The sequence below is a fragment of the Humulus lupulus genome, chromosome 8 (assembly GCF_963169125.1).
Source record: "Humulus lupulus chromosome 8, drHumLupu1.1, whole genome shotgun sequence".
In the NCBI taxonomy this organism is placed as follows: Eukaryota; Viridiplantae; Streptophyta; class Magnoliopsida; order Rosales; family Cannabaceae; genus Humulus; species Humulus lupulus.
The window spans coordinates 13,822,055-13,966,233 of record NC_084800.1 but is presented as its reverse complement, the minus strand read 5'-3'; the positions used below and the strand labels follow the sequence as shown (position 1 = coordinate 13,966,233).

Genomic DNA, 144,179 nt, shown 5'->3' with positions numbered 1-144,179 from the left:
GTCGCGTAGACCCGAGATGCAGACCCACGGGTCAAATCTGGGTGACAGGGACGATAAAAACGACATGTCGTTTTGCCTCTGTCAGGCAAAAACGACATGTCGTTCGTATGGAAACGACACGTCGTTCGTCGTCTGAGGGGGTCGATTTTTTATAAAAAAACGACAAGTTGTTTTTAAAAACGACACGTCGTTTTTGACGTGTGAGTGTCGATTTTGATAGTGACAAACGACAAGTCGTTTTGGTAAACTACATGTCGTTTTTGGTGAACTACATGTCGTTTTTGGTAAACTACATGTCGTTTTTTGAAACTTTTTTTTAAAAAAAAAATTTGTGGGGCGCGTGGGGGCGCGTGAGGGGTCTTTTTTGGCCAAATTTTTACCATTTCACTCCTATTCTTATACCTTATTTTATATATGTTTATCCACGAGATTAATCCATGAATTCTATTCATAATTATATTTGTATTTAATCTTTTGTGGCATAAATCTTATTATATATTGTCAACAATTATTGTTTATTTTCTTGCCTGTCGTAAGAATAAGCATGTGAATTGTTTAGTAGAGAGGAACATTTAAATAATTATTTATTTAAATTTTGTGTTTTTTCCTCCAAATTACATTAAGATCTATATAAGTAATTAATTATCCTATCGATAATAATTGCTTGGTAAGGATGCTTAATATGGTGAAGAAAATTAATTAAACATTATGAATCACAATTTATCTATCCTTTCGATAGTAAATTAATGTATTTGATTATAATGTTTAATAGATTGTTCTTACCTGTGTATGAGTTCTATTTTGTGTGTTTGTCTAAGAACTCTACTAATGATCATTTGTTATTCTGCGATCATATATTGATGAGAAAAGAGCACAAATGACATGGTTTACCATAACATGTATTTAATAGTTATTGCTCTTGTTTCTCATTCAGCTGTAAGCATTCCTAGATCTCCTGCCGTCTTGACGCTGAATGCAACCAACCACAAGCAGTGGATTGAAAATATCACGATGAACTTGACCTTCATGAAAGTGGACTTGGCCTTGAGAATTGATGCACCATCTAAGCCTGCTGATGATGCTACTGAGAAGGATAAGAAATCTTACGAGGACTGGGAACACTCCAATCGTTGTTGCTTGATGCTTATGAGATATCACATGGATGAATCCATTCGTGATAGTATTCCCAAGTCTGAAAATGCAAAGGATTTTCTTGCTGCCATTAAGGAAAAGTATAAGAAATTCTCAAAGAATGAGAAGAATGAACACTTGAACATGCTGCATCACACTGTTTACGATGGTTCAGGTGACATCAGGGCTCACATTGACAAGCTCATGGGCCACTATCATAAACTTAAGGCCATGGATATGGACCTTGGTGAGGATTACATGGTGTGGTTAGTGATGGAGAACATTCCATCCCAGTTTGATTCAATCAGATCAAGCTACAATGCTCAGAAGGAGCAATGGATTGTTGGGGAGATGTCTGCTATTCTTGCCAAGGAAGAGGAGGACATGAGAAAAGGTCGGGCAAGAAGTATCTCCATGGTGACGAACCCAAACAATCCTCACAAGAGAAAGTTCACTTCCAACAACTCTAGTGACCAAAAGCATCCTAAGAAGAAAGCCAACCATCCTAAAGGAAATGGACAAGCTAGCTCATCTTCAACTGGTCATAAGAATGAGTTTTTCAAAGGGAAGTGCAACTTTTGTCAATGCTTTGGGCATAAGAAAGCTGATTGTCGAAAGCTCAAAGCTCACTTAGAGAAGAAAGGTAATTGTCTTGTGATGGTTTGTTTAGAGTCCAATATTATTGATGTGCCCTTAAACACTTGGTGGTTAGATACTGGAGCTACAATTCATGTTACAAATTCCTTGCAGGCAGTGACAAACCGAAGAAGACCGAGTAGGTTGGAGGAGCATGTATACATGGGAGACGATACTAAAGTCAGAGTTGAATTTTTTGGGACTATTAGACTGCAGCTAAATACTGGGCATTTTTTGGAGTTGCATGATGTTGCTTATTTACCCTCTATTAGGAGGAATTTGATTTCTGTATCTACTTTGGATAGACTAGGTTATAGTCTTCATTTTGGATCTGGAAAACTAACTTTGTATTGTGACTCTATGTTGGTTGGAAATGGAACTTTATGTGGAAACTTATATAAGCTTGATTTACATGATGTTGTTCCTGTTACTTCTACTTCTTCTTGTTCTTCTTCTCTTAATGTTATTGTTGGGTCAAAACGTGCAAGATCAGATTTGAAATCTTCTATGCTTTGGCATAAACGTTTAGGCCATATTTCTAGAGATAGAATGGAGAGATTGGTGAAGGATGGTGTACTTCAGGATCTTGATTTCTCTGATTTCACTGCATGTGTTGATTGTATAAAAGGAAAGTTGACTGCCAAGGTTAGAAAAAGCAATTCAGACAGGTGCACAGATGTATTGGACACTATTCATACTGCTATTTGTGGGCATTTTGTTCCACCTGCTATGGGTGGTTATAGATACTTTATCACCTTCATTGATGATTTTTCCCGGTATGGTCATGTTGAGCTCATTCGTGAAAAATCTGAATCTTTGGATGCTTTTAAGATTTTCAAGACGAATGTTGAGCTTCAAAAGGGAAAGAATATTAAAATTGTAAACTCTGATAGAGGTGGAGAGTATTATGGACGTTATGATGAAACTGGAATACTTGCAGGAATGTGGTATTGATGCAAGATATACAATGCCAGGGACGCCCCAACACAATGGAATCGCTGAAAGGAGAAATCACACACTTCTTGACATGGTGCGTTGTATGTTGATTCATTCTAGCTTGCCAGAATTTTTATGGGGTGAGGCATTAAGAACTGCTGCTTATATCTTGAATCAAGTACCTAGTAAGTCTTTCCCAAAGACACCATATGAGCTGTGGTCGGGTAAGAAACCAAGTTTGCGTCATTTTCATGTTTGGGGATGTAAAGCTGAAGTAAGGCCCTATAACCCACAATCTAAGAAACTTGATCCGAAAACTATTAGTGGCTACTTTGTAGGTTACACTATTGGATCGAGGGGTTCCAGGTTCTATTGTCCTTCTCACACCACCAGAGTGATAGAATCAGATAGAGATGTCTATTTTGAAGAAGAATTTGGTTCATGTCAAGGGTCAAGAGAAATTGTATTCAGGGAAGAACGTGTTTATGTCCCTGTACCTGTTGCTTCCGCTTCCGCTCCTGTTGATGACCCTGTGATTGAACAGATTCCGGTAGAAACTCATGATGAACCTCAAAATCAAGACCAAGATGAAAATCTTGATATTGGGGATGATGAAGCTATGGTGAGAAGATCACAGAGAACCCGCAGGTCTGCTATTCCTAATGACTACCTTGTCTATTTACAGGAACATGAGTTTGATGTCGGAGACACTTTTGAGCCAGTTACCTATCAAGAAGCTATTAATAGTCTTCAATCTGTGTTGTGGATAGATGCAATGAAAGATGAGTTAAATTCTATGTCACAAAATGAGGTTTGGGAGTTGGTTGAATTACCCAAAGGTTGCAGACCCATTGGATGCAAATGGGTGTATAAGATCAAACGTGACTCGAATGGGCAAGTGGAAAGGTATAAGGCTAGGCTTGTGGCTAAAGGCTATAGCCAGAGAGAAGGTATTGATTTCAAAGAAACATTTTCACCTGTTTCCACCAAAGATTCGTTGCGAATCATTATGGCTATAGTTGCTCATTTTGATCTAGAACTCAATCAAATGGATGTGAGGACTGCCTTCTTGAATGGAGATTTATTTGAAGATGTTTACATGACTCAACCTATTGGTTTTGAGAAGTCTGGCAAAGAACACATGGTTTGCAAGCTCAAAAAGTCAATCTATGGGCTTAAACAAGCATCAAGGCAGTGGTATCTCAAGTTCGATATGATTGTCACTGCAAATGGCTTCAAGGAGAATGTTGTCGATCAATGTATATACATGAAGGTCAGTGGGAGCAGTTTCATTTTTCTAGTATTGTATGTCGACGACATCCTGCTTGCATCTAATAATTCTGATCTGTTGTCTGAGACAAAACAACTTTTGTTTAGCTATTTTGATATGAAGGATCTTGGTGAGGCTTCCTATGTGCTTGGGATTCATATTCTTCGAGATAGGGCTAATGGTATTCTTCGTTTGTCTCAGAAGACTTACATTGATCGGATCTTGAAAATATTCAATATGCATGCATGTTCTCCTGGGAAGGCACCGATAGTGAAGGGTGATAAGTTCTCAAAGGCCCAATGTCCACAAAATGATAAAGAGAGAGATGAAATGAAAGTCATTTCTTATGCGTCATTGGTTGGTATCTTGATTTATGCTCAAGTATGCACACGCCCTGATATTGCTTTTGTTGTCGGCGTGTTGGGTAGATACTTGAGTGATCCTGGTCTTAGCCATTGGAAAGCGGCTAAGAAAGTCATGAGGTATCTTCAGGGTACAAAGGATCCTATGTTGACTTATCAGCAAGCTGACACTCTTGATATAGTTGGGTTCAGTGACGCCGATTATGCAGGATGCGTGGATGATAAAAAGTCCACTTCAGGCTACATTTATATGATGGCTGGAGGAGCTGTTTCATGGAAAAGTGTCAAGCAGACACTCACAGCTTCTTCTACGATGGAGGCAGAATATATGGCGTGTTATGAGGTTACTTGTCAAGCAATATGGCTGCTAAATTTCATTTCAGCTTTGAATGTTGTAGACTCTATTTCGAGGCCGCTGAAATTGTATTGTGACAACTCCGCAGCAGTAGCTTTCTCTAAGAACACTAGGAGTACTTCTCGCTCAAAGCATATTGATATAAAGTACTATTTTGTTAAAGAGAAAGTCGCTGAGTCTCTCATTTCTATTGAGTATACGCCTACGACTAGCATGTTGGCAGACCCACTAACGAAAGGCTTACCCATATGTGTATTTCTGGAGCATGTTGCTCAAATGGGATTGTTAGGAGCCTAGCTTGTTGAGCTCAGTGGGAGTTTTGTTATTATGTATCAAACATGCTAGTATTTTGTATGGATTGCTTATAGCTTGTGTTTAGTTATGAACATGCATAATGATAATTGAAGTCACTTCTTATTGTTGCTGTTACGTATATATGTTTATATAAGTATATACTATTGTTCACCAAAGTGACAGGTACAAAAGGAGATGAATGCGCATAGTCTCAAATCAATGTACCACATGCATGTTTGGTTTAATGATTGTTATTGTTTTTTGAATGTCTTCAAGACCGAATCATAAATAATATATATATCCTATCGATATGATATTATATATGATTTATTAGACTATCTTTTGTGATGGACAATATTATGGTGGTTTGATTATATTGTCCAAGTGGGAGAATGTTAGAATTTTATATGGACTAATATAATTACAAACATAATTCCATTATCACAATCATTTTCTAGAGTGCCTACGAATAGTTAAAGACCATAATAGGATGGTTAATATTAATCTAATTACGATTGAGGCACATGGTAGCACCCTAAAGACTATAGGTTGGCCCATTAAATCATAGTCCACCATATCTGATAATATAAGCCCAATAGGCCCATTATACCCCTTAGGGTAAGAAGGCATTTGAGACATATATATTGAACATATATGTTGTTGGGAAACAAACAGTGGCATATGGTTTGGTAAGGGTTGCTCTCCATAAGATCTCTCTTGTATTGTTTTTCTAATATTGTTTTGTGTAGATCGTGAGAGATTCAAGGATGAACATTGGAGACTCAATGCCATGTATATTTCATCTATATGTATTCAATTCAATGCTCTAAATAAAATGCGTTCATGGATTGTTGTATGAGCATGCTATATTGATTTGAATTTGATTTATGGATTTATGCTCATAATATTATTTTATATATAACACATTTCTCATTCTTATTTTCTTTCTCATTCTTGCTAGTTAAAGAATATTAAAAATATGATCATAAATTTTTAGTGGATTGTTGTAAAAAAATTATGTTTTATTTATATATATAAACATGAAAATATTTATTATATATACAATATATGTATATATTTAGTTTTTAAAAAAAATATGACTATAAATATAGTATGGTATATAAAAATATAATATTTAAATAATGTAGAAATGAAATAGAAAAGCTAATATATATTATAATGTTAGAGCACTTCGAACTATAAATTTTTTTTATTACTATTGTTTTGGATTGGTTTATATTTTATTTTATCTTATAAATTTAGATAAATTTAAAATATAATTATGTGATATATAAGAAAATAGATAAACTTATTATGAATGATATAATGTAAAAATTAAAGGTAAAATAAATAAAGTAGTATTTTTAAAAAAAATTTAAAAAAATAGAATAAAATATTCATTAGGAGTGCTCATAATTATGAAAAAAATACCATATTTACCTTCAGATTCTCAAAAGACCTTAAAGTAACTCTTTGTTTTACTTTTTATTTCAAATAATAGATTTATTTTTGGTCAAAATTATTCTTTTAAAGACTATTTGCTCTTATTAATTCTGTTTATAATTAAAAGTATTTTTTAATTCTTTTAATAAACTAACAAAATTTAAAATCTGTATTTTTTAAAAACAAATAATAATAAAATCAAAACGATATGAGAAATTAAAATAACACTCTGAAAAAGAAGAAAAACTGTCTTCTTCTTCCTCTTTGTCACCCTTTTCTGCATTTATTTGGTGGGTCTAAATTGATATAGACTAATAATGTCTAATCGCATCTATATGGCATATAACATTAATTTCACATATATACATGATCATATATTCTGTTGTTTTGCACATTTTTTGACGTGAGGTTAAGTTTAGAAATGATTGATTAATTATATATCATGATCAAAGTAGTGTTTCTTATTACAAACCAAAGGTTTTTATACAAAAAGTATAAACTAAAACTACATATATGGGAACGGGACTCTCATTCACTCATATCATTTAAAATTTCACAGCTACAAAATGGTAAAATAAAAGACACAAACAGAGATTTTGTCAAATATTTTTTATTTACTTGGTATGGTTATTTTCTCTATAACCATTCATCTCATCTACTTGTGTCGAACCATCAATAAGGTTCCAAAACAACAACGAAGAAAAGAAAAATAAAATCATGAGACCCAATCAAAACCCATACCCAAAACAAACTCCAGAAGAAAAAAATATACCCAAAACAGAGACTCTTTACCTTAATGCTTGTTCGCCACCTTTCTCAGTGTTGATGCGAAACACTATGACTTATTGTCAGTCCTCCATAAAAACCACCACTGTCAAATTTCTCTTCTTCCCTCAGTTTTCACCATGAAACTTTCTTGTATTAATGGCTTCCACTATTATCAACCTTTCATATTCCCTAGCTTGTATCAAACAAAAAGTCACGTTCATTTTCATTTTTAAGTTTTGCTACATATTTGTATAGGCAAAACGATGTGCTTAGTATTAGTTTTTTCTTAATTTATCTGTTGCTTTTAATTGTTTTAGTTTTATTAGTTTATTAAAGAATTAAAAATACTTTTAATTATATACAGAATTAATAAGTGCAAGATAGTCTTTAAAAAAATAATTTTGACCAAAAATAATTCAAGGTCACTGATTTAGAATGAAAATTAAAGCTCACTTTATGTTAGAACGTGGAAAGTGGTGCATGTTAAGAAACATGAGGTTTCATCTCAAAACAAATTAGTGATAAGTGAAGTAACCTATGCTCTTATAAATTGTTGAATATACTCACATATTTTCCATGTGGGATATTTTCTCTAACATCTCTCCTCAAGATGGTGGCTATTTTTGCTCACCAATCTTAGACAGCTCGATCGTAAGTGGCTCTTTGGGCTCACTATCCCCGAATCATAATGGCTCTTTTTAGAGCGGTTTTTGGATTTGGATCGTGTTTACTCGTTAGAGTTTTCTTTAGCTTATGATACCATGTTAGAATGTGGAAAGTGTTGCATGGTAAGAAATATGAGGTTCCATCTCAAAATCAATTGGTGATGAGTGAATTAACCTATGCTCTAATAAATTGTTGAATATACTCACATACTTTCCATGTGGGATATTTTCTCTAACAATTTACTTTAATCTTTTATGAGAACCTGAAGGCAAGTATGATAATTGTCTATAACCTAGGAGGCTAAAATCATCACTATAAGAAAGTAGCCTTTTGCCGATGCTTTTCGGAATTGCGCCGACAAAAGCAGCATTTATCGGTGCAATTTGTGAATGATGCCGATAAAAACTCACTATTTTGACGGTGTTAATTTGCGTCGGCATAAGTTGTCGACGCAATTCCGAAAAACACCGGCAAAGATTTGTGCACTTTGTAAAGAGGTCTTGTTAGGCACTTTTGTCGGCGGGTTAGCGCGTTTAACCTAACACTTCGGTAAAAGTCAACGTTTATATCACCGTTGGGACTTTTGTCGACTTGTTAGGTGAAAAACGCCAGCAAAAGTCCACATTTTAAATAAGGATGGTCGGTAGACTTTTGCCGACGCGTTTCATTGCATCGACAAAGTATAACATGCGTTGGGAAAAGTCTCATTTATTTAAATGGGGTCGTTTTGGATTAGGGTTTCAAGGCTATACTTTTGCCGGCACAATGTAGACTTTTACTTGCGCAACAAAACACATCGGCAAAAGTCATAGCGATATGAACCAGCTGCCCGAGCCCTTCTTCCCCATTTCAGTTTTTTCTCAAAAGTTACAACTCTATCTCTCTCTCTATTTCTCTCAGAGCCGCCCGAGCCTCCCATCACCTCCACCACCACCATCAACTCTTCCCCATCGCCGCCTGATAAACGAGTTTTAGACTTGTTTATCTATGTATTTTTCAGGTAAAATATTAGGTGTTTGTTTTACTTTTTTCTATTTTGTGCTGGTTTTTGTATGTTTGTAGGTGTCGAAGGGCTTAGGTGACTTATGTGTGGAAACATGGTGGAAAATTTGACAAAATGACAAAAATTGGTGGAAAACGGTGTTTCGGAGAACTTCCTGCGACCGCAGGAAGGGTGTCTTGCGACCGCAAGTCCAGAAGAGAATTGGCATTTCTAGAGCATTCCTGTGACCGCAGGAATGACATCCTGCGACCGCAGGATAAGTCTACAAATGAGAAAAATGCAGATTTTTAATTAAGGGTGTTTTGGTCCTTTCATGTTTAAAAAATCGCTAATTACGTTTAAATTACAATTAAGGAGAGAAAATGAGACACTTTTTGCAGACATAGACTAGGAGAGGAGGCTGAGGAGTGGATCTATCATTTAGAGTTTCTTTTCTTCTCTTTTTATTTTTTAGTTTATGTTAATTTCAGGTTTATGGATTTCTTAGTGATGTTTATGAACTAAATTCTGTTTAGGTTTTCTAATTGACTCTCTTGAAACTATATTATGATTTAATGCATTTATCTATTTCTTCTTCATCTGAAATCTATTCAATTTGTGTTTATTGTGTATGTGATTGACTGCGCAACTTTTACATACGATTTATGAATTTGGATCGAAATCTGAAAAGTGAGATTTGAATATGCTAAAATTGAATAGACATAGATTTCAATTTAGAACGAGAGTATCAAATTGATTTATGTGATTTAGGGCTGTATTCATTGCTTCCTATTGCTTGAATTGACCATAGAAATATAGGGAAGTCACATTAGGTCGAGTTTTCTATTTCTTAACTCGAATAGTTAACACTTTTGCATGCCTATCATTTCAGTGAGAAGAGTTTCAGTAGTAATTGCATTAAAAATTAATAGAGTGGATAGTAGAGAAGATTATGATTCCTAATTGTTTCATAGTGAATTTAATCCTTGTGTTCTTGTTATTATTTGATTTCTGCAATTTTCATTTATTTCTGTTTTCTTATTTTCAAATTTCACAAATCCAGTTTTTATTAGCCAAATAGAAACTAGAAATTAATTATTTGGTAATTGATAAATCAGTCTTCGTGGGACGATACTCGTTCTTATCGAGATTTATTACAAATAGCGATTACGTATACTTGCGTAGCTATAAAATTAGCAACAAGTTTTTGGCGCCGTTGCCGGGGATCGAACCCGGGTCACCCGCGTGACAGGCAGGAATACTTACCACTATACTACATCATACAACTCTTTCTCTTTCTCCAACTCTCTTTCTCTCTCTCTCTCTCTCTCTAAATTTGAACAACTCCAAGCTGCTGTTACGCCAAACCCGAGCCACAACAGTATGAATTTCATTTGTATTTTATTTTATAATTTTTTTTAATGATTAAGTTGTTTTGGCTATATAATGTTCACAGTCGCGCCTCCTTCAACCCAAAGTTGCACCTCCCTCAGCCAAGGTCGCGCCCCATCTGAGCCCCTAAGCACTACAATGTTTTTTAAAAAAAATTATTTTGGTTATAAATGCTTTATTTGTTCAAAAATTATGTTTATGTGTAAGTCTTTTTGTAAATTTTGAATAAATCACTATTAATTATTTTTTCTATCTTCATAATACTTTAACAAATTCCAAATTTGTGATTTTAGGACAAATTCATTTATACACAAGACAATCCTGTAATAAATGATGCCATGGTAAGACAGATGCAAAAGCATCTGAGTGATTGGCGTAATACGATGAAAAGGCACTGGGTACAGGTTGGGAGAGAGGTGGACAACGAGGAAGCAAAGGTGAAACCTTGTAATAGTATTAGTTCATCTGATTGGGCAATTATATGCGATTATTGGGCTTCTGATGATCAAAATGTATACTTTAGTTTTTAAATTAATGTTCAATTATAAATTTACAATCTAATTTAATGAGTATTATTTTTTTTGAAGCGTATATCAAAGAGAAATAAAGTGGCTTGAGGAAAAATGACCATACCACAAGGACACGTGTAACGCCCTGGTTACCCCAAGACCGTTACGGTGAACTTTGAACCGTGAATTTAACTCGCTAATCGAGTTCTTTGGTTAAAAACGTGCTTCTAGGTGCTATTAATAGCTTAAGGTGGAAAACCAACCAAAAGGAAATGATATATTTTATTTAAAACATAAAATTGTTCATGGGCCCATAAAAACGCTTACAAGTTGTTTACAATGCAAAATGGTCACTACATTATAAAATTTACAATCCTCCAATCTAAGCGGCAAAAATAGGGTAAACCCCCTAGTTCCCCTAAGAACTCCTTGGCCGTGGTGGTCAAGCGGCCGCATATGTACACAGCACCACCTAAGCTCTCCACTCACGGTTGGGTGAGCTTTTCTTTCCCTTTACCTGCACCACATAACACCCATGAGCCAAAGCCCAGCAAGAAAACACAATAATGCAAGTATATAATATCAAATGATGATCATGATAATCATACAGAGCTTATAGCTCTGAATAGATGAGTGATTTAACACTTGAGGTTCTGGTAAACCATATTGAGTGACTGAAGAGCAAGTCACTAGCTTAAACAAATGAGTGACTGATGGGTAAGTCACTAGCTTAAATAGATGAGTGACTGATGGGTAAGTCACATGGGGCTCGGCACCCACAGCCATGTGATTAAATAGTCACTGTGGCTCTAAATAACTAGCCTTTAGCTAGACAAGCGCTTATAGTATTCATCGAACTTGAGGTCGGTCCGGCATTAAAGCTCTTCTGAGTCATTTAATGCAGATGTCGATTAGATCTAATCTTTGTTGGCTTGTGTTGAACACGCTAAGGTCGTTCCTGACTTATGAGTCAGCACTGTGTGACCAGTGCCCAATACCACTACCGAACTTGACTAATGAGTCACAGTTGATACTGACACCTTTGCCAATTCTGACTATTTAGTCAGTACCATGCACAAGTGAGTAAGATTTGCCAAGTATTCAATAATCAATCCATGTAATGCCCTAGTTAACCCTGAACAGCTACGGTGAACCGGAAATTTGACTCGCTATCTAAGTCATTTGGTTAAAACGTGCATCTAAGTGTTATTAACAGGCTAAGGTGGAAAACCAATAAAAGGAAAGGATATATTTTATTAAATACATAAAACTGTTCATGGGCCCATAAAATCTTTTACAAGTTATTTACAATTCAAAAAGGTCATTACTGTTTCAAAATTACAAACCTGCCGACCTAAGCGGAAAAAATAGGGAAATACCCATAGTTCCTCTGAGAACTCCTTGGCCGTGATGGTCAAGCGGCCGCATATGTACACATCACCACCTAAGCTCTCCACTCAAGGCTGGGTGAGCTTTTCTTTCCCTTTACCTGCACCTCATAACACCCATGAGCCAAGGCCTAGCAAGAAAACACAATATAGCATGATATCATATCAACAATGATCATAATAATCATTCAGGACTTTCAGTCCAAAACAAGTAAGTGACAGTCGCAAAAGTCACTAAGTTGGGTATAGCTCCCTTTAGCCTTGTGACGATAGGGTCACCGGGGCTTAACAGATAAGTGAACCTTTCACTAGCTTAAACAGGATAGGTGCATGATGACTAGTCACCAACATAACCTTCCTCATGACCATAGAGTCATAACCCTAAAGCATCGTTCCCTAGCCATGTGACAAATGGTCACCTAGGCCTTAGGCCCTGGCTCTGAGTAACTAGCTTAGACTAGTCAAGCGCTTATAAGATTCATCGACCTTAGGGTCGATCCAGCGTTAATGCCTTAGAGTCATTCAATGCTGCTATCGATTAGATCTAATCTTCATTTGGCCCTGCGTTTAGGACGCTCATGCCGTTCTGACTCTTAAGTCAGTGTCCCTGACTAGTCAGTGTCATAACAAGTAAACAATATTCGCTAGCATATAGTGTGCAATCAATGTCCACATTTATCAACCAATATGCCTCAGCAGCACTCATGCATGTCATATACACAGGGTGCAGTTTTCTTACCTCAGGTTCGAGCGATAATTAATATAAGAACGACTCCTGAGAACGATCAACCTTTTGGTTCCTTAGCGGTTACCTAATCACAACCAATTATAACCTCCATTAATGAGAATCCACAATAAAAATGCTCTTAACCTAAACCCCACTCTCGGGACCTCGAAACATGCCCACACGGTGAGTAGATTCGATCCCGGGCCCTAAGGATTGAAACCCCAAGCCAAAAACCCTTAAAAACACTCAAAACAGGAATTTGAAGGAATAGAGTAGCGCTACAGCGCTGCTCCCTTGCGCCCCAACACTATTCTTAGAACCCCCAACACGCCCAAATGCCTCCTGTGTAGCGCTGTAGCGCCCTAAGGTGGGCGTTGTAGCGCTACCTCCAGACCAGATACCCCCTGAAACCTCCTTCTTTAACTCCTTCGATTCTAACTTGATTCCAATGCTTCCAAATCCCATTTTTGGTGCCAAATGAACCCAAAAAACATCCTAACATACCCCAAACACCACAACCATAGGAACCCTAGCCAAAACTCCCAACAAAACCAAGTACTCAACCTAGAAATCACAACAGAAAACTAGAACTAAAACAGGGCAAACCAGAGAATTCAATGGCTAGAAACTTACCCAAAGCTCAGCTTGTGATGCTCTTCAATGGAGGAACACTCTCCCAAACTCCCAAGGCTTACTTCCCAAGCTTGAATCCTCAAGAATGGTTCAAAAATCTCAAAGGAAACTGAAGGAAAGATAGCTACGGGAAGGCTCTTGAACTTACTCTGTTTTTCCTCTTCTTTCACAGCCTAAAATGGCTTATATCTATCCTAAAAGACCAAAATACCCCTAGGTCAATTAAAGGTTTCTAAAGGCTCCCAAGGGCAAAATTGGTATTTTCCACCTATCTCGTAAATCATAATTAACGCTCTCCAATTCCCGCTATTCTCAATAATCTCAAACACCAATAATTTATATCCCGTTACCCTTTAATTCTCGGTAACGCTCTAATCATTAAAATCACCCTGAGACTCATCTCGAGCCCCGAACTTAAACCTGTTATGACTAGACCGCTAATTAATAATCCAAGATCGTCTCATGCCGAATAGCTCGATCAAACCCACATTATAATGTGGTCTCAACAACATATCACCGACATGCATACAATTATGCCCTCAACGGGCCAAATTACCATCACACCCCTATAATTAAGATGTGGACCCACATGCATGCATTTAACATCATATTATAATATAATTCTCATAAACATGCATATTATCATTTAATGGCATAATTAAACAAGTATGGCCCTCCCGGCCTACTAATCCCGCCATTAAACCACATCGGAGAATTCAGGGTATTACAACTATCCCCTCCTTACAGAAATTTCGTCCTCGAAATTTACCTGAACAGCTCGGGATACTGACTCTACATATATGACTCCAGCTCCCAAGTCGCTTCCTCGACCTTGTTGTTCCTCCACAATACCTTAACCAAAGGTATCGTCTTATTCCTGAGGACCTTATCCTTTCTGTCAAGAATCTGGACTGGCTGCTCCTCAAAGGAGAGATCTGGCTCAAGCTCCAGATCCTCATAGCTCAAAATATGATTTATATCAGACACATAACTCCGAAGAGTTGAAACATGAAATACATTATGCACGGCTGACAACGCCGGAGGCAAAGCCAATCTGTAAGCCACTTGACCAACCCTCTCCAGGATCTCAAATGGACCTACAAATCTAGGACTCAGCTTGCCCTTCTTCCCAAACCTTCTCACCCCTTTCCATGGCGAGACTCTAAGGAAGACCTAGTCTCCCACTTGGAACTCCACGTTCCTACAATTGGGATCTGCATAACTCTTCTGTCTACTCTGAGAAGTAAGCATCCGAGCTCTAATATTCTCAATAGCCTCACTGGTCCTCTGAACTGCTTCAGGACCCAAGTATCTCCTTTCACCTGTCTCATCCCAATAAATGAGAGATCTGCACTTCCTACCATACAACATCTCATAAGGTGCAACTCCAATGGTAGACTGATAAATGTTATTATAGAAGAACTCTATCAAAGGTGTAACGCCCCAAACTCCAGGGACCGTTACGGTGTGCCTTATAAACAGTGCTAAACTCGCTAATCGAGTCATTTGGCCAAAAACGTGTAACTAAGTGTGATTAGCGGTTTAGGGATTAAACACTTTGGTTAGGATGTAACGTTTCACTAGAACGTTTAATATGTACATTGGGATCCCGACAATATAATTTCAGAGTCTATTACAGAAAATATTTACAACAGGCCGTTCTAAGCGGCAAAACAGAGTTTAACCCTAGTTCCACTTTAAACCTCGGCCGTGGTGGACGAGCAGCTGCATATGTACACATCATCACCTAAGCTCTCCAACTCAAGGATGGTCCAGCTTCCTCTTGCCTTTACCTGCACCACGTAGCACCCGTGAGCCAAAGCCCAGCAAGAAAACACAATAAAGCATGATATAATATCAACAACGATCATAATAACCATTCAGGACTATCAGTCCAAGAAAATAGGTGACAATAGCCAAAAGTCACAATAATGAGCTTAGCTCCCTCTAGCCATGTGACGATAGGGTCACCAGGGCTTAACTGATAAATGATTCTTTCATAAGTTTGATCAGGACAGGTGCATGGTGAATGGTCACTAACATAACCTTCCTCCTGACTCTAGAGTCGTGCTATGGACAGCGTCCCCTAGCCATGTGACAAATAGTCACCGGGGTCCTATACCTTGGCTATAAACATCTGGTCATAGACCAGGCAAGCGCTTATAAGTTCTTCGACCTTAGGGTCGGTCCCGCATTAATGTCATGGAGCTATTCAATGCGTGATCATCGACCTTAGGGTCGGTCTAGCATTAATGCCATAGAGCCATTCAATGCATGATCATTGACCTTAGGGTCGGTCTAGCATTAATGCCATAGAGCCATTCAATGCATGATTCTCGACTTTAGGGTCGGTCCCTGACTAGTCAGTGCCATACACAAGTAAGTCATGCCACCAATTATGTATCACATGTACAATACTCGTGAACAAGGTGTTCAGCATGCTTACTAAACAGATACTAGTACAATTAGGACCATTCACAACCACAGAGGCACAAGCTCTGAACAATATCATACCCAGTATATAAAGCATGTCCCAACCACAAGTTTCTCATGCATCATATGCAATATATCCAGCAATCCAACATGCACCAATAACAACCATGCATGTCACGCTTAATAATCAACCAACATGCACCAGGAATAGCCATGCATGTCATACCCAATAATCAACCAACATGCATCAATAATAGCCATGCATGTCATACTCTATAATCAACCAACACGCTTCATTAATAGCCATGCATGTCACATATACACAGGGTGCAGTTTTCTTACCTCAGATTCGAGCTAGAACCAATATAAGAACGACCCTTGAGAACGATCAACCTTTAAGCCCTTAGCGGTCACCTAATCATAACCAAATATGGAACACCATCAACAAAATGATAATCAAAGGTTTTCAAACCAATATCTATCCTCCAAGAGATCAATCCAAACTAATCCAAGTAGTAGGGACACTCCCGAGGCCCATAACTAAGTTCCCGGGGTCAAAACGAGAACGGGGTGAAAACAGGGCAAGGGCTGCGGCCCTAGCACCTTGGGCCGCGGCCCCCAGGGTTCTCTGAGGCAAGGGCTGCAGCCCCCTCCATCAAGGGCTGCGGCGCCCAGCAAGGCCAATTTCCTAACACCTGCTTCATCGAACTAGGGTCGCGGCGCTCAAGAACAAGGCCGCGGCCCCCAACCCTGGGCCATTCCCAAACGTGTTTTAAACACTCCAAATCCTCAAAAAACATACCCAAACATTCCCCAATCATCAAATCAAAGTTCCCAAGCTTCCCAATACTCCAAAACCCACAAAACCCAAGGTTCAAACTAACCAAAAACTCAACAATTCACAAAGTCCAATTCTAAGCTTAAAAACTTTAAAAACTTCAAACTTCAAACTTAGATTACCTTTGATTGGGTTGTTTCCCATCAAATCCTTCAGTTAAGAAGCTTCTAATCTTCCCTAGGATCACTATGCCTCGACCCTCGCTTGATTCCGACCCCTAGAACTCAAGATTTCCTCAAAAATGCTCAAACAGTATAACGGACTGTTTTGAGAGAGAACGAGAGGTTTCTAACGTACGTTCTTATCTGGGAAGCTACTTCAAGCTTAAGTAACCTCAAATAAAACCTAGTGCTCGGGGTCCCGAAAACACCCCCGGGGATACTATAGTCAAAACTTCCAGAATTCCATCCTGATCTCAAATATTCCCAATCTATCACTAAGTAAACATTTCTATTACCCCAAATTTGACCTCGTTATGACAAAATCGCTAACTCATAATCTAAGATCGTCTCATGCCGCATAGCTCGAATATATCTCCATAATAATGAAATCTCATTCACAAATTACAATATGCACCCAACATACACAATTACGCCACAGTGGCCAAATTACCAAATTACCCTCATATTTAACATATGAACCCATATGCATGCATTCACCATCATATAATAATATAATACACGTAAACATGCATATAATCATTAAATACTATAATAAATCAATTATGGCCCTCCCGGCCTCCTAATCAAGGTCCTAAACCTTATTAGGAAATTTGGGGCATTACAAAAGGTAGATACTTACTCCATGACCCACCAAAGTCCAGCACACATGCCCGCAGCATGTCCTCTAATATCTGGATCGTCCTCTCAGATTGCCCATCTGTCTGAGGATGATAAGCTGTACTGAACTTCAACTATGTACCTATGGCCTTCTGTAAACTTCCCCAGAACTTGGAAGTAAAGGTAGGATCTCGATCTGACACGATCGACCTAGGAGCTCCATGGAGGCGCACAATCTCTCTCACATAGAGATATGCATACTGGTCAACCGTATATGTCTATCTTATTAGACATGTGGGAAATATTTGTTTTAGTAGATAAAGTGGTGGATTGGTTAGTCAAGACTTATCCCATGTTTTATTCAATGAGGGGATACTAAGCTAAGTGTGTGAATTTCCGAGTGGCCACGGTTATTTGCATTCTAGCATAGTATCAATACGCCCTTTATTATTTTTATACATTTGAAAACAATTTTGATTTTTAAATGTTTTCTTAGAGAAAGAAGGAGAGTCGGGCTTTTCTGAACTGGTACCTAATGAATGGCCTATCTCACTATTTCTCATTCAGGGCAAGAAGTCAGTTTTGACAACGAAAGGGTTTTACAGAGATTTGGTTTTAAAGAATAATCTCCATCGGCTATATAATTGTTTTCTAGTTATCCAATTTTTTTTATGCCGATAAACTTTTTATTGAACAAACTTATTTCTCAATTTAGCATCCATCATCAAGGTATAACCAGTCAATTGCATCTGCTTAAAAAAAATAATTGACTGTAAAAGATGAATATCAAGGATGTTTTCCTGATGATGGTCATTTTCTTTTCTTACATTATGTGGTTTGTGTTCAAAAGTATAGGTGATGAGGATTAATTTGTATTTTCGTATACATTCATTGTAATTTATACTCTTGTTATACTTCATTTCCTTTCTTTCCATATTGTATTCCTCATGTGAAGTGTTTACACATCCTCGTCTTTTTATATATGATAAGGATTATAAGTCAAGAATAAGTTTTGTTTTTCGGGGTGAAAGTAAGTGTTGTGTATAAAATCTTATGCTGTGTATTGTTGTTCTGTTTATTTGTAATGGTAGTTCTTGTCTCCGATTATCTAATTTATTTTGAAATTTCGAGGACGAAATTATTTTAACGGGGGAAGGATTGTAATATCCAACATTTTCATAATACATTTATTTATTATAAATCAGAGTTTTAATACATAAAATGTATAAGTTTACAAATTTAAGAAATAGTAATGGAAAAAAAAATAGTGTTTAAAATATGATTTTATGTTTTTAATGAGATTAAAGAGAGAGAAACTTGAGTAGTCAAGTATTGGACCCAAATGTCATATAATTTTAATTGGAGATTTTTATAAAATTAAGAAAATTTTGCTAAAGGGCTTATTTGAAAATAATTTTAGTATTTTGGGTCCAAGTGTAATTTTAAAAAATAAAAATAAAAAATAATAATAAATAAAAAGAAAAGGCTTCAACCTTTCTTTTTACCCGAGCCTCTCTCTCTCTCTCTCTCTCGCGTGCGTGCGTCTGCCCGACCACCGAACATCCACCGGCGGTCACCGTTTATAGCCACGCACCGGACTGTTGGATTTAGAGGCCTCCGAACTATCGACCACGCGAAAATCTAAAGCTCACTCGCCGATTAAATGCCTCAACTGGTCGATTTAAGTTCGGCCACCCCGCGACTTCAAAGTTGCGATTCGGCCACCTCGGGCATCCGTTTGCCGATCCGTCACCACCATCGTGTTCCTCGTGTTGTGGGCTTCAAAACCCAATAACTTGTTTCTACATCTACCATAGTTGGGTGGTGGGCCCACCACGAGCCACTGCGATCTACCGTAGACCAACGGTCAAAACTTAGTGTTCGAGGTTCCGAAGTACGTTTTGAGTCTCAGAAAATCATCGTTTGACTTGTTGTGGAACCTGATCATTGTGGTATAATTTCTTTGACTTATATATCGTGATTTAATTGTGATTGATTAGAGTAATTGTTATTATGTGTATTTATAGTATATAATTATATATTCTTGATATATGGAATATTTTTCTGTAATTATACTGGCTGTCTGGGATTATATGTATTTCTGATACAGGTTTTGATTTTGGGATTGTCCATTTTATAGCCATTGTGCTGTCCAATTTTCTAGAAAATATTAGATATTAAATAAATTATATAAAAAATACATATTTAGTTGATTTTCTATTAATATGAAAATTATTATGATTAATTAATTTTAATTATTATTATTCTTATTATTTTGTTAAGTAAATCAAGAATATAGTTTTATATATATATATATGAAAAGTGTGATTTATAGTAAACGTATTATTTAAAAATTATTATATATTAATATTTTGTTAATATTTGAATATTAAAATAATATCAAATATTAGTTTCTTACAGTTATTGATATTTGTGAGACCAGTAAATTTTATGTTCATGATTTTGTTATATGTTATGATATATGAAGCATTTAAGTTTTTAGGCTAGAAACCTTAGACCTGAGCCATAGCTCTACGTTAAGGTATAACAATGCCACCAACCTAAAGTTTCATGTATTATGACTAATGATGTTTTGAGTTATATGAGATGTGATACAATGCCTTAATTGAATACCATCAAACATGAATCATGAACATGAACATTGGCATTTCAGCATCTACATGTATGCATGGCATGTACAGTTATGTGATACATTATTATGTGATATAAGACCATGCATAAGAATATGAGAAAAGTTATGAAATGCCTTGAAAAGTCTTATGTAAAGTTAAACATTTTAATGACACAAGGCTTAAGCAAAGTAATAATAAGATGTTAAAAATGGTGCCACTGTTTCGATGAAGCAATTAAGTAAGTGTAATGAAGAAGACAGAGGTCTATAAGACTTATAGTGGCTGCCCACTAGTGTGGGCTAGGTCAGAGTTGACCATTCAGATATGTTTGCCATGTTTCTGTCTTTCTCCTCCATATGTGTAATAAGTATGGCAGCTATGGCAACGATGAAATGAGTGTTATGATGAGCCTAGCTGCGATGATGGCTAGCCGGAGGAGAACCCATGGGATTCTATATGATATGTGTAACAAGTCCTGCAGGCATTGGCTGAATCAAACAGTGTGCACAAGTGAAATCGGGCCCATAAAAATGTGAAAGTAAAAGAAAGAGCATAAAAGTAAAGTTTGAAAGTACATGAGCAATAAATGAAATGCATAAGTATATATAAGTCAGCATATTAGTATATGTGCACTACAAACTCACGACATTCATGTGTATGTGTATGCATGAGATTTGCTTACTGAGCGTTAGCTCATTATGTTATTTTCCAACACTTTTCCAGGTGTGGCTTTAGCTGTTGAGCAACTTGTGGAGCACGGACTCAGTAGTAATGCAATAGTGGTTTAGAGTTTTCATATGGCTGCATTAAATTTAAATTATTCATACATGTAATAATTTCTATTAATAAGTTTATATAAAAGTTTTAAATTTTTCTGTATTTCTTTGTATTATTGTATTTAATTCATTTGGTCAAGGGCCTAACATACTCGTAAACCCTAGAATTACGAGTATGTGGCAGACGTACCCTACCTTAGGGTCGTCACAATATGTACACAGCACCACCTAAGCTCTCCACTCACGGTTGGGTGAGCATTTCTTTCTCTTTACCTGCACCACATAACACCCATGAGCCAAAGCCCAGCAAGAAAATACAATAATGCAAGTATATAATATCAAATGATGATCATGATAATCATACAGAGCTTATAGATCTGAACATATGAGTGATTTAACACTTGAGGTTCTAGTAAACCATAATGAGTGACTGAAGAGCAAGTCACTAGCTTAAACAAATGAGTGACTGATGGGTGTTTCACTAGCTTAAACACATGAGTGACTGATGGGTAAGTCACTAGCTTAAACAGATGAGTGACTGATGGGTAAGTCACACGGGGCTCAGCACACAGAGCCATGCGATTAAATAGTCATTGTGGCTCTAAATAACTAGCCTTTGGCTAGACAAACGCTTATAGTATTCATCGAACTTGAGGTCGGTCCGGAATTAACGCTCTTCTGAGTCATTTAATGCAGATGTTGATTAGATCTAATCTTTGTTGGCTTACGATGAACACACTAAGGCCATTCCTGACTTATGAGTTAGCACTGTGTGACCAGTGCCCAGTACCACTGCCAAACCTGACTAATAAGTCACAGCTTCACAGTTGATACTGACACCTTTGCCAATTCTGACTATTTAGTCAGTACCATGCACAAGTGAGCAAGAATTGCTAAGTATTCAATAATCAATCCATGTCCACATTTAAACATTCAACATGCCTCATGAATAACCATGCATGTCACATATGGGGTGCAGTTTTCTTACCTCTGGTTCGAGCGATAATTAATATAAGAACAACCCTTGAGAATGATCTGTCTTAGTCCCTTAGCGGTCACTTAATCATAACCAAATATGGGATTCCATCAATAAAATGAGTATTAAAAGGTTCTCGGACCAAGTCCTAACCTCCGGGATGTCGAATTCTACTAAACCGGGTAGTAAGTTCGATCCCGAGCCCTTAGGTTTGAATTTCTATCACTTAAAACCCATTTTGGCCAAATTCCCATTTTGAGCCGCAGCCCCACCCAAATCAGGGGCCCAAAATCCTTTCTGACAACATTAGAGTCGCAGCTCTAATAGCCCATCAGCACCAACTTCTCCTTCACATAGCTTGAGCTGCAGCGCCCAAGAACAGAGCTGCAGCTCGACCTGGAACCCAGATTTTCCCCCTTTTTTTTTCCTCAAACCAAACACAACCAAACCTTCCTCAAATCAATCCCAAAATCAACACCAATCATCACCACAACACAACCAACATTCAGACAAAAAACCCAAGCTTTGAACTACTTGAAACCACACCAAATACACAATTCTATAATCAAAACTCTCAAAGCTTTAAACCAAACCAAAAACAGAGTAAAAATAGAAATTTCATGGCTAAATCTTACCTCAAGCTCAAGATTAAACCCTTTTCAATGGTGGAACACAATCCTAATCCCTCAAGATCCACTTCCCTAGCTTGAATCCTCAAGAACAGCCCAAAAATTCAAAAGAAAAAGAGAGAAGAAAGGAGGTACGGGAGGATAAACTTGATACTCTATTTTTTCCAACCTTCTACAGCCTTCAATGGCTTATGTATATCTTAGGGTGAAAAGACTATTTTGCCCCTAGGTCAACTAAAGTCTTCTAAAGGCTCCCAAGGGTAAAACTGTCATTTTCCTCCTATCTCGTTAATCATAATTAACGCTCTCCAATTCCCGTTATTTCCAATATTCTCAAACACCAATAATTTTTATCCCGTTACCTTATAATTCTTGGCAACGCTCTAATCACCAAAATATCCCGAGACTCACCTCGAGCCTCGAACTTAATCCCGTTATGACTAAACCGCCAATTTATACTCAAAGATTGTTTCATGCCGAATGGCTCGAGCAAATCCACATTATAATGTGGCATCATCAATTAATCACAAACATGCACCAAAATATACAATTGTGCCCTCAACGGGCCAAATTACCAAAATGCCCCTATAATGAAATGTGGACCCACATGCATGCATTTAACATCAGATTATGATATAACTCACATAAACATGCATATAATCATTTAATGGTATAATTAAGCAATTATGGCCCTCCCGGCCTACTAATCCAGCCATTAAACCGCATTAGGGATTTTTGGGCATTACAACTATCCCCTCCTTACAGAAATTTTGTCCTCGAAATTTACTTGAACAGCTCGGGATACTGACTCTACATATCTGACTCCAGCTCCCAAGTCGCTTCCTCGACCTTGTTGTTCCTCCACAATACCTTAACCAAAGGTATCGTCTTATTCCTGAGGACCTTATCCTTTCTGTCAAGAATCTGGACTGGCTGCTCCTCAAAGGAGAGATCTGGCTCAAGCTCCAGATCCTCATAGCTCAAAATATGATTTATATCAGACACATAACTCCGAATAGTTGAAACATGAAATACATTATGCACGGCTGACAACGCCGGAGGTAAGGCCAACCTGTAAGCCACCTGACCAATCCTCTCCAGGATCTCAAATGGACCTACAAATCTAGGGCTCAGCTTGCCCTTCTTCCCACTCGCACACTCATTGATGCAGCAGCTGGTGGGGCATTTATGAGAAGATCGCCAATGAGGCGTATGATTTGTTAGAAGAAATGGCCATTAATAATCAACAGTGGCCAAGTGAGAGAGGTAACTCAAAGAAAGTGGTTGGTTTGCATGAGATTGATGCAATATCTAAGTTAACTGCTCAGGTTGAGGCTTTGACTAAACAGTTGCAAGGCAGTACAATGGCAGCCCCCGTGATGCAAGACTATGTGTGAATTATGTGGGGGTCCTCATACTTATGAAAAGTGCCAATACGCGGATGTAAATAATATGTCATTGGAACAAGCTCAAGCCATTGGGAATTTTCCTCGTAAAAATCACAACAACAACCCTTATTCAAACTTTTTTAACCAAGGGTGGAGGAATCATCCCAATTTTTCCTGGAAGAATGATCAACAAGGTCAATCCTCAATTCTGCAACCACAATAGTCATTTCAGTAACCACCTCAAGGGTTCTATTAACAGAGTTCCAGGCCTCAACAACAACCACCTAAGTCGCCTATGCAACAACAACATAATCCTGTGAGACAGCCTGATACTCAGTCAGATGCTCTTAATCAATTCATGACTAAGACGTGGTCTTCTATTAGAAATTTGGAGACTTGGATAGGGCAATTGGCTACTCTTATGGACAACTGTGCTCAAGGTAATGTGACTAACACCATTAAAGTCAATCCAAAAGAACAGTGCCAGGCTATTACATTGAGAAGTGGGAAGAAATATGAAGGGGCAAGTATGGAGCAGTCAGATGAAGATAAGGTTCAGGATCAACAGGCACATGGCACAGTGGAAAAGAAGCAAGGTGAAAACAAGGTTACTAAAGACCTCCCAACCAAAGAAGATACACCACAAGTGAGCATAGATCACCACATCAAGATTCCCTACCCACAAAGGCTCCGCAAACAACCTTGATAAGAAATTCTCAAAGTTCCTTGAAATATTCAAGAAACTACATATCAATATCCCATTTGCGAAGGCCTTGAAGCAAATTCCAAGGTATGTTAAATTCATGAAGGATATTGTAATGCCCCGAAATCCCTAATGCAGTTTAATGGCTGGATTAGTAGGTCGGGAGGGCCATAATTGGTTTATTATGCCATTAAATGATTATATGCATGTTTATGTGAATTATATTATAATATGATGTTAAATGCATGCATGTGGGTCCACATTTCTTTACATGGGTGTTTTGGTAATTTGGCTTGTTGAGGGCGTAATTGTATATTTGTATGCATGTCGGTGACCTATTGTTGAGACCACATTATAATGTGGATTTGTTCGAGCCATTCAGCATGAGACGATCTTTGAATATAAATTAGCAGTTTAGTCATAATAGGTTTAAGTTCGAGGCTCGGGGTGAGTCTCAGGGTGATTTTAATGATTAGAGCATTGCCGGGAATTAAAGGGTAACGGGATATGAATTATTGGTGTTTGGGAATATTGAGAATAGCGGGAATTGGAGAGCGTTAATTATGATTAACGAAATAGGTGGAAAAGGTCAATTTTTCCCTTGGGAGCCTTTAGAAATCCTTATTTGACCTAGGGGTATTTTGGTATTTTCACCCCTAGGATAGATTTAAGCCATTGAAGGTTGTAGAAGGAAGGGAAAAAACAGAGCATTTTTAAGCACTTCTCTCGTACCTGTTTTCTCTCTTTTCTTCTTGGATTTTTTGAGCTTAAGTTGGGGAATCAAGCTTGGAAAATAAGTCTTGAGAGCTTGGGAGTGTGTTCCACCATTGAAGAGAATCATAAAATGAACTTGAGGTAAGTTTCTAGCCATTAAAATTCCTGGTTTGCTCTATTTTATCTTTGGTTTTCAGTTGAGATTTCTAGGTTGGTGGATTGGTTTTGTTGGAATTTTTTGGCTACGGTTCTTGTGGTTGTGATGCTTAGGGCTTATGGGGATGGTTTTTGGGTTCATTTGGCACTAAAAATGAGGTTTGGAAGCATTGGAATCAAGTTGGAATTGAAGGAGTCGAAGGAAGAGGATTCAAGGGCTGATCTGGTTGGGTGTAGCGCTACAGCGCCCACAAGGGGGCGCTATAAAGCTACCCAGGGGAGGCATGGGCGTCTGGGGTTCTGAGAATAGCGCTGGGGCGCTAGTGAGTAACTCTATCCTTCAGAATCCTATTTTGAGTGTTTTTAAGGGTTTTTGGCTCGGGGTTTCAATCCTTAAGGCCCGGGATCGAATCTACTCACCGTGTGGGTACATTTCGAGGTTTCGAGAGTGAGGTTTAGGTTGAGACCCTTTCATTGCTGATTTTCTTTAATGGAGGTTATAATTGGTTATGATTAGGTGGCCGCTAAAGGACCTAAAGTCAGATCGTTCTCAAGGGTCGTTCCTTTATTCATTCTCGCTCGAACTAGAGGTAAGAAAACTACACCCTATGTATATGACATGCGTGATTGTTATAGAGGCATGTTGGTTGTTAAATATAGACGTGGATTGCATATTAAATGCTAGCAGAGGTTGTTTACTTGTGTATGGTACTGATTATTTAGAATCAACATTGGTCGTGTATTACTTGTTATATTATTTTATAATATAATGTTTTAGATTAAATAAATGTGACATGGAGTGTCACATATTGTAACATATAATAGAGAGTTACATTATTTGGATATATGTGAAATATCCAAACATGTAACATATTTGGTGTTACAAATTCATCACAAATTTGTAACTCCTAAATATCACCCATTATTGTGTAGATTTGTTGTTACACAATATTGAGATGAATTTCTTAAAGCCATTTGAGAAATGGCTGATAGAGATGTGATTTTAACTCCCATCTTGTGTATGGAAGTTACAAAATCAAGTGGGAATAAATTGGAACGTTTTGTAAAAAACTGAAAAAAAATGTCTTGCTGAAATTGACTGAGGGCCACGGCGCCTGGAACTAGCGCCGCGGCCCTAATGGCTGACAGCTTCTATAATTTCGGTTTTTTATCCAACTTTGAACGATTCCAACAGCTAAGTAACTCCCAAATCTCTATTTTAATTCCATAAAACACCAAATTAATCATTGGTAACAGCCATGGGGGTTGGTGGAATTTGAAATTCAAAGGGTGTCTCTAAACTCTATAAATAGGAGCCTAATGCTCACTTGTAAGACACACCATTTCTATCAACTAAAGCACTTGGCTAGAAACACCTTGAGGCTTGATAATTCCATAAAGCATTTCCAAAATCTGAGAGAGATCCCTTAGTGCTTGAGTTAGGGGGAAATAAGCTTTTGGACAAAGGTTTTAAACCTTGTTCAAGTTGGTGATCCCCAATCCTCTTCACTTAGGTTGTGTAAGTGAGAGTTTGTTTGTGGTTTATGTTCTTCCTTTTGTTCTATTTTTCTTCTTCTTATTCTCTTGTTTTATTTACTTGTATATTTTGTTTAAGAGTTGTAATCTCTTCATTTGGTCCAAACACTTTATTTTATTTGTAACTTTTGTTTTGAGTTGTATTTTACTATTCACTTCTTCTTCATTTCCTTTGTTTTATTTGTATTTTCAGTTATAGAGTTGTAACACTTTATTTAATCAATCTTGTCCATTGTAATATTTTTCATAGAGTTGTAACATAATCTTACCATTTCCATTGTGGCAATATTATTTTGCCTAATATTACTGACCTAAAGGTCAGGAACGGCATAAGCGTCCTGAACGCAGGGCCGATAAAAGATTAGATCTAATCGATATCAGATTTGAATGACTCTAGAAGCATTAATGTTGGACCGACCCTAAGGTCGATGGGAATTTTAAGCGCTTGACTAGTCTAGGACTAGTTACTCAGAGCCAGGGTGTAATGCCTCGAATTTCCTAATAAGGGTTAGGACCTTGATTAGGAGGCCGGGAGGGCCATAATTGAATTATGATGCTATTTAATGATCATATGCATGTTTGTGTGAATTATATTATTATATGATGATAAAGGCATGCATATGGGTGTATTTATAATTATAAGGGCATTTTGGTAATTTGGCCTGTTGATGGCATATTTGTATATTTGGGTGCATATTGTAATTTGTGAATGAGATTTCATTATTATGGAGATATATTCGAGCTATTCGGCATGAGACGATCTTATATTATGAGTTAGCGGTTTTGTCATAACGGGGTCGATTATTGGGTAATAAGAATGTTTATTTGATGATAAATTGGAAGTATTTGGGGTCAAGAGGAAATTCTGGAAGTTTTGACTATAATGTCCCCGGGGGTGTTTTCGGGACCCCGAGCACTAGGTTTTATTTGAGGTTACTTAAGCTTGAAGTAGCTTGTCAGATAGAACGTACGTTAGAAAATATTTCCTCTCTCCTTTGTTAGCTCATTTTACCGTTCAAAGCCTTTTTGAAGAAATCTCGAGTTCTAGGAGTCGGAATCAAGCGAGGATCGAGGCATAGGGATCCTAGGAAAGATTAGAAGCTTCTTCACGGAAGGATTCGACAGAAAACAACCCAATCGAAGGTAATTTAAGTTTAAGTTTTGAGTTTTTAGAGTTTCTAAGCTTTGAATTGGATTTTGTGAATCGTTGAGTTTGTGGTTCGATTGAGCTTTGGGTTTTGATGGTTTTGGGCCATTGGGAAGCTTGGGAACTTTCATTTGATGATTTGGTAATGTTTAGGCATGAATTTGGAGGCTTTGGGATGTTGAAAATTGTAACGCCCTGGTTACCCCAGAACAGTTACGGTGAACCGGAAATTTGACTCGCTACCCGAGTCCTTTGGTTAAAAACGTGATCTAAGTGCTATTATCAGGTTAAGGTGAAAACCAGTAAAAAGGAAAGGATACATTTCATTAAGTAATTAAACTGCTCATGAGCCTTTCAAAATGTTTACAAGTAGTTTGTAATACAAAAGAGTCACTACTGTTTCAAATTTGTAGTCCCCACCGGCCTAAGCGGCAAAAATAGGGTAAACCCCTAGTTCCTCTGAGAACTCCTTGACCGTGGCGGTCAAGCGGCCCTGTATGTACACAACATCGCCCAAGCTCTCCACTCAGGGTTGGTTAAGCTTCTCTTTCCCTTTACCTGCACCACAAAGCACCCATGAGCCAAGGCCCAGCAAGAAAACATAATAAAGCATGATATAATATCAACAACGATCATAATAACCATTCAGGACTATCAGTCCAAACAAATAGGTGACAATAGCCAAAAGTCACAATAATGAGCATAGCTCCCTCTAGCCATGTGACGATAGGGTCACCAGGGCTTAACTGACGAGTGGTCCTTTCATAAGTTCGATCAGGACAGGTGCATGGTGATTAGTCACCAACATAACCTTCCTCTCGACTCTAGAGTCGTAACTATGGACAGCGTCCCCTAGCCATGTGACAACGGTCACCGGGGTCGTATACCTTGGCTATAAACATCTGGTCGTGACCAGGCAAGCGCTTATAAGTTCTTCGACCTTAGGGTCGGTTCCGCATTAATGCCATAGAGTTATTCAATGCGTGATCATCGACTTTAGAGTCGGTCCCTGACTAGTCAGTGTCATAAACAGGTAATCAGCGTTCACTAGCATTTAATATGCAATCCACGTCCACATATATCAACCAACATGCCTCAATATTAAACCATGCATGTCATATACCTATACAAGGTGCAACTGTATTCATACACTGTTTTCTTACCTCTGGTTCGAGTGAGAATTACTATATGAACGACCCCTGAGAACGATCAACCTTTAAATTCCTTGACGGTCACCTGGTCATAACCAAAATATAGGATTCATCAATAAAAGTGATAACCGAGGGTTCCCAAACCAATATCTAGCCTCCGGGACATCAAACATAACTCAACCAGGTACTAGGTTCAACCCTGAGGCCTAAGGTTTGAATCCCCAAGCTAAAAACATGTTTTTGGTCAAAATGGCCTTAAGGGCCGCGGCCCGCCCCTCAAACAGAGAGGGCTCCCCCTGACTGACGCCTTGAGCCGCGGCGCACCACACTATGCCGCGACTCAATACCCAGAATTCCCAAAATGGCAGCACGCACCAGCCAACTCTCCCCTGTGTTTTCCTCTCAAACCAGCCCTACAAACCAACTCAAAACCTCCTCCAAACACTTATTTAAACCTCCATACATCACCCATAACCTCCCATCATCTAAACCCAATCTAAACATCAATCAAAATCCCTTAAATCCATACTTCCATCAAGAATCAAAGGCTGAGAATTTAAAGATAAAAACAGAGCATAACCTGAAACAAGTGACTAAAACTCACCTTGAAACCAGTTTGAACCTTCCTTAATAGCTAAACCAGGTCCACAACTTCAGCCCTTTGAATTCCTTGGTTGAATCCCCACTTAGAACTCAAAACCCCAATGAAGGAAAAGGAGAAAGGTGATGTACGGGAAGGAAGATGACAACCCCTGTTTTTGTTCTATTTTAGTCTCCCACTTTCTACAACCAACAGCCACTTAAGTCATATATATCCACCCTTAAATGACCAAACTACCCTTGAGTCATCTAAAGCTTCTCAAACTATTCTAAGGGTAAAATTGGTACTTTCCACCTATCCCGTTAATCATAATTAACGCTTTCCAATTCCCGCTAATCTCAATAATCTCAAACTCCAATATTCCATATCACGTTACCCTAAAATCCCCGGTAACGCTATAATCATAAATATCACCCCGAGACTCACCCCGAGCTCAAACCTGTTATGACCAAACCGATAAATCATGTTTAAAGATCGTCTCATGTCGAAATACTCGAGCCAATCCACATTATAATGTGGTCTCACAATATATCATTAACACGCAAATAAATATTCAATTATACCCTCAACGGGCCAAATTACCAAAACACCCCTGTAAACAAATGTGGACTCACATGCATGCATTTAACATCATATTATAATATAATTCTCATAAACATGCATAAACACATTTAATGGCATAATTAAACAGTTATGGCCCTCCCGGCCTACTAATCCAGCCATTAAACCATAATAGGGAATCCGGGGCATACAAAAATCGTGTTTGGGGATGGCTCTGGGTTGGGGGCCGCAGCCCTTGCTTCTGGAGTGGCTGGAGGCCGTGGCCCAAGGTGCTAGGGATGCAGCCCTTGAGCAAGGTTGAGCCCGTTTGTGCGTTTTGGCCCCGGGAACATGGTTTTAGGCCCCGGGATCGTTCCTACTACCCGGATTAGTGGGGATTGATGTCCCAGAGGCTAGATCTTGGTTTGGGAACCCTTGATTATCATTTTATTGATGGTGTCCCGTATTTGGTTATGACTAGGTGGCCGCTAAACGACTAAGAGTTGATCGTTCTCAATGGTCGTTCTTTTATTCATTCTAGCTCGAATCTGAGGTACGAAAATTGCACCTTGTGTTTATGTGACATGCATGGTTATTATTGATGTATGTTGTATTATTAAATGTGGCATGCATGATTATTGTTGAGGCATGTCAAGTGGTTAAATATGATGCATATGATGCACGAGAAACATGTGATTAGGACATGCTTTGTATACTGAGTATGATATCGTTCAGAGCTTGAGCCTCTGTGTTTATGCATGATCCTAATTGTGCTAGTATTTGTTAAGTAAGCATGTTGAATGCCTTGTATTCGGATATTGGATATGTGATATATGTTTGGTGGCATTGCTTACTTGTATATGACAGTGACTAGTCAGAGATACTGACCTAAGAGTCAGAAATGGCATAGCGTCATGAACGCAGGGCCAAAGGAAGATTAGATGTAATCGATATCAGCATTGAATGGCTCTAAGGCATTAATGCTGGACTGACCCTAAGGTCGATGAAACTTATAAGCACTTGGCTAGTTTAAGACTAGTTACTCAGAGCCAGGGCCTAAGGCCCAGGTGACCGCTTGTCACATGGCTAGGGAACGATGTTCCAGGGTTATGACTGTATGGTCATGAGGAAGGTTATGTTGGTGACTAGTCACCATGCACCTATCTGTTTGAACTAATAAAAGTTCACTTGTTTGTTAAGCCCCGGTGACCCTATCGTCACAAGGCTAAAGGGAGCTATACCCAACTCAGTGACTTTTGCGACTGTCACCTATTTGTTTGGACTGAAAGTCCTGGATGATTATTATGATCATTGGTTGATGTGTTATACTCAACATTACGTGGATCTGTTTCCTGCTGAAATATGGCTATATCTACTAGGCATGTTATAACAGTCCATGAGCATATTAAGTTTTCTTGCTGGGCTTCGGCTCACGGGTGCTATGTGGTGCAGGTAAAGGCAAAAGAAAGATGGACCATCCTTGAGTTGGAGAGCATAGGTGATGATGTGTACATATGCAGCTGCTCGACCACCACAACCGAGGTTTGAAGAGGAACTAGGGTTAAACCCCGTTTTGCCGCTTAGATCGGCCTGTTGTAAATATTTTCTTGTAATAGACTTCTAAATTATATTTTTGGGATCCCAATGTATATATTAAACGTTCTAATGAAATGTTATATCTTAACCAAAGTTTTTAATCCATAAAACTCTAATCATACTTAGTTACACGATTTTGGCCAAATGACTCGATTAGCGAGTTTAGCACTGTTTACAAGACACACCGTAACGGCCCCTGGAGTTAGGGCGTTACACGGGGCCTAAGGCCTAGGTGACTGCTTGTCATGTGGCTAGGGAGCGGAATCCCATGGTTGTGACCATATGGTCATGTGGTAGGTTATATTGGTGACTAGTTCATCGAACACCTATCTTGATAAGCTAGTGAAAGGTTCACTTATTTGTAAAGTCCAGGCGATCCTATCGTCACATGGCTAATGGGAAACGGAACCCACTTTAGTGAATTTTCCAACCATCACTCCTTTATTGTGGATTGAAAGTCTTGAATGATTATTATGATCATTGTTGATATTATATTCATACGTTGTTGTGTTTTCTTGCTGGGCTTTGGCTCATGGGTGCTATGTGGTGCAGGTAAAGGGAAAGAAAAGTTCACCCAACCTTGAGTGGAGAGCTTAGGTGGTGCTATGTGCATATGCGGCTGCTTGACCACCACGGCCAAGGAGTTCTCAGAGGAACTAAGGGGTTTACCCTATTTTTGCCGCTTAGGTCGGCGGGTTGTAAATTTAAACAGTAATGACCATTTTGAGTTGTAAATAACTTGTAAATGTTTTGATGAGCCCATGAACAGTTTTATGTTTTAAATAAAATATATCATTCCCTTTTGATTGGTTTTCCACCTTAACCTATTAATAACACTTAGAAGCACGTTTTTAACCAAAGAACTCGGGTAGCGAGTTAAATTCACGGTTCATCGTTCACCGTAACTGTTCTGGGGTAACCAGGGCGTTACAGATATTTTGGACAAGAAAAGGAAGTTGGAGGAATATGAGACAGTGGCATTTACTGAGGAGTGTAGTGCAATCTTGCAGAAGAAACTACCTCCCAAGTTTAAAGATCCGGGTAGTTTCAATATTCCATGTTCTATAGGGGGCTCAATCGAAACAAAAGCTTTATGTGATCTAGGGGCAAGTGTGAATCTAATGGCTCTATCTATTTTTCGAAGGCTAAAATTGGGAGAAGCTTGCCCTACAACGGTTTCCTTACAGATGTCGGATCGCTCCATTAAGCATCCTTGTGGAGTGATAGAGGATGTCTTGGTGAAGGTGGGTAAATTTATTTTCCCCGCTGATTTCATAATTCTTGACATGGAGGAAGATGCAAACATTCCCATTATTTTGGGAAGACCATTCTTAGCCACAGGACGAGCTTTAATCGATGTACAACAGTGGGAGTTAAGGTTGCGAGTCCAAAACGAGGAAATAAGTTTTAATGTCTTTGCAGCAACTGAAATTCCTACCTGTTGTAGAGTTGATGTGGTGAATGATTGTCAACAATCAATTGGTAAAAAGAAGAAGCATACCAAAGAACGATTTTGAACAGTTCGACATCGTATGAAAATATTATTGTGTGGCAAGTTTGAAGGTTTCGATGATATTGGGGATAATTTCAATATTCTCAACAGTAGAAGGGAATTTTCCTCGTATGACACGATGGCTCTTAAGGATGCAAGGGGTGGACTTGACCCAAGTTGAAGGTGTAGAGAAGTGAGCGTCCAGCTAAAGACGTTAAATAAAGCGCTGTTGGGAGGCAACCCAAATCTTTTAATTTAATTTTAGTTTTGAAGTATGAACAATTTGTTTTTTACTTTTATTTTATTTTTAGTTTTTGTTTTCAGTTTTGATTTGTAATTAGACTTTGTTTAGTTTTTTTTAGTTATTTTTAGTTTTGGGATTGTAATGTTGAATCGTGCAATACGTGAAAAAAAAGAAAAAGAAAAAAAAAACATTAGAGCCGCAGCACTGAAGACTAGAGCCACGGCGATACATTGAGAATTCCTTTTAAGGCTCATTCGGGTAAGTTCTCTTCTATTGGGTTGTCATGTTCACATTGGGGACAATGTGAAATAAAGTTTGGGGGAGGGGCTTACTTTTCTGTTTCAGTTTAATTTAGTTAAAATTTTGTTGTTTAATTTTGTCATTTTAGTTGTTATGTGTGTCAAAAGTTAAGCCGATGATATGAATAATTGTCGTTTGTTGTCACTTGTAAAATGTAGATTGTGTTTAACCGTGTGCTTGATTTGATTACTCTTTGGATTAATTTTGATGCCTTTTGGAAATTTTAGTATATGTTGCAAATGTGAATAAATGGATTGTGTTATACATGTGTTACTTGGGTTTGAGGTATGAATTGATGAATATGATAGAACTTGCATTGCTTGTCTTTTGAGACGAAATCCTTGATGACATGTGTTTTGGAATATGATATAGGCAATCTTTTGGAACGTTTGGGCCTTTCAAGCTTACCTTTATCATTATTGTTTCTAGTTTGCCTATTTGTGCCTTAACTTGTTTGATTGATTGTTTAACCACTTCATTAAAAAAAATGTACCAATTATTATTTTTCCCTGTCCTGTGAATTATGCCATAAGCTTAGAAATAAGTTTGGGGGAACGAATTGTAATTGGGTAAAAAGTGTCTGTATGATGGGTAAACGATGTAATTTCTCGATTGAGACAAGTGTAAAATGTAAAAGTACTTGCAACATCACTAAATTTTGATATTTTTCTTCTAAAAAAACAAAGAAAAAAAAAGAAGAAGAAGAGAAAAAAAAAGTGATAAATAATTAAATAAAGTGATGTTGGAGAATTCATTATGAGTTCTCAATCGATGGAAAGTGGGTGAATTAGGGGATGGTAATTGAATGCAATGTGGGTTGTTTGATTGGTTTTTGATGTGCTTATGGTATAATGAAGCCTAAATGTCTTTTTATCTACCTTTACCTAAGCCAAAATATTATGAACTTTTGAAGTCCTTTTGATTCCATAACATGTGTTGTTGACATTAGTGGAGAAAGGTAAGTATGCAAGCTTATTGAATATTGGTTAGTGGACTGTTGGAATGAGTGGGGCATGTATGGTGTTATCTAATTATTCATTTGTTATTTGCAAGGCATAATCTAATTTCCAATTGAGGCATTCAGATTAATTGTTGGAGTTATTGAATTGAAGTTCTCGTTGTTCATGTAACGACTCGAATTTGCAAATCAGGTTTAGGGCCTTGATTAGTGTGCCTGGAGGGCAATAAGTGGTTTAGATATGCTTATATGTGAATCTATGTGTATATATGATTATGATGCATGTTAATTGAGTTAAATGTGATCAATGAAATATATGTTGTATATGTGTGATATGTATGTACAGCACGATCCGAGACAGTCCTGGGGAGCAGTTAGCCAGGGAGTCACAACGGGGTTGAGATTCGGACTCGGGGCGAGTCGAGGGGAAATTCTGGTATTAGCTGAGTTATGGGATTATCGGGACATAGAAATAAATATTTGGAGATATATTTGAGGATAGAATGTCTAGGCGGGAATATTTGGGGAATTTACCATTTTTGCCCTCGGGGACGTTTTGGTACCTCGAGCCTTGAGGTAACCTTTAGACTTAAGTCATATAAAACAAATAAATGAAATGGAACTGTACAGAAACTGAGGGAAACCGACTCATATCTTCCTTGGAACTGAGAAATAGCTTTTTGTCTCTCTCTTTCACTCTCTTTAACGCTAAACTTGAAGAAACTTAAAGGAATTGCTTGGAAAATTGAAGGGGTTCTGCTGGGAAACTCTAGGGGCTTGAAGCTTTGGGATTAAGGATCAAAATTCTGGGATTAAGCTCAACAAGGTAAGCTTTAAACACTAAGGTCTAGTCTTTAATTTTCTGCTGGTTTAGAGGTTTGCATGTAGTTAAGCTTGCTTAATCTTTGGGTGTTTTAGCTAAGTTTTGGAGCATGCTTTGATGAGGTTTTGATGTTGTTTCTGTGCTGGAGTAACTGTGTTGAATATTTAGGAGTCTTAGCTTGGTTTTGGTGATAATTGGCTTGAAGAAGGGATGAAAAGTTGATGGAAATTCTGGGTTTGCTATTAGTGTCGCGGCCCTAGGAGGGGTGTGCCGCGGCCCGCATGCGCGCACAGCCGTGGGAGGCTGAAGGAATTCGGGCGCGCCGCGACGCTTGCAGGGCGCGCTGCGGCCCGCGTGTTGGTCAGTGGAGAGCTAGCCTCTGTTTTGAGGCTAGCCGCGACCCTTAGTGTCAGTGAGGAATTTAATGATATTTTTGACTTGGGAACTTTAAGGAGAAGGCTCGGGATGGATTTTATCACTCGAAGTGATAGAATTCAAGATCCTGGAGGTTAGGGTTACGGTTCGAGGTTATTTGTTGGGTTGGAATTTGATGGTCAAATATTGCTATGTGTTGTGACTAGGGTTTCGACAAGGCTCACGTTAGCGGACTGTGCTCAGGGCATCGGTGCTCAGGAAGCTCGGAACTCAGGTAAGGAAACCCCTGTTTCCATAGAGCTCATGTGCAGGGCTGAGCCCATTGTATTGAACGGAAGTGATATGCAGGGCCGAGCTCTATATATATATATGTTGGTATTGCAGAGCATGGCTCTTTAGTTGTTTATGTTTGAATTCTGTGCTTGTTGCTATATGGTGTTTGATATTATATGTGTGATCGGCAAGAGCCGGGAACGGCGTGGGGCCGGGAACGGCATCAGACACGTTGAGTGCAAGGCCGAGAACGGCAAAGGGCCGGGAGCAGCGTTGAGCACGAGGGGTGCGAGTTGCCAGGGCGAGTCCCTAAAAGGATACCTGGGATATCCTCACGGCGTGGTCCGCGAACCTAGGGCTTGGTAAATGCCTGGGCGGCTAGGCCGTATGTGTTTAGCCATCGGTGGCCTGTTTATATGTTTGACTTGTATTTTGCATATGTTATCTGTTTTGGGTTTTCTTGCTGGGCTTCGGCTCACAGATGCTCTGTGGTGCAGGTAAGGGTAAAGAGAAGATCAACCAACCATGAGCACAGCTAGCGTGAGGCGGCGTGTACATGTCCGGCCAGCCTGGCTGCCACAGCTAAGGGATTTTGGGAGATGTTTGTAAGGGAACTTAGGTTTTGTCGTCTAGTCGACTCTGATCAGTTTTGTGTTGTAAATATTTTCTAAACTTTGTTTTGGGATCCCAAGTGTAAAATTTTATGATTAGCAATGAAATCTACTTTCTCTAATGTTTTCTTTTAATTATGGCTTAGTTACACGTTTTTGATTTAAAACCTCGATTAGCGAGTTGAGGCACAATTTTAAACACACTTAGTGACGGCTCTAAGGGAGTATGCAGGGCGTTACAGTTCAACAGTTGAAGTTTTGTGAGTGATGACGACATGGTTTAAATAAGACTGGAGGCTTAACTTGTCATGTCTATTTGTTTTAGTTTAATGTGTCGTTTCCTTACTCGAGGATGAGTAAGAAGCAAGTTTGGAGGAGCTTGTTAGGCTAAGTTTAGCCTACTTTTTAAGTGTCTTGATCATTGTCTTTTTAATGGTTTCTGTGTTTTTGGAGCGGATTTATGCTTGTTTTGCTTGATTTCAGGTTTAAGCATATGTTTTGGGCATTTGGAGTGGATTGTGGAGAAAATATGCTAAACTAAAGGGTTATTCAATTTTGCTGAAATTGTATTAGGGCTGCAGCGCAATAATTAGTGTCGCGCGCTAATGTGTTTTACAGCCGCAGCGAGGAATGATCACAGATTTGGAGCTGATGTCCCAAACTGAATTAGGGCCGCGGCGAGCCCATTTTCCAGAAAACCGAGACGTCTCAATTTCAGAGTGGCATCGCGGCGCAGGAATTGGCGCCGCGGCGCTGATGTCCGTACGTGTCATAATTTTAAGGGCAATTTCGTCATTTTGGGAGAAAAATAGAATTAGGTCTTCATTTTAATGAGAGAGAGTCACGATTTTGGAGTAATTCAGACTGCTCTAAACCTAGACAAAGGAGAAAAAGAAGATGGGAGCAAGCGTTGGCGGATCGTGACAATCCCAACTAGTTTCTTCTCTTCTCTCTTTATTTTTCTGCTTTTGATCATGTTTGTTTTTTAATCAGTTAAGAACATGTTAATGGAGATTATGAACTAAACTCCAATTTAGGGTTTTTAATGGAGATTGTCTGAAGCTTTCTATGGATTAATGCAATTTCGATATTTTTTTCTTTCTTCTATTGATATGTGATTTATTCATATTTGTGCTCAATACATGTTTTAGATTGGCCACCTTTTACATGATCTATGATTCTAATATGAAATCTGAAAAATGAATAATAGGAATGCTCTAATTGAATAAACATAAGTTTTGATGCAAAACGAAAGTATTTGTGTAGCTTGTGTGGCTTTAGATTATCGCTTAATGCTGACTGCTTGTGTAATTTATCTCAGAAATGCAGTATTTTACCTTGCAATTTAGTATCTTTATGTCTTAATAGAAATATTGGTAATTTTATAATCTGCCATCACATTAAAAGAAGAAGGAAAAATTATTTTGCATTATTGAAATAGGAAGTGGAAGCAATTGAAATTAATTTCCTTATATTTCATTTCTTGATTGAATCTTGTTTATTGTTTTGTTATTCATTTATTGCTTAGATTATTTAGTTTAACAATCCATTCTTCGATAACCAAATAGAAACAAAAATTCAATTAATTGGTACTTAGCTACAGTCCTTGTGGGAACGATCTCACTCACGTGAGTTATTACTTGGGAAACGATATGTATACTTGCGTGTTGGATTTTTCACAACACATATTTACGGTTAGGAAAATATTATAAGGATTATAGTGTTATAATAATTTGTTTTTTTGGATCGACCTGTCTGTATTGGCCAGTTTCCGAGCATGATCAACACATTCGAGTAGCTCCACATGAAGAATGATAAGTGGATTAGCGATGAAGCGGCGACAAAACATGTAAGTTCTCTAACATTAACTAATTTATGATCATTTAACTTAAAAAAACTAAAGTTTAGTAAATAATTAATAAATAGTAATTATTAATTGGTTGGTGTCAATTAGTAGTTACTTATTAATTAAATTTATAACAGTTACACCCAGATTTCAAGATAAGAGGTTATGACCTCGAAAACTGCGCTCGTTAGGTGTGAGCTCGAAATGTATGAAAACATCATATGGTCTAGCCGTAAAACCTCTGAAGAAAAACAACGACCTTGAGGATGTGTAACCTCGAATATTCTCTGAGCTCGCGATGGGCAATGGCATGACACTTAAATATATTTTTCATCAATTTCCTTCAGGCGAGATAGCCCGAGCTCGGGAAGTGCAAGCTCGGGTGTGACAGCCTCGTTAGTACCTACCTATCCCGAGCATAGCGTGAAATTGGGTGACAAGTTCGTGATTGACCCATAACTCTTGACATATTCAATGCCGATTGCTGATCTTGAAGACCTGATGAATCACTTGGGATTGCCCATTACGTGTGAACATGTCTATTGTTGTGTAATCTCAATATTTAAGAGATATCATTTAATCTGTTATTTGTTCCCGATCTTCATTGGACGTTTCCGTGTATATAGGAGATAGTGCATTTAATATCATTATTTCAATTGATTTACAGAATATCTTCCCGAAATATGTGGGAAATAATTTCTGCGACCTTGTCTATAAATAGAGAAGGAATCACCACTTGTAAAAGACCAATTTCTGATTTCTTGAGAGAAAACTCTGGGTAATTCATCTCTGAAGAATTTCTAGAAAACTCCCAAGTCTTAATAATATAGACTCGTGGACTAGGCAGATTAACTGCTGAACCACGTAAAAATCCTCTTGTTTTTCTTCATCATTCATTCGCTTCATTGTTTAATTGGTCTACAATTTAAGTTGACGAAAAACGGCGTCAGCAATAACAATTAAAACTTTATGATCTATGTGTCAATATCTTTATGATTAATAATTGCAGACCAAGATAGAAAAAAAAACGTAACTAATGTTGTCCTTGTATCTAGGAGCTTGTGGGTTAAGTTAATTTGGTCATGAAAATCCATATCTCAATAAAAAAATATGCAGATATTGTATATATATGTGTAGATAAGTAAATTACTCCATTAATGGAAGTAACCGCTCTGTAATGACCCACTAATCTAGACTATTTGGACCATTAACGAAACTATACATAAAACTTACATTTTTATGAAAATACCATAATTTTATTGAGTAACTTGTAAAATAAGAGTTACTTTACAAATAAATAGAATACTAAGAAGGATATGGGATCCCATTGTCTTTAAAAACAAAACATGATTTAAAATAAAAGACATTACATAAATGGTGCGGAAAATACATGTAAAAAGACATAAAACATAAACTACATCCTTGAATCGAATAACGCTCGGCCCCTTGACTCCATTCACCATCGATACACATCCTCTAAGCGTCACGAATATTTCCACCTCTAAAGCTTATTTTCCTGCACATAAAACAAAAAGGAATGAGCATAATGCCCAGCAAGGAAAATCTAACACATAGTCATAAACATAACTTCATAAGAAACATAAAGACTTAACATAATACATATAACATACACTTATTATAATGGCCATTATTACTTGGGGTCCCATAGACTAAACAAGCATATGCCCATGGGATTAGTGGGGTCCTACTAGCTAAGTAGGTCATATGCCCATAACCCATTTGGGGTCTTATTAGTCATATGGGTCATATGCCCAAGCCTACAAACATACATGCATACATATCATAACACATTTAACAACATAAAACATAAGATAACATAAGCATATAACATATTGATTCTAGCCTATTTTCCTTACCAAAGTTACCGGGATATGTGGACTGAGTTGGGACTTTTGGAACACTCCTAATAACCATAATGAACAAGAGTGAGTTGAAAGAAGAAAAGAGATGAAAAGGAAAATGGGAAGACTAAACCATTTGAGAATCATGCTTACCGAAACTTATGTGCTCAAGAACTTAGATTCCCTAACCAAAATGAAGATTAAGGTTAGAGATTGAGTAGAAGACTATGAGAAAGAAAATAACATAATACATAAATGAACTAGAGTTTTGGTTACCTCAAAGACTTGAAAGACCAATCTACTCCTCAACCGAAATACTATAGAACCTCACTTCCCAAAGTGTTTGATAAGCTTATGATGTTTAAGCTTATGTTTTTCCCAAACCAAGTGTTTATACTCTCACACTCACTTAACACTAGCAGCTTCTGAACTTAGAGCAAAAGGTGAATAATGGCTGGGTACTAGGTCCTATTTATAGAGTTTGGAGATGAAAGGATCTTGATTTTACTTGAATAAAAATAATGGCTTTTTAGGTGAAAATCATTTGAATAATCGTTCAGCAGAGGCTGAAGACTCGTTCAAAAGATGCTGGACTGTTGAAGGAGTTTGAATGGCTGAAAGGAAATGAATTCAAAAGAGTTTGAATTTATGCTGAATGAGGCGATATATCGCCCCCTGTAGGCGATATATCGCCTGGGCCAGTATGCCTGAGGCGACCGTGCATCGTCTCGTGTTTTCCGTATCTACGTGCTGCGATATATCGCCCCCTATAGCTGCGATATATCGGCATACGCTGAATATTTAAACACGAAATTACACATTTTTAGCTAAGTTTGAATGGAGTAAACAGCCTTGACTAAGCCTTCAACGTATTCAAAGCTGCTGACTGACCCTATAACATTCAAACTTTACTCCTTATTAAATTTAATCCTAAAAAATATTTAATCCTTAATCACCATTCATAACATGTGCTTAAAATCCTATTGGTTGATGTCTAAACCTTATAATATAATAAATATAATCCTTAATTATCAGTCATATAATCAAACCTTAGGTTATACTTAATATTCTTAAACTATAGGTTAAACTTAGAAAATCTATAAGTACTACTATGAGTGTCCAAATAATTCCCGGTCTGAACCAAAAATCCACAGTAACAAAGATAATATTAAACATACTATAATACTACTAAACAATTAGCTAAGTAAAGTTCTTGGACTCTACACGCTCTTACCATATATTTCAGCAATATCGGCATATTTTTTATTTAGATATGGATTTCGCTGACCATATTAACTTAACCCACTTGATCCCACATACAGAAACAAAATTACTTGCAGTCTTTTTCCAATCATTGGTCTGTAGTCATTAATGATGGGATGTTGGCAAATAGATAATAAAGTTATACTTTGAAACTATATAATCGATAACTTTGCTTTAGAAATGTTCATATTGTTTAGTTATTTTCTTTCCAAGATAGATTTTCTTTTAATGTTATGTTGGAATCTAATATATGTGTTTTTTATTGTGCAGACTCAGGTGACCAAGCGCTGAGCATCACAGAGTTCGGTTGACGCTTAGTTGTTGCATCATCTGCTGCTTCTTGTGTCGACGATCAGTTCCCGCCTGATATGGACATTATCGCTGATGTCCTTGAGCCCCGCTCGCGCTATAAGAAAAGGTTTTCGGCATTGCCTAAAGGCAATTGGCAGCAAAAGGGCAGGATCTTCATCGACTTCTCAAATGTCCAGGAAATTGCCACCTGAAGTGGACGTCATTATGCAGCAAAATAAACACCTAAATAAGCATACAACTAAACTTGAGAGTCGTCAACGATGTTCAGATTTGTTGCTCAATGCTTTGTTGAAGCAGGTTGGTGTATTGTCTCCTGGTTTTACTATGAACTTGCCAGAAGAGGGTTCTAAAGATGCCGATGACAAGGACGATGGTGCAGCTGATGGGGGTGAGGATGTTGATGGGGGCGGGGATGATGAGGACAGTACCCACTTGTAGAACTTTTTTATTTATTTATTTGGAGTTTATATAATTAGATACAAAGTTTGTGTTAATTTACTAAACTACTTTTATATTTTCATGTTTAGTGGAGACAATTAACATTAATAGTTCTAATGTAATTTTTATTTTATTTCTAATTAAATTAAATAGTATTACTAAATAAATTAAAATTATTAAATATAATTTTGTTTAAATAATTTATTAATTTTTTAAAAATACTTTTACCTACACAAAATTGCGTCGGCAAAAATCATTTTCGTCCAAAATAAATTGTCTTTTACCGGCGCAATTCCACGCTACTAAAAGTCTGGCTTTTACCGGTGTAAAATTGTGTCGCCAAAGGTCTTAACCTTTGTCGGCGCAATTTTACGCCACTAAAAAGGCTCACTATTGTCGACATAGGGTTACACTTTTACCGTCGCAATTTCACGCCGCCAAAAATATTTTTCACAATTATGCGGGGAAGTTTTTTATTGGTGCGTCCATATTTTTCCCGACATATTTTTGCATCGATAAAAGTGATTTTTGCCGGCGTAGGCTGTTTTGCCCTGACAAAAGACTTATTATTGATGGACTTCTGCCGTCGCCTTTTCCCGACGCAATAACACTTGGCACGCAATGGCAAAATTCACGTTTTTTTTTTTGTAGGGAATGGTATATTCTAAAAAATGAATGTATATATTTTGAAATAAGTAATATAATAATAATTATTTTGTATCCATCACTCTTACTTTTCTGGCCATACATAAAAATTCTAATATGAGTGTCAATTCTTATACACGGATGAAATAATTAAGTATAATTGATGCAAAATTTCATTAGTGACATATATATATATATATATGATATGAAGCTGATTATTTGATTAAGACTATAATAGAAATACGATCATTAATGTAACTAGTTATATGTAAGGCAATTGAATACACTCATCTTATCACTAGTCATTCTATATGAGGTTAGGATCCAAACTTAGCCCCGTTTGGTTGGAGGGGATGGAAATAATTTTTTTTTTCTTTCCTTTATTTGGTTATTAGAAACTAAAGTGTTAGAATTTCATTTCAGTGAAATAGCTATTCTATCTAAAAACAGAAAAAAAGACCATTCTACTACATGAAAAAAAAAATCTTATTAATTTTTAAATTTGATTTCATTTCTTTTCAATCCCTATTCCTATTTTCATTCTTATTCCCTTGTTTTTATTACTTCCAACCAAAGGGGCTCTTAGATCTAAATACTCATATAATACACATGGAGGCTTATTTTAAGTGTTGTTGGCTTAATAGTGAAAGGATTGAGAGTGTGATTATGGGTAATCTGAGATCTATGCTCCGGTACCCTTTAATAAATTGTGCCCCTTATTTTTATTTTCTTGGCCGATTACAAGAACCTAAATCATTTCCCATATCCATCTTACAAGAGAGGTAAGTTTCTATGGATCTAAGCTCTAATTTTGATATACTTCATTATTCTGTTGCGTGCTAAGTTTGTATGTTAATAATGTTGATAAGATTATTCTCGAAATATAGATCTTTTGGTGTATATATGCTCATCATATTAAATCTTAATTACATCATATGCATGTATGCTTTTATAACAGGTACTATTATTATTTATTATTAATCACAGAATACAATAATGAAACTGGTATTCGAAAAGATTTTACATTCTAGATATACTATTATATCTTAAGTTGTTCCATCACACATAACATTTTCCACTCCCACCCCAATATTTGTCTCTCGATCGATCCCTCCTTTTTTTGTATTTTTCTTCTGCATACAGTGCTAGCCTCGGGTACATACGTACTATTTCAACGAATTGAATGTTATATATAGGTTGGAAATGTGTACTCTACTATTACTATACAACTTTAATATGAGAATATTGAACAGTGTATAATTAATTACTGTAAGTTACTTTATTTATTATCAATTGATGTTAGGATAAAGATGAAACTCCATAATTCATAATAATATATTATAATGGGTATTATTCAATCCATAATGGTTTTAATAGAAAGTCTTAAAAAAACAAAGTAAATCACTTGAGATTTCCATAGTGTAAAAGACAAGATCCAAATAGCAAACTAATAATAAATGACTACTGGTAATTTAAAAGTTCAAAATTGACGAACAAAAATAGTTACCACATCTTACCAGGAATATTAGAGTGTAATATCTACACACAAAAAATGTGTGAAAATATTAAACTATTTATAAAATATATATGTTACTCTAATGATATATGTTCCTCTGTTTATCATTAATTAGTTTCAAGAAGATCAATGTTCTTAATTTTAGTACCCCTTCAATAAAAAAATAGAATTAATAAGTTTTGTTGTTTTTTTTTCTTTCTCCTTTTTATCTTCTTATATATATTCTCTCAGTCAGGTCACTGTCTTGGCAAGTCCAGTAGCTTATCATGTCGAGACATATTATATATAACTAGTCTTTACAAATATTAAACCAATTATAAGTATACTTAATTCCACACACACAGAGAGATGCATGTGTATATATAATTAAATACAAAGAATCTTTTATAACTCTCCAATCTCAAACTCATTTTATATATTATCCGAGCTAGAGTTCTCTGGCTGGCTGGAAACCGCATACACAAACACATTTTCAAGCTTTAGTATAATTAATAAAAAATAAAAATCAAGATCGAGATAGCTAGGAAGTTACCCATAGTTAGGTTGCACAAATAATAATAATTATTAATTAGGTTTCACTTCCTAACTACTTTTTTATATATATTAATAATAGTAAAATAAAATAACAAAATACATGATATATGATATCTCTTCTATATAGAAAGTGCTTAAATAATTTGGTTTTAACCGTTTTTTTTTTCTAATTTAGTAAAATATTACAAATATTTAACAGAATATATTTTTAAATATTATTTGAAATAAATATTTATTAATTATATTAATATAAATTCAAATATTATAAAATTATTATTATTATAATAATATATAATGCGTAATCAGAAATTTTTATTTAAAAGATTTATTATTTATATTTCTACACCATTAATGTTCTTAATTACTCAGGGAGCTAACTCAGTTGTAAAGCAAAGATTATAGGATATATTTATTAGTTCCACGTATATATATATAGGAAAGCGAAGAAATTAAATAGGTACAACATATAAACGATTATTTGATTATATGAGTGCACGATATATAATATATATATATATATATATGTAACTATTTGGCAGCTGGAGAGAATTAATAATGACAAAGCAAAAATGATGAAAAGCGGTCCACAATAATAAACGCCCCGGTTCAGAAGGATTACTTCACAGCCATACATCTTTCTGAAGAGAAGAGTGTGTCATCATGAGAATCAATCCATCTCAATCATATGTATTTATTATGATTCTGAGCTCATCCACCACATAGGTCTACACATTACATTCACGCTTTGACATTCATATTATTTTCTTAATTATTCAAGCTTAATTTGTATACCTGCACTATATATATTATATATGAAGCCTATATAAGCTATATATATATAGAGAGATACACAATATGTATAGGTATAGGTATAGGTATAGGTGTAGGTTATATATGGTTCGATGTGTAATTATATGCCAAAGTAAGAAACAAAACTAGTGTTCAATTTTGCATAGAATAATAAAAATCAATGAACTAATAATTAAATCTATTCTTTCGATCATTTTCATGATTATCAAGATATAAATAAATAAATATAATAAATTATTTGTGCGAAGAGAGATCACCTGCATGACTCCCTTAATGCCAAGTAGGGAATTCGCCAATACATTTTGACAAACTTCCTATATGGCATTCAGGGAGCCAGGCAAGAACGTCTACCGTCATCTCTCCATATATTGAGGTTCATAAATATACCCAGATTCAAAAACCTTTCATCTACATATATTAATTTGACATATTGATCAAAGATGATCGAGTAGAATAAACTCTAGGATCTGTATGTAACTATAATTAATTATAAGCGGTTAAATTAACTTACTTGTACGTACAATATTATCAAGTGATGAAAGGAGCCGGCCTAGCTAGCCGAGCATAAATGTCCTAGATCATGCCCCTGCAAAAACCTATTATACACAAAAGGAGAAGGAGCTACAGCAAATTAATTAACCATACATGATGATCTCTCTCTCTCTCTCTCTATATATATATATATATGTGTGTGTGTGTGTGTTTGATGAGAGCTTAATTGTGCTTAATAGTACTGTATAGCTAGTAGTATATATATTCTTGGCCATGGGTTTGGAACTAGAAGATACAAGGTAGTAGAGCAGAACTGGTGGATTTAAAAATAAAAAAGGTTAATTAATAAAGATATATAGTGAGGAGAGACAATAGCTATGAAGGTAGCTAAAACAAGAGAAAGTCCATAGAGAAAGAGAGAGTAGAGTAGTACAGGTCGAGGAGAAGACGGCAGCCAAGGCGTATTTAACAAATAGTTCCATAGATACAGCCAAAGCTGCCTGGGATTTACAGGTACCCTCTTTTGGATTTTACTTATTCCCTTGGAAAGGGTGATCCCTATCAAAACCCCACTTTTTCTTTTATTATAAACTTTCATTTTACTTGTGTTATATATATATATATTCTTTTGCTGTAGTAAAAAATAAATAATCACAAGGACATCCCTAGTATATTGTAGACATTTGTAAAATTATGATTACAAATATAATATTGAATCAAAATAATAAAATCATTCTTTTATGATAAATTTTCTTAATCACAATAACATGATTAAATGAATGTTCAAATTTTAATATACTTTTGGTGCTCAAAGAACTGCCATTCATTCATTCATGTATTTATTGTAACATTAATGTTCTTCAATGCATATAAGTGGATATATTTGGTTTTCATTAAGAGTTACAGGTGAAAATATACCCATTTTTCATGGCACTTTAAAAGGGATTTTTTGAATATTTTTTTTCAAAATGATTTCAAGTATATGTCAGACTGGATGAGTATGGTTGGGGAAGACTATTTTACAAATAAATAAATAAATTGAAGTTATTACCAGAAAAAAACTATTTCACCAATTTTTTTAATATATTTTGGATATCATCACTTGTTGGAATACGATGAGTCCAAATAATAAATGGAGTGATTTATATATTTTTTATTGGGAGAAGGGGGTTAGAGGGTGCCAAGGGCCCAAGACGTGGCCACAAGAGTGAAGACCAGTGAATAAGACAAGGCCAGTTTTGCAGTGTGCGTTGGCTTAAACTAAGTCCGGTTCCTTAAACGTGACATTGGAGCACATACAAACAAACATTAATCAACAAAAACTATCTTTTTTTACAGATCGATACCTATTAAAAAAAATGTTATTACCAACTGATGAAAAAACAAATACTCTCTAATCGATATACATATATATATATATAATCGGGTTTTAATAACTTTTTATAAATTAATTTAAAAAGTTCTGTGGATATGTGAAGCTCGTATATCATACATTATTAAGAGAAAATGGTGAAAATGATCAATTTTTTAAATAATTTTGTACTCTAACTTACATTTAATAATTTTTTACAAAATAATTTATGTTTAAAATTTAATTAATTATTTAAATTTTTTATCCATTTATCTAAAATTTTTGATTGACCGTTTGAATTTTTTTACTATCTATTTAAATTTTTTAGTAATTATGCAAACGAGAGACTATTTTATAAAATGATTATTAAAATTAGATCAAAATAACTTTAAAAAAAATAATTGAGCTTGCCCTAGAACATGTTATTATTAATATTATTTATTACTTATGGGGGTAGCTAGTTAGTTCGAGTTTTTATATAATCAAATTATTGATGTAAATAAAGTGAGTTACCTCAGCTAATTATTAAGTCTGTTCGTTGGTCAGTTTGCAGTCGTTTAACAGTCTTGTTAAATGATGTGACTGGAAGAACAAATATTTGTTCTAAAAGTGAAAACGACAATTTTCTTTAAAACGACATTATTTATTGAAGGAAAATTTTCAATAGAAAGACGACAATTTTCTTAAAATACAACAATGTATATTGAAGGAAAATTTTCATTACACATTTGTGTTTAAAAGGGAAACGACATTTGCTCAAAAAAAATAAGGGAAACGACATTTTTCTTGAAAATAGCATTACGTAAGTTATGAAACGACATTTTTATAACAAACGGCAATTTATTTGAAAACGACATTAATTTTATGTAAACGACAATCTTGTTACCAAACAACATTTTCTTAAAAACGACATCATGTTAACCTTTTCCGGAAAAAAAAATACTTTGTTACGAACATGACAATTTTCTTTAAAAACGACAATTTCCTCTCTTTTGTTGGAGTTGTCGTGTGCTTCGTCCCATGTCGCCCGCCATTTCCTGTTCTGTCGTTTGGAAGTAATTATGCAGAGAGATAAACGAGATTTAAATGGTTAGAAGGTAGTTGGAGAATGAAGAGAAAAATCTAATTGATCTGATTTTTTTATTTATTTTTGAATTGATCTGATTTTTTATTTTGAATATTAAACATTCTATTTCCGCTGTGAATAAGTATGTATTAATTATAAAGTATATATAATTTTCCAGAATCAAGTGTGGTGGCACTAAAAAATCTATCTTTCAAGTTTCAAGTTTCAATTTTCAATTTATATTGTCAATAAATTTGTAATTTTTTTCCTGCAAACTTTATCATGGAGATTTACTAGCGGGTCAATACCACAAAAAAGTTGTATATAGCTATTGGTGAAATTTAATATCGGGTCTCATATATTATAATTTAATAATTATTATACAGTATCGGTAATCAATTATAAAACATCACTTCGTATAAGTAATTAAAAATATTTCCCAAAATTCCCACTGCATTAAACATTAATGCGTGAGTGTATGCAAATCTTAAAATTAAATTTCTATTGTAAATAAATCTAAAATTAATAACAACTATAAAATAATGCCACTTTTGAGCTATATAGGGTGGAGATGTCATATAGTAAATAAGTGTTGTGTTAAATTTATTAAAGAAGGATGAGTAGAAAACATTAACAATTATATTCATCAACATCATTCACAATATATATAATTTTATAGAATATTAATGCATGTCTTTAATGGAATTTAGGTTAGAAAATTACCTCCAACATCATCGTTCATGGGGTGGTGATTCATAACTGCATACTACCTGCCAAAAGAAGCCAATAACAACAAGAGGAGCAAGGAGTGTCTATGAACACTATATTCTGTGCTATTTGTCTCTAAATTGATACACACACCACCACACCATATGCAATAGTGTATCTCTCTTTTGTATGAATCTAAATGGACTTAGTGGGCCTTGATGCATAAAGAGAGGGAGAGGGAGAGTTATATGCCTTCACCCCTGGGTTGCCCGAAAGACGTTGAGAGCGTGTCCATGAGCCCTGAGCATTTAACTATGTAATGTTCATCCCATTATGACCTGATCATAATATCATGCATACACTACACCAAAATATTAAATTAGTGACATTTTAATAAGTGATATTTGTAAAAAAATGCCATAATAATAGTATTTCACAAGAATTTGTATATAAATATTATTGTTGTTATGTTATGACAATTTTATGCTGTTGGAAATATTTATCAGACTACATTTATTATTAAGAATTTCATTATGAATGATAACTTGAATATGGATCGAAATATTTAAAATGAATAATTTTTTTAATATATGGAAAGAAATTAAATGACAATTTTATTGTAAATATATGTGTAATATTCTACTAATTATTACAAATTTAACAATATAAATATATATATTTTTGTGACATTTTCATAAATGTCACTAAAATTATTTTTTAATGTAAAAAATGAGGGATTTTGTGACATTTTCAAATGTCAGTTCAGTTTTCATCACACTTCTTACACTTGCCACTAAAGCTATAAATAAATAATAATGACATTTAGAAGTGTCACTAATTTAATATTTTTGGTGTATTGATATAAATATATAGTTATGATAACACTGAGTAAGCAAATCTTATATTCAAACAGGTTGTTCATATATAATAAAATATTTTCTCGAGGGAGACAAAATAAAATCAGTCATTATAATGTTTGATTATGTTAATACTAGTACATAAATATTAAAATAACAAAAAAAACAAAAAAAAGTGTCACTTTTGTGTAATTTGTTTATGCATATAAAGATTGTATGGCAAAGCAACGCATTCAAATGATGACACAATATTATTTCGATGAAAGTTTTTGAAAAGTTTTAAATAAGCACTATCTATATAATATTTATTTATGTTCGGATAAGAGCACTATCTTTAGACTCTTTATAACATTTAACTTTGACTCTCTCAATAAATAAAAAAATAAAATTATTTAAATTTGACGCAAAAAGCAATCCAACGTATGTGCATGGGGCCTTAATTAAGAAAATTTAGTTTAATATTATTTCTACCATAATAAAGATTCATGCACACATATGAGATCCTGCCTCTAGAATTATGCATCCACTTTCTCCCTTAAAAATATTCTATAAAAAAATAGTATTTACTAACTAAAAAGTAAAAATCACTCATATATATAATTATATAAATCTATTGGGAAAAAGATCTTCATGATATTTTTTTTATAACAGATACAGCGATTCTCTCTCTGGATGAGAGTTTAACCAGAAAGATTTTGTTTGACCTACGACTATTTCCAAAATTATAGTTCTACAAAAAAGTTAAAATGGTTTATGTAACCGGAAAAAAAATTAAAGCTTTATCATGATTATTATTATCAAGATTTTCTGCTTTAATTTTGTGAGAGACAGTTAAGAGAGAATAGAATATAGAATAGTAGTGTTCTTAATCATCAAAAGGTGAGAAAGTGTGTCACTTTCGACGACTACTTTTGAAAAACAAAGCCAAGCTATACTGTCAACACCACAAAAATGTGGTCACTAAAGGCTTCAATTATCGTCCAGTTACTCCTGCTTTTTTCTCTCTTCCAAGTACCGCCGGCTCTTGCCATCAAGAAAGTAAGAAGTTTCACTGATTTTTTTTGCTCTTTTACTCACTAACTTGTTTGTTTCAGTCTCACTCAAACTTTTACTAACATTGTTTTTATTTGTTTTGTTTTTTTCTCAATAAAATAAAGTCATATATTGTTTATTTAGGATCACATGCACATGGCTCTAAAGTTACAGAGGCCGTTCTTGATCGAGTGACTGATTCTCATTATAATTTTCTCGCTTCCTTTCTGGGAAGGTAAACTATTGTTATTTATACGTGCCCATGATTTTTTTCTTCTTATTCTCTTATGTATATACACATATTTATACATATACATAATATATTTTATTATCCATTCCAGCAAAGATAAGGCAAAAGAGTCAATCTTTTACTCCTACAAATTGCATATTAATGGCTTTGCCGCCAACCTCGAAGAGGAAGAGGCAGCTGAAATTGCAAGTACGTAAGGATTAAAAAATATGGTGTGTGTATACATACAGTACTGAAGTGTTAAGATTTATCAAATAATTTCTTGAAATGCAGAGCACCCAGAAGTGGTATCGGTTTTCATAAACCAAGGAAAGAAACTACATACTACAAGGTCATGGGGTTTTATGAGGCTTGAAAAAGATAATGGTGATGTTCCTCAAATGTCATTGTGGAATAAAGCCAAATTTGGAAAAAATACAATTATAGCAAATCTTGACACAGGTTTGTATTCTCTCATTTAATTATTTTTTTCTCCTAACTTTTTATTGGTGATTATAATTTAATTACTAAAGAGTAATGCGAGTCACTGATGGCGACATTATAATCATAATCTTCTTAACTTATCTGGTGATCCTGTAATTTGCATGGATCAATCCTACCAATAAGGAAGGATATGAGTTTTGACAAAGTTTCCACTACATAGGCAATATCATTATCCACATAGTGGTATCTACTTTCTTATATTTTTCACTTATAAACTAGAAAGAAGAGAGATTTTCAAACCCAAAAGATAAGTTTTTTTTTTAATGATTAATGAGGAAAGAAAAATGTTCATCTGGTTTAAAAATTGTTTTCGTTTCGAGTCAAATATTATGATCATCCAAATTCTTGTTTGAATGATGCCGTACGTTCCGTTTCATATATATATATTTGAATTATTATCATGGTGGACCCATTAAATCGTAACAAAACAATTTCTAAATTCTTGTTTTTATGTAGGGGTTTGGCCCAAATCACAGAGCTTTAATGACAAAGGATATGGACCAATTCCATCAAAGTGGAAGGGAATCTGTCAGAACAGTACAGATGGATTCTTTTGTAACAGGTTATCTCTATTTCATTTACTGTGCTTGGTCTTTATGTACTTAGTTGAGTTGTAGATAAACAGTGTTTACCACTTGTACTATTCCTTCTTAATTAATTGTGTTGGTCTTTCTGTTCATGCAATGTTTGATGCATTAATTTTTTCAATGAATTTGCAATATGAGAAATAAACTTTGTAGATATTTTATTCAATTATCAGAGGATAAAGGGAAAAATTAGAAAAAAAGCTTAAAATAAGAAAATTCAAAATTTCACCTTAAAGACTGAATTTCAAAATTCTTAAACTGAGTCTTGTTTCTCTGGGATTCTAGTTGTACAGCTTATGAATCATGCAGATATTGACAGTGCCGTTTGTTCTGAAAACCACCTTAAATACTACAAATTACAAACATAACACATCTATGGTCTCGAACTGAAAACTATCTTCCATATTTGGTGACTGCAGGAAGCTTATAGGAGCAAGGTACTTCAACAAAGGATATGAGGCCTATGCAGGGAAACTCAACTCCTCCTACATGAGTGCACTTGACCATGAAGGTCATGGAACTCACACTCTGTCCACAGCAGGTGGGAACTTCGTCGCTGGAGCCAGTGTTTATGGTTCGGGAAATGGGACAGCGAAAGGTGGTTCCCCTAAGGCTCGAGTTGCGTCCTACAAGGTTTGCTGGCCGCAGATCGATAATGGCGAGTGCTTTGATGCTGATATCATCGCAGCCGTGGATCATGCCATACATGATAGGGTTGATGTCCTTTCCATTTCACTTGGTGGAGACCCGGCTGACTACTTTAACGATGGTCTATCTATTGCAGCATTCCATGCTGTCAAGCATGGCATTGTAGTTGTTTGCTCAGCTGGAAATTCAGGACCAGATCCAGGAACTGTCTCAAACGTTGCACCTTGGTTGATTACCGTGGGAGCTAGTACTTTGGATAGAGAGTTCCAAGCTTTTGTTGAACTCCAAAATGGTTTACGCCTCAAGGTTCATTGCTTTCTCTTTCTAAGACCTGACCCCCTACCATCCTAATAAAGATATTTAAGATTATATATTTGCTTCTGTAAAACCAGGGAACAAGCCTTTCCAAAGCTTTACCAGAAGACAAATTCTACCCACTGATCAATGGCGCACAGGCTAAAGCATCCAATGCTACTGCTTCTGACGCGTAAGAACATCTGCATTTCCTAGTTTTACCTTTTTCGCATTTCGAACTAGACCCTTAATATGACACATTTTTCTATCTCACCCTTATTTATGCAGACTACTTTGTAAGCCAGGAACACTAGACCCTACCAAGGCGAAGGGAAAGATTGTGGCTTGTCTGAGGGGTACCACTGCAAGAGTTGACAAGGGTCAACAGGTTGCTCTAGCCGGAGGAGTTGGACTGATACTCTGCAATGACAATCTCAGTGGAAACGAACTCATTGCCGACGCTCATTTCCTTCCAGCATCCCAAGTAACTTACAAAGACGGTGAATCTGTTTTTGCCTACATCAATTCCACAAGGTATATAAAACCTCTTCCATTCTTTGTCTTCTCCTGGCTCTCTAGCCAAACACTTGGTTAACTCTTTTTACGTTGTTACAAACAGCAATCCACAAGCCAAGCTCCTGCCCCCGAATACTCAAATAAACACAAGGCCTGCTCCATTCATGGCTTCTTTCTCTTCTAGAGGCCCCAACACTATTACTCCTGAGATCCTTAAGGTTAGAAACGAACTCAATAAACCCACTTTCAAATTTGATCCTTATTTCCATTAATGATTGTTATACATGTCTCACCTCCATGCTTCAGCCTGATATAACTGCTCCTGGAGTGAACATCATAGCTGCATACAGTGAAGACACAAGCCCAACGGGCCTAGATTTTGACAAGCGAAGAATTCCTTACAACACCGAATCAGGCACATCCATGGCTTGCCCTCACGTCTCTGGAGTCGCTGGCCTTCTCAAAACCCTCCACCCCCATTGGAGCCCAGCCGCAATTCGATCTGCAATCTTCACAAGTGGTATAGATTATTACTCATTCTCTCTCTTTTTTCTTTTTTTTTTCTCTTTCTTATTAGGATACCCTTTTCCCATTTTTTCTTTTCCTCTGATTTTTAGTGTTAATCTTCCACAGCAAGAACCAGAGACAACACCCCTAATCCCATGCAAGAAGCTTCGAAAGCGAAGGGAACCCCATTCAGCTACGGCAACGGTCATATCAGACCAAACAGAGCCATGGACCCGGGGTTGGTGTACGACTTGAGCACCAAAGACTACCTAGACTTTCTGTGCGCTAGCGGGTACAACCAGACCATGATTAAGCTTTTCTCCGAGAAGCCGTACAAGTGTCACAAAAACGTCAGCGTTTTGAACCTCAACTACCCATCCATAACGGTGCCGAACCTGTCCGGTTCAGTGACCGTGACACGGCGAGTGAAGAACGTGGGGTCCAATGGAAATGGAACATACTTGGCCTTTGTCCGGGAACCGGTGGGAGTGTCAGTGTCGGTTGAGCCCAAAAGCTTGGTATTCGGGCATCATCACGAGGAGAAGAGCTTCAGAGTTACCCTTAAAAACAAGGGATACCGTTTAAAAGGGTATGTTTTTGGACAGTTGACTTGGACCGATGGAAGCCACTACGTTAGAAGTCCCATTGTAGTTTCGCCAGTCCACTCTTCTTAGAGCCTTCAAATTTAGGGTGAAGGTTAGGAATTCAGTTTTTGGATTCAATTCTTTCAAGTTTTTGAATTGGATTTGAAATAAATACAACATGTTTTGTTCTTTGTTATATCTATTAAAAAAATGAATAGTTGGTATTTCATAATTTTTAAGATATCTATTGTAGCACTTTGTTTTAAAAAATAAATTAACACATCTTTTCGCTTAAAAAATGAGCTAGTTATATCCTAATTTGACGCCATAAGATTAGTAATATATGCATTTTCCTCTACAAATTTCCACTATAGTTTTCTCTTTCTTTTGTAAAAGCATGTTCATATCCTAGCCGTTTTTTTTTTTTAGATTTTTTGGTAATAAACCAACACCACAAAGATGAGGAATCATCCCCTCGAAAAAGACAAAATCAATGAGGTCCAGGATCCTTCTCACCCAAAAGAAGAAAATGCAAAACAGAATAATCATCAAATCAATAAAAAATAATTATTATTAAAAAAATTGTTGAGGGAAACTTGAGCCAAACTGGATGTGTAAGGTGGGGTGCATACCGGTTGGGTTAATCTGGTTCGAAATTTTTGAGTTTTTGAGTGATTTTGGATTTTGGGTTTGGTTGGGTTTTTTTGTGGGATGTGTCAAAAAAATGGGCTTTGAGCCGAAATACGCTTTGGTAAAAAAAATTCAAAAATATAAATTTTTTTTTACACTTTTTGATTTTTTTTGTTACTTTTTACATATATTTTTTAAACTTTGTCGTTAGTTTGTTAATGTTGATTTTTTACAAATTAGGTTTTGGTAATTTTTTTTAAATATTTTTGAATTCGGACAAATTATGTTCGGATCGGATTTCACCCGAATTAGATGAATTTTGCAAAAATTTGAGTTGGTCAAGTCGACCCATGCTATATATATAAAGTTAAAAGAGAAGTTTACATAAATATGGGAAAAATATATATAGTTTCTAAATTTATGGGGAAAAAAATTAATTGTACAAAATATGGTAAGTTTTGGAAAAAAAGTTTAAAATATGGTAAATAAATTACCATAAACTTAATTCCCATATTTTCTCTTCTCTCCTCACCTCACGATCTCCTCACCTCACGATCTCTCTCTCTTCTCATTTCTTTTTTTCTCTTCCCCAATTCAATGGCCATCTCAGATTTTTTTCTAGCGATCCTACCTCCGCTGCTACCTCCTCCGACGACGACGACGGCGACGAACTGATTTTCTTCTTCTTTTTCTTCGTCTTCTTTCTTTCTTCTTCTTCTTCTTCTTATTTGGTCTTTCTTATTCTTCTTTTTCTTTCTTCAAATCTAGTTTTCTTCTTTTTTACATCTGATTTTGAATTTCATATTTGATTTTTCTGGGTTTTTTTTTCTTTCTAAATCTGTTTAAGTAACCAGGTACTTGACTTCATATTTGATTTTTCTGGGTTTTTTTTTTCTAAATCAGTTTAAGTAACCATGTACTTGACTTCATATTTGATTTGATTTAAGAAATGTACTTAAGAAAAGTTGACTGCTATTATTTAGTGTAGACTATGGTAGTATAAGAAGCTAGGTAGTTGAATATTTTAGGGTACTTTTAACATATGAAAGCTTAGGTTAGCTAATTAGTTTTTTTGGTTGAAAATGGCAAAAGTTGTCAAAAGGTTCTTCTCTGTGATGTTTAGATCAATAGGTTTAGCAGTCAAACATTCATCAAAATAAGGTTCTAACATAAATATTTATGTGTTTATTGATTATTTAAAGAAATAGAACTAGAACGTTTGCTCAAAAAATGTATCGATAGGTTTACAAAATTTATTCAGAATACAAGTACAAGAAATAAAAAAACAAGCAAACAAAACTTTTGATTTTTTTGGGTTTTTTTTTCCAAATCTGTTTAAGTAACCAGGTACCATGACGACTGAATCATTTTATTCATATCAGATTTTTTTTAGACCTAGGTGTAACCAGTTACAGTAGTGATTAATTTAGATTTTTTTGTTTAGATTTGATTTTGTTTTCACACCTGACTAAGTAACCAGGTACCATAGCAATTGGTTATATTTTTTAGATTTGATTTTTTTTTCAAACCTTGCTGTAACCAGTTACGATTATCACTTTAGATATTTTAGTTTTGTGGCAGTAACCGGTTACTACTATCAATTTTAACTGTCATGGCAAGTACTCGAGTGAATTGTAACTGGTTACTGACAGATTTGGAAGAAAAAAAAAACAGATCAGAATACATCCAGTAAAGAAGAAGAAGAAGAAGAATGAGGTAACCGGTTACCCCTATTAAAATAACTGATTGATAACTAGTTACTGAGTCAAACCTAAAAAAAAACTCAAAAAATAAAAAATTAATCTAAGAAGTAATAGTAGAAGAAGAAGAAGGTAGTAACTGGTTACCTTATAAAAAAATAAAGTAGGAAATCAATTGAATAGTCTAAAACAGTAATAGTAGACTTAGAAAAAACGAGGTTAGTTTGGTCGTACAACAACTTACATAGTTTCCAGTTATAATGCATTTTTGGAAACAATGAGAGGGCAGTCAAAGAAAGCAGCAATAACATCAGGCATTCCACAATCTCACACTGATTCATATTTCATAACTTAAACTGTTTGTCTCCTCACTCTTATTTATTAATCACAACTTTAAATTAATATATTACTTACTATACACCTATTAATACTACCTTAACCATCACCTTCAAACTCTTCCAAAAACATCAAACTTTATATATTATTAAAAAAAAATATTGTAATAAATATAAATAAATAGGTGCTAATAACTATTATTCACGACCCCAAGAAAAGGCAAAGAGAGTCAAAACAAAAATAAAAAGCCCTCCCTGTCCTCCATTTTCACAACTCTGAGCTTTTTTCTTTCTCTCTCGCGAGCTAGAAATGGAGAACTTCAGATCTCGGTCGTGCAGAGATGGCGGCGGCGGCGAAATTGCGTACCCTCGAGCTTCCTGATACAGGTTCAGCTAAGTCATCGAAGCTTTCTCTTCGAGCGGCCACTGAAGAGGAAAATGAAGACGAAAAGAACAGAGACCCAAGACGGCCACTGCCGTCATCTTTGCGCAGAACCCAAGGTCGGTTCTGGTTTTTTTAGCTGAGAATAGAAACAAAAAAAAAAAGAAAAGGGAAACAAAAGTAACGATTACTCCAAAAAATTTATAATTATATATGTTTTTATATTATATTTGTGGAATATGTGTGAGTTTGGTTTCTGTTTCATTTTTTTCTTTTGTTGGTCTTTCAAATAATTGTGCCACAAGTATACAACTTAGTTAAAAGAAATGATAAAAATTAACATAAATAAATTAAAATTATAAAAAATAATCTCAAAATAATAAAAAATAAGTACCAAAGAAAGTATAAAAGATAAAATATGGTCTACAAATAAAGTTTTACAAATATATAGGAAAAAAACTACAATAAAAATGTAAATAAAAAAAATATGCCATAAAAAACTTAAAAAAAAAAGCTGCCATATATTTCAAAGTTTATAAAAAATTCTCATATTTGGTGTAATTTCCTCAGTTAAAACGTAGGAACTAGATTATGAGGAATTGATTATTGATGTGGGGGCAAATATGTCTTGCAAAAAATGAGAGGACACGTAATACCCAATGAAGATTGAAAATGATGATGACAATATAAGAAAAGAAAAAACCTTCCATTGTGGCCATTGGCCAATAAACAAGGCCAAGGACACATCTTACCACACCATGTATATCTCTTTCACTTTCTCCAATCTTGCAAGTCCTATCAGATTGGATGAACTTAAATCACATATCCTTCGCCACTCTCTCCCGCCATACATGACTTAAGTGTTCTCAACGGTCAAAAACTTGCAAAACATAAAAAGAAAGAACAGAAAAGACCAGTTGGCTAATGCCATCATGGCTGCCATGATTCAGACCACCATGTTCTCTTCATCTCCAAGAACTCTGCAGCTCAATTTTCATTGCTCTCCCTTTCTAGCCTCTAACCAGAAGCTTTTCTCACGTGGATTCGTACAGTTTAACTCTAAGTCATGGAGACATTCCATGTTTCTTAGTGCAAAGCCTGCACTTAAAGATGGAGCTCTTAGTATCGGTGGCAAGGATGCGTTAACCAACGTCCCTGATAACGTAGTTGTGACACCCTTCACTAATTCATCTGCATTTGTTGGGGCTACCTCTACGATTGAAAGTGCCCGGCATGTTTTCAAGCTTGGAGTCATTCGGTATGTGGTGTAGTTTTGTGGTTAATTGAGTCTAATACTAATGTAATTGATTCACTATGTTGATGAATTCTCTGACTTCGAACAAATAGATTGGATTACTTTTATATTTTCTTGGCTAAGTGAAAATCAATCAAATGCCCTGTTTCTTGGTTATCGTATTAGGATTTGGGGAATCAAAATAGCCATGTTCTCTCCCACCAAAGCGACAGAGGCCCCCTCCTCCCCCATCTCCTCGTCCACCGGCATCTCTTTATTAGTGTAGTTGTGTTGCTTTTGATATCTTTCTTCTTGCTATAAGCTGGTCTAAGACTCTAAAAGAAAACAAAAGAAATCTACTTCATATTTGGCCATGGTAGATGGTAGACGTAGAGCCAGCATGCAATTTGTGCAATTAGACCTTCCATGAATGAATTAGTACTACTCAGGTAAGTTTACCAACACTTCTTTTGACTCTTGTTTGCTTTTTTTTCCTTAACTTCTAATAAAGATGATCTTATATAAGTCTAATTCTTTGGCACTTTCTGTAAAATCATAAAACTTTGTTTTCTTGGTATCATCCCATTTTACATAATCTATATTTGTTTTAATTGCTAGCAAAGTTGCTCTGTGGTTTCCAAATAGTTGTGGTTTTTTAAGCTATGGAATGTTTTCTGTTTGAACTAATAACAGAAAGTATAAATTCTTCATCATGCAGGGATGTCGGGTTATTATCTCTATTTCGATTTAAGCTATGGTGGATGATACCGCGAGTTGGTAATTCAGGAAGTGATATTCCTGTTGAAACTCAGATGTTGCTGCTGGAAGTTAGTAAAGGACAAGATTCAGTTGAGACTTCTTATGTTGTATTCCTGCCAATAATAGATGGTGAATTCAGGAGTAGCTTACAGGGAAATTCATCAAATGAGCTTGAGTTTTGTGTTGAAAGTGGTAGTAATTTTTTTCATCCCACTATATTTTTTTTCTTATCAAAACTTCCCACTAACTTTAATGCATTTCTCTTAAGTTTTAATATAATAACATGTGCTTCTTTTTGTCTTTTGACAGGTGATCCAGCCATTGTTACATCACAATCTCTAAGAGCAGTTTTTGTGAATTGTGGAAACCACCCATTTGATCTAATAAAGGAATCTATGAAGTAGGTAGAGCTCTCTGAGCAAATTTCCAGTTTTGAAGTTACTGTAGAATTGTTCAAGCAGCCTAAAACTGTTGCTTCTTTGGAATCTTATGTAATCAATAGCTTGTTTCCTTATACACTAATTCATTGGCGATTATTTGTGCTTTGCAACATGCAGGATTTTGGAGAAGTATAAAGGAACCTTTACACATAGGGAATCCAAACAGGTAACTAAACAAACCAATTACATCTAGAGGCCTAATTATTTTGGTCATCACATCTGTGCTCAAATATTTTTTAATTATGCATAGATGCCCGGAATGTTAGATTGGTTTGGTTGGTGTACATGGGATGCCTTTTACCAAGATGTTAATCCTCAAGGGATTAGAGAGGGACTTAAAAGGTAAATGAGGTTTCACAATACATCTTTTGCTTTCATATCCATTTCCATACATCTTCTAGAATTATTTTCATTGAGAGCTATCTCACTTCAAGACACACAAACACAGTTTGTCTGAGGGAGGCACTCCAGCAAAGTTTATAATAATCGATGATGGATGGCAAGATGTAGAAAACGAGTTCCAAAAAGAAGGAGAACCATATGTTGATGGGTCGCAGTAAGTTTTTTTTTACATTTTTTTTAACTGTCATATTTATAAACACATGGAGACCCTGCTAATTTTGTCAAAACTGCAGATTTGGTGGGAGATTGCTTAGCATCAAGGAAAACAACAAGTTTCGAAGAGCAAGTGATGATGCTCAAAGTGATGCACCAAGTGATCTCAAGAGTTTTGTTTCAGAAATTAAGAGTACTTATGGCCTTAAGTAAGGTTTCCATATGTTCATATTGAATTCTGTCTATTTTATATTCTTAGAGCAAGTGATGATGAAGTATAAGATTACAATTTCACAATGCCTGCAATTTGAATTATAATGTTCACAGAACTTAAATGGTTTCCAAAACAGTCTCTTTCTTATATTTCATTCTAGAAAAAGAAAAAGAAAAATCTTCTTCAGAAGAATCCATCTTGACTTTTTAGCTTTTCAAAATTCTTAGGTACGTTTTTGTGTGGCATGCCTTAATGGGATACTGGGGAGGACTTGTTCCAGATGTTCCAGGAACTAAAAAATATAACCCAGAGCTAAGATACCCAGTGCAGTCACCTGGGAATTTAGCAAACATGAGGGATTTAGCAATGGATTGCATGGAGAAGTATGGAGTTGGCGCTATTGATGCTGATAAAGCATCCCAGTTTCTTGATGATCTACACAAATATCTTGTTTCACAGGGTGTGGATGGAGTAAAAGTTGATGTTCAGAACATTTTGGAAACCATTTCAACTGGTTCTGGTGGTCGAGTCTCACTTACTAAACAGTTCCAACAGGCACTTGAGAAGTCCATATCAAGCAATTTTCAAGACAACAGCATAATCTGCTGCATGGGTCTAAGCACTGACTCCATTTACCAGTATATTCCTTCCTTGCACTTGTTTGAACCAAAATATATGAGCATTTTATACATTCTAGGTAAACATTACTCTACAGTTACAATCTTCCCCCAACTGTGTGGTAACTTTTTTTTCTTTTCTGCTTTTGCAGTTCAAAAGTAAGCGCCATAACAAGAGCATCAGATGATTACTACCCGAAAAATCCTTCCACACAGACATTACACATAGCTGCTGTATCATACAATAGCATATTTCTTGGTGAAGTTGTTGTACCAGATTGGGACATGTTCTATGTATGAACTCACTTTCTTACCTTTAAACAATACTGTTATAATTTTTTCAAATGCAGAAGAAACTAATTTACATTAAAACTTTCAGAGTCTCCATGAAGCAGCTGAGTTTCATGCTGCTGCTAGAGCTGTGGGAGGATGTGGAGTCTATGTTAGGTAAGACTAACTTTCCATGGAAGTCATAAGTATATGAAGACAAATGCAGAAGACAACTTGACATTACAGCATCATTTCTACTCTTACAGTGCATATATTCCTCAATAGCTTAAGGTTTCTCATGACTAAATCTAGTCCATTACTTTGTTGGTAACAGTGATAAACCAGGCCACCATGATTTTGAGGTATTGAAGAGGCTTGTACTTCCTGATGGATCAATCCTCAGAGCAAGATATCCAGGGAGGCCATCACTTGATTGCTTATTCAATGACCCAGTTATGGATGGAGAAAGGTATATATGACTCCTGACACTATACACATAATTTACAAAACATTTCTTTTCTGATTAGTTTCTCATGATTTTGGTACAGTCTTCTCAAGATATGGAACTTGAACAAATGCACTGGAGTTATAGGCGTCTTCAATTGTCAAGGAGCAGGAAGATGGCCTTGTATGAGCAATCCTGTTCAGAAAAATGTCAGCGCTGAGCTCTCAGGCCTAGTCTCACCTGCTGATATAGAGTATTTTGAAGAAGTTTCAGGTACACAGTGGACTGGAGATTGTGCAGTCTTTTTCTTCAACTCAGGTAAGTATTTTTACTCGCCATTCCAAGATCTCATATGTAAGAAAGCATACATAGGAACTCACACTCTTCTAGTCAAAAAGAAGAAAGAATAGACTAATTGATGATAAACAACCTGTTTTGATTGCATCTTCAGGGTCTCTATCTCGAGTACCGAAAGATGAATCTCTAAGCATCACCTTGAAAGTTCTACAATGTGAAGTTCTTACCGTATCTCCTATTAAGGTTGGCTTATCTTACAACTCTAAGCTGTAAAACCAACACTTTTTAAATAGGTTCTTATATGTCATAACGTGATTACTTTTTTGCAGGTTTACAATAAGAACATTCAATTTGCAGCTATTGGATTACTAAACATGTACAACTCTGGTGGAGCTGTTGAGAAAGTTGACTTCTTCAGTGATTCCTCTAACTGTGGAATACAAATTAAGGGAAGAGGGCCTGGCAGGTTTGGAGCATACTCTAGTATAAAGCCCAAGTCTTGCTCAGTAAACTCTAAAACTACTGAGGAGTTCAAGTACAGAAGTGAAGACAATCTTTTGACAGTAACAATTCCAAGCACAACCAGTAACTGGGACATCACTCTTTACTATTGAGACCCTCTCATTTTTTCCAGGCAAAGCCTCAACTGTAAGGAAAACTCAGAGAAAAACAAGAACATGGTTTTGGTTTTTCCAAAAATGACTTGTGAAGAAAGACCATATGATGATTTGATCATGTGATAAAAGAGGGTCAGAGACTCACAAGATAGATAGCTAGTTACTTTGGTGTTCTCTCTCTGTTGCAGTAAAAAATGTATTGTACGGCCTCTCAACTAATTAACATGATTGATGAAAAGTTGACTCATTTGAAAATGCATAATGGAAGATTCATTCTCATCATTGTAATGTCTGGTATGAATATAATCAGCTAGTAGAGTAAGGGTAGTTTTGTATAAGTACAATCTCTAAGTTGGAGGGCCCTTCTATGATTGGCTCTCAGCTATTGAAAGCCGTATATATTTTTGAATTTATACTTTTTTTTTACCTTATATTTTTTTCCATTACTTGTTTGGATCCCGTATTTTGACAAATTATTTTTTAGACCCTGTATTTTATAAAATTGTTAAAATAAAACCTTAAAACCGATTTTGATCAATATTTTCTCAATTAAAATCACAAATAATTTACCAAACTAACAATTCAGAACAAAAATAAAATCATTCTGCTTAAAAATTGTGTTGTTATATTCAATTTTTTTTTTCATCAAAATTGAGTTAAGGTTCTATTTTAACTATTTTACAAAATATAGAGTCCAAAAAATAATTTATCAAAACACATAGTCCAAACAAATAATAAAAAAAATACCGATCCAAAACCCTGTATTTATTTTTCTCCGATACTTCTTATCTAGATAAGTAAACTATAAAGAGTATTGTTTATTAACTGTTGTTGCATCATGTACAACAGTTCACGTTTGCACCTTTATAAATCTAATATATTAGATCATCTAATTGACTGATTTATTTTGTTTCTATTGAATAAATGCTTTAAATAAATAATTTATTTTAAATAATAAATAATTCGATTTTAATGACTTGCACCAGCCTTACCATTGCATTTAGTCTCTAGTCTAGTCATTGTTCAAAACGTATATTACCATTGCTTGCTTATTCATTAAGCAAAGAATAAAAATTAAATGCAAACAATAATTGTTATTTATTCCTAATAGATAACAGAACTAAGACGAAGTGTAGAGTATATTCCAGAAACCCAATATTTTGTTTAAAGTTTATTTATATTTATTAGTTTACTACTTTTTTTTTTCATTAGTTTAATACTGAAATCCGAGTTGTTGCAATAAATAATTTAGGAACAGTATTAAATTACAACAAAGGGTAAACTAAAATATCTTTTGAAGTACTACTAAATTTAGAATTACAGATTTGTAGCACATTTTATGCTTTACTAGTAAACCACATGCTGCAGTTAAATTGGTAAACTATAAAAATACTAGTGTTTTTTATAATATAAAAAAAATAGTAGAAATTAGATGTGGTACTTAATTTAAAGGAACCTCTTTCATTTTCACGCATTATTTTAGATTTTGACCTTAATACCCAATATTTCATTAACATACCTATTATATTCCTCTCATTTTATATTGAACTAGTGGAGCTGGTAGAAAATTATTTAAAGATAGAAGTAAATAGCAATTGAGATTTTTACGTTTGACTTATAGTAGTATTTTAAGGGTAATATGGAGAATATGATTAAAAAAGTAGATAATATTCAACTAAATGTTATTAGTAGCTATTTTTGGTTAACTAATCCTAAATCTGAGTATTTTTCAAGTTATCCCAAAAAAAATAAGTGTCGCTAAGTGATATAATATATAGAATAATTAACAAAATATGCACCAAAATATTACACATATGGACCTGACAGTTTAGCCTAGCTAATCACATTTATTAAAGTTGGGATCTGCTCTTTTAAAGTGTGTAATATTTGGGTGCATATTTCGGGTACACATCTCATTACTCTAATATATATCTTTTCTATATAATAAGTGTATAGATAACATAAATTTTTAGTTTTAACAGTTTTTTATTTTTTTTAATGTTAATTTTAACGGAATTATATTTAACGATAGTTTGTAAACACTTAAACTTACATAAAATAAAATAAAAAATTAAAATAAGATATTTTACAATGATAATTATTTAAAAATAATAAATGATTAAACAAATTAAAATATAATATTTTTGAGATATTTTATAATGATAATTATTTAAAAATAATAAATAATTAAACAAATTAAAATATAATATTTTTGAGAAATTTTATAATAATAATTATTTAAAAATAATAAATAATTAAACAAATTAAAATAAAATAAAATATTTTTGAGATATGATAATTATTTAAAAATAATAAAATCATACATTTTATAACTTAAATAAAATTTAATTAAACTTAAACTCACTTATTAGAATAATATCATATTAAACATATAATATAATCTACTGTCAATTATTAACAAATTATTTTTTAAAAAAAAACTAACAAGAAACTTAAATTTAAAATCCACATATAATATTTAATATTACATTAAACATATAATATATATAATCTTTTATTGTCACTCCAAAATTCAAAAGTAGAACAAACATAAACTTAAACAAAAATAAATAAATAATTTAATTAAAATAAAATATTTATTTAAAATTTATATGACATTAATATAAATTTAATAAAAATTAAGTATTTGTGTATATTGGATATTGTTTATATCGTGTATATATATATATAAATGATACTACCAACTAATAAAATATTGTCTATATCAATAATTAGAGAATGGTGTCACATTTCATTATTACTGAAGTGGGCTCAGTTAAATTGAGGCTCAATAAGAAGAAACGGTAAGGTAATGGGCCTGAGACGGTGTTACGTGACAGCGAGAAACAAATGGAAGAGTTCGCACATTGCTTCGCTGTAACTGTTCTCTTATGCCTGTAAATCTCTCTGTAAATCTCTCTGGATCCTTTCTTTTCTCTCTCCTTTCCTATTTTACACAGATACATATATATACATACATAAATATATAGACAACCACACGCGCAAGCCTTCTGCTCTAAGTTTCCTATATAATTTCGACCTTCTGTAATTTGACTCGGAGAGAGAAGAGATCTAGTTGATTTTTCTGTGCGCCGATCCAATCAAAGAAAAACAGGAGGGATTTGAAAAACGAGAAAGAGCTCGAGCTAGAAAAAAGAAGTTCTAGAACAACATGTCGTACGCTTATCTCTTCAAGTACATCATCATCGGCGATACTGGTAATCCTTATTGGAAACTTATCTCCTCCTTTAATTCAATTTTAATTTTCGGGTGGTTTGAAGGCTGAAGCGAATAAGCGATTACCTAATAATTTAATTTGATCGGAATTTGATTACGAAACCATTTATTTATTTTATAGTTAGAGGAGAGGACTTGGGATTTGGGAATTCAATTATGATTTTGGATTTTTTATTTTTTTTTTGCTTTTGCAGGAGTTGGAAAATCATGCCTTCTTCTTCAGTTTACTGATAAGCGATTCCAGCCAGTGCACGACTTAACCATCGGTGTTGAGTTCGGTGCCAGGATGATCACTATCGACAATAAGCCTATCAAGCTCCAAATTTGGGACACGGTTTGTTCTTCTTTTCATTTTTGTTACGTGTTTATGCATTACTGTTTCAGATGCTGATAGATTCTTACCTATATATATGTGTGTTATATTCCAGGCTGGTCAAGAATCCTTTAGATCTATTACGAGGTCCTACTATAGAGGAGCAGCTGGGGCATTGCTTGTTTATGATATCACCAGGTATCATAATTCTTTTCTTTCTTCCCTTTCTCAAAGTTAACTCTTTAAACGTTGTAGCAAAATAAGAAATTTGTCAAAATAGTATACACAAGGTGAAATAGTGGGATTTCTATACCATTCCTCTTTTATAGGTATCAGAATATATGATTCTATTCATTGATCAATACATGTAAATATATGATATTGTACTCATTGAGGCGGAATGGTTACGCCTATGGTTAGTTCCTATGAGCTGTAGATTTTATTTTCTCGAAAAGACCTACCTTAGCTAACACTGCTAGAGTTTTATATCTCCCAATATAATATTGTAAGATTCAGAACTAGTATAAAAATATGTATTTGTTGCTGTGGTCCCGCTTATGTTTGGTTTTGGACTTGGTTTCTGGCCCATGGCTAATCGCTAAAGTTGTTTGTAGCTTCTTGTTTTCTCACTTTGATTTAATGCAAGTGATTTCAATAGAATGAGCAATCGACCAACTGAAGCATATTCCGGACTTTTCTAATTTTCAACTTTTTGTGTTGTATGGTGTCGTAAGTCCTAAATTTTAATGGGTTTGGCGTTAGAAGTTTCTTTGCTAATGTTACTAAATGCAGTCCTAAGCCAGACTGTAGACATAAACCTAAGCCGCATACATTAGCGAGATATAGATAAAGCCTTGAATGGGTCTTGTAATGCATTCATGGGGTGGTGTTAGTTTACATGTTTAAATCCATCTTCAAATTGTACCGTTTAGCCAGTTAATATAAGATTTGTTTCTACTTTTAGGAGGGAAACTTTTAATCACTTGGCTAGTTGGCTGGAAGATGCGAGACAACATGCAAATGCAAACATGACAATAATGCTAATTGGCAATAAGTGTGATCTCGCTCATAGAAGGGCTGTGAGCACAGAGGAAGGGGAGCAGTTTGCCAAGGAGCATGGATTAATCTTCATGGAAGCATCTGCTAAAACTGCCCAGAATGTCGAGGAGGTGAGCATCGACACGGGGTCTTACCAAACATCTGTTCATTTCTTCTGGTGATTCAATATATTGCTCTTACCATGTCAAACCACTAAATGCTTAACCTTTTTTCGTTCAGGCATTTATTAAGACTGCTGGAACCATATACAAGAAGATCCAGGATGGAGTCTTTGACGTGTCAAATGAGGTCATCATTTTTTTTTTTGCCATTTAAACTATTGTTTTCATTATATTGGTGGGGTTATGTTCCACTCAGCCAATTATGTCGGCGACCTTCTTTTTGTCTGGGAGTTATTGCTTCTGGAACACATTTTGGAATTCTGGTATCTTGCTTGGTGCAATTTGTAAATAGTCATTATATTTGCACCAAGAATATATATAAGAATCCCATTAATTAAAAAAAATTAATTTTTTAAAATCATTTTGAACACTTTTTCTCAATATTTTTTTCACATTCTTTAATATCTTTTTTTGTTAATTTCAATAATTTTATTTTATCTTGTTTTCATTATTTTAAAAAAAATATAATGTATAATTTTTTAGAAAAAACTCTTAGTTTAACAAGATTTTATATATTTTTTGTTTTAATTTTTATTTTATTTAAATAATTAAAATATATATTATTTATATGTATTTTTTAAAATATGAAAAAGAAAAAGAAATTAGAAAAATATGAGTATAAGTTAAAAAAATATATATATTATACATCAATTTTTAATAAAAATGGGGTGCCTTAATCAAATATGGGGTGCAAATAGAATGCCCCTTTGTAAATTGTTGACTGGTTAAACATTATATATACGTACATTAATGCAACATTGGTGATGGTAATGGTTACTAATTTAAAATTGCGAGTTTTTGATTTTATGTCTGATGATCCATTCTATTTCCTGTTTACAGTCTTATGGAATAAAAGTTGGGTATGGTGGAATCCCTGGACCTTCCGGAGGCAGAGATGGGGTCTCCTCTCAAGCCGGAGGCTGTTGCAGTTGAAATCTCATAGATTACGTTAAAAGACAGTATGCCTATCTGTGTCGTTTTCATTCTTTATCTCTTTTCTTTTAGTTTTCTGTCTGAACAACATTGTGACTTGTTTTATAATGCTTTTGCAAAAACGACAAAGCTGTACCATTCTCTTGATGTCTATTCTGTATTTATTTGATTGTAAATTCAACACTCGTTTTATCCATCCGTGGTTTTACTTAAATGGAATCACCACAGCAGCTTGTGAATATACATTACTGGGGAGCGCGTGCGAGTGCAACCTTTGCATTTTCTTGCTTATTTTGGGCCTTTTGAACTTTTATCTACTGAAAATTTATATCAAAATATCATAAATAAGTATGTATGTCCCAAAATAGCTAAATACCAATAATGTTGAAGTTGTGTTGTGTGTGATGTGATATGATTGCCGTAAAAGGAGTAGTAGTACTTGGCTACTTGGTGTCCAGCTCAGGTAAAGGATTATGTCCTGAAATGCCTGGTTATCACATGCATGTGTTGTGTGGGGTTTCAATGCATAGCTTTACCGTTTAAGCATTGAGAATCATGGTTCGGAATCAGCAGGAACAACACAAGGCTTTTTCTCACCCAACGACCATGATCCATGACCCATGACAGTGAGAGAGCACTCTTGTGATATTACCATCTCTATTTTTACTTTTTCGAATAAAATATTCCTTCGCATATTTGATTGAATCCTCTTCTCTTTTGGATCAAAGAAAGTGGTTATATTGAATATTGATACTTGATACGCTGAGCATATTTTTATGACATTTATCCATTATCAGTACGGGACCATCTTTGTATTTTTCTATTCGCGTTTTTTTTAATAAAAATATGATATTTTTCTAATTGAGTTTGTAAAATATGATATTTACATTTATACACTCACTTTTTGTTCTTCGCTACTTTTAAGAATAAAAATATATTCTTCTCATTTTTTATTAATTTTATTTTCTACATTTTTTTATTCATTAATGATTATAAATTTGGAAAAACTATAGATCAGTTCCATGTAGTATCATTAAGTTATGAAGTTACCTAATTTTAACGAGTTGCTAAATAATTTGGTATTTTGAAGATATCTATAAGTAAGAGTCCTAAACTATCAAATATTAAAGTAACACACATGATATGGATTATACTAACGAAAACCAAATACAAGAGGAAAATTTTGAAGAAGTGAATTACATAATTATTTTGTAAATGATTATTTATTTAATAGTTTGTGAAATAACAGTGTCCACTTTTTTGGTCATCTATGGGGAGACAAAGATGAGAAAAGAGAGGAAAAGGGTTTATTTACATCACATAGAAAGTAGAAAAGTTTGTTGCTTTTTTACTACTCTATTACCATTACGACTTCGCCATCGCCACTGGGTTTTTATTAATCAAGTTTCTAAAGTTTGGATTTTTTATTCAAATTCTCAAATCTCATTATCTCAATCCAGGAAAGAATAATACCAAAAGGAGAAGTGTAATCCAAAATCCATCATTGGATTGGATTTGTTTTTTATTGGAGGATATCTTCTTCTATTCTAAACATATCTTATTCTTAATAACAATTATAGCTGTACTTAGTTGTATACTTAAGAAGAAAATCACTCGTTAACTCTTTTTTCTTACTCATTTTCTTTCTTTCATGGCTTCCCCCACTGGGGTTAACAACAACCTAAATCCAAACTTGACCTATAATCAGAACCAGAGCCACCATCAGCCACCGCCTCTCTTCGATATTCATCAGCTCTTCAAACCCTCTCCCGGTTCGACCTTCCCTGTCCCCACCACCATCCCTTCTCTTTCTCCTGCTTCTTACCCTCCACCCACTGGCGCCTCCACTCTCCCATTTCATCACCTCCCCAACCTCAACATGCCGCAGCCTCCTAGCCCCGGACCCATCTCCTACGCCGCCGCCATATCCACTGCGCCTTCCCCCGCCCCTTCTCCACCTCCGCCTTCTTCTTCCCCTACCCCCAATATTACTAGCGGGGCTCGCTTGATGGCTCTATTGAACAACACCCAAAAATCTCCATCCGCTTCCAATCTCGATTTGCCTCCCCCGCCGATGTTCATTCCTTTTGATTCTTCTCCTTCGTCTTCGTCGGCGGCGGCAGCAGCAGCGCCCGGTAACGCTATGGTGGCGCCTACTCCTCCGATGAGAATGCCCAGCAGGAAACTTCCCAAGGGACGCCATTTGATCGGCGACCGCGCTGTTTATGACATCGATGTGAGGTTGCAGGGTGAGGTGCAGCCTCAACTGGAGGTCACTCCCATCACCAAGTACGGGTCTGATCCCACCCTCGTCGTTGGCCGTCAAATTGCGGTGAATAGATCTTATATATGCTACGGACTGAAGCCCGGTGCGATCAGGGTTCTTGATATTAATACTGCTTTGAGAGCTTTGCTTCGAGGCCACACTCAGGTTGGTTGATTACGTTGTCTTTGAATCACTAATGTTCGGCTTTTTGACATTTTCGAAAGTTCGATTTTTAAAATGGCATTTTATGTGTTGTAGACCTTCTATTCTTGATTGATTTTTGAATCACAACTAAAGTCAGGCGAATGGTGTTACTAAACAAGTAAAACTGTTGCTGGTTTATTAATTTACTTCATGTAATTGTTGCATTGATCTTTAATGATTTTAGTTGCTTTTTATGGTTTGGTGAGAGAGTTTAAGCTCCCAAGTGGTGTTATTACTAATTAGTTGTACGCTGTTGTTGCTTTGGAACCTAAAATTGTGGAACTTTGGTTAGCAATGGCAGCTTTCAGAATATGATTAGTTTCATCTCTCTCTCTCTCTCTATATATATATATATATATATATATTTATATCTGAAGTATGTTTACTCTTTTTTATCTTCAGAGAGTCACTGACATGGCTTTCTTTGCTGAGGATGTTCACCTTTTGGCCAGGTAGATTAGTGTCTTTCTGTTACCACTTTGTTTTTAGTAATAGTTTTATTTAATTCAACTTTCTTTCTTTCTCACCAGTGTAAGTGTTGATGGACGGGTTTTCATATGGAAGATTCATGAAGGCCCAGATGAGGATGACAAGCCTCAAATTATTGGGAAAATTGTTGTTGCAATTCAAATAGTAGGAGTGGGAAAGGCAGTTCATCCAAGGCTGTGTTGGCATCCTCACAAACAAGTAAGTTGTAGCTTGCAAATTATATTACCATTTGAGTTTGTACTGCATTGCTGGTTATGGATTTTCTTGTATCATTGTGATTCAATTTGATTAGCTAATTATTTTACAGGAAAATTTGATTGTTGCAATTGGAAATTACATCCTGAAAGTTGATATATTGAGAGTTGGAAAGGGGAAAACATTTTCGGCAGAGGAACCTCTTCAATGTCCTATTGATAGGCTGGTTGAGGGGGTCCTGTTAGTTGGTAAGCACGATAGTGAAATCACTGAATTATCAATGTGCCAATGGATGGCCACCCGGTTGGCTTCAGCATCAATGGATGGCATGGTTGGTATTTACTTTCTGTTTTCATTTGGATTGTGGTCTTCCAGTTTATATTCTTCTTCCCAGTTGGCTTTAGATTTAATAGATTGAGGGTATGTTATTGGGCCCACGTCCAAACCCCAGAAAAGCCACACAAGAAATAAATAAAAATAATATAAAATAAAGTAAGATACCGAATATATGGTGGTTACTTTGAAACAAAAGATAGGAATTTAGAGAATTGTAAGGAGTTTGTATCATACTTTTAAGTGAATGGTAAATTTTGTCAACTGAGTAATGAATTGAAAAAGATAAGATAAGTAGCAAACCTATTATGATGTTTAAAAATGTTTCTCCTTCATATAACACTGAAGGTTGATACTACTATTGATGACGGGGATTATGATGAGAAGTGGGAACTGGGGAACATGTTAAAATTTGAGAACTTGGTGGTCTATTTGTTTATCAAAATATGATGGACCATAAATACGCAACTTTTAGTTCATGACAGGCTTCTTTTTTAAGAACTGTGTTGATTGGACTAGGAGGCATTGCCATTAACTTATGTCTTGCTTTAGTTTAGGCATAACATGAACTTTTAGTTAAGATTGTGTTCATCTTATGTTTTGTTAATTGTTCTAATCCCCATGTGGACTTTAATTGTTTGTAACAGGTGAAAATTTGGGATGACCGTAAGGCGTTACCACTTGCTGTGTTAAAACCACATGATGGTGTTCCTGTTAATTCTGTGACATTTTTAACTGCACCTCACCGTTCTGATCATATTGTGCTTATCACTGCGGTATATTCTTCTTATTTTCCTATCATAAAGAACATACTAACATACTATATGACTGGGTGTTTTTATCAATTAGTCTCCTATGTGGTTTTGCTGGAATCTATCTCCCATGAGTCTGATCTGCCTTCTAAAGTATTTTTTATTTTATTTTTTGGTACCATGCTGAACTATTGTTTTGTTTCTTCCTTGTTTAACAGGGGCCACTCAATAGGGAATTGAAGATGTGGACCTCCATGAATGAGGAGGGATGGCTCTTGCCTTGTGATGCTGAATCATGGCACTGTACCCAGACCTTGGAAATAATGAGCTCTGCTGAATCCAATGTTGAGGAAGCGTTTTTCAATCAAGTTGTTGCATTGCCACGGGCAGGTCTGTTTCTACTTGCAAATGCAAAAAAGAATGCTATATATGCTGTACATATTGAGTATGGGCCTGATCCAGCTGCAACCCGTATGGATTACATTGCTGAGTTTACTGTCACAATGCCTATTCTAAGTCTTACTGGGACAAGTGATAGCTTACCAGATGGGGATCATGTCGTACAGGTTTACTGTGTCCAAACACAAGCTATTCAGCAGTATGCGTTAAACTTATCACAATGTTTGCCACCGCCCCTAGAGAATGTAGAATTGGAGAAAATAAAGTCAGTTGCATCTCGACCTTTTGATACTGTTGATAGTTCTGCCATGCTGGAATCATCCCATAAAAGTAAACCGTCTGATATTGCTCCCTCAGCAAGCCATCTTGTAAAAATAACTTCTGCTGAGGTTACAAGCTTGCCTATAGTATCTACTTCACGGGCAGATTGCGAGACAATTGCTACCCCATCTCAGATCTTAGGTGAAAAAGTTCATCCATCTTCAACCTCTCTTTCTTTGAGTCCAAGATTATCACGAAATTTGTCGGGTTATAATAATTTACAAAATAGCAATGGCACTAGTCTGCCTCTCAAAGATCATGTTGGTGATCAGGATGTTGTCAAAGATAATGTTTCTGATGCATCTTCCTTGACAGACAATCTCAGGAAGGGTGACAAAGATGTTACACAAGGTGATGTTTCTGTGGCTTCTAATCGTGCTGTAGCATTTAGACACCCAACACATCTAGTAACTCCATCAATGATATTATCTACAGCTGCTTCATCTTCTGAACATTCTCAGATTAGTCAGGGCATGACTGCCTTAGAGGCAAAGGTTGAAGATGTTATCAACAATGATGCAGAGAGCAATGAAGTAGAGGTTAAAGTTATTGGAGAAACAGGAACTATTAAAAGCAATGAGGGTGACATTTATAGAGAATCTCACATTGTTCTTGATGACAAAAAGAAGAAAGCCTTTTACTCCCAGGCCTCAGATCTTGGTTTTCAGATGGTACGGGATTGCATCGACACTTATAGTGTGGAGGGAATTGTCAATGCTAATGATGGTGGTGTTATTGAGACACGAGAGCAAAATGAAGTCCAAGATGTGACAAAAGATGTCACTGATGTCACTCTCAAGGGTGGTGACTCAGATACTAACGTAATAACCCCGGTCCAAGCTACAAAAGGGAAAAGGCAGAAGGGAAAAAATTCACAAGCATCTGGTCCATCTTCCTCTTCTCCAAGCCCATTTAACTCCGCTGATTCATCAAATGAACCTGATGGCGTGTCAGGCACACCACCTGCAGAAGCTGCGTTGCCCCATTTATCAGCTATGAAAGACATGCTGAATCAGGTGATTCTTCATTATTGGCACTATAATCATACATGAGCAACCTCTATACTGTTGTTGTAAGAGTTTTGCACGACAAAGTACTGCTTTTAAACCTTAGTTGTTTCTTCTTTCTCTTTGGGGATAAAAAAATCTACAATACTATTAAGTTCTCACATCATCTTGAATTACTGTGGCTAAAGGTTTTTGGTTTCTAGCAAACATCTGATATAATAATATGTATGATACTGATGCTGTGCTTATGGAGCTGTAGATTGAGTGTCATTCCATGTGAATTGTGCTGGAAGGGAATCTCTCTCTTATCTGACTTTGGATGCTCATAATGCTAAATTCTGCATTGATAATTATAAAATTGAAATTGTGGTGATATTTCATAGCTTTGCTAGAAAATGTAGTGAGTTAATTGTTTTATGTGTGCTTTTATTTCTTTCGTTTGATTTTATATGTTATCACATTTTTTATTAAATACTATTACATGTTACAGTTAATTGGAACACAAAAAGAACTGCAGAAACAGATGAATGTGATGGTTTCTGGCCCGGTTACCAAAGAGGGTAAACGACTAGAGGGTTCCCTGAGCCGGTGCATGGAGAAAGTTGTTAAGGCTAATTCAGATGCTTTATGGGCTCGTTTCCAAGAAGAAAATGGTAAACAAGAGAAGTTGGAACGAGACCGTACTCAGCAATTGACAAACTTGATCACCAATTCTATAAACAAGGATCTGCCAACCATGTTAGAGAAAACTTTTAAGAAGGAAATAGCTTCCATTGGACCAGGTTTAGCTCGATCAATAACTCAAATTACAGAGAAAGCCATATCTTCAGCAATTACAGAGTCTTTCCAGGTTCGAATATATGATCTTGTAACACTAAGGCATTTTTAGGTGTTCTGGATATCCTATTTATTCTGATAAATTATCTGCCTTAAATAAAGGCTTTAGAGGAAAATTTGTAGGCACATAAAAATGATAAAGCATAATTAGATAGATTATTGTGTATGGAAGCCTTGAAATATTATAAAGATTCGGATAATGAGTGCCTGCCTAAACGTTTAGGTTGTTTTTCTGAGATCACAGTCTTTCCTGAACTGCCAATCTAAATTATGTGTAATTGTACACTTTTTTTCCAAACTACAGAATGCTAAGATGCAACTCAGTTTGTTAGCAGAGACTAGTCTGAATGGAAATGTTTTTTTTTTCTTTTTCTGCAGAAAGGAGTAGGAGAGAAGGCAGTGAATCAATTGGAGAAATCAGTTAGTTCAAAACTTGAGGCCACATTGGCCAGGCAAATCCAAGCACAGTTTCAAACTTCTGGAAAGCAAGCACTTCAGGTGATTTTTAGTTAATTCCATCAATTTTATAATCTCTTTGTTTACTTTAATCATAGTTATCAACATCATTTTATCATTCTCATTATCTTAGTCATATTTATACATGAACATCAAAGCAAAGTTTAATTAAAAAATAAAAAATAAATTGAGAAAGATGACCGAGCAGTTTTATCTAAAAATTAAAATGACCATTCCTTATGGATTAAAGTATCTCAATCAATTCATCCTAATTTTTGAGCATCCTAGAAATTATACATTTTGTTTGTATGACAAATTGATAATGTTGAAAAGGATGATACTTGATACTTTTTTACACCAAATAATTTTGCATGATAACATCTTATGTCAATGTGAGACCACACAGTTTAATATTGTGGTGAAAAATCATGCTTCAGACAAGTCTTTACTCTTTTGCTATCAAGTCTAAGATCAATGGATTTCTTTATTGCTCATTTCTTGAAACGGTAGTGTTTCAACAATTCAGCTTTATGATTTACGTGATCTTATGATGGATTTTATACTCTTCGGTTGTGATTTTAATCGCAATTAGTCTTTGACATTATTTCTTCAAAATCCTTAAAACATGTCTTGCTTCTCCAAATTTCCTTTATTGATCCAATCTTAGTAATTTGATCCCTGGCGCACTTTTGATATATGTAACATTACATAAATCATCAAATAGTATTAGAACAACTTTATAGAACCTATTCTGTTCTTTTTTGGTGATTATGTAATCTGTTCTGCAGGATGCGTTAAGGTCAAGCTTGGAATCTTCCCTCATTCCCACATTTGAGGGGTCATGTAAAAACATGTTTGACAACGTTGATGCTGCATTTCAGAAAGGGTTTGTGAAACATACAAGTGCTACCCAGAAGCAATTTGAGTCAACACATTCTCCACTGGCTGCTGCTCTAAGGGTATGTTTAACCCAGCCAGTACTTCACTTTTATACCTTTCCTTTAAAGCTACTACGTTTTCTATAGTTTGGAATTCCTTCCAATTGGCCCGAGTGCATTTTGTGCCGTTCTTGTTTACCTTTGTAGTATGCATAATTTTGTGTTTCATTTTTACCAGGATGCAATTAATTCGGCATCAACCATCACTCGAACCTTGAGTGGAGAATTAACTGAAGGCCAACGTAAACTGTTGGCTTTTGCAGCTGCAGGTGCTAGCTCACAAGGACCAAATTCTTTAACAACACAGTTGAGTAATGGCCCTCTTGCTAGCGTACACGAAATGGTAAGCTCACTCAAGTCCAAAGTCCATCTGTTTCGTCTCAAGTGTTCTCTGAACAAATATTGCAAGAATATTTTCTCCATATTTTAACATTTGGAAGGTCTCATTTGCTTTTTAGGCCGAAGCACCTGTTGACCCTATAAAGGAATTATCAAGGCTGATTGCTGAGCGCAAATTTGAGGAAGCATTTACAGGAGCCCTCCACAGAAGCGATGTTTCCATAGTTTCCTGGTTGTGTTCTCAGGTACTTGAAGTTTTAACTTGCAGTGCGGATGCTAACTTAGATATTTTCTGCAGGCTGTAGCAGACTTTGATTGCCTTTCTGTTTATGATCTAGCTGTACAAGACATACATTTCCACTTAAGATGGTCACTAGGTTTGGTGTTTTTTTGACAAATCTGACCAAGTTTTTGTTTGTGTTCTTTTAACAGGTAGATTTACCGGGAATTATGTCACTAGTGCCACTGCCTCTAAGCCAAGGAGTTGTACTGGCTCTTCTCCAGCAATTGGCATGCGACATAAGCAATGACATGTCAAGAAAGCTGGCATGGATGACAGATGTGGCTGTAGCTGTAAATCCAACTGATCCCTTGATTGCATTGCATGTCCGGCCAATATTTGAACAAGTTTACCAGACACTTGAATATCAGCGCAATCAATCCACCACTTCAGCCTCAGATGTCAACAGCATTCGCCTTCTTATGCACGTAATCAACTCTGTGTTGATGAGCTGTAAATGATTGTTTCGACTTGTCTAGTATTTGTTAGTGCAACTTTGTTGTATAGCAAGAAATCTAGGAAGTTCGCTTGGGATATCTTACTTTGTAATTTTATGATTTGTATTGTATAAAAATAGTTGTAACAAAATCCATCCATTTCAAATTCATAGCAACATCTAGAAGGGAAGTGTTAGCTACAATGATTATTTTTTTCCTAATGAATCATAAGTTGAAACTTGAATACACACGTTATTTTGTTTAACATGTTATGCCTTTTCTTATATTTGGTTGCACTTTGTGTTCTCTGATTCTTATTTGGGAAAGGTCTAAAATTTCATATATGTCTGTTGCAGTGCAGTGATTTTGCGAAAATTGAAATAAAAGGCAATGTTTTATTATTGATATCATTCTTCCTAATAAATATTAATACACAAGATCAACCTTATTCCACCTTTGATATAGTTTTTTTTTTTAAAAATGCAATAAAGAGAGGAGAAACTCTTCTTTATTTAACTCATTTTTTACGTCATTAGAATTTCTCTTGAAGATTGCCATGGCGGAATGTTTACATATAAATATATATAACTCAAAGTTAAACTGATTTGAAATTTGGCTTATGGTTAAAGTCATTTGGCCCCTGTGTTTGACATTTTACCATCCAAAACTGAATAGAAAACAATAAAAATAAATTATGTATAAAAAATTAAGAACTGTAAAGCTCATTATCATCATACATTAAAAGAAAAAATAAGTTATTCAAATTTGTAAAATTGTCTCATGGTCATTTGTGTACTAAAATTATGTTTTGAAATTCATTTTGACAAAATATATAAATGCGGCATCATAGGAATAGCCAAAGCCAAAGTGGAAAACAATGGGGGTGAGTTCAAAATAAATTGGTTACCTTTTAGTTTATAAAGTGATCTTCAATCACAACTTCATTTTAAATTAATTTTATTTTTATTTTATAATTTTTTTTTTACTTTAAATTATTATTTCATCTTCAATCCCTACTTCAAATATTACTTTAAATTTTACTTTTAAAAAAATATTCTACTCTTATTCTTTTTAAATATCAATAAATGTTATTTCATCTTTATTGTTGTTGTGTTTTTTAATTTTTGTTGATTTAATTTAGTAATTTAAATTTTGTAATTTTAAATTTAATAATGTTATTGGTTTTTATTTTTGTTAGCAATTTTTGTATTGTATATTTTTTTATTTAAATTATTAGTATAACATAAATTTAAATTTTATAAATAAAATATAATAAAAATAAATAATTTAAACACATAATATTATATATGAGGATGTTAACCGAGATTTTCGGCAACTATCTTAAAGAAGGATATTGACTGATAATAATAATGAGAATAGAAGATCGACACAAGATTTTTACGTGGTTGGGGCGTTAACTAGCCTTAGTCCACGAGTCTGTATATAAGTCTGTATTAGAGCTAGGATAAGCTTTTACAATGGAGTTGTTTAACTGTATTTGAACAGAGTTTCTGCCTTCTCTCTTTTCTACGTTGCATTACAACTTATATTTATAGGACAAGGGGGACATCAGGTTTGGGCCGGGCCTGACCCGGACCCATTTGGGAAATGTGCACAAGGGGCCTTCCTAATGGAGGCCCGAGCTAGAAAGACACACAGAACACCAAACCCGAATCAGCCCAGGCCCAATTAGTTGCCCTGAGACGCAAGCATTCCCCCGACAAAACAGCACTTTGGCTCTGACCACTTCGAATCACGAGGCCGATTCAGGGGACAAGACCGGTCAGAGTACTTGGCTGCGCAGTCCTGACACGCCAGCAGATAATCCCAAGGAGACCCTTTCTGCAGGTGAAAAGTGGGGGGACAAGACCCACGCGAAATGAGGCGGCTTTAGTGTCCTGGACGCCTGACCCATAGCCTGGGGATGAAGCGATCCAGGTTCGTTTACCTTTGGCCCGCTGCGTTTACTTCGGGCCTGGACCATTCTGGGCCCGAGACCCGGGACGCGATGGTCCGGGGGTACTCCGGACAGTGCCGGGACCGTCCCGGACCCTTCTACACAGGCCCGGTCCGTAGCCCGCGGACTAGGCCCAAATACCGAACCGGTCCCTCTGACCGTGGGTCGGGGCGAGGGCCCAAAACCCCGATAGGAAATAGGGATAACAGAGGATATATGGGTATTTATTGAAAATTATTCAACATAATTTAGATATTTAATTTTGATAAATAGTAGTGTCAATAATAATATGTGTATTCAAAATATGTACTTAAATATATTATGTGTCACTACTATTTATAATAATTGATCCTAATTTAATTTTAATAAATTTGATTCATCAGCCAAACTGCCACGTGAATATGTATATTTTGGTTAAAAATGTAGGAAAAGTAAAAATAAAGATAGTCTCATTCATTGCACATAACCCTAAAAGAATGATCGAGGTGGCATGGCATTGGCAGCCATGGCTGCCAATCCCGAAATGGCAAAGCTCCGCTTCTTGCCTCCTCACTTTAGATTCCACATTCTTATCTATCTCTTCAAGCCAACGTTTTGAACTCAAAAAGTAGAAGTGAAGAATGCAGAAACAAATTTTGTGTCGTAAATACCTGTTGTTCGATGGGTTTACTCGTTCGAAAATTCGCCGTAGCTGTATTCGGCAAATCTCAGAATCAACTAAGTTCGGCTTTGGGACGTTTGCAACTCCGGAAGCTATCTTCAACGATTCTGAGATTTCAGAAGTTGAGGATTGGGACGATTCTGGCTTTAAGGATTCTTTTCAAGTTGACCGTTCTCTTTACAATGATTTACTCAAGAGATGCACCCAGATGGGGAAGCTGAGAGAAGGAAGAATTGTCCATGCCCTTTTACTGAATTCCCAGTTCAGGGATGACCTCGTCATTCAAAACACTGTACTCAACATGTATGCAAAGTGTGGTAGCATAGTGGATGCTCGTAAAATGTTTGATAAAATGCCACATAAAGATATGGTTACTTGGACTGCCTTGATCACTGGATATTCTCAGAATGATCGAGCACAGGAGGCGCTGGATTTGTTTCCCCGGATGCTACAACATGGATTGAAACCGAACCAGTTCACTCTGTCTAGCTTGTTGAAGGCTTCCGGCGATGGGCCAGCCAATGATAAGCAGGGTAGGCAGCTTCACGCATATTGTGTGAAGTGTGGCTGTGATTCTAATGTTTATGTGGGAAGTTCTCTTTTGGACATGTATGCTAGGTTTGGCCTTATGGTTGAAGCTCAGTTAATCTTTGAGGGGCTGGTGAGCAAGAATGAGGTGTCTTGGAATGCTTTGATTGCTGCGCATGCCAGGAAAGGTGAAGGAGAACATGCCATCAGGCTTTTCCGGGAAATGCAAAGAGATTATTTTAAACCTACTCATTTTACGTATTCTAGTTTGTTTACAGTTTGTGCCAGCACAGGGTCTTTGGAGCAGGGCAAGTGGGTTCATGCACATGTCATCAAGTCCGGTGGTAGACTTGTTGCTTTTGTTGGAAACACTCTTGTTGACATGTATGCAAAATCAGGTAGCATTGAGGATGCAAAAAAAGTTTTTGATAGGTTGGTTAAGCGAGACTTAGTTTCTTGGAACTCAATGCTTACTGGATACGCACAACATGGGCTCGGGAAGGAAACACTGCAGCAGTTCGAAGAAATGCGGAGAATTGGAATTCAACCAAATGATGTAACCTTCCTTTGTGTGCTAACCGCTTGCAGCCATGCTGGGCTTTTGGATGAAGGACAGCACTATTTTGAATTGATGAAAAAGTACAGGGTAGAGCCAGACGTTTCACATTATGTGACAATGGTTGATCTTCTTGGTCGTGCAGGTCTTCTAGATCGAGCTGAGAGGTTCATAAGAGATATGCCTATTGAGCCCACTGCAGCTGTCTGGGGAGCCTTGCTTGGTGCTTGCAGGATGCACAAGAATTTGGAGTTGGGTGCTTATGCTGCCGAACACGTTTTTGAGCTTGATCCTCATGATTCGGGTCTCCATATATTGCTTTATAATATGTATGCCTCCGCTGGTAGATGGAATGATGCTGCAAAAGTAAGAAAGATGATGAAAGAGAATGGAGTTAAAAAGGAACCTGCTTGTAGTTGGGTGGAAATTGAGAATGCAGTCCATATGTTTATTGCAAACGATGATGCTCACCCACAAAGGGAAGAGATTGGTAAGATGTGGGAGAAAATGAGCATAAAAATCAAGGAGATAGGATATGTCCCAGATACTAGTCACGTGCTTTTGTTTGTGGACCAGCAAGAAAGGGAGGTAAAGTTGCAGTATCATAGTGAGAAACTTGCTCTCGCATTTGCGCTGCTGAACACCCCTCCAGGATCAACCATAAGGATCAAGAAGAATATTAGGGTTTGTGGGGATTGTCATTCGGCAATCAAATATGTCTCCAAGGTGGTAGGAAGAGAAATCATTGTAAGAGATACCAATCGTTTTCATCATTTCCGCAATGGATCATGCTCGTGTGGCAACTATTGGTAGTGCTAATTTTTAGTGCCTAATCAATCAGATGTGTCTCAATGGGAGAATAGGCATTGTTGAAGAGACGCTAACCCACTACAAGATGATCTTAGTCTAACTATGATTATTCTACCTCCTGATTTCAACACAACAGTTTTCCTCTTGAGATTTAAAGGAGGAAACTATGAATTGAATAGATGATGGATTAAGGGTGCATAGTTACGTTGAATCTTGAACTATAAGAGGCAGTGGTGAAGGTGGGAGGAACTGCTGTAAATTGTGAAAGTTGAAAAGAAAGAAAAATCTTTATTCTCTCATCAAGATTACACCTACATAAAACTTGAAAAGTTTTTCTCAAAGTTGATGTAGAACCACAGCGATTTGAGGATTCAAGTGTCAGCAGCTTGATAGATGGAAAACTTTATCTGCACATTGAATGACATTTGTCGAAAAAAAAAAGGAAGGAAAGAGATAATTTGTCAGAAGAACAGAAAAGATCCTGAAATTTTGTGGTTGATTTTGGTTACCAATATACAAAAAGGAAGTTTATATTGTGTGGTTAATTTGCTTTAAAACCTACCCATTTGTCATGAGACTTGAACCAATTTGATGAATATCATCATCCCAAAAGTTTATATCCTAATGTAATCACATGTATTTATATATATTTCTTCAATATTGAAACGTACGAAATGTGACTTGAGGACTAAACATCACATGGTGATAATGTGAGGCGACAAATGAGGAAAGGAGTGGGGGAGAAAGAGCTGGACGTGGAAGGTGTTAGATAGCAAATTGAGACAAAATCAAAGAGAGAGATGGGGATGAGATAAACGAAAATTATGGTACTTTTTGCTTGTGGGATTTTAGAAAATAAAAGGAGAGAAAAGAACGCAAGAAAAGGAACTAATACCAACTCATCGGTTTCATTTGATTCTGGCTATATGGAGAGAGAGCGAAAAAGCGTGAGAGAATACTCTGTGGTTGGAGACGGTTTGGCTTAAAATGGCGTAGCGTGTGAGAAAAGCACTGTTTCTTTTTTTTTAATTGTCATCATCATTCTCATTCTTATTCACCAAAACGTTACAATCTCAACAACAGCTTCACATTCACAGTGTCCTCTGCCCTCCCTGCCTTTTGCTTAGGTCTATATCAAAATCTCAAACGCGAATAACTTATTCTTCAATCTGAATATTTAAGAGTTTCATTATCCAATTTCACTGCTTTTCCTAATACCCTTTAAAGATCTTCCATTGCAGGTTCCTATTACTTGCAAGAAGGAGCTATTTTCCTCACTCATTTTCTCTATAATAATAATATCATGCCTTTAATTTCAAATTCTGCAATCATCTTCTTCTCTTTCGGGAAATTTATGTCATTTTCATGCAAGGAACAACACATCATTTCTTCATTCGCAAGTCGTTTCATACTTTATTATATTGGGAAAGTTCCATACATTCATTGCATTTGCATAAACATTCACTTTTTTTATCTCTACATAACTCATCCTCTTTTGTTAAGATTGAAGTACTATTATGATAGTCTTTTGGATTCAGTCTTTAATATTATGCATGAAAACGTACGAGGAGTTATTAGCAATCTTAATCTTGTTCTTCTTCTCTTAGCAGAGACCAAAAAAAAAAGCCTCCATTTTCATGGACCATAACAGAAAGAAGAGACCAAGAACGGCATCAGAAGGAGATAATCCCGAATCCCGGTCCAAACACTTATCAGATAAGAAGAAGAAAGCCAAGAAGAGTCTCAATGATAACATCACCGATTGTGGCAGTACAAGTTACATCTCACCGGATCATGATTCCAACGTGGTGTCTCCGGGAGTATTCGACTTCCCATGGCTGAAAGATGGTGTCGTTTCCAAATCAGACGACTGGAAATTCGAAGACGCCTTCTTGTCACAGCTCAATGAGACCAACACAAACACCAACTCCATCACCACCACGACCGGTATAGAATTTTCTTACCCGGGTCAGTGTTTGTTTCAAACTCCAGTTGAGGCAATGCTGGACTTTCCTGAAGAAAAGTTTGACCAGGAAAACGAGTGGTCAGTGCTTGAAGATGATGGTGATGGTTTGGAGGAGAGTTTGGATTGCGTGTGGAGCTCGTTGCTTAACCAGCCACTTCGGCAACACAATTGAATTTATTCTCTGCAAAAGTTGTCTATGACAAAAAGTTGGAACAAAACTTAAATATTTATGTTATAGTTACATATATATATATATACACAGCTAATATTTGGCAGTAGAACATATTGATCTGATGTTGGCATAAATTTTGAGCAGTCCTTTATAAAATATTGGTGCGTTAAAACTTAAAAGTTTATGGCTTAATTTATGACAGAATGACCCGCTTAAATGCAAGAACACAATATCAAAGATGACAAGTTAAATATTTTTGGTGGAATGTTTTTGGGACAATAATTATGTTTATATTTTGTAAAATTTATTCCAAAGTTCACCGTTTTCATTAGATTTGTCTGTTTTGTTGTTATCTGAAACAAATATTTTGGAATCATTCAAGGGAATTAGAAATTGGATTTGGATTAATGTGCAGTAAGTTGCTTGTTCAGGGTAAAAATACCTTTCCACTATTAAGAAAGTAACTGGGTTAATTAATTTGATATATTAAGCCAATGTTAAAGAAACTGAAAAAAGACAACCAATATAAAAACATAGTTAAGGCTTTTCATGCATAAATGCAGACCTTATCTCTAGCTATCCAAACAGTTGACTTTTTTTCCTAGGTGGATTTATATATTCGAACCAAAATGTTGCTTTGGATCCAATTCTATTGCCAACCTCCAATAACCATAGAGCGAAGAATAAAGTAGTTGCAGTGACTCAGTCAGACATATATTTGTTCAGAAAGGATCACAATGACAAACTTTTATCACCTTAAAATTGCCAAAATGAGAGATTCTTCAAAACATCAGGTAAAACTTCTTTTTACCCTCAGATTGCAGATTGAACTTAAGGTTAAAGGAGCCTGTGAGAAAGGGTAATACAGGGTTTTTAATTTTGGTTGAAACTACTATCAAGGTAGCTGAAGTACTGGACCCTTATACCAGTTCTTTTTCGTTCTTTTTCTGCAACAACAAACGAAAAAGAACTCTTTCCAGTTCATATATAAACCAAACTCCTATGCAGTTGACTGGTGCACCTTTGATTCAAAAAAGAGATCAATACTGCACCAAAAAAAGAATTACTAACTTCTTTGAGAGACCAAAGATGTAACTTACTTTGTCTTCATGATAGTAAAAATGGACTTTAATTAAGTAGGGACGTTTTGGTAGTTGGGAAAGATTATAGACACAAGTAGTGGATGTCTTGGTGGGAGCTTACAATTAAGATTTTTTGTTAAGACTTTAAAGTTAGGACCCACCATGTCATTTTAGCTCCTGCTTCAAATCTTAGCTTTTGGAAATGAGATCAAGATCGAGATCCCACAAAATCTTTATACTTAATCTTCACCGTGTTATATAAATTTATACCTCATATTCACCTCAATTCAGCTAAAAAAAACTACTACTACCTAGGTTTTCTTTCTTTCTTTGGTGCAATATGAAGAGTTGCATAAAATGAAAAGACAAACATGGCAAAAAAGAAGATTATGCTGAAAACAACACGACTTTCACTTTTTAAGTAAAAAGACTATATATGTTAGAGACAAGGCTCTGAATCCGAACTAAATTCACATTTTCTAAAGAACCAACTAGTTGCTTTCTTAAAGATTTGTTTCCATCTACAAAATGGAAAATAAAACAACAAATATATAATATATTGTGAATTTCAAAAGGGAAGGCCAAAATCCAACAGATCAATTGGGGCTAAAAATACAAAAATGGTTAAGATCGAAATGGTCCCAGCAAGAGGTTTAGTGGGGCAGGTCAAGGTCTGCCGACACTCTGTATACAGATGCACTCATTTAATTTTTATGTGCATCGTTTTGTGGTGTGTTTATATTTGCCCATATCCCTTATTTTATCTTATTCGTTACAATATATGTGTGTTTGTTTTTTAATGCAAGAATACAATAAATGTGTTCAAGGAAAGAAAAAAAAACTCGTATATTATATTATATTATGTTTAGGTAGTTAGGTCATATATTATGTTTTGGTAGTTTGGTGTCCTCGTGACCTTAGTTAAATTCCGAAGAAAAGACAACACTACTACTCCTAGCAGGGTTGAAAACTAAATAATTAAAAAAATGACTATTTTTGTGGTAATAGTGTTAGATTTAATAAAGGGAAAAAAATGAGAGAGAGAGAATTAATAAAAGGAAAAAGGGTGTGTGCTTTTATTTGGTGGGTGATGATGTAAAATAAAGCATGGAATGGATGGATGGCAGCTAAGCTGAGAATAGAATAATAATAATAGTAATAATAATGGTAATAATAATTAAATATTTATATTATACGTATATAATTATGCATGAAACCCCACTACTACCATTACCCTTTCATTATTGAGCTACAAAATAAATAAATCATTCGTAGTTGACAAGAAAGTGGAATTTTTATTAGTAGTTTTTTTTTTTTTGGTCGGGTTTGATAGATTTAATTTGTCTTTTATAAAGTATAGTTGGGCAATAGATTTAATTTGTCTTTTATAAAGTATAGTTGGGTAATAAATTAGGATTTATATTTTTTTAGATCTTATTTTTTTATCTTATTACCTGTTTTGATTCTATATTTTGATAAATTATTTTTAAACTTTATATTTTGTAAAATGATTCAAATAAGCCCCTCAACCTCATTTTAATATAGGCAGAATAACTATATTTTTGTTCCAAGTTATTAGTTTGATGAATTATTTGTGATTTTAGTTCAAAAAACTTTGATCAAAATCAGATTAAGGGATCTATTTGAACTATTTTAAAAAATATATAGTCTAAAAAATAATTTATCAAAATCTAAACAAATAATGAGACAAAATACAAAGTTAAAAAAAATATAAATCCTAAAACTTAAAATTGAGTACTCAATAACCATTATTGTCACTCTTTGAACACACAAACGATTGTTTTATTCCACACTTTTTCTCCCTTTTTGTTCACGTCTCCATTCCCATTCAATATTAAATAATAAAAATTATATTTATAGTACACTCACTCCAAATACATGTATCATAGTTATCTCAATTCATTTTTCTCACAAGATACTAGTATAATTGATTAAACAAAAAATTGAACCAAGAAAAGAGAGAACTATTTATTTGACCTCGTACATTACAATCAATCGTGTAGTGTTAATTTAACACGTGAATTGAATTGTGTTTTTTCTCATTTTAAGTGAAGAAAAATTAATAATTTAAAAAAAAAAAAAGTGATCAAAATAATGGAAGTTGAGGTGAGTTAGATGGAACCGTTAAGAAAAGAGGTGAAAAAGGAAAGGGAAAGCGAGTCCGATATGGGCGTCAATCACGCGTGTCAAGTGTGATGAAGTTGACGTCTCTAAGAGGCAACTGGCAAACACCGAACTGGAGAGGGCTGGCCTTCGCGTGTAGTTGACGCGTTCCCTCCCCGCGTTTTAATGCTTCTTTACCTCTCCAACTCATCATCTTTTTTTTTTCTTAAAAATTAATATGTAGTAATTCTTTTGTCAAAAAAAATAATTAACATAAATATAAGACAAAGATTAATAGAAAAACATAAAATTAATATTAATTTAGGTTAATTAATACTATTATTATTAGGTCAGGAATAATAATAGTACCACACCGGAAAGAAAAGGAAGAAATAAGAGATAGGACTCTCTCTCTCTAACGTTATACACAAAACACACTCATTCTGTCTGTCATTTAATTCTATCTCTCCTCCCCGACTTTCCTTCGTTTCTCTCTCTACCTCTTGGCGATTCTCTCTCTACTGTCACAGTTACCATTTCTTCCCCGTATTGGCTTCCTTCTTCCTCTCATTTTCATTTTCTCCCAAAATGTGAGATTCGTGAAGGGAGTTTAATGCCGTTGGGTTTCAAAAATTTTATTTAAGCCATAAAGTTGTTTTCTTTTTCATCTAGTTTTCCTCTAAAGAAGGGTTTTTTTTATATAAATATATAATCGGCCGGTCGGTGCCGGAGTACGGCCCTGAAGATTTCGTATTTTGTTTGAATATAGTGAGAGTGATATTAAGAAAAAATTAGGAAAAATGATGGTTAGAAATGTAGTGATTGGAATGTTATTTGTGACTGTAATTGCTCCGATTGTTCTCTATACGGATCGACTCGGAACCTTTCACACCTTCTCCTCCTCCTGTGAGTACCCATTACTTTCTCCCTCTTTTTTATTTCTTCTGGGTCATAAATCTTATATGGGTATTTTCATTTTTTGCAGCTTCAAACGATTTTGTGGAAGATGTTACAACTTTCGTAAGTGGGATTTCCTTGTTTTGTATTTTGGATCCATTTTTCACAGAGAAGAAGGAATCTTAATCTGTAAATTTTTCCTTTGCTTTTGGACAGGCTTTCAATGGCAACACTGGCCGTCTCAATGTGCTTCCACAGGTTGGTATTTCTATCTCTCTTTCTGAATTTAATATTGAGTAAAGCTTTTAGGTCTTCGATGTTGAAATACCTATTTTGAATACAGGAATCGTCTTCAAAAATTAAAGAACCCATTGGAATGGTGTATTCTGACAACTTGCACCACCAATCTCTTTCGGATTCCGGTAAAGTAGTCCGGGAAAGCTCTGCCGACACCGGCAACTCCGAAAAGGGTACTACTTCTGATATTATTGTTTGTACTTTTGTTACTTTGGAAGTATAAGCAATTCTCTACATTAATATGTGTGTTGTTTTGCTTTAGATTTGTTATTAGGGGAATCAAGGGAGCATGCTTCCGCTAGGGTATTATCTACTACGAATGAAGAAAATCGTTCAGTTAGTGAAAACGCTATTAGACAAGTCACTGATGAGATTCAAGATGGTAATCAGGTGAAGCCTGATACAGACACTGAAAGAGATGGAAAGAAAGACGCCATGGATGCAGACTCGAAAGAATTTCAGAAAAAAATCAATGATGTGCCAAGCGATACGGTATGCTGCTTTCTTCAATTATCCTTCGAACTTTGTTGAACCTTTGGAGCGTTAGACGTAATTTTGTTCATATTGAAACAGGCACTTAATATTCATGTCTTATTGCGTCATTATATGGGGAGAAGTCCACGTGTGTTAACTGGTTTGTAAGGTCTATGGTTATAGTCTGCTGTACTTAATTGACTGATTTTGATTTTGGAAGTTGGTTGTTCTTATTTTGTTAATCATTATTCCATATTATAAAATATGTTTTCGTGATTGGATTGTTTGAAGTGAGTGCCGTATAGAATCTGCAATAAACGTATTAATATACACATTAACTTGTTTCTGATCTTTTTTTGTCCTTGTAATTACAAGAAATGCTTCTGTGTATATTATACTCTACTTTTTCTCTTATTCATTTTACTTTGCCTCCAGGCAGTGAAGCATGAACAAACCACTGAAAGTTCTGACAGAGTGGTTAAGAGGGAACCTGCGAAAGCTAGACCTGAGAAACAAAATGAACGACCACCTATTCCTGATGCTCGTGTACGGCACCTCAAAGATCAGCTTGTCAGAGCAAGAGTTTACCTTTCTCTTCCCGCTACAAAAAACAACCCCCATTTTACAAGGGAGCTTCGTCTACGTGTGAAGGAAGTTCAGCGAGTACTGGGTGATGCAAGCAAGGATTCTGAACTGGGAAAGAAGTATGTATTGGAAAGCACTAAAATGGCATGCTTGACTGAATTTCACCATTGCTCTTGTCTCACGCACATGCATATTTTTAAGCATAGCTGTTGTTGTCCTTAATAGTTTCCATAATCAGTCAACTTTAACCACAAGTTTTCTTTTTTCTGTGGTTCTCTGTTTTTTATATTTTCTGCTTTGTACTTAAGGTTCGTGTAAATGCAGTTCATATGACAAGTTGAAGGCAATGGAGCAGACATTGACTAAAGGAAGACAAATTCAAGATGACTGTGCTTCTGCAGTGAAGAAGCTTCGGGCGATGCTGCATTCTACGGAAGAGCAACTTCGAGTGCACAAGAAGCAGACTTTGTTCTTGACACAACTGACGGCAAAAACACTCCCCAAGGGTCTTCATTGTCTTCCCTTGCGCCTTACTACTGAATATTATACCTTAAATAATTCTGAGCAGAACTTTCCAAATCAAGAGAAATTGGAAGACCCACAGCTATACCATTATGCACTATTCTCAGATAATGTATTGGCAGCAGCAGTTGTTGTGAACTCAACAATTACACGTGCTAAGGTATGTGCATTAATAAATTCTTCGGTTTCTTATTCTCTTGTCTATTGCTCTGTATTCCAAGAAATAAAGAAGATGAGACAAATATGAAGGGTCATTAATTTTGAATAATAAGTCATTGCATTGCTTGTCATCTTTGCAGGATCCTGCAAAGCATGTTTTCCACGTTGTTACAGATAGACTCAATTATGCTGCAATGAGGATGTGGTTCTTGGTAAATCCACCTGGAAAAGCCACTATTCAAGTTCAAAACATTGAAGAATTTACATGGTTGAATGCAAGCTATAGTCCAGTGCTCAAGCAGTTGGCTTCACAGTCAATGATAGATTATTACTTTAGGACACACCGGGCCAGTTCTGATTCAAATTTAAAGTTCAGGAACCCAAAATACTTGTCCATTCTCAACCACCTCCGTTTTTACCTGCCAGAGATCTTCCCAAAACTCAACAAAGTGCTGTTCTTGGACGATGATATAGTTGTGCAGAAGGATCTTACTGCCCTTTGGTCTCTTGACTTGAAGGGCAATGTTAACGGGGCAGTAGAAACTTGTGGAGAAAGTTTCCATCGCTTCGATAGGTATCTCAACTTCTCAAATCCTCTCATATCAAAGAATTTTGATCCACGTGCTTGTGGATGGGCATATGGAATGAATATCTTTGATTTGAAGGAGTGGAAGAGGCAAAACATCACAGATGTGTACCATACATGGCAGAAACTGGTAAGAAATATGTTCAAACTTCACATACTGTTGTTCTATCAAGTTATACTAGGTCTGTTTTATATTTAACCTTCTTTATCTTCTTTTGGTGCCCAGAACCGAGACAGGCAGTTGTGGAAGTTGGGAACCCTGCCACCTGGTCTAATAACATTCTGGAAACGCACTTTTCCGCTGGACAAATCCTGGCATGTGCTGGGTTTGGGATACAATCCCAGTGTGAGCCAGAAGGATATTGAAAGAGCGGCTGTTATACACTACAACGGTAACATGAAACCATGGCTTGAGATAGGCATATCCAAGTACCGTAACTACTGGGCAAAGCATGTTGATTATGATCATCTTTATCTGCGAGACTGCAATATTAATCCATAGTTGAAGCTTTTCTTTCTTTCTCTTTGAAATGGTATATTTATTTTCTGAAGAAGAGGGGGCAAGTGTTCTGTGGATATCAGCCAGGCCATACAATTTTACAGGTCTGCAAATCGTTCTGTGTAGGCAATTTTGATTACAAAAACAATAGCCTCTAATTTGATTCATTTGTATACATTTTTTATTTGTTTCAAGTAGGATGGTGGTGGGAATGTATCCTTGTGTTACTTGTCTGCGGAAATATGGCATGTAATGTACTTGTAAATAATGGGAAGCTTTGATATCCTTGTATCATCAGTGCATGTCATGTCTCTCTTCTCCACATTTTGAACCCATGTTTATTTATCATAAATCAGTTATACTGATAATATTGAATTAGTTATGTCACATCACAAGCTGGAACTTTGTTATATTATAATTGTTATTATTATTATTAAGAGGTTAATGAGGCTGTTTTATCAGAGTAGGGTTGTCAAGTCAATAATAGATGCGATGTCGTTTCTAGTATAAAGGAAATTAATAAACAAAGAAAATAGAAGTTCGTGGAAGTGTAAATCACATGGTAATGGCCCACCTTTTGCCCAACATTGAGGTCACCATACTTAATTTTTTGAAATTAGAGCGGGACCTAGTTGGGTTTAGTTTAGATTTTAGTTTAGTTTATCTATAATACGGGGCATGGCTGGCGAGATTCGTTAGACATGTGAGTTGAGCCTGCTGTCTTATTCTGGTATGACTATGATAAGTTCCAGAATGTTTGTTCCATCTCGATAGACTTGCCATTGTATTTTCATATGGGCACTTCGACAGTATTACCACTCTTGATACCCACTTTATGATTTATCCTACTCTATTTTAAGGGAAATTTCTTAAAATATGGATTTTTAAAATTCAATTAATAAAAATATGACTATCATTTAAAAAAAACAAAAAAGCTTCATCACATTTTTAAGTTTTAGAAACTTAAATTTCTAAAAGCCACACTAAATTTGGTTTTTTTTCTCCCTAATACAACTATGACTCCTATATTTAAAACTTTATAAATAAAATAAAAAGGAGTAGTTATAATAGGGTGTTGAGAAAACTTAGATATACAAGACAAGTCATAAAGTGAAGTAAATTATCGTTTTCGACAAAAACTGCTTATTAATTACCAATGTTCTTAGTTTTTATTCTATTTTATTAACATAAAATGGGATGTTGACAGAGTGATTAAAGTAAAAAAGAATATGCAGCAAAGCAAAGATTAAAAACTTAAGGTTTTTGACTTTTCATTGGCTAACCCACCTTATTCTTCTTATATTGATAGCAAGTTTACAGATGTATTATTTCCCAAGATATAAGAATTTAATCAAACATGTGAATTCCCTATGTTTTTGTGACAATTCTAACATGTTAAAATGCATTAAGCATGGAAACTCTTAAACTATACAAGTTATATAGGTATTCCCATCCTATAAGAACTTATAATTCTCTAACTAGAGCATGTTCAATTCTTACTTCCCAAATTTTAAATCAAACACATAAATCATATAAATAGTGATCAAACATTCATAAACATTATGAACAAATTACGAAAACCGATATACATTTGAAGAAAAACTTCATAAAACTATCATAGAAAAAATAAAGTCTCATAGTCAACTACATCATAACTATGGAAAACTATATTAGTTCATAATGAAAACTAATACAGCTATGAAGTTCAAATAAGGGTGCATAAAGAAAGATAGAAAGTAAAAACTCTAAGAATTTTTTTGTCTCTTTAATAGCCTCTAATGTGCTTCTCAACTATTTAGGGTTCTAAAAGATGATCGAACTCATTCATAAAACATGTATTGATAATGCTTTCGTCATTAGGTCTTAAAAGTACTAAAATTGCCCTTGAAAACCAACTTACAATTCCCCATTTGAGTCGCAGTGCGGCCTCGTCCAAGTCCAATACGATCATACTGAACGTTTGAACGAGGTGAGTTTTTGGTCTAGCATGGGTGAACCACAAGCCATTGCCTAGATGATGTTCAAATCCAAATTAAGATCTTTTGATTTCGTTTTCACTATATTTCATTCCATACCACATCACTAACCATTATGACATGAAACAAGACAAACTCAAGCGTAAAACAAACAAAACAATTTTAAAATACTAGCAAAACATACTAAAATTATATTCTAAACTATACTAAACATTAACCTAACATAAGGTATATTTGTCTTCCAGGTATAATATGATCATAACCATTCATCAATGATTAGATACCCTATCAATAAGCAACTATACCAACTTATATAGTCAAGATCGTACTCTACCGCAGATCATACTCGCTCCCTAAAATAAAATGTTAACTTCACAACTACCAATTATTTTTCATAATTAATGAACATACCACTTAATTTATAATGAAAGATTTGTATTTTTTTTTTTTGTTTACTATAAAGGTGATATAAATCAATTAAGAATATAATTGTGGTATAAATTATTAAGCGTGCATTCAAAATAATAATACTTCTAATTTATATTTTATATTGTATTGTTGTGAAGAAATATAGATTAGAAATACATAAACAATCATATAAAAAGATTATGATTATTTTTATTCAATTACGTGTATCATATTTGAAAAATATATTATAATAGAATAAATGATATTATCATAAAATGACTAGGCAAACATGAACTGTTAACTTACAAAATATAGATATTTTGTTATTGAAGTCCACTACTTGGAACGTCTAAGAGGCCCGGTACTACACTGACCTACTAGAGTAGGGAAATTTGAGGTTTCCTAAATAAAAAAAAATGCTAAATATTCCAATTATTTAAAAAAAATGTCAAATCTTTTGACAATACCTAAAATACATCTCTCATAATATTTCTCATCTACTTTTTCTTCTCTCTTCCGTCTCTCTCCCTCAACTCATTCCTCTCAACTCTCTCTCTAGAAAAATAAAATCAATGGGTAAGGTAAAATATAAGATAACTCAATATGGCAAGTATTTCTCACTTAGGACACTAAAATACTGCATTTCGAATATATCTGAGGATGATTTTTTGGTTTTTTTTTTTGTGATTTGTTTTTCAGATCTGAAACTTTAAAATCTGCAGAAAATCGACGTGGTTTGATGGTGGTTCGATGTTACTCGATGGTGATTCAATGGAGGTTCGATGGTGTTCCATGTAATTCTTGCAAGATACTTAATTTTTCACTCGGGTGTTTGGGATTAAATTTTTTTATTTTGGATATATTTTTCAAAATCTACGCGTTTGAGATGTGTATATACACATTTGGGGAATGTAAATATTGAAAAGAAAAAAAATACAAAATGCAAAACAAACCTCATGTTCAACATATGTTTTAGTATGTGTTTCTAAACTTTGAAAATGTGTATGTGAACATCTAAAATGTGTAGATCTAAAAAAAATACCCAAAATCAAAACAAAACAAAAAAATCACCACAAATGGACAATTTATATCAAAATTATGTTTCTTACAAGAATTGCATCGAACCACCATTGAACCGCCATCGAGCAACCATCGAACTACCATCGAGCAACGTCGATTTTTTCATGAAAATCTTGATTTTGAAGACCCCATCGAGCTGGTATCGAGCAACAATCAAGCAAAGTCAATTTTTTTACAGATTTCAGAATTTCAGATCTGAAAATAACTCAAAAATCATGCCTAACTCGATGGTGTTCAATGTCAACTCGATGGGGCCTTCAAAATTAAGACTTTCATGAAAAAATCGGCGTTCCTCGATGGTGATTCGATGCAATTCTTGTAAGAGACATAATTTTTCACTCGGGTGTTCGTTTGGGGTGATTTTTTTTAATTTTTGGTATTTTTTTCGAGATCTACACGTTTTAGATGTCCGCACACACATTTTCAAAATTTAGAATTTGAAAACATAACTTGAACATGAGGTATGCTTTTCCTTTTGTATTTTTTTTCAATATTTATATTTCCCAAATGTGTATATATACATCTCAAACATGTATATATTGAAAAAATCCCCAAAATAAAAAAAAATCATCCCAAACGGACACCCGAGTGAAAAATTACGTATCTTACAATAATCGCATCGAACACTATCGAACCACCATCGAACATCCATCGAGCAACATCGATTTTTTCATGAAAAATCTTGATTTTGAAGGTCCTATCGAGCTGACATCGAGCACCATTGAACCACGTCGATTTTCTACAAATTTCAAAGTTTCAGATTTGAAAAAAAATCACAAAAAAACCTAAAAAGCATGCCCAGATCTGTTCGAAATGTAGTATTTTAGTGTCCTAAGTGAGAAATAATTGCCATTACATTGAGTTCTCTTATATTTTACTTTACCCATGGATTTTTTTTCTAGAGACAGAGTTGAGAGGAATGGGTTGAGGGAAAAAGAAAGGGAAAAGAGAAGAGAAAGTGGATGGGAAAAAGTATAAGAGGGGTGTTTTAGATATTGTCAAAAGAATTGGCATTTTTTTGAAATGATTTAAATGTCTAACATTTTTTTGACTTAGAAACCCTCATTAAGCATAAAATCTCAAATTTCCCCAAGAGAAATTTTATGTTCTATGCATAATAACATAGTGAATTTTTTTAATATGTCAACATAAAGATTCCTCTCACTAATGAGCCTCATACCATATTTTGGACAAAAATACCCCTTTCATTTAAAAATAGGCCTAAAAATATCAGATTCAACATCACACACATTTCTCTCTCTCTATCTCTCACGACCACCACAACCTCCCCACGGCGGCAGAGCACCACCTCCCCACGCTGTCGCCGACATTACCACTGTTCTCTCCATTGGCACCGCCACCTTCCATCACCATTGAAGCACCCCATTGAATCTTTCTCTTCGTTTATTTTTATGTTTTAATGATTCAAAATGCAATTATCAAAATTCTATGTTCTACATACAAATTTTAAGATTTTACATGATCTAATCTTGTAGATCTCGAAAAAATACAAAAATTAAAATAAATCATCTGAAACGGACATTTGATTAAAAAGATATGAACCTCTAAAATGTTCGTCAAATTTCAGTGCAGAGTACCGAAATTGCATCGATTTTGTATCGAAAAAGCATCGTTTTGGCCAAAAATTAAGTTTTCATGATTGCATCGTAAAAACATCGAAACACCATTGATTTTGCATTGAAAGCCAAAATCAAGTTTTCATGATTGTATCGCAAAAGTATCGAAACACCATCGATTTTGCTTCGAAAAAGCATCGTGTTGGCCAAATATCAAGTTTTTATGATTACATCGCAAAAACATCGAAATACCATCGAATTTGCATCGAAAAAACATCACCATCTTTAACTAAAATGAATAAAATTCTCTTCAATCTATTCTCCAATTTTGTACAGTCTCCTCATTGAGACATTGAATATTTAAGAATTATTGTTACTATATAATTCTCAAATATTTTTCATTTGAGCACACTTTAGACTCTAAGTCTATTGGACAATATGCTATCTCAAAATTTTGGATCCACCTTGATCTATTTTTCTTGCAATAGCAAAGTACTTCCACCAAAAGATGTAACCCCTTTATGTTCATATTCTCTTATCTCATAAAATGATATACTCATCTCTTTAAGTGGGAAAATTAAAATTCTCAAATAACTTTTAATTATTTACCAAATAAATGGTAACTCATTACATACCAACAATAATATAGGATAAAACCTAAGATGTTGAAATATCTTGTAATCCAACTACTATATTTGCAAAAGCAAAGAAGATTAGAAAACAATGAACCTCATTTATAAAATTTTATTCTACTCATTTCTATCGCTATATGAAAGTCATTAGATCTTCTATGAAAAAACAAAGAAGAACATTACCTTATCTTACCATTTTTTCACAAGATTTATGTAGTTTCTCCTTCCATTGAAAATGAAAGAATAAGTTTTTGATTGTTAGAGAATATATTATATTCAATGCAAATGGTAAAACCAAAGATACAAGTTTATGCAAAAGGTTACACTAGACAATATGATAGATAAACAAGTGTTACAACTCTATTGCAAAAATACAAGTTGTTGACTCATTTTTTCGTTAACTCGTTTAACACCCAAAGAATAATATTGAGAAGATTTGTGAGAGCTAAATAAAGAATATGAGATGTTTTAGTGTCGATAAACATTGGAGAAAGAGAGAGACTTTTATAGTGGTTCAGCCCCAAATAGATGGCCTACATCCACTTAGTCACTGTCATTGATCTTGCAACCTTGGATCACATTTTTAATTAGCTATTTGGCTCCATTGAAGATGGAGAGCTCTCTGTGTAAAAAGTTGTCGCCCCTTTCCCCTCCCTATTTCTCTTGGTCTCTTCTGCTCTTATTTATAATGAGTTAGGGTTACATTTGAGTGGGCTTAATTTATTGGGTTTGGCCCAATAATTAGACAAAATAACAAGTGACTGGGCCTTAGGCAGGATCTGTGCGGATGGGTATAACACAAGTAAATAGAAATAGAAGATGGTAGATGTATTGATAATACAACTCAAAGCATAACAATACAAATAAATATATAAGATAGAATCAAAAAGTAAAAGAGGTTGAAATACAAAATAAATATTTTCCAGTCAAGTGCTTTGTGGATGGAAAATTGTGTCTTACAAGTGAGCATTGGACTCCTATTTATAGAGTTTGAGATACTCGTTGTATTTCAAATTCCACCAACCTCATGGCTGTTACTAATGTTTAATTGGATGTTTATAAAATTAAAATGAAGATTCAGGAGTTACTTGGGGTGTTAGAACCACTCAAGTTGGAAAAAACTGAAAAAAGAAATTGGTTGATAGCACTCCTAGCTGTGGGCAGAAGTATTAGTGGTCGCGGCCACAGTGGAAATTTCAGCCTCCAAATTTCAGTTTTCTAAATAATGTCTCAGTCTCTTCCCACATAATTGTGTAACCTCCATACACCTAATGGGAGTTAAAAACATTTCTCCAACAGCCATATTACATAATGGCTTGGTGAAATCCAAACTCAAATCTGTAACATATAATCTGCATATTATTGGGTAATATTCTGGAGTTACAAATTTGTAACTAGTTTTGTAACTCCAAAATATGTCATATTTGGGCACACACATGTGTCCAATTTTGTAACTCCCATTAATATGTTACAAGGTATGACAAATCACATTTTGTCACATTATTTAATCTAACATTATATAACAAATGTAGATTAAATTTTCATTACAATTATTATCATGTAAAAAAATAATCATAGAAAAATGTAAAACGAAAGAAAAGGTTGGAAATTATATATTATATTTAATAATGATGTGAGAAGAAAATTAAAAAAAAATGAGAAAAGTGATATGAGAGATGTGGTAAGAAAATAAAAATTGAAATTTCTCTAACTTAGTTGATAGAGTGCTTATGTTTATTTAAAAAAATTATTAATTACTTGTATTATTTTATTGATTGCTAGATAAATTTTAAATAAATAAATAATTTATATATAAAAGAAACATATTAGAATAAAAATTAAACCAAAACATTGCATGTAGTTTTTTTTAAATAATAATAATATGATAATATTTTAGATCACAAACTACCATATTCAAGGTATAAAATATTCATGATATTATTTAAATCATACTTCAATAATTGAATAACAAACTTGTTTATTCTTGATAGAAGAGAAATATTATTATAATTTCTTATGTAGCTACATAGTCATATTATTTGTACACACACGATAATTATATAATATATATTGTTAATTTATTGTTATTTAATATGAATATATATAAATATTTTTATAAGATAAACTAAGTAATAAAGAAACAACATACTTCCTTTTTAAATATAAATAATAATTTTTTTAATAAAATTTAAGATGATGTATTATATATTATTATGATAATAATATTTTATAATATTTGAATTTATATTAATATAATTACTAAATATTTAGTCTGCTAAATTTTTATAAAAATTAGATTTATATATTATACATTATTATAATAATAATATTTTATGATAGTTGAATTTATAATAATATAATAATTAAATATTTATTCTAACGTATTTTTTAATTGATTTTAAAAATATATTCCATTAAATATTTATAATATTCACCTAAAGTTAATAAATAAATTATTAAAACAAAAAAATCGTTAAATACACATTTTATATATAGAAAAGATATAAATATATACATAAATATTTAGTGCAATATCATCATGTTTGTTAAAAATAATCATCTTTTATTTTTAAAAAAAAAGTTTTCCACACTTTTCTCTTTTTTATTTTTTTTTAGCATTTTCTTTTCCTACCAAGATTTAAGCAGTAACCAAAGTTGTAGAATACACTTTTATTTTATTTTTAATTGAAGGGTTCTCGTTTGTTTGGTATGCAAGATTGGACTAGAAAAGATTATGATGAAGCTAATACTATGTTTGAAACTAATATGGATTTTGCTATTTTCATTTGAGAAATTGGTGAAAATTGCTTCTTTTTTTAAATGATTTTGTACTCTGACCTACTTTTGATATTTTTTTGCAAAATGACATCTGTCTAAAATTCGACCATTTGTCTAAATTTTTCGATCAGCTGTCTAAAATTTTCGACTAGCTGTCTAAATTATGATATGTCATTTTGAAATGAATTATTAAAACTAGGTTATAATGCAAAATGACTTTAAAAAATAAGTCATTTTGCCAAGTGACCCTTTTTATTTATATAAAAAAAATGTTTTTAAAAATTCAATTAAATATTCCTTCCATAAAAATCAATTAAATAAATATCATACTTTAATTATAAGTAAATATAATAATAAAAAATACTAATATTTTAAAATTTATTGAGAAAATTACACCTTGGATTACAAAATATAATAATACTCTTATTTTTAATTATACTTTTACACCATTATAGTATATAATTTTATATTATCTTGTTTATAGTTTTATGTTCCGGGCTGTGTAGATAAATTTTGAGGATGAAATTTCTGTAAGGAGGAGATAGTTGTAATGCCCCAAAATCTCTAATAAGGTTTAAGACCTTGATTAGGAGGTCGGGAGGGTCATAATTGATTTATTGTGTTATTAAAAGATTATATGGATGTTTATGTTAAATATATTATTATTATATGATGATAAAAGCATGCATATGGTCCACATTTTATTTTAAGGACATTTTGGTAATTTGGCCCGTTGAGGGCGTAATTATGTATTTTCATGCATGTTGGTGAATTTTGAATAAGACCACATTACAATGTGGATTTGTTTGAGCCATTCGACATGAGACGATCTGTGAATGCAAGTTATCGGTCTGGTCATAACGGGATTAATTTCGGAGCTCGGAGTAATTTGAGGATTAGAACATTACCGGGAATTAAAGGGTAATGGGATATGATTTATTAGCATTTGAGAATATTGAGAATAATGGGAATTGGAGGGCGTTAATTGTGATTAATGAGATAGGCGGGAAATGACAATTTTACCCTTGGTGGCCTTAAGAGGATTTTAAATGACCTAGGGGTGATAACTCTACAAAATAGAGTTATTTTACCACTTTTTATGTGCTAATTGTTGCTTAATTCTTGAGTTTTTAAATTGATTTATTAAGTTTTTAAGTAATTTTGAATTTATTAGTCTTATTTTGATTTTATATAATTTTGTGTGTTTTTATAGTTATTTTGTTGTAAAATGTTGTAGTTAATTATTTGAATTATTGTTGTTTAATTTGAGGTAAAAAAATGCTGTATTATTGAACTTAAATGTTTAATAGAAATTAAGTTTTAATTAATATTTTCATGGAATTTATGAAGTTTATTTGATTATTGAAAATATTTAGTTTTAATTTAATTTATATTTGTTTTATAGGGAATTTGTTGTATTTTATTTGCTCTTGAAAAGCAAGAAAAATGAGAGAAAAATGGTATTTTTGGGAGAAAATATAGGAAAGTTGGCATTTTTCCAAAGCCCAGCCGCCTGCCTTGCTGAAGCCTCTGCCCAGGCCCAATCTCTCCCTTCAGCTCCTTCTTCTCCTCCCACCAAGTCCAGCTGAAGCCCCAAGTCAAATGCCACCTGCCAGCCGAAGTCACAGTTGCACCCAAGGCTCACCGAAGCATCTCCAATACAGCCCCTGCCTCCTACGCCTGGCTCCTTCAGCAAACCAAGAAGTGCTTCCCAGCAACAGCCATCACTCCAGCCAAGGCCCACGCCCAGCCTGACCCAGCCACCAATAATGGCTGCCATTTTTATTTTTGAGCCCAACAAAAGCAATTTGTAATCTTGTCCCCTATGTTCAAAAATGCCACTTTTTACCCCACTTTCTACACATTTTACCCCAAAACATCATTATTACACCCTATAATTTACCCCTATTTTCCATATTATAATTAATTAAATTAATTTAATCAATTTAATTAATTTAAATTGATTATTTTAATACCTCATTTTGGCTATAAATATGGAGTTTTAAAGACCATTTAGGGTGTCATATTTTAAGAGGAGGTTACCACACTACACAAAGTTTCTACACTTTCAAACCTCTCTATTTTCTTCATATTATTCTTTTTTTTTTTTTTAATTTTCTATGTATTTTTAAAGGAACAATTTGGGAGTTTTCCTCCAAATTTTCCTATCTATGTTTGTATTTTTTATTCTAGTTATGAGTTTCTAATCTTTTTAAGATTATTAAGGTGATAATGAAACAATATGTAATTAGATAGTGTTTATTTTGTATGTTGATTTCCCATTTTGTGCAACAAAGTTTATGGAATTTTCTTATTCAAATATCTTCTTTCATCTTAAATATCATGTATTTTGGATTGTTAGCACATATTTACACTTTGTTCTTTATTAGTACAAAAACATAATATTCTTTGTGTAAGATGTGTCATTAAATTGTACACATCCATGCTTAGAACAAAAATATTATGTTTTGCCTTATAAATAATGTTCATTGATTTATTTGTTATTTCATTAGATTGATTTACACTAAATGCTTTGAAATTATAATTTTGAAAAGTGAAAAAAAATCTTATCTTTTTAGAAGTAATTTGTGCTTAAAATTATAAATCTATTTGGAAAATGATAGTTTGATTTATTTTAACTATCACTAAAACTTGGGAATCAATGTACTTATAAATATTATTGAACTTATATTTTGTGGATTCTAATCCTTAATAATCTTATCTTACCATCTTGTTTACAATTATTAATTTAGTAATATATATTGTCTTTAATTTATATATTATTGTCTTTTATTTTAATTTCATTATTGAAAAATCTCTTCAATCTTTGGAGCTAGGTTAGAATTTATTAATTTTGGTTTAAAATAGTTTTCTTTTCGATTTTAGACAACTCCTTTGGGTTCGATCTCGTGCTTACACGAACACTATATTCCATATACGATTCGTGCGCTTGCGAGTATAAATTTTTAAAACATACCCGTTTTGGGTCCATCAAGGCAATATTTTCATTTTACCTAAGGATATATATCAGCCATTTAAGCTTAGAAGGCTGCATAAAACAAAGTACTCCTTCACCTTCTCCCGTTCATCATTTCTTCTTATTTTCTTCTTGATTTTTGAAGCTCTTTTTGAGGAACTAAGCTAGGGAGCCAAGCCTTGAGGGTTTTGGGTTGTGTTCTACCATTGAAGAGGGTGCTAAGCTGAGATTTAGGTGAGTTTCTGGCCATTAAAACCTTAGTTCTTGCTCTGTTTTCATTTGGTTTTCAGTTTGGTTTTTGAGTTGGAAAGTTGAGAATTTGATGGAAGTTTTGGCTAGGCTTACTTGGGTTATGATGCCTAGGACATGTGTAGATGGTTTTTGGGTTCATTTGAGACTTAAAATGAGGTTTGGAAGCTTTTGGTTCAGGTTGGAAATGGTGGAGTCGAAGGGGGGAAGAACCAGGACAATTCTGGCTGGTTGTAGCTCTACAACGCCCACAAGGGGGTGCTACAGCGCTAGCCAAGAGGTTTCTTATCTGCTTAGAGCGTTGGGGCGCTAGGGGGTAGCGCTACCCTGCTTTTCTAGAATCCTGTTTTGGTCATTTTTAAGGGATTTTAGCTCGAGGTTTCAATTCCTAAGGCTCGAGATCTAATCTACTCATCGATTGGGTACAATTCAGGGGCCCGGGAGTGAGGTTTAGGTCAAGACCCTTTTATTGTTGATTTTCATTAATGGAGGTTATATTTGGTTATGACTAGGTGGTCGCTAAGGGATTAAAAGATCGATCATTCTCAAGGGTCATTCAATTGTTATTTCTCGCTCGAACCAGAGTTAAGAAAACTGCACCCCATATGTGACACGCATTGTAACGCCCTGGATAGCGAAGACCGTTACACAGTGTATTTATAAAGGTACAGGACTTGCTAATCAATTCATTTAGTTAAAAACGTGTCTCTAAACTCATTAATGAACTAGGGTTAAAAGATTTTGGTCACAAAAGATACATTTCATATAATTAGACATTTTGTACAAGGGATCCCAAAAGAAACAGTGTTTGAAAGTCAGTTTACAAAATTTCAAGGTATGAACAACCACCAACCACTCTAAGGGCAAACACAGACATTTACAGTCCTCCTGTTCCTGTCTCCTCTTCAACCGTGGCGGTCGAGCAGCTGGTCATGTACATTCCTCCTTTAGAGCTCTCCGAGTCAGGGCTCGTCAAGCTTACCCTTGCCTTTACCTGCATCACGTAGCACCCGTGAGCCAAGGCCCATCAAGAAAATATATCATCATACCACAAACAACGATAACAATTAAACAACTCCTTAAGCATGTTTATACACTAAGCAATCCACATTAATCACATAGTCTGTAACGACCCAAATTCACTAATAAGGCTTAAGGGCCTTGATTAGTGTGCCTGGAGGGCATATTGGGGATTATGTGTGGTTTTAATGATTAAGATGTATGATTATGATTTAAAGCATGTTATATGACTATTTGAATATTTGAGATGCATGACTATGTGTATTAGTAAGCGTGTAGGCCCTGATTAGGTTAGAGGGGCATAATCGTAATTTTGGCCATTATGGGCATAACTGCTTTGATATATGTGATAATTGTCGAGACCACATTATTATGTGGATATATCTGTGATCTGTGACTCGAGACGATCCTAGTGAGCAAAGTAGCGGAAAAGTCATGGCAGGGATTTATACCCGGCTCGGGGTGAGCTTAGGGGTATAAATGGGAATTTAACGAATATACTGGAGTCTATCTTGACATTGAGGAATATTATTGGTGATCAGTGAGGTATCGGGAATTAAATGGGAAATATTAGGGGCACTCGAGGAGTTAGCGGAAATTGGGTAAAATGACTAAAATGCCCTTAAGTGGATTAAAGGGTTTAGATTTAATAGGGAGGGCATAATGGTCATTTGGTTTACAGGAGTTAAGTATTACCAGGGCTTTATGTTAGTGGGAAGTGTAGAGAAATGTAGAAGTCTGAAAAAGAAGGAAAAGGAAGGGAAAAAGAAAGGAAGGAAAACAGAGAGAGTTCTCTAGGTCGGTTTATAATTTCCTTCACCTGTTTCTTGAGGATTTCTGGAGTAAAGCTCAGAGGAGAGCTGGGATAAACTAAGCATCAAGGATTCTAAGCTAAGTGTGTGGAATTGGCAGAGGTTTAGCAAGGGTTCATCAACACTTGAGGTAAGACTTTAGAGTTTTTCAGTTTCAGTTTCTAGTTTTTGAGCTATGGTGCTTAAGTTGAATTGAATGGAACTTTAGGAAATTCAGGTCTAAGGCTGAGGAGGAGCAAGCCAAGGAAGTTTTGAGGCAACTTGTGGTCGAATTCCACCAAAGGTATAAACCCTTAATTCCAACTTTGTTGTTCAGCTGGTTTTTACTGAGTTTTAGAGCTTAGGAGTGGCTATGGTGGATTTTGAGTTTGGGGATGCATGTGCTTGAGTTCTAGGTATTTGGGGTGCTTGGGATGAGTGGAGTATGGTCATAAGGTTGTTTTTGAGTTTGGGAAGGAGTTGGAAGAGTTTTGGTTGAGGTTGGTTCGAGAAAATCGCAGAAGAGAAAAATTGGTGCTGGTCTGTCTGTGACTAGCGCTACAGCGCTAGCCTTAGGGCGCTGTAGCGCTAGGCCATAATGCTGAGGGGATTTTGGCTTCTGTTTGTAGCGCTGTAGCGCCCTCCCATGAGCGCTGTAGCGCTACCCTGTTTTCAGAAAGGGATTTTAGGGTTATTTGCAAGGGTTTTTTACCAAGGGTTTGGGATTTGATTCCACCACCTTGTTTGGTGGAACGAGGACTTCCTGGGGGCTCGGGATTGACCCCGAGGCTAGGTTTTGGACTTGAGGTTCGATAATGACTTTGGCCATGATTGTGTTTAGGTGAGCGCTAGGGCTCGAGGGGGATCGTGCTCAAGGAGTCAAGGGATCAAAGCTAGTGAATTGAAAGGTAAGAAAACTGCACCCGATTATATGTTTGTGATGGGACTAAGTGCTCCCGAGAATTGTATCGTGTCAATGATGGTATTACGCCATGGGACATGTAAAGCGGCCTGAGAGTGACGTACATAGTATTTACGCACAGGGCGCGGCTTGGCCACTGGTAGCCGAGAATGTTCACTGAGCTCGGCTTAAGCGGGCCGGAGCCAGTGGGATAACGAAGGGAGCAACCTGAGAGCGCTAGCCCTAGTTATCATTTGTGCGGTGATATGTGATATGAATTGATATGCTTAGTATATTGAATACTTGGTCATGCTTAATGATTACATGTTTGAAAACTTGTGATACAATGTGGGATATGGATTTGTCTGTTGATTGCTTATGCTCTGTTGTTGTGTTTCCTTGCTGGGCCTTGGCTCACGGGTGCTTCGTGGTGCAGGTAAAGGCAAAGGCAAGCTGGACCAAGCCTGAGATGGGGAGCCCCGAGGTGGAATGTACATAGCCAGCCGTTCGATCATCATGGTCGAGGACTGGATCAGGAGAGGGATTACCTAACCGCTTGTATTGCCTTAGTATGGCTGGTTATTGTACTTGAACCTTGTAACTTTTGTAAACGATCTTTAAACTTGTATTTTTTGGGATCCCGTGTAAACATATAACGTTTCTTAATGTAAAAGTGGCTTTTGAGACCAAACCATTTTAAACCCTAGTTCTTTTATAGTTCCAGTATCACGATTTTAACTAAATGACTTGATTAGCAAGTCTGGCACTTTATAAACACACAGTGTAACGGTCTTGGCTATCCAGGGCGTTACATAGTCCATGGACATAACCAGAGAATCTACAAATCAATATTCAGCTATTAAGCATGACAAATTCATCAATCAACAATGATAACCAAATCATAGGATAATTAGGGTCGACGCCCTTAGGTCGCTGTAACGCCTTGGTTACCCCAGAACAGTTATGGTGAACGGTGAACCGGAAATTTAACTCGTTACCCGAGTCCTTTGGTTAAAAACGTGCTTCTAAGTGTTATTAACAGGTTAAGGTGGAAAACCAATAAAAAGGAAATTATATATTTTATTTAAAACATAAAACTGTTCATGGGCCCATAAAAACATTTACAAGTTATTTACAACTCAAAATGGTCATTACTGTTTTAAATTTACAAACCCGCCAACCTAAGCGGCAAAAATAGGGTAAACCCCCTAGTTCCTCTGAGAACTCCTTGGCCGTGGTGGTCAAGCGGCCGCATATGTACACATCACCACCTAAGCTTTCCACTCAAGGCTGGGTGAGCTTTTCTTTCCCTTTACCTACACCACATAGCACCCATGAGCCAAAGCCCAGCAAGAAAACACAATATAGCATGATATAATATCAACAATGATCATAATAATCATTCAGGACTTTCAGTCCAAAATAGAGAAGTGACAATTGGGAAAGTCACTAAGGTGGGTTCAGTTCCCAATAGCCATGTGATGATAGTGTAACGCCCCAACTCCAGGGACCGTTACGGTGTGCCTTGTAAATAGTGCTAAACTCGCTAAATGAGTTGTTTGGCCAAAATCGTGTAACTAAGTATGATTAGCAGTTTAGGGATTAAAAATTTTGGTTAAGATGTAACGTTTCACTAAAACGTTTAATATATATACATTGGGATCTCAAAAATATAATTTTAAAGTCTACTACAAGAAAATATTTACAACAGGCCGTTCTAAGCGGCAAAACAGGGTTTAACCCTAGTTCCACTTTAAACCTCGACCGTGGCGGACGAGCAGCTGCATATGTACACGTCATCACCTAAGCTTTCCAACTCAAGGATGGTCCAGCTTCCTTTTGCCTTTACCTGCACCACATAACACCCGTGAGCCGAAGCCCAGCAAGAAAACATAATATAACATGATATAATATCAATAGTAATTGTATTAATTGTTCAGGACTAACAACCCAAGCAAATAGGTGACTATCACAAAAGTCACAAACGTGGGGACAACACCCTTCAGCCATGTGATGATAGGATCACCAGGGCTTAACAAACGAGTGAGCATCTCGCTAGCTTCAGCAGGATAGGTGCATGATGATTGGTCACCAACATAACCTTCCTCCCAACTCTAGAGTCGTAACTATGGAACAGCGTTCCCTAGCCATGTGACAAACAGTCACCGGGGCCATACGCCCTGGCTCTGAACATCTGGTCTTCGACCAGGCAAGTGCTTATAAGTTCATCGACTTTAGGGTCGGTCTAGCATTAATGCCATAGAGCCATTCAATGCAAGTTCATCGACTTTAGGGTCGGTCCAGCATTAATGTCATAGAGCCATTCAATGCAAGTTCATCGACTTTAGGGTCGGTCCAGCATTAATGCCATAGAGCCATTCAATGCAAGTTCATCGATTTTAGGGTCGGTCCAGCATTAATGCCATAGAGCCATTCAATGCAAGTTCATCGACTTTAGGGTCGGTCCAGCATTAATGCCATAGAGCCATTCAATGCTGATATCGATTAGATCTAATCTTCATTTGGCCCGGCGTTCATAACGCTCTGCCATTTCTGACCTTTAGGTCAATGTCCCTGACTAGTCAGTGCCATACACAAGTAAGCCATGCCACCAAACATATATCACATGTTCAATATCCATAAACAAGGTATTCAGCATGCTCACTAAACAAGTACTAGTACAATTAGGATCATGCATAAACACAGAGATTCAAACTCTGAACGATATCATACCCAGTAAACAAAGCATGTCCTAATCACATGTTTCTCATGCATCATATGCATAACACTTCACAGTCCAACATGCACCAATAATAGCCATGCATGTCATATTTAATAATCAACCAACATGTATTAAGATTAGCCATGCATGACACATATACACAGGGTACAGTATTCTTACCTTTGGTCCAAGCACAGGTTACTAGTAAACGAGCCACAAGCACGATCCTTACTCCAAGCCTCTAGTGATAACCTAGTCACAACCACAAATGGTGATCCAATGAGTTCAAGTTCTAAAACCAATCTCGGAACCAAGACCTAGCCTCCAAGACATCAAACGCCACCAATCCGGGTAGTAGGAATGATCCCGAGGCCTAAGGTTTGAGTTCCCATGACTATAAACCCATTTTGGTCACTTTTCCTCTTTTGAGCCGCGGCCCCAACCATTAGAGCCACAGCCCCACTCAAGTCAGGCCCAAAAATCCTCTCTGACAGCAATTAGAGCCTCAGCTCTACCCCATAGAGCCGCAGCTCAAATAGCCCATCAGCACCAAACCAACAGCTTCTTCAAGCTTGAGCCGTAGCGCCCAAGAACAGAGCCGCGACTCAACCTCGAACCCAGCCAAAAATCCTCCATTTCTTCATCTAAAATCCTTTCATAAACATATCCAAACATCTCCAAACTGAAAAATCACAGTTCCCAAACATCCCCATGATCCAAAACCCATAAAACCCAAGTCTCAAATCACCCAAAAACACATCAAAACATAAAATCCAATTCAAGCTTAAAAACTTTAAAAACTTAGAACTTAAAACTTGAATTACTTCCAATTGAGTTGTTTCCAACTAAATCCTCCGGCTAATAAGCTTCTAATCTTTCCTAGAATCGCTATGCCTCGATCCTCGCTTGAATTCGAGTCCTAGAACTCAAGTTTCCTTCGAAAATGCGACGGGAGACGAAAGTGGAACTTAGAGGGAGAGAGAACGTACAGAACGTTCTTTTTATTCTTTTAAAATTTTACTTGAAGCTTAAGTAGCCTCAACCAAATCCTAATGCTCGGGGTCCCGAAAACACCCCCGGGGACAAAATAGTCAAAACCTCTAGAATTTCCCCCTGATCTTACTAACTCCCAATTTATCACCAAATATTAATTCCCATTACCCAATAACCCAGTAATGCTCTAAATACCCCTTGACTTACTCCAAGTCAAGCTTAAATCCCGTTGTGACTTTCCCACTAGCTTACCTCCTAGGATCGTCTTGTGCTGGGTAACCCTGGCATAACCAAATAATAACAAAGCACCACACCCATTTCACATATATGCCAAAAATGCATGAAATGGCCAAAATATGAAAATCACCCAATTCATCGCAAATGGGTTCACATGCATATTTAATACACCTAAATATGCATATTATCATTAAATAATACAATAAAGCAATTATGGCCCTCCCGGCCTCCTAATCAAGGTCCTAAACCTTATTAGGAAATTCGGGGCATTACAGATAGGGTCACCGGGCTTTAAAGATAAGTGATTCTTTCACTATCTTAAACAGGTTAGGTGCATGATGACTAGTCATCAACATAACCTACCTCATGACCATAGAGTCATAACCATGGAACACTGTTCCCTAGCCATGTGACAAGCACTCACCTAGGCCTTTGGCCCTGGCTCTGAGTAACTAATCCTAGACTAGCCAAGTGCTTATAAGTTTCATCGACCTTAGGGTCGGTCCAGCATTAATGCCTTAGAGTAATTCAACATTGATATCGATTAGATCTAATCTTCATTCGACCCTGCGTTCAAGACGCTTATGCCGTTTCTGACTCTTCGGTCAGTAATACGCGACCAGTGTTGTCCCTGATTAATCAGTGCCATACATAAGTAAACAACATCCGCTAGCATTTAATATGCAATCAATGTCCACATTTATCAACCAACATGCCTCAACAACAAACATGCATGTCATATACACAGGGTGCAGTTTTTTTACCTCCGGTTCGAGCGAGAAATAGAACAAGAACGACTCCTGAGAACGATCAACTTTTTGGTCCCTTAGCGGTTACCTAATCACAACCAATTATAACCTCCATTAATGAAAATCAACAATGAAAGGGTCTTAACCTAAACCCCACTCTCTGGACCTCAAAACATGCCCACATGGTGAGTAGATTCGATCCCGGGCCTTAAGGATTGAAACCTCGAGCCAAAAACCCATAAAAACACTCAAAATAGGATTCTGGAGGAACAAAGTAGCGCTATAGTGCTGCTCAATAGTGCCCCAGTGCTATACTCAGAAACCCAAACCCTCCAACAAAAGTCTTGTGTAGCGCTACCCCCAGACAGATTCTCCCCTGAAACCTCCTTCTTCGACTCCTTCAATTACAACTCGATTCCAATGCTTCCAAACCTCATTTTTGGTGCCAAATGAACCCAAAAACCTTCCTCACATATCCCAAGCATCACAACCACAAGAACCCTAGCAAAAACTCCCAACAAAACCAATCATCCAACCTAGAAATCCCAACTGAAAACCAGAGCTAAAACAGAGAAAACCAGGGAATTTAATGGCTAGAAAATTACCTCAAGCTCAGATTACGATGCTCTTCAATGGTGGAACACACTCCCAAGCTCTCGAGACTTACTTCCCAAGCTTAAATCCTCAAGAATGGCTCAAAAATCCAAAGAAAACAAGAAGGAGAATAGGTACGGGAGAAGCTTCAATCTATGCTCCGTTTTCCTAGCTTTCTACAGCCTTCAATGGCTTATATCTATCCTAGGGGTGAAAAGACCAAAATACCTCTAGGCCAATTAAGGGATTCTAAAGGCTCCCAAGGGCAAAATTGGTATTTTCCACCTATCTCGTTAATCATAATTAACGTTATCCAATTCCCGCTATTCTCGATAATCACAGACACCAACAATTCATATCCTATCACCCTTTAATTCTCGGCAACGCTCTAATCATTAAAATCATCCTGAGACTCATCCCGAGCTTCAAACTTAAACCTGTTATGATTAGACCGCTAATTAATATCCAAGATCGTCTCATGCCGAATAGCTCGAACAAATCCACATTATAATGTGGTCTCAACAATATATCACCGACATGCATACAAATATACAATTATGCCCTCAACGGGCCAAATTACAAAAACACCCCTGTAATCAAATGTGGACCCACATGCATGCATTTAACATCATATTATAATATAATTCACATAAACATGCACATAATCATTTAATGGCATAATTAAACAATTATGGCCCTCCCAGCCTACTAATCCAGCCATTAAACCACATTAGGGATTTTCGGGCCATTACATCTAGCCTCCATGACATCGAATTCCACCAAACACGATAGTGGGATCAATCCCGAGCACCCTAGGTTAGGTTCCCACGCTTAAAAACTCCAAAAGGCCAAAAATGCCCTTAAGGGCCACGACTCAAGCTTCCTATGCTGCGGCATGCCCCCAACCCGAGGCCCAGCCTCGCCCAAAAACAGACACGGGCCGCGGCTCAGCCTTCCCCATGCCACGACCCGCCCTCCTTCCCCAGCACTAATCTGCTTCAGAGGGCCGTGGCACACCAAGAACTATGACGCGGCCCGACCCCTTCAAACCCAGAAAACCCCCCATTTTTAACATCCAAACCTTACTCAAAACCACCATTAACCACCCTAATGATATAATCCAATTATCACAAGCATTCTAACATGATTTCAGCAATATAACCCAGCAGAAACCTAGTCTAGAAACTCATCAAAACAACATTTCAATCTTTGAAACCCACAAGCTCAAGAACATCAAAACCAGTCAGAAAATCCTAGAATTCAAACACTATATCATAAATTGAAGCTTACCTTCACTGAAGACTCAATCCTCCAAACAATTACAGAGCTAACTCCTAAGCCTTCTGCCTTAATTCAACCTTTAATGCCCAAAACCCATAAACACATTAGAACTCAGCCATATTCACAGAATTTAACCACCAAAGATAAAACTCATAACTTACCTTATCTCTTGATTAGATCCTTTAGCTAATCCCTGAGATAATCTCCTAAATCCCAGCTCAATTTCTCTGAGTTCCAACCAAGTTCTTCTTGGTTCCTTGTGGTTCCTCTTGAGGGAGAGAGAGAGAATAAGGAAAGGTCGATTTAGCTTGTTCTACCACTTTTTGAGTTTAACTTAGTCTATCCTTAAGCAATTAAGTCAATCCCGAGGCTCGGGGTACCAAAAACGTCCCCGAGAGCAAAATGGTAAAATTCCCCAGTCTTCCCACCTAAGCTTCCTAACCTCAAATATATCTCCAATTATTAATTTCCAGGACCCGATAACCCAAATAACCATCTAATACCCGAAATACCCATTGACTTTCCCCAAGTCAAGTATTAGGTCCCATTGTGACTTTCTCGCTAACTAGCACCCTAGTGATCGACCCAAAACGGGTATGTTTAAAAATTTATAAATCGCAAACGCACGAATCGTTCATACAGAATAGTGATTGTGTAAGCAAGGATGTCGAACCCAAGAGAGTTGTCTAAAATCGAAAATAAAACTATTTTAAATCAAAATTAATAAATTCTAACCTAGTTCCAAAGATTGATGGGAATTTGTAACAATAAAAACAAAATAAAATAAAAGATAATAATAAATAAATTAAAGACAATATATAAACATAAATTAATAATTGTAAACAAGATGGTAAAATAAGATTATTAAGGATTAGAATCCACAAAATATAAGTTTAATAATATTTATATATACATTGATTCCCAAGTTTTAGTGATAGTTAAAATAAATCAAACTATCATTTTCCAAATAGATTTATAATTTTAAGCACAAATTACTTCTAAAAAGATAAGATTTTTCTTCACTTTTCAAAATTATAATTTCAAAGCATTTAGTGTAAATCAATCTAATGAAATAACAAATAAATCAATGAACATTATTTATAAGGAAAAACATAATATTTTTGTTCTAAGCATGGATGTGTACAATTTAATAACACATCTTACACAAAGAATATTATTTATTTGCACTAATGAAGAACAAAGTTTAAATATGTGCTAACAATCCAAAATACATGATATTTAAGATGAAAGAAGATATTTGAAGAAGAAAATTCCATAAACTTTGTTGCACAAAATGGGAAATCAACATACAAAATAAATACTATCTAATTACATATTGTTTCATCATCACCTTAATAATCTTAAAAAGATTAGAAACACATAACTAGAATAGCAAATACAAACTAAAAATTATAAACATAAATAGGAAAATTTGGAGGAGAAACCCCCAAATTTTTCCTTTAAAAATACATAGAAAATAGCCAAAAAGAAGGAGATGATGAAGAGAATAGAGAGGTTTTGAATGTGTAGGAATTATGGTATAGTAACCTCCCTCTAAAATGGACCCCAAACTCCTTTATTTATAGCCAAAAAATGGGAATTAAAATAATCAATTTAAAATAATTAAATTGATTAAATTAATTTAATTAATTATAATATGGAAAATATGGGTAAATTATAGGGTATAATTATGATGTTTTGGGGTAAAATATGTAGAAAGTGTGGTAAAAAGTTGGCATTTTTGTCATAAGGGACAATGGTACATTTTGCTTTTTTATGGGCTCAAGAAAATAATGCTTTGTGGCATGATTTGGGCCTGGCTTCATACATGCGGCTGGTTGAAGTTGCTGGCCGAATGAAGGCAGGCGTGGAGAAGTGCTTGACTTGCTGAAGGAAGCTTGGAGTGAAGGCCACGTGGCAGCAGAGACTTGATGGCATCAATTGGTGATGCTGAAGAAGAATTGATTCTTGGCGTGGAGCTCCTTGCTGGGAATGGTTAATTTGGGCTTGGGCTTTGGTAAGCTTTTGCTTACTTATGGCATTTGAAAAATGCCATTTTCTTCTTCTCTTTTTCAGCTTTATATCTTTTCTTTTCAAAGCCAAAAAATACAATAAATTCCCTACAAAATAAACATAAAATAAATCATAATAAAATATTTTCAACTATAAAATAAATCAATTTAATTCTTTGAAAATATTAATTATAACTTAATTTATATTTAACATTTAATTTCAATAATACAACATTTTTTCCTCAAACTAAACCACAATAATTCAAATAATTAACTACAATATTTCACAACAAAATAACTATAAAAACACACAAAAATCTAAAAAATTAAAATAAACCTAATAAATTCAAAATTACTTAAAAACTTAATAAATTAATTAAAAACTCAAGAATTAAGCAACAATTAGCACATAAAAAGTGGTAAAATAACTCAATTTTGTAGAGTTATCATCTAGGATCGCCTCAAGTCGCATGCTGCAGATTTACCCACATAATAATGTGGTCCTCACAATTATAACATATAATCACGTTTACGCCTTCAACGGGCTAAAATTACAAATATACCCCTTTAAGCTAAACGAGGCTTACATGCATACTAATACTCGTAGACATGCATTTCATATATATATTCATTTAATCATACAAGCATGCTTATCACAGAATCACGCATTAAACTATTTAATTCACACATAAACCAATCGTGCCCTCCTGTCACACTAATCAAGACCCTTAAGCCTTATTAGTGATTTTAGGTCGTTACATGCATGGTTATTATTGCGGCATGTTGAGTGTTTAAATATGGACATTTATTGCATATCAAATGCTTAGCAAATCTTGTTCATTTGTGAATGGCACTGACTTATTAGTCAGACTCGGCAATGGTGTTGGTATTAGCTGTGAAGCTGTGACTTACTAGTCAAGTTCGGTAGTAGTACCGAGCACTGGTCGTATGGCATTGACTTATGAGTCGAGGATGATTTTAGTGTGTTTAACGCAAGCCGATAAAGATTAGATCTAATCAACATCGGCATTGAATGATTCATCATGAGCATTAATGCTGGACCGACCTCAAGTTCGATGAAAACTAAAAGCGCTTGTTGTTAGGAGTGTGTCCTAAAAGCATGTAAAGACATTTGTTTTTTCTGTAAATAAATAAATACAATGGTTTATTATTATTGTTATATTTAGATTGTTAAATTATTTTTTGAATAATTTTGTAAATATCAGAAAAAATTCCATATTCATTATTGAGGATGTGATCTTGTATTAGTCCGAGAGAATTAAGATCACATGAATGAATAAAAATAGTCAACAACAACAAATTAAAGTTATGGAATTCTTTAATTGGAGTTGTAAGTACGGTTTACTGAGTATCATAATGATACAAATAATCTAGATTCGGATTATTGATGTGGAAAGACATCTCGGTAAAGGTTCTTTATATAATATGATTATATATGACATGGACCGATATGAATTAAAGTCTTTATCCAAAAACCATTTAATAATAAAGACTTGTAATTCATATCATAACTGATGATCATTTATAGATCAACCTAAATCCTGAGTGTTCATGAACTCTTGTTCATGTTTATTAAATCTTTTGATTCATTCGTTAAGGTCTCTTCAAAGAATGAGGCTAATGACTTTTGTTTTGGAGATTTAATATCATGAATGGCTGGGAACATGTATCAACAATACGAAATCTAATCTTTCCTAACGGATTGTATATTAGTTCCCTTAAGGGTTAATTCTGGAACTGAATGATTTTGAGCTCAAATCTATAATTAGATTAGTGAATTAATGGTACTTAAGGAATAAGAAGTAAATTAGAAAGGTAAAATGGTAATTCTTCCATTCTAATTTATGAACTAATTAATTAGAGAGTTGAACTATTGTAAGATGGTTAAATCAATGGACGACTTAAGAAAAAGATTTCTGTAAAAGTATATCTATAACATAAAGAGTGCAATTCTGAATTTATAGTGGAGTAATATTAGAATTAATAAATTAACTATTATAATTAAAGAGTTTAATTATTTAGTTTCAATTTATTGGAGCTTAATGTTATAGGTCCATGGTCCCCGAAATGGCTCAAACATTCACTGTCAAAGGCAAATACAAAAAATGGGCAAAAATGACTTATGTGATAAGTAAAAATATTTTTCTATGTATCAAACATAATTATTGTTTAATTATGTGTAATTAATTAAGAATTAATTAATTATTTGATTTAACAAAAATATAATTAATTTTGAATTAATTTATTTTTGGGATTTTTGGTATTTAAATAATAATAAAAATTGGGAAAAATCACATGCCATCACAAGCATGTGGTACACGTGTGGCACAGTACACATGCACTGTGCTACACGCATAAGAGAGTGTACTCAGTCTCTTGATTCCATAATTTTTGTTATTTAAATATTAAATAATTAATGAGATATTTTAATATGATTAAAATATTATTATTCAAACAAAAATCTGATAACTGATCAGTTATTTTGAATTTATTTAAAATAACAAATATTTTAATATAGGGAAATTTACAAAAATACATTAACATTTAAAAAATATATGAAAAATACGGTAGATTACAAAAATACGGAATTTTTATGAAAGACGCGGAGTGACAAAAGCGTAAATACGGAGTAACAGTGCAATACAACTTTTTTTGTTAATAGTCGTTACAAATTCGTAAACATGTGTTACAGATACGTAAACCAGTTAAATAAAAATATTTTTGTAAACAACATTTACTAATATATAACTAAGTTTTACATATTTGTAAACAAGTTTTACATTTTTGTAGACAATATTTACAAAATAATTCGTTGCTATTTTTTTTTTTTTTTTGTAACAATGGTTTACATAACTAATTTTATAACTAAATTTTTTTATATTTGTGACTAATATTTTTAAAAGTAAGTTGTGAATTTAATTAACATATAACATACAAAAATATATAAAACTAAGTTAAAATGTTAAATTGTATTAAACAAGTAACATATATTTTTTTTAACTAACATTTACGAAAATATTTTATAGTTAAGAAATCATAGCCAAAATATACATAAAAATATTATACTTTTCCATATTGTTACAATATTGTACCAAAAAATTACAAGAACCTTCATATTTATGTTATATAACTTAAAAATATAAATTTAAGATATTCATTATTTCTTAAAACACTTTATTAAATATATATATATAATGGTGAAATACAATATTTTTTTAAACAAGTTTTACATTTTTATAACAACAGTTTACAAAACTAATTTCACAACCAAAAAATTTATTTTTGTAACTATCATTTACATAAATATTTATAAATTGATTTAACATGATTGTTACAAAGATTTATAAATTTAAGTTTAATTTCAATTAATTCGATATTAACTTGTATAAATATTTATTTATTTTGAGTAATTGTATAAATATTTATTTTAATATTAATAAATATATTTATTTTAAATAAAAATAAATCAATCTATTTTATTGAAAGTAGTAGCTATAATTATTATTACTTTTATTATTATATTATTTGGTACACCTGAATTCTCATTAAGAATGGAGACAAAAAAGCAACAAAAAATAAATTAAAAAGAGATCAGTGAGAGAGAATAATTTTTTTATATATATTATCTTTTATAGTCAAAGCGTATGGATATAATTACATAATTATGATGTAGTTTGAAATTATGCATCAACCACACAAAGAAAAGAAGGGCCAACATATATACAGTTGGGGAGAACCGTATTTTTGTAATTAATGTAATATACCGTATAAAACGATTTTTTTTAAAAATTACGGTGGGACATGTAATTTTTCCTTTAATATATTGGATATATTAAATATAGGATATCAGTTTTTCACAGAACGCAACTTTTCAGGGATAGAAAAATATATAGGAATCCCTCTTAGAGAAAGAGAACAGTGACAAAAACTAAAGTCATTGTTCTTCACAAGATCTAGGTCCAAACTTTATCAGATCTCATGTGTTGAGAACATCTGATAAATAGTTTATTGATTATTATTTGAATAGCGAGCCCACACTCGTTCTTTGTGTGCCTGAGAACATTTTGGAAGATCTTGGTGTGAGATCTCAAGGATTCAGCCATACGAAAAGATAGCAGCAAGGAAGGACTTGAGGTAATTTTTCTATCATGTCCTTGATTCAATATATATATGCATGTGAAGAAGTAGATCTAGAAATCTTAAGGGATTAATCTAACAATTTGATTGTTGTTCCGCTGTGCATAATCTCTGATTTGATCAATAAAAACCAACACTTGTCTAGTCTAAATGCTAGTTACTTAGAGCCAGAGCTGGAAAGGCTAATGTGACCTACATGTCACATGGCTAGGAGGGTATGGGACCTCCGAGATAGACTTATTAGTCATCTAATTGAGACAGACTTATTAGTCATCTGACCGAGATAGACTTATTAGTCATCTGATCGAGATAGACTTATTAGTCATCTGACCAGGATAGACTTATCAGTCATATGACCGGGATAGACTTATCAGTCATATGACCGGGATAGACTTATTAGTCATCTGACCGAGATGGACTTATCAGTCATCTGACTGAGATGGACTTATCAGTCATCTGACCGAGATGGACTTATCAGTCATCTGACCGAGATGGACTTATCAGTCATCTGACCGGGATAGACTTATCAGTCATCTAACCCAGATGGACTTATCAGTCATCTATTTAGAGAGTGATTTATTAGTCAATTGTTCAAAGAATGACTTATTAGTCATCTACCTCGGAGCGAGAGACTTATTAGTCATCTACTCAGAGCGCAGGACTTCACAAACATGTATTTGTACCTGCTTGCATGCATGAGTAGGATTATTACTGCTAGGCATGCTTGTTATGACTTAGTAACATGTTATTACTTGTTCATGAGCATATTGAGTTTTCTTGCCGGGCTTCGGCTCACGGGTGTTATGTGGTGCAGGTTAAGGCAAAAGAAAGTTGGACCATCCTTGAGTTGGAAAGCTTAGGTGACGATATGTACATATGCGGCTGCTCGACCGCCACGGCTGAGGGTTTAAAGAGGAACTAGGGTTAAACCCTATTTTGCCGTTTAGGTCGGCTGGTTGTAATTATTTTGTTGTAATAAACCTTTAAATTATATTTTTTGGATCCCAATATATATGGTAAACGTTCTAGTGAAACGTTATATCTTAACCAAAATTTTTAACCCTAAACCGCTAATCATACTTTGTTACACGATTATGGCCAAATGACTCAATTAGCGAGTTTAGCACTGTTGAAAAGGCACACCGTAATGGTCCATGCAGTTTAGGGCATTACAAGCACTGTTTAAAATACACAACGTAACAGTCCCTGGGTAGTAGGGCGTTACATGAATGGTCACTAAAATAAACGTTTATATTTATGTAAGATGAGTTCATGCTTTATTTTGCTTTTTTAACAACCACAATTTTCATTTTGTTCATTATATATTACATAATTAATTCGTTTACTTCATAATGTTTATTTTTTAAAAAATCATAAATATTTTTCAACAAGTGTGGTTGTCATGTTGCATTCGAAAATTATAAACAAGAATGTTTAGAACATAAAAGTGCTTTTTAATAAAAGCTTTTGTTTATTTCTGAAATAAACATATGTTCAATGTTTTTGTTTTTAAGACTTTTCTGTTCATGTTAAGTTTTCTGGAAAAATTTAAAATTTAAATGGGCGGATAGTTTTTGTTCACCATGGGACATGGGGCACTTAATTATGTAATACTAGTTGTGTCGGTTAATTTTTTTATTTTTGTTTGAACATTGTTGCATGATAAAAAGTTATATAAGGTAAGTATTATATACATTTGAAACACTTTAAAGGAAAGTATTTTTTGTATGCAATTAATATAATATAATTTATATCCTGCATTTTTTCGCTATCAACTAATTTAAAGAACTTAAAGAAAATGCAGTAAGAAAACACAAATTTTACGTGGTTCAGGTTATTAATTAACCATGGTCCATGAGTCTATTGTATTAGGATTTGGAGAAGCTTGAAGGTTTCAAGCTTCTATGAGGTTCAGACAGCTCTTGGCAGTGTTCTGAATACAAAAGTCGAGGGATCATTTACAATGGGTGCCCTAGCCCTATTTATAGTGGCTGAGGACAATTAATTCCCTTAGCGGGGATTTATTACAAATATTCTCAATTAATTGGGGTCTAAATGCTAGTTAATACACATTCTCATAATAAAAATGGTAGTGAACCTGTGCGTATCACATAGGGCCCATTTTCGAGGTTGCAGCACACAGACTCTTGGGAAAACATGCCCCTGGCAATATCAAGGGGTCACAACACGTTTTTCCACGACTTGGGACATGGTGCTTGTAGTCTGTACGGACTCGACACCACAACTTGAATGAACACTAGCTTTGTCAGATGACTGCTTGTGGTCCAGGGTCGTTGTGCATGACACCTGACACTTCCCTCCAGGCCCCGAAGAAAACTCCTACAGGGCTGGAGGACTAGATGAACATGAGATGAGGAGGACTATGATAATGGTCCTAGGGACGTAACACACTTGAAGACATTCATGTCTGGAGGCAGATCACAACATACTGGGAATGACTTACCTTCCGAGGAGCTCTAGGCGAGCTCTGGACTTTTATTTATTCTCATGAAACTTTACTTCTCTAATTAGTGTCACATGATAATTGATGAAAACATAGATAACACAACTATTTTTGATATTGAGGTATGTTTTGTATTATAATATATGGTATTATTTATGTATTTCATTATATAATCTAGTACTCTATTTAAAAAAACTTCTTATTTATTAAAGATATTTATATATAATTTAAAAAGAATATACAAATATTTTATATATATATATAATCCGTAGCATACCCCAATCCCAATCCCACGTAACAATCGGGAGCAGAGGGAATATGTGGAATACAAGTTATGAGAAAAGAAAAAAAAGAGTATGCATGAGCATGAAAAAATAACGCTGTGATATTTATTATTAGATTACTCTAAAATATAGATATTTGATGGTCCACACCACATTATTTCCTTTTATATCCAAATCCACCCTACCCTACTTAAAAACACCGTCCGACACGACACTAGACTAGTGACTATGTGTATATAATATATTTATTCATACATAATATAACTCGCAGTCGAAGTTGACTCATTCATTAACTATTTAATGGAAAAAATTTATAAATTGTATTAATTTTGTTAATCTAAATATAGAATATCAAAAATTATAATATTAACGCACAAATAAATATTATTTGTAAGATTCCCATAAAACTAACACCAAATTTTCATAAATATATATCTCTTCTATATAATAAGTGTGTAGATAACAAATTTTTTTTGTTTTAACGGTTTTTTATTTTTATTTAAGATTAACTTTAATGAAATATTCTTATATTTAACAGAATATTATTATATTTAACAGTAGTTTCTAAATCTTTAAACTTAAATAAAATAAAATAAATAATTAAAAAAATTAAAATATTATATTTTAAAGATATTTTACAATGATAATTATTTAAAAATAATTAGTAATTAAAAAAATTAAAAATAAGATATTTTTTAGATATTTTATAATAATAATTATTTTTAAATAATAAATTATTAAACAAATTAAAATATGATATTTTTGAGATGTTTAATTATTTAAAAATAATAAAATCATATGTTTTAAACTTAAATAAACATTTAATTAAATTTAAACTCACTTATTAGAATAATATCATATTAAACATATAATATAATCTACTGTAAATTAGTAACAAAATATTTTTTTTTTTAAAAAACTAGAAATAAACTTAAATTTAAAATCCACGTATAATATTTAATACTACATTAAACATATAATATATAATCTCTTGTTGTCACTCTCAAATTCATAAACTAGAACAAACATAAACTTAAACAAAATAAATAAATTATTTAATTAAAATAAGATATTTATTTCAAAATTAATATAACATTAATATAAATTTAATAAAAATAATTAATAAATTCTATAAATAAAACTAAACAAACGTGCATATTGCATATTGCTTGTATCTAGTATTTTTAAAAAGCTTCTAACTTGAGTGTGAGATATTATGTTTGGTTGGGAGGGTTTCTCAAAGTTTAATTTTGGCTTTTTAAAATTTGTTTTTTTTAAGCCTAATTGGGCTTTCTCAAAATTTGAATTTACTTAAAAATAGTTATACTAGCTAAAGTCCTAAGGAGTGAATTTGTGTAAAAATATGCTTGTAAGAAGCTAAAAGCCCAAAATTTATAAACTGTCAATCAAACTCATTATTTAAACAAAAATGAGTGTAATATATACGGCATGTAGCATTTCTATTTTTTGTACCGGAGAAGGAGATTTGAATTTAAGAAGCTATATATTATAACAACACATTGTCCGGAGTTAATTGGAGTATTTTTATTTGTTATTTCAAATTATAATTTATTTCAGATAATTAATTAGTCAAACATTTATTAACATATTTCCGAATAATAGTGTTAACTTTTGTAACTTTCCGATTTACAAATTAGAAAATATTGAATTTAATTTAGAAATGCCATCTCGTGATTGAGCATATGACAATCCCAAAGTTGGATTTGGATTACGCTTAGCCTGGGCTGATTGATAACAACATGTGACGATCGTCTTTTTTTTTTTTTTTTTTTGTATACATTTACACACTTCACGTGCCATTCACCTATTTATAAAGTCTCACCCACACATCACAACCTCAAAACTTTCCAACCAAACAAAAGACAGGGGAAAAAAATGGCCACAAATCAATTTTCTCTCTCGTTTTTGTTAGCAGTGTTCTTTCTCCTATTGACCAGCACTTCCAGTAGAACCACCCTGTCACCCTCCTCCGCCTCTAGCGGTGGCGCCACCACCAGGTCCACCACTGTACTACACCCGACCGAATTGGTGGATGGCGTGTGTAACCAAACCTCCGATTACTCCTTCTGCGTCAAGTCTCTCTACGCCGATCCTCGTACGCCAAGCGCCGACAGCTACGGCCTGGCGTTCGTGGTGTTCGGCATGTCGTACCTCAATGCCAGCTCGACCCAAGACCTGATCGCCAACCTCTCCAAGAACGCCAAGCGCAGCGGCGGCGGCGGCAGCGGTCATAATCAACCACTACTTCTCACGCGCCTCCAGAGATGTGGCCAAGACTATAAGAAAGCGGTGTCGGCACTTGAGATGGCTTATAATGATTTAAACTCCGAGACCTTCTTTGAGCTTGCTGACATGGCTCGTGTCGCCGCTAGCTCCGCCGAGGATTGCCAAGCTGGCTTCGAGAAAAGCAAGTCGCCGTTGACTGCAAGGAACCGTGAGTTAAAAGGTCTTTGTGAAATTTGTGTTGTTGTCTCAAAATTGTTCACGGGTGGAACTTGATTAGATTGATTGTTTATACATATGTAAGAGTTAATAATATCTCCATTTTTTTAGTACCATAGTTTTAGTCTTGGAATTTGATACCCTAATTAACTCTTAGTAAGTGATGATCTTCATACGTTATCTCAAAATGGACCCATCATTTAGAATTGGAAATCGTGTATTATATCATCGAATACAAATTATTATTTAATCTAAATTAATTAATGTGATATACAATGAAAGGTGTTGTAACAGAATAAAGGAATGTATTATTGTGAAGCTTAAATTAGACGCTTGTCGACAAGTGAAGAGAAAAATGAGTAGTAATCGTGAATACCTGTAATATTAAAACAAATTATATTTTGTTCAAAGTTCAAACAAGGACGATAATAATTAATATTCGTGTCGTTTGTTGAGTTCCTTTTCGTTGTGGGGTAGGGTTTTTGTATCACATCACATCCTCTCCTCGGTCTCACCTGTGGACCCAACTCAACTCTCGAGAGTCAGGCAAATGTGGCTTTCTTTGTTTGAGTTGAAAAAGACAATGGATAGATAATAAGTTCGCATTTATTACTGACTTAACCAATATGCAATGTATTTAGCATATATATGAGACCTGTTAATTTGTTGAAATTTTGCACCAAATTACGGAAATCGTAAGCTGCAATTCAATTTCGATTTTAAGTACTCACTTATTGAATTGAACAATTAATGAAATAGTTGTCCAATTTTAACAGAAGCCAATTTATACGATCTACAATGCATACTAATCATTTAATAAAATATATGAGATAAGTTACACAAATAATAATACATCACCTTCTTGTAATTTTGGTTACGTGTCCCTTTATGTCTGTTTAGCTGTTGTTATTATTATTATTTTGTACAAAAATTACATTTATAGTAATATACCAAGAGATATGGCCTTCATGATGCACATAATCGTCGTGGAAGAATAATAGGAAGATTGGATAACAATCAAATATTGAATAAATTTTAGTCCAAAACTATCTATTTGGGAATGTCATAACTTCTCAAATTTCATTTCATTTTTAATATATAATACACATGTGAGTTTGGATTTATGTGATTATTGATGCTAAATATATACAAATATTAGCACTCAAAAGTAATGATATACTCTTGCTGCAAAAAAAATAAGAATATACTCGTGCATTATAAATTAATTAAGATAAGCGTTTTTTGAAAATTTTTATCTAAAATTATTTAATTTGTTTGACAACGATAATATAGTTGTTTTCTGGTTTCAATGTGTAAATCTTAAAATTTGTAAATTTTATAAAAATATCTTTTTATTTAAAAGATAATTTTACTTTCCCAAATTTTTTATTTTTAAAATATTACTTTTCTATTATTGTAATTTTTATAATATTATTGGCTAGAATTAGTTTGTAAGGTTTTCATATTATTATTTATTTAGGTTGATTTTGTCACAATATGATTATAAATAGAGCAAATATTTGGTACTTACTCAAAATCATTTATGGAAATTTTGTCTTTTATTTTTTGTGCAGCTAAGCTAATAAACTTCAGGAAACTAAATCTTTGAAGTCATTAATTGTTATTTCTATCTTGAGAAATTTGATTTGACACAGATATTAGCTGTCCCTCGGATCTGAATCTTCTAAAAATGACAAATATTCATCAATCAAGAATATCTTCAAATATTATTGCTTTTATTAGGAGATTATTTCTCAGTGTTTCTGAGCATGAATTAGACTATATAAATAGGCTTTTAAGGCCTTGATAAAAAGTGAACTCATTGGTGCATAGTTTGTGAGTAAATTGTAATATTTGTTAGAGTTCCTTATTTGTATTCAAGATCATAGTATTCACGTGATCTTGTAGTAAAATAAGTGTTTATTTTTTATGGCAAGTTTACACCACTTTCATGAGTGAAAATACATGGTCGGACATGGTCATGACTGGGCAGACAATCATATGACTGGTCGGACAAGGCCATGCCTGGTCGGTCATGACACTTGACTGGCCAGTCAAAACTCTTCATTGGTCTACTGGGTCACTCCTAAGCCAGATCACTTTATCACAACTCTGAGGAGCCAATATATTTATTGACTATTAACGTGTCATTTACGGACCATGCACTGCCACTTGTCACATCTATTGCCACGTCATTGATCTCCAATTTTTGGGGATAACATTTGCCCCCCAAGTTTATTATACGATTTTCTCGTATGATAAACTTTTCTTCTAGCAAAATGTTCTTGAGGTCATTCAAAAGCTCCTATCCGGTCGATAACTTTCACGTAAACCCACGACTGAACTTGTCTTTTGATTTCTTCAAATCCTATTTTTGATCTTGTTGCAGTATGTGTTTTGGATGAGAAATGGTGTTTGTGCTAGATGGAATTTAGGGCTTTGCTTTTCGGAATGGGTTTATGGTGAGGTTTGGGTATGGGACATGGGGTATGGTCGTTTGGCTATGGCTCTTTCTTTTGTGTAAAAAGTATGGTCCGATCGGACCATACAATAGCCCCTCGGTCCCAAGGGCATCCGATTGGATGCTAGCTATACTCGGACTAGGGCCCTCGGAACCTCGGACACGCACGCTTGAGCTGCTCGGACTAGACCCCACGGAGCCCTCGGACACTAGGTGTACCGCTCGGATGAGGCGCAGCTCCTCGGACCCAGGCGCGCATCTCCTCGGACAGCAGCTTCATGCGCGCATCTCCTCGGGTGTCTAGGCATCCGATCGGATGCACCACCCAGCTCCTCGGCACTAAGCACGCCGCTCGGACCAAGCATGGCATGCCTTAGGCACTTGGCACGCCACTTGGACCAAAAAAATTTCTATGTCCAAAACTTTTAATTCACGCTCACCCTAGGGACCTTAAGCACTTTTTAGGCACTTTAGGCACAAAATTTATTTTTTCTCCATGCATGCTAAATTTTCACTACTTAGATAAAAAAATTTCTAAGTAGAAAAATAAATTCTGCTCTTGTTGAATTTTATCTGTATGGTTACTCACCTCCCCATTTTTTATTTTATGTAAAGGAATCACTTTGACCATAGGGGAGGTGATAACCACACACATTCTGATACTTTCATCCCGCAATCGAGCGATACTCCTCCAAGTAGCGACTCTTCGCTGTTAGTCATGCTCAACAATAGAGTTTCCTACTCGACCAGTGATACATGCTCAGCTGACCAGAGAAGTTGTATCCCTCCCGACCAGAAAAACGTTGCACTTGATCAGCTAGACTTTGTACCTTGCCAGTAGTTCCCTTTTTTGTTGTGAAGACAATTGTTGCTTAATAGCTTTGATATTTTTCTCATACAACCGAGTTGTTGGCATTTATACTTTACTTTTCTTTGTTAACTTAAAACATTCTAAGTCTTTTTAGACTTAAAAAGTTATAAGTTTTTTTGTGAATAGTAAAGTCACTCTGATGTATGCCTTATATTTTCGCATGAGTACTTAGTTTTCTAACTTAGAAATGCTAGACATTTCATAAGTCCATACTAAGTATACTTTCTCACACTCTTATTGCTCTAACATTTTATGAGCATAATGTTTATTGTCACACGAATATCTGCTCCTAACTTGAAATTTTAAAAAATTCCAAGTTACTTAAGCTTTGTCAAACAAGTTAGCTTAATGGTCTTTTTGGACTTCGAAAATTTACAAGTCAGCCTAAAAACAGATATATTAACTCGTGCTCTTATTTCCTGTGTTAAATTATATACCAGTATACCCCATGTGCCCCCCAAGTGATCGAGGGTTGAAAGATCCTTAGTCACTTGCTACTTGACCGAATCTGTTCGAGAAGTTAATTACTCGTGAAACACATAGAATATATGGAAAATATTCGAGCAGTTGAACACTGCTTGAACGTATCGACCAGTTGAACACTGTCCGATTTTACCGACCAGTTGAACACTGCTCGGATAACTAACACACATGCATATTTGTAGCAAGAATCGACCACGCTGCGCGCAGTCTCTTTTATTACTCGTAAATTAAAAAGGACAAAACATGTCTAATAACGAGTCTTAAACAACCAAAATTATTCAAAAATAAAATGACTGGTTAACAAATAACCAGCTCATAAACCAAACTTAAATAACAAGTCAAACAACTCGAAATCAAGCTACCACTCTGAAAGCGGTATTTAGAAATAATATATCCTTCGATGCTCGCCACTCCAGTGGTTTCTGATCCTAGCACTCCCGCTCAGCATACTTCTCATTTGCTTCATTGCTTTCCTCAGCCAAGTGTGGACCTCCACATATAGTGTCTAAGGTAAAGTCCACAGGTCCGGGCTGCAAGGGTGGAGATCTTTGTCGCTTGAAACCAGGATTGCTGCTACCTCCTTCTCCTTGGGGTGTCTCTGCCCGATACTTCCTCAACTTGCCCGATCGGAGAAGAAATTCTATCTCGTCCTTGAGGTGATTGCATTCATTCGTGTCGTGACCATAATCTCCATGGAAACAACAAAACTTATTCATGTCTCTCTTCCTCATCTCTTTCTTGATGGGTGGAGGTTTCTTGTAGGGAACCTCTTCATGACTAGCAAGATATATTTCCGCTCGGCTAGCCGAGAGAGTGGTGTAGTTAGTGAATTGAGGCTCATACTTGGTTGGCTTTTCACTTGAATTCAACTTTGCTTTCTTTTCCTCATGGTGGTCAGACCCGTTATTTCCACGTTTCCTTACGTCAGAGTCAATTGATCCGCCCGGATTATTTATGCCATTCTCTTCTTTTTCTATTGCATCATCCAATTTCATATACTTGTCCGCCCGGTCAAGAAATTGTTGAAGTGTTGAAATTGGATTTCTATGTATACTGTCCCACAAAGGGCTCCGATAAGTTATCCCAACAGATATGGCAACCATCTTCCCCTCGTCTCCTACAGCAGTTGCTCTATTGGCTTCTCTCATGAATCTCTGTATATAGTTCTTTAGAGACTCATCTTTTCCTTGTTTGATATCTGCCAAGTGGTTGGCATAAACTGGTGGAGTCCGGGTAGTGTTGAATTGTCTACAAAACTCCTTCCTGAATGCTTCCCAAGAAATAATGGAGTTTGGCTTAAACTTCCAATACCATTCCTGGGCAGTATCCATCAATGTAGTCGGGAAAACTCTACACCGATAATCGTCACTTACTCCGAGCAAATCCATCTGGTCCTCGAACTTCCCAATATGTCTGATGGGATCTGCCTTTTCTGTATATACTGGCAGAACCGGTGCTTTATATTTTGCCGGTGGCTGGGCTGCTCTAATCCGAGCACAAAATGGGCTGCCACTCTGGTGGTCTATCGCATCTATCTTGGAATGTCGTTTTGACAAACTTTGCACTGCAGTTGTTAGCATGTCAAGCTGGGCTTGGATGGCTGGTGCAACTGATGAGGTTCCAAGGTCTTGACTGTAACGCCCCAACTCCTGGGACCGTTACGGTGTGCCTTGTAAATAGTGCTAAACTCGCTAATCGAGTCATTTGGCCAAAATCGTGATCTAAGTATGATTAGCGGTTTAGGGATTAAACATTTTGGTTAAGATATAATGTTTCACTAGAACGTTTAACATATACATTGGGATCCCGAAAATACAATTCAGAATTTATTACAGAAAATATTTACAACAGGCCGTTCTAAGCGGCAAAACAGGGTTCAACCCTAGTTCCACTTTAAACCTCGACCGCGGCGGTCGAGCAGCCGCATATGTACACATCATCACCTAAGCTCTCCAACTCAAGGGTGGTCCAGCTTCCTCTTGCCTTTACCTGCACCACATAGCACCCGTGAGCCGAAGCCCAGCAAGAAAACATAACACTTTTCATAAACATTATCAAATGATTATCATTATAATCACACTGAATATAAAGCTTTCAAACCAATGGGTGCACATCACATGATTCTAGCGGGAGAGTGGCTGTTACATAAGCCACTAGCCTCCAAGCTCTCTTTTCTAGCGGGAGAGTGGCTGATAGGTAAGCCACTAGCCTTCAAGCTCTGTTTTCTAGCAAAAGAGTGGCTGATAGGTAAGCCACTAGCCTTCAAGCTCTGTTTTCTAGCAAGAGAGTGGCTGATAGGTAAGCCACTAGCCTTCAGGCTCTGTTTATTCATCGACCCTCAGGGTTGGTCAGGCATTAATGCTCCTTGAGTCATTCAATGCTAGTAATCGATTAGATCTAATCTATGTTGGCTTGCGTGATTCACGCTAAGGCCGTTCTGACAAGTAAGTCAGCGCTTCCTGACCTGTGTCCAGTAACACTGCCGAGCCTGACAAATAAGTCACAGCCTCACAGCTGATACTAACACTTTTGTCGATTCTGTATTCAGTCCATACACAAGTAAGCAATGCTATCAATATGTATCATATGCCAGTTATCCAAGAATAGGGCATTCAGCATGCTTACTAAACAGTTTCTAGCACAGTCATGATCATGCTCAAACTCAGAGACTCAAGCTCTGACCAATCTCATATTCATCGTTCATGGCATGCCCTATCACATGTTTCTCGTGCATTACATGCATCACACTTAATTATCCAGCATGCCTCAACAACAGTCATATGCAAATGGACAAGCATTCATTATGCTAACAATGTTTACATTTAAACATCCAACATGCATCATTCATAACCATGCATGTCATACTCAACAGCCAATCAACATGCATCATAATAGCCATGCATGTCATGCTCAATAATCAATCAACATGCATCCATAATAGCCATGCATGTCACATATACACAGGGTGCAGTTTTCTTACCTCAGATTCGAGCTAGTACCAATATAAGAACGATCCTTGAGAACGATCAACCTTTAAGTCCTTAGCGGTCACCTAATCATAACCATATATGGAACACCATTAATAACATGATAATCAAAGGTTCCACACCAATATCTAGCCCCCAAGAGATCAATCCAAACTAATCCAAGTAGTAGGGACACTCCCGAGGCCCATAACTAAGTTCCCGGGGTCAAAACGAGCAAACGGGGCGAAAACAGGGCAAGGGCTGCGGCCCTAGCACCTTGGGCCGCGGCACCCAGGATTCTCTGAGGCAAGGGCCGCGGCGCCCAGCAAGGAAAATTCCCTGACACCTGCTTCTTCGAACTAGGGTCGTGGCGCACAAGAACAGGGCTGCGGCCCCCAACCCTGGGCCATTCCCAAACGCGTTTTAAACACTCCAAATCTTCCAAAAACATACCAAAACATTCCCCAATCATCAAATCAAAGTTCCCAAGCTTCCCAATACTCCAAAACCCTCAAAACCCAAAGCTCAAACCAACCAAAAACTCAACAATTCACAAAGTCCAATTCTAAGCTTTAAAACTTTAAAATCTTAAAACTTCAAACTTAGATTACCTTCGATTGGGTTGTTTCTCGTCAAATCCTTCGGTTAAGAAGCTTCTAATCTTTCCTAGGATCGCTATGCCTCGACCCTCGCTTGATTCCGACTCTTAGAACTCAAGATTTCCTCAAAAAGGCTCAAACGGTAAAACGGACTGTTTTGAGAAAGAACGAGAAGTTTCTAACGTATGCTCTTATCTGTCAAGCTACTTCAAGCTTAAGTAACCTTAAATAAAACCTAGTGCTCGGGGTCCCGAAAACACCCCCGGGGACACTATAGTCAAAACTTCCAGAATTTCACCCTGATCTCAAATATTCCCAATCTATCACCAAATAACATTTCTATTACCCCAAAATTGACCCCGTTATGATAAAACTGCTAACTCATTCTATATGACCGTCTCATGCCGCATAGCTCGAATATATCTCCATAATAATGAGATCTCATTCACATATTACAATATGCACCCAATTTACAAATATGCCCTCAACATGCCAAATTACCAAAATGCCCTTATCATTTTAAATACTCCCATACGCATGCATTTATCATCATATAATAATATAATTCACATTAACATGCATATATTCATTTTATAACATATTAAATCAATTATGGCCCTCCCGGCCTCCTAATCAAGGTCCTAAACCTTATTAGGAAATTTGGGGCATTACATTGACCGCCTGGTCGGGCATTACCATCTGGCGCGCCATCGTCAAGTATTTCTACTTGACTGGCAGGGCGGTCCAGATTTTGCCCTTCGACCGGGACGATCCTCCTCTTGTTGGTGGTAACGTCCCTCAGATCCTTCCGGGAAGCATGCTCTCTTGCTAGATCAAACACCGTACTTTTTTATTTTTCAGAGGGCTTACTACGCGGGACTTGCTCTCTCCCACTACGTTGCTGGCCGGGGTGCAGTGGAGGCCTTTCGGTACACCCCGAGCAGTCTTTTCCTCCTTGTTGGTCATTGCCCTCCTTTTCCTTTGACTGATCGGTGTGATGACTATCAGCCTCATCACGACCGTGCCCATCTTTGAATTGTGAAGTCCTCTTCTCTCGAAGAGTCTTGGTCTGATCCTGCCTGGGTGGAGCTTTTTACTGCCCGACCATTGACTCCCTGACCTCAAAGTTTCTGATCGGTGGCTCCTGGAGGGGGTTCTAGAGTGCTCCCTTTGCGTCGAGGCAGTTCTGGATCGGTCCCCGTCATCTTCCCGACTAGGGGGGTTACTCCTGCTTCTGCCCGGTTCTCGAGAATCGGCTCTGTCAGTGGTCCTCCGACCAGCGTTATTATTTCTTGCTCCCTGGGTGGCTGCTTGTGCTGCGGCTTGAGCATTGGCTTGGCCCAATTGGGTAGCCGCTTCTAGAGCAAGTGCTGCTTCACAATGTCTCCGGTTGACCTCCTCATGTTGTTGTCTGAGCTCTTCGCTTCTGGCCTCCATATCGCGCCTTTGCTGCTCTAACGTGGCTTTCTGCCGGGCCATCTCTTCAGTGAACGCCTCCTGTCTGGCGTGGAATTATGCCATCTCCTCCTGAAAGGCCCCCATGGCTTCCTGGAGTTCTTCAACTTCTGGAGTCACGTCCTCGAGCACGACTCTAGGCTCAATCTCACGGTCTTGTGGGCTAGGACCTTCTGATCTGGCAGGCTCTTTAGAGGAGCCTGTCTTCTTGGAGGCCGCATTGGTGTTCTTAGGCGCCATAATACTTCAAGGACCATCTGTCTTTCTCTTAGGCTCTCAATGAAAGCACCAAAATGTTGACCGCGCTTTTGGCCAATGACGTGTGGACGTAAAAAACGATAAAACCTTCAAGAGAAAATAAACGACACAGACGATTTTATAGTGGTTCAACCCCAATGTGATGGTAATAGCCTAATCCACTTAGAGTTGTGATTATATATCTACACTCAAGATCAGATGAACCTGAGTCAACAGAGTTTCTTCAGTGTAGATTACAAGAATACAAGAATTCTCTCAAATACAAGTACTCTCTCTCTCTAGAAAATTCAGATCAAAAGTTCCCCAAAATTCCAAAAGTCCATTTTATGATGCCATAAGCCTTGTATTTATAGGCTTAGGATCGTACACATGATATCCCCCATATTCGGGATATTTTATTATTCTCATTATATTAAAATTACAATACTATTCATAATATAACAATACACTAAATTTGTGGGATAAATTGAGAGATTCCCGCGTATGCCAAGACCGATTCTTGTTGAAGCTGTTTCTGGGAATCTTGACGTAGTCTTGCTCTATCTAGTCGACCCATATCACATTTAGTCTGGTCGGCCAAACCTTCGCTGGGCAGACACGCACTTAATTGAGCAGACATGCACTTGACTGGGCAGACACGCACTTAACTGGGCAGACATGCACTTGGCTGGGCAGACATGCACTTGACTGGGTAGACATGCACTTGGCTGGGCAGACAGGTCATGACTGGTCGGACATGGTCATGACTGGGCAGACAAGGTCATGCCTGGGCAGACAATCATATGACTGGTCGGACAAGGTCATGCCTGGTCGGTCATGACACTTGACTGGCCAGTCAAAACTCTTCATTGGTCTACCGAGTAACTCCTAAGCCAGATCACTTTATCACAACTCTGAGGAGCCAATATAGTTATTGACTATTAACGTGTTGTTTACGGACCATGCACTGCCACTTGTCACCTCTATTGCCACGTCATCGATCTCCAATTTTTTGGGATAACACATTGTGTGATTATGTGAGTTATATTATAATATGACTTGATATACATGTTTAGGTGTATTAAATATGCATGTGGGCCCATTTCTAATTAATTGGGCAAGTTTCATATTTTGGTCGTTTTGGTATATTTGACATACATGTGGTATGTGTGTGGTGCTTCATTATTATTTTATTATGCTTGAGATTCTCAGCACGAGACGATCCTAGGAGGCAAGCTAGTGGGAGAGTCACAACGGGACCCATACTTGACTCGGAGTGAGTCAAGGGGTAATTTGGGTATTTAGCACATTACCGGGATATTGGGTAATGAGAATATATATTTGATGATAAATTGGGAGTTAGTGAGATCATGAGAGAATTCTGAGAATTTTGACTATTTTACCTGGGGGGGCGTTTTTTGGGACCCCGAGCATTAGAATTTGCTTGAGGTTAGTTAAGCTTGAAGTAACCTGTCAGAAACATAAAAAGAACGTTCAGAACGTTCTCTCTCCCTCTCGTTCCCTTTTTGACACCGATCACATTTTCGAAGGAAACTTGAGTTTTAGGACTCGCATTCAGGCAAAGATCGAGGCATAGCAATTCTAGAGAAGAGTATAAGCTTTTTAGCCAGAGGATTTAGTTGGGAAATGACTCAAACGGAGGTAATCCAAGCTTCAAGTTTTAAGTTTTCAAGTTTTTAAGCTTTGATTGTATTTTATGTGTTGATGAGTTTTTGAGTTGTTTGAGCCTCGGGTTTTGATGGTTTTGGATCATTAGGATGTTTGGGAACTTTGATTTTGGGATTTGGAGATCTTTGGATAGGTTTTTTGAAGGTTTTTAAATGAAGAAAACGAAGGTTTTTGGCTGGTTCGTGGTTGGGTCGCGGCCTTGTTCTAGGGCACCGCGACCCAAGCTTGATGAAGAGGATGAGGTTGGCTAATGGGAAGGTAGGGCCGCGGTGCAAGGTGCAGGCAAAGAGGTGGTCTGGCTTCTGTTTGGAGGCGGGTCGTGGTTCAGGGTTTGGGGGCCGCGGCGCTTAAGGGCAGTTTTGCCCAGATTTGGTTTTTAGTCATAGGAACTTAACTTTAAGGGCTTGAGATCGATCCTACTACCCAGTTGAGTAGGATTCGACGTCTCGGAGGCTTAGATTGGGTCTGGAAGTATTTATTTACTAATTTTGATAATGTTTTATATTATGTTTGTGACTAGATTATCGCTAGGGGCTTAGAAACAGGATCGTACTTGTGGCTCATTTATTGGTAACATGTGCTTAGACCAAAGGTAAGAAAACTGCACCCAGCATGTGACATGCATGGTTATTGATGAGACATGTTGAGTGTTCTATATATAGACATTGATTGCATTGTAAATGCATAAGATACATGTGATTAGGGCATAGCATGAATGTTGAATATGAGATTGATCAAAGCTTGAGTCTCCGTAAATGTGCATGATCATAATTATGCTAGTGAATGTTAGTAAGCATGCTGAATGCCTTATATTTGGATATTTGACATATGATATACACCTGGGTACACTACTTACTTGTGAGTGGAACTGACTCCATAGTCAGAAACGGCAATGGAGTCAGTATTTATTATGAAGTTGTGAGTTATTAGTCAAGTTCGACAGTAGTATGAGCACCGGTCGTATGGAATTGACCTATGAGTTAAGAGCGACATAAGCGTAATGAACGCAGAGCCGAAATGATTAGATCTAGTCAACATAAGCATGAAATGCTTGAACGACCCCAAATTCGATGAAATCAAAAGCGCTTGTCTAGTCTAAAGGCTAGTTACTTAGATTCAGGGCCAAAAGGCTCAGGTGACTGTAACGTCATGATAACTCTACAAAATAGAGTTATTTTCCCAGATTTTTTATGCTAATTGTTGCTTAGTTTTTGAGTTTTTAATTGATTTATTAAGTTTTAAAGTAATTTTGAATTTATTGGGTTTATCATGATTTTATATATTTTTGGGTGTTCTTATAGTTATTTTGTTGTAAAATGTTGTAGTTAATTATTTGAATTATTGTTGTTTAATTTGAGATAAAAAATGTTGTATTATTAAAATTAAATGTTAAATATAAATTAAGTTATAATTAATATTTTCAAATAATTAAATTGATTTATTTTATAGTTGAAAATATTTTATTATGATTTATTTTATATTTATTTCGTAGGGAATTTAATGCATTTTTTCTCTTGAAAAGAAATAAAAATGAAGGAAATGTGACATTTTCAAGAAAAGAAAGAAAAAGAAATGTCATTTATAAAAAGCCTCTGCCCAAGAAGCCTCATCACGAGCCACCCAGCCCACTAAGCTTCCCCAGGCCCACGCCCATCAAGCTTCAGCTGACTACACCAACCCCCTGGGCCCGTGCACTCCTTCGGCCTACTACGCCCAGCAGCCCCCTGCAGCTCCAGCCACACTTCAGCTTCCCTTGGGCTCGCGCCTGCCCATTCCAGCCACGTCTCCAGCATCACAGCCAGTGCCTCCCTGCTCCAAACAGCCAACCAGGCCAAACAAGAAGCCCATGCCCCCAAACAGCCATTGCACCCCACTTTTTCCCCTTCCCAGCCAACTGCCATTTTTTCTCCCTTGAGCCCAACAAAGGTACCAATGTTCCCTTGTCCCACAATGCCTAAAAATATCATTTTTTATTCAAATTTTTCTACACATTTTACTCCAAAATATTATCATTGCACCTTATAATTTACTCTTATTTGCCATATTATTACTAATTTAATCAATTTAAATTGATTATTTTAATACTCTCATTTTGCCTATAAATAGGGAATTTTCAAGATCATTAAAAGTGCTCATTTTTTTTGGTAGGTTACCATACCACAAGTTCTACACTTTCAAGATCTCTCAATTCTCTTTATCTTTTTATTTTTTTTGATCATTTTTCCTATGAGTTTTTAGAAGAAAAATTTGGGGGTTTCTCCTCCAAATTTTTCTATTTATGTTTGTAATTTTTAGTTTGTATTTACTATTTTAGTTATGAGTTTCTAATCTTTTTAAGATTACTAAGGTGATGATAAAACAATATGTAACTAAATAATATTTATTTTGTATGTTGATTTCTCATTTGTGCAACAAAGTTTATTGAATTTTTTTCTTCAAATATCTTCTTTCATTTTAAATATCTTGTATTTTAGATTGTTAGAACATATTTACACTTTGTTCTTCATTAGTGCAAAAACATAATATTCTTTGTGTAAGATGTGTCATTAAATTGTACACATCCAATGCTTAGAACAAAAATATTATGTTTTGTCTTATAAATAATGTTCATTGATTTATTTGTTATTTCATTAGATTGATTTACACTAAATACTTTGAAATTATAATTTTTAAAAGTGAAGATAGATCCTATATTTTTATAAAAACTTGTACTTAAATAAAATATCTAATTTGAATAAGTGATGTTTTGATTAATTTCTACTATTACTAAAACTTGGGAATCAATGTTCTTTTAAATATTATTGAACTTATATTTTGTGGATTCTATTATCTTAATAATCTTTCTTTTACCATCTTGATTTTTAATATTAATTTATTTTTATATATTGTCTTTAATATATTTATGATTATATTTTATTTTATTGTCACAAAATCTCATCAATCTTTGGGGCTAGGTTAGAATTTATTAATTTTGGTTTAAAATAGTTTTCTTTTCGATTTTAGACAACTCATTTGGGTTCAACATCCTTGTTTACATGATCACTATTCTATATGAACGATTCGTGCGCTTGCGATATAAATATTTAAAACATACCCGTTTTGGGTCCATCACGTTACATGACTTAGGGTGCAGAGCCCAAGTTCGTGACACCATAGTCACTTATCTGGTTCAAGATCGTGAGTCCATAGTCACTTATCTGGTTCAAGTTCGTGACTCCATAGTCACTTAGGGTGTGAAACCTAAGTTTGTGACTCCATAGTCACTTATGTGGTTAGGGTGTGAAACCTAAGTTTGTGACTCCATAGTCATTTATCTGGTTAGGGTGGAGAACCCAAGTTCGTGACTCCATAGTCACTTATCTGGTTAGGATGTGGAACCCAAGTTCGTGACTCCATACTCACTTATCTGAATGGGCTGCAAGCCCCATCATGATTACCAAAATCATTATTGATGTTCACTTAGGATTGACTTGATAGTCATTCATACCGGAGGACCCACAATCATTTACTTGGACTTACTTGCATGCATAAATATGACTATTATTACTAGGTATTCTTATTTTGATTCAGTGACATGTTATTACATGTTCATGAGCATATTGAGTTTTATTGTTAAGCCTCGGCTTATGGGTGCTATATAGTGCAGGTAAAGGCAAAAAAAAAACTGGACCATCCTTGAGTTGGATAACTTAGACTGAACTACGAGGAGCCGTATGAGATGAAAATCTCATGTATGGTTCTATAGAGTGGCCGTAAGGGTGACTTATCTGTCAACTTTTCCACTATCACCCTCAAAAAACCAAACTCTGCCTTACGTAAAGTTGCCAGAGCACGCTTAACTTCTAGATTTGAAATCACTGCTTATATACCTGGTATTGGCCATAATTTACAAGAACATTCTGTAACTACTTCTTGTTTCTTTTTATTATTTGCTTCCAAATCACTTTAAAAATGTGCGCGAACAATTTAGTTGGTTTTTTTTTAACATCTATAATATTTTTATTTATGGAACAATTAGTCTATTATAAATAAACTATATGTAAATATTAAACATGAATAATGAAATTAATCTTAAGCTTGCCAACTCATTTGCAAGAAGTTGTAAACTTGTGTCGAACTTTATCAACTGAACCTATAATATTCTCTCTCGAAAAGAAAGAAAAAAAAGTCGTTGAGCATCTCCTGTTCAAAAAATATCTCATTGGGGGTAGGGGCTCAACTCAACCACGCAAGTTCCTGTTCCTGTATGTAAACAGAGAAAAAATGAATTGTGCAAAAACATGTCGTTTTCGGATAAACGACAATAAATATTAAGATAACTCCAGTTGTATTGACAAAAATGCCCTGCCTCATTTTACATTGACATTCAGGGCGATTGATTCACCCACGACCCCGACGAGATACTCTTCTCATCTGTTAGATATTTGAACGCCGAGTGGGACCGTGGCCAACGACCACCTGAGCTGAGGCTAAGGGACTAGTTGCATGTACTTCGTCTACTACTGCTTCAATTCATTTGCGCTTCGAAACAACAAAGCTGCTCCTGCTACGCTCTCTCAAATTTCAAGTTTATAACTTTTCTGCCATACTTGAACCTTATCACTTCGTATGTATATTCCTTTCATATTTTATTTATATTTTTGTTTCTGGGAACTTAAGATTTTGTATGTCAGCGAATACAGCTATTAAATTAAGTTATTTCCGGGGTTTAGTTGGTGACTTTTCCTTGTGCTTGTAAGATGTATGATGAAATGCCTCAGTAGGGTGGAAGTGAAAGTTGGAGTAATGCTATGGTACAAAATTCTTCTTTCTGGGCTTATAGAAGTTACTACCTTCAGTTTTTACTAAGAATCTTCATTCCTTGTAGATATGTCGAGACCAAACCTGGTTATATTAGTGAACTGAGATGTGCTATTTTGTTTTCGTTTACATTGTTTGTCACTTTTGAAATCTTCTCATTCAAGTATTGTACTATGAAGAATTATGCTTTTAATATAGATGTATGTATATCTGACTTTATGCTCTCTCTTTTTTTCTTCTTCTCCTGAATTTCATACTAGAGACAATAAACGAGGGAGATAATCGTGAATAAATGTTCCAGAAGCCTCCAGCAGTATCCTCTGCTTTACGGGATTCATCTCAGATTGGTGACTTATTTCTTCTGTTTTAGGTGTTGCAGAATGGTTATGTACAGTTTTTATTTCGTAATATGGTTTCCTCACATCACAATGTCTTCATTTGGCAGGCATTTTCCCGATTATAACTGAGTTCACCAGGCCTCAATTATCAGCCTTAAGGCCATATAGACTCGGATTCAAGGTTTATAAACTCTTTTTTTTTTTCTTATACTCTTTTACCCGTGAGAAGTAGTCCAGGGGTCAGGCCTATAGTTCATAATCAATATAAGGTTAAGATTTTGATTCCTCAGGGACTTTCTTTCTCCCAAAGATTGTTGGTTTCAGCTGAAGCCCAAGTAAAAAAATGTTCCTTGATCTTTTTCCAGCATTGCTAATGGAAATGAATCTACAGTATCTAGCTATGCTATCTATTTAATTGTTTTCAAATATCCTTCCACAGAGCGAGCAAAAGCCAATTAACACCCAAATTTATAGTGGCTCTTTAAATTGATCAACGTGAAATACAAATATGTGGTCCATGAACCATGATTGTTTATCTTAAATTGTGCAAAGTAGCGCATGTCAATCATATGTCTTGGCAAATGTTTTCTTCTTTGTAGTTATTTGATTCTTGAGGTGATTTGGGACCTTAGGAATGCTATACAAGATGGTTCTCTATTCGTAAAGACTATTATTTATCATTCATGCATGCATGTGATAGTTTAATATTGCTTATTTTAGTTTTTTTTTTACTAGCTAAAGTACACATGTTTTAACAGCCGTTGAGGTGCTTTAAAAGATTTTTTCCAATGCTTCTCTCCCCTACTTTCTCTTCAAAGCCTCAAATTTGATGATAAGAAACCCTACAAACTCATTGTGTTAAGAACCATGCGCAAGTTTTGAGTTCAAGTTCCTCTTTGTCAATGTTGAAAATATTTGTTCCTCAACCTGATACTTAAATTTCTATTTGCAGTTTGAGCTAGAACACCAGCTTCATAAACGTAGAGCAGCCATATTGGCAACCGGAATAAGTGCCAGTTACAAGCCAACACCAAAACCTCCTTTCACAAGACGAGATTCACATCCCCAAAATGTAGATCTTCCTGAAATACTACCCAAGAAAAAGAAGAAACCATATCCTATTCCATTAAAGAAGATCAAGGAAGTTGCAAGGCAGAGCAAAAAGCTAGCAGATAAGGGAATTGAGAATCCCCTCGAACCTCCAAAGAATGGACTGCTTGTTGCTGATCTTATACCCAATGCATATCAATTACTAGATGCCTGGAAGCTTTTAATTAAAGGTGTTGCACAGCTCTGGCATGCAATTCCCGTGTATGCTTGCAGGTACTTATGCTTCAAAATCACACCATAATTGACTACTTTTGTTTTGGCTACTTTACTTAAGTGTCTTGAATAATTTTTACTCCTATATATTAGAGTATCTAATTGTTATAGTTATTTGCAGTGAGTGCTCCGAGGTTCATGTGGCTGAGAGTGGTCACCACATCCAGAACTGCCTCGGTCCAACCAGTTCAAAGCGTCGAAGCTTCCACTCATGGATCAAGGGATCCATCAATGACATTCTTATTCCCATTGAATCATATCATCTCTATGACCCTTTTGGTCGGCGCATTAAGCATGAAAATCGATTTCAGTATGACAGAATTCCAGCCATTGTGGAGCTATGCATCCAAGCTGGTGTGGATTTACCAGATTACCCTTCACGGCGAAGAACCACACCAATCCGCATGATTGGGAGGAAAGTAATTGATCGTGGTGGATTTGTTGATGGGCCTAAGCTATCGAGCTCTGCAAATCCATCTTCACTTGTTGATCTCGATACATACGGGGCTACTATGCGAATCCCATCTCCATTACCATCAGAAATACCTAGGATTGCACAGGAAACAATGGATGCATATGAAGCTGTTCAATTTGGCATTACTAAGTTGATGAAGAAATACACTGTCAAGGCATGCGGATATTGCTCAGAGGTTCATGTGGGACCTTGGGGTCACAATGCTAAGCTATGTGGGGAATTCAAGCATCAATGGAGAGATGGGAAGCATGGTTGGCAGGATGCTACTGTGGATGAAGTTTTTCCTCCAAATTATGTGTGGCATGTTAAAGATCCTAAAGGGCCTCCCTTGAGGAGTGCACTCAGGAGATTCTATGGTAAGGCCCCTGCTGTGGTTGAGCTGTGCTTGCAGGGTGGTGCAATGATTCCTGAGAGGTACAAACCCATGATGAGGCTTGACATTGTAGTCCCTGAAAGTGACGAGTCAGGTTTAGTTGCCTGATCATTAGGTAAATGTCAATGGTACTTTATTTAAGCATGTATAGTTTTTGTTTGAGTAATTGCCTCAATTGAACTATTTAATTATACAAGTGTTTGTCAGTTTCTTATTACTCGTGAAAAAGACGGGCAACCTGAAATCTTAAATTATGAATATTACTTTTTTTGAAGCCTGTTATTGCTGGCGAATAGACATCTAAAGTTGAGATAGCATGTAGAGGAACTACTTAGGTGAGACTCATGTTTCATCAGAAATGGCTCTTTGTGACCAGCATACATACCAGGATAGTTTTCTTCTAGGGACATTGCTTGGTGCATGCAGTTTGCCTGGTGATTTTTGTGCAGTGAAAACTACTAGCCATGGATGAAGGAACCAACTAGCTCATTAGGGATATAAATTTCTAGCTTTTCTTCGGATTTGCACACATTTAAGGTTGGCCCAAATTGTAAAAAATTAACTGAAGGGAAAAGCCATTAAAAAGAGTTCACTTGGGGAGCATAATTTAGTTTGTAGCTTTTATAAAGGGAAGAGCACTCTAATATCTACATTTGGCTGATTGAGAGTATT

At 35.5% G+C, this 144,179-nt stretch overlaps 9 protein-coding genes and 2 long non-coding RNA genes across 15 annotated transcripts; 10 read left to right on the top strand and 1 right to left on the bottom strand.

Moving 5' to 3' along the window:
* Positions 1-45,962: 45,962 nt before the first annotated feature.
* On the bottom strand, positions 45,963-48,512 carry LOC133793499 (uncharacterized). The gene is made up of 2 exons (XR_009874855.1): positions 46,902-48,512; positions 45,963-46,218 (listed from the first exon to the last, which is right to left on the bottom strand). It is a non-coding gene; the product is annotated as an uncharacterized LOC133793499 (long non-coding RNA).
* Positions 47,259-50,475, top strand: LOC133794682 (uncharacterized). The gene is made up of 2 exons (XR_009875291.1): positions 47,259-47,395; positions 50,010-50,475. It is a non-coding gene; the product is annotated as an uncharacterized LOC133794682 (long non-coding RNA).
* Positions 50,476-51,815: 1,340 nt separating this feature from the next.
* On the top strand, positions 51,816-56,006 carry LOC133795054 (subtilisin-like protease SBT5.4). Its single transcript, XM_062232507.1, has 11 exons — positions 51,816-51,902; positions 52,022-52,131; positions 52,238-52,335; positions 52,420-52,587; positions 53,086-53,191; positions 53,636-54,170; positions 54,257-54,351; positions 54,447-54,692; positions 54,778-54,892; positions 54,981-55,194; positions 55,308-56,006. Exons 1-11 carry the CDS (start codon positions 51,816-51,818, stop codon positions 55,853-55,855), a joined length of 2,322 nt encoding a protein of 773 aa, XP_062088491.1. The 3' UTR covers positions 55,856-56,006.
* A 3,524-nt stretch (positions 56,007-59,530) lies between these two features.
* Positions 59,531-64,679, top strand: LOC133794681 (probable galactinol--sucrose galactosyltransferase 2). 2 transcript variants are annotated; one of them, XM_062232039.1, is made up of 15 exons: positions 59,933-60,070; positions 60,233-60,495; positions 60,765-60,997; positions 61,115-61,205; positions 61,363-61,411; positions 61,496-61,587; positions 61,694-61,801; positions 61,881-62,009; positions 62,242-62,652; positions 62,784-62,925; positions 63,011-63,078; positions 63,236-63,370; positions 63,450-63,664; positions 63,798-63,886; positions 63,973-64,679. In XM_062232039.1, exons 2-15 carry the CDS (start codon positions 60,473-60,475, stop codon positions 64,255-64,257), a joined length of 2,070 nt encoding a protein of 689 aa, XP_062088023.1. In that variant the 5' UTR covers positions 59,933-60,070; positions 60,233-60,472; the 3' UTR covers positions 64,258-64,679. The 2 variants fall into 2 exon arrangements, with proteins under 2 accessions (XP_062088022.1, XP_062088023.1); XM_062232038.1 differs by lacking the exon at positions 60,233-60,495 and having other exon boundaries at positions 59,531-60,070.
* A 2,415-nt stretch (positions 64,680-67,094) lies between these two features.
* LOC133794680 (ras-related protein RABB1c) lies at positions 67,095-70,204 on the top strand. Its single transcript, XM_062232037.1, has 6 exons — positions 67,095-67,478; positions 67,692-67,831; positions 67,926-68,008; positions 68,775-68,979; positions 69,089-69,157; positions 69,871-70,204. Exons 1-6 carry the CDS (start codon positions 67,433-67,435, stop codon positions 69,961-69,963), a joined length of 636 nt encoding a protein of 211 aa, XP_062088021.1. The 5' UTR covers positions 67,095-67,432; the 3' UTR covers positions 69,964-70,204.
* A 1,116-nt stretch (positions 70,205-71,320) lies between these two features.
* On the top strand, positions 71,321-79,460 carry LOC133794679 (enhancer of mRNA-decapping protein 4-like). The gene is made up of 12 exons (XM_062232036.1): positions 71,321-72,394; positions 72,836-72,885; positions 72,964-73,120; positions 73,230-73,448; positions 74,098-74,226; positions 74,421-75,938; positions 76,420-76,779; positions 77,145-77,264; positions 78,011-78,181; positions 78,339-78,503; positions 78,619-78,744; positions 78,932-79,460. The coding sequence occupies exons 1-12, from the start codon at positions 71,615-71,617 to the stop codon at positions 79,238-79,240; spliced, it is 4,104 nt and encodes a 1,367-aa protein (XP_062088020.1). The 5' UTR covers positions 71,321-71,614; the 3' UTR covers positions 79,241-79,460.
* A 2,060-nt stretch (positions 79,461-81,520) lies between these two features.
* Positions 81,521-83,926, top strand: LOC133794677 (pentatricopeptide repeat-containing protein At3g24000, mitochondrial). The gene has a single exon (XM_062232032.1). The coding sequence runs from the start codon at positions 81,794-81,796 to the stop codon at positions 83,729-83,731; it is 1,938 nt and encodes a 645-aa protein (XP_062088016.1). The 5' UTR covers positions 81,521-81,793; the 3' UTR covers positions 83,732-83,926.
* Positions 83,927-84,603: 677 nt separating this feature from the next.
* LOC133794678 (uncharacterized) lies at positions 84,604-86,284 on the top strand. Of its 3 annotated transcripts, none has more exons than XM_062232035.1 (2): positions 84,604-84,727; positions 85,339-86,284. In XM_062232035.1, the coding sequence occupies exon 2, from the start codon at positions 85,366-85,368 to the stop codon at positions 85,864-85,866; it is 501 nt and encodes a 166-aa protein (XP_062088019.1). In that variant the 5' UTR covers positions 84,604-84,727; positions 85,339-85,365; the 3' UTR covers positions 85,867-86,284. The 3 variants fall into 3 exon arrangements, with proteins under 3 accessions (XP_062088019.1, XP_062088017.1, XP_062088018.1); XM_062232033.1 differs by having other exon boundaries at positions 84,722-84,855; XM_062232034.1 differs by lacking the exon at positions 84,604-84,727 and adding an exon at positions 84,864-84,969.
* Positions 86,285-89,479: 3,195 nt separating this feature from the next.
* LOC133794675 (probable galacturonosyltransferase 4) lies at positions 89,480-93,393 on the top strand. The gene is made up of 9 exons (XM_062232031.1): positions 89,480-89,978; positions 90,058-90,092; positions 90,186-90,227; positions 90,313-90,439; positions 90,529-90,758; positions 91,176-91,444; positions 91,650-92,007; positions 92,147-92,722; positions 92,819-93,393. The coding sequence occupies exons 1-9, from the start codon at positions 89,873-89,875 to the stop codon at positions 93,092-93,094; spliced, it is 2,019 nt and encodes a 672-aa protein (XP_062088015.1). The 5' UTR covers positions 89,480-89,872; the 3' UTR covers positions 93,095-93,393.
* A 31,433-nt stretch (positions 93,394-124,826) lies between these two features.
* On the top strand, positions 124,827-125,547 carry LOC133794674 (cell wall / vacuolar inhibitor of fructosidase 2-like). The gene has a single exon (XM_062232030.1). The coding sequence runs from the start codon at positions 124,871-124,873 to the stop codon at positions 125,492-125,494; it is 624 nt and encodes a 207-aa protein (XP_062088014.1). The 5' UTR covers positions 124,827-124,870; the 3' UTR covers positions 125,495-125,547.
* A 14,897-nt stretch (positions 125,548-140,444) lies between these two features.
* LOC133794673 (APO protein 1, chloroplastic) lies at positions 140,445-143,824 on the top strand. 2 transcript variants are annotated; one of them, XM_062232029.1, is made up of 6 exons: positions 140,445-140,804; positions 140,938-140,991; positions 141,259-141,345; positions 141,444-141,517; positions 142,289-142,659; positions 142,781-143,824. In XM_062232029.1, the coding sequence occupies exons 3-6, from the start codon at positions 141,291-141,293 to the stop codon at positions 143,613-143,615; spliced, it is 1,335 nt and encodes a 444-aa protein (XP_062088013.1). In that variant the 5' UTR covers positions 140,445-140,804; positions 140,938-140,991; positions 141,259-141,290; the 3' UTR covers positions 143,616-143,824. The 2 variants fall into 2 exon arrangements, with proteins under 2 accessions (XP_062088013.1, XP_062088012.1); XM_062232028.1 differs by lacking the exon at positions 140,938-140,991 and having other exon boundaries at positions 140,446-140,804.
* Positions 143,825-144,179: the final 355 nt, after the last annotated feature.

Coding starts and splice junctions, on each gene's coding strand:
- LOC133794678 (XM_062232035.1), top strand. CDS start 85,366: ATGGACCATAACAGAAAGAAGAGACCAAGAACGGCATCAGAAGGAGAT.
- LOC133795054 (XM_062232507.1), top strand. CDS start 51,816: ATGTGGTCACTAAAGGCTTCAATTATCGTCCAGTTACTCCTGCTTTTT. Junction 51,903..52,021: donor CGGCTCTTGCCATCAAGAAA/GTAAGAAGTTTC, acceptor AATAAAATAAAG/TCATATATTGTTTATTTAGG. Junction 52,336..52,419: donor AGAGGCAGCTGAAATTGCAA/GTACGTAAGGAT, acceptor CTTGAAATGCAG/AGCACCCAGAAGTGGTATCG.
- LOC133794674 (XM_062232030.1), top strand. CDS start 124,871: ATGGCCACAAATCAATTTTCTCTCTCGTTTTTGTTAGCAGTGTTCTTT.
- LOC133794679 (XM_062232036.1), top strand. CDS start 71,615: ATGGCTTCCCCCACTGGGGTTAACAACAACCTAAATCCAAACTTGACC. Junction 73,449..74,097: donor CAGCATCAATGGATGGCATG/GTTGGTATTTAC, acceptor TGTTTGTAACAG/GTGAAAATTTGGGATGACCG. Junction 77,265..78,010: donor CTGGAAAGCAAGCACTTCAG/GTGATTTTTAGT, acceptor TCTGTTCTGCAG/GATGCGTTAAGGTCAAGCTT.
- LOC133794673 (XM_062232029.1), top strand. CDS start 141,291: ATGTTCCAGAAGCCTCCAGCAGTATCCTCTGCTTTACGGGATTCATCT. Junction 141,346..141,443: donor ACGGGATTCATCTCAGATTG/GTGACTTATTTC, acceptor TTCATTTGGCAG/GCATTTTCCCGATTATAACT. Junction 142,660..142,780: donor ATTCCCGTGTATGCTTGCAG/GTACTTATGCTT, acceptor AGTTATTTGCAG/TGAGTGCTCCGAGGTTCATG.
- LOC133794677 (XM_062232032.1), top strand. CDS start 81,794: ATGCAGAAACAAATTTTGTGTCGTAAATACCTGTTGTTCGATGGGTTT.
- LOC133794680 (XM_062232037.1), top strand. CDS start 67,433: ATGTCGTACGCTTATCTCTTCAAGTACATCATCATCGGCGATACTG. Junction 67,832..67,925: donor AGCTCCAAATTTGGGACACG/GTTTGTTCTTCT, acceptor GTTATATTCCAG/GCTGGTCAAGAATCCTTTAG. Junction 68,980..69,088: donor CTGCCCAGAATGTCGAGGAG/GTGAGCATCGAC, acceptor TTTTTCGTTCAG/GCATTTATTAAGACTGCTGG.
- LOC133794681 (XM_062232038.1), top strand. CDS start 59,745: ATGGCTGCCATGATTCAGACCACCATGTTCTCTTCATCTCCAAGAACT. Junction 60,071..60,764: donor TTCAAGCTTGGAGTCATTCG/GTATGTGGTGTA, acceptor TTCATCATGCAG/GGATGTCGGGTTATTATCTC. Junction 62,926..63,010: donor CAGATTGGGACATGTTCTAT/GTATGAACTCAC, acceptor TAAAACTTTCAG/AGTCTCCATGAAGCAGCTGA.
- LOC133794675 (XM_062232031.1), top strand. CDS start 89,873: ATGATGGTTAGAAATGTAGTGATTGGAATGTTATTTGTGACTGTAATT. Junction 90,759..91,175: donor ATGATGTGCCAAGCGATACG/GTATGCTGCTTT, acceptor CTTTGCCTCCAG/GCAGTGAAGCATGAACAAAC. Junction 92,723..92,818: donor ACCATACATGGCAGAAACTG/GTAAGAAATATG, acceptor TTTGGTGCCCAG/AACCGAGACAGGCAGTTGTG.